We start from the raw sequence: 144,179 nt of genomic DNA, 5'->3' as shown, positions 1-144,179 counted from the left end.
CCTTAAATAGACCTTTAGATCTTTTGATACAGACACAACACATCTGTTCAGTTTTTTAACTAGCCAAAGATAACACATTATATTGGCTGACGTTGTCTGTATTGTAGGACGTTACCATATTTTTGCTGCGTTGACTCCTACACTCCGTTGGGAAAGGTGTATTCACTAAAATGCAAGTGTGTGTGAGATGGCAGCAAATGTTAGTCTAAATTCACTACTGCCAACTTGTACTAGCATTCACATAAATTAATAGTCACCTCCCAAACATTCGATACTTGAAACAATCAAGCACTTGGACTCTGAATTACTGATCCCGACTTGCTTGTGACACGTCTTAAAAGGATTATTATTATTTATTGTTTTATATAGTGCCATCAAATTCCGTAGCGCTGTACAATGGGTAGACAGGACCTAACAAGTAGTATATAACATATCAGTTTGACTTACAGACTCAACAGGTGAGGAGGGCCCTGCTCTCAGAAGCTTACAATCTAGACAATGCAAGGTTACATTTCAAATGAAAACCAAAGAGATATAACAAGTAAACCCACTTTCTTCTCCTGTCTTTATGAAATAATAACCTTGGGGTATAGAGCCCAGTTATGCCCCTTCACAATGCTCCTTCATCACATTTTTTATCCAATAGTATGGGGTGGTTAAAACATAATATTAACCTACGGGAGATACAGAGCCAAATATGTGCACTTCTTCCTTCTCTCCCCTGTCCTGTGGGGTCAATAAGTACCCACAAAAATATAAAATAAATAAATTTGACCTCTCCCAAGTAGGGGGGCAACATCTTTTCGAACATAAGAGACCAGACAATGTTTGGGCAAATCCTGTAAAAAAAAAATTTAAAAAATAAATATATATATATATATATATATATATATATATATAAATAACTTCACATTTAGTGCTATCCAGGGATAATCTGTAATGCATTAAGCCCTCATTGTTGGCACTTGTACAGAGAACTTGCAAAAAAAGAAAAATATAATATTTAAAGACTATTACTCCCATGCACAAGTGCATTCCCCTTAAATGTCCATGCAAAATTGCATATAATATGAAAATGGGGCTACGGTGCTCCTTTAAGGAAAAGTGTTCCATTTTATGCCAAAAGCTTATACTGTGAATATTGATTCTGTTCATTAATGCACATAGATATGGAACTGCTCCAGTTAGAGCAACAGGTCACATGGATTGTTTTAGTTGGCAGTCACTTGTCTCTGTCTCTGATAATGGTGACTTATGTCTAAACCAGCAAGATTAAAATGTGACCTCATGACAGTTTATTTAAGAACACTTCACTAATACTGGGGTAAATTACAGAGATGTGTGAAAGGGTTTTCTTTAGGAAGAAAATAAACGTTTTACATGCGTGTGTTATGGGTCGTGTGCCTACTGGACACAGCAAACAATTGTAACTTTTTAATTTAGAACACTTCTGTCCATCACTTATATTATATCATACAAATATAATTCATTATAAAGGCTCAACTTTATAAATATACCTTATTGGGTGCAAGCAATAAGTGGCCAAACTCAGGGATAGGCAAAGTGCCTGTACGAGGACACCAGCGTCCGTGCCAAGGGTTGTGAAGGTCCACAGAACGTCATTAAATTGTTCACCACAGACCCCAGTAAATGTCCACCATGAGCAATGTTGGTACCTGTCACGGAGCTGGCTAGTCCGACCGACTACCTCCGCTGTCTTGTGCTCCCTTAGCCTGGGACAACACACTTTCCCCGGTTCCCCAGTCACTAGCCGAGACTCAGTGTAGGGTAAAACCAAACGAAGACTGATTTATTTTAGACACACAGAGCTGGATATATCCAGCAAAACATACATTAACATAAAACAAGATATTGGGACACAAACCGCCCCCTTAATCTGCCTCTCAGAGACAACAGGGGCAGTAACGGGATTAACAATACAATAGGTGGGGGGAGACTGATTTATACAACATTAAACATCAAAGAATGGTGGTCACTCCCTGGTGGCAGATCCTGGCTGTCTGCTGGAGATAATCCCCTCAGCCAGTGATGAGATGATACTGCTGGGGGTAGCCACAGAAGCCTTTACAAACCCAGGGCCCATTGTCAATAGGGAGGAGGCTGGCAGTCAGGCTTCTCCAGTGGTCCCAGTGATGGAGGCTTCCGTCACAATTCTCCCCCCTTCGAATTGGACTGACATAGGATGAGACCCCAAACGGGTTGACTCCGTAGTCAGTCAGTTTATTTGGCCCATTAATGCCCTCCCAAAATTGGTGCTCCTGCTGCTGCTGGGGAGATGGGCCGGCTGCGCCATCTCCCGGGTACCGCTGGGGAGTGATGCCGCCTGCATCCCCTCCCTGGTGCTCCTGTTGCCATTGAGGAGGGAGTTCCGGTTGATCCGGTCCTGGAATTAGGTTCTGCTGCTGGGGGGGCGGGGCGGCCGCTGTATCTCCCTGAACTCCTGCAGCTTTGGTAGGTGCTGGGCAGAGGCCAGCGATGCTCTGCCTGGTTGCCAGCACTTCAGCTGGGGTTAGGGAATCTTGTGGGTCGGCCTGCCGCTGGGGAGGGAGGGCCGGTTCCTCTGCTCCCGGACATGTGAGCTGCCGCTGGGAAGATGGACCGGCTGTCACATCTCTCGGTTCCTCCCACTGCCGCTGGGGAGGAAAAACAAGTTCCTCCGCTCCCGGACATGTGAGCTGCCGCTGGGGAGAAGGGCCGGCTGCCACATCTCCCTGGATCCCTGTAGTCATTGCAGGTGTGGGGCAGAAGCCAGCAGCGCTCTGCCCTGTTGCCAGCTCTTCAGATGGGACTAAGAGATCTGGGCAGACTGCCCAGCATTCTGAGGCCCCCGGTGTGGAGACCGCAGTGTTATTCACCCCTCTTGGGTTAACATCCTCAGATGTAAAATCAGTTAGATCCACAATCTCTGGATCTGGTTGTGGAGTAAAGTCGCACAGCTCCAGTATCGGATCTGGATTAGCTGCCCAGTATCCCTCTGACTCAGGGGTGGAGACCGCAGTCCCATCCACCCCACCTGGGTCAACACCCTCAGCTGACCACTCAATCACATCCACAAAATCCACACAATCCCTGGACACTGGGGCATTCTGTTGAACGCGGTCAAACAGTTTTTTATACGCCTTCTCCAGTTCCCACTCCTGCGTAATTAAAAAGTCTAAATCACCTTTAAGTCCTAGTGCATCTGGGAGGTCCCACTCCCTGAAATCCCGGATGTCCTCAATCCGCCACTCCGCTGTACTGCCGAAGTCCGGATCCTCCTGAAGACTATCCCATAATAATCCAGGGCCACCAAAGTCATAGCCCTCTGGAGAACAATCTTTCGCAGTTCCCCGATATGCTTGCTCTGTATACCACTGCAGAGCCCTATAGTGATCTTCCAGCTCTACCTCCTGTTGGACCAGCTTGTCCAATTCGGATACCCATTGCTCCTGGGGTTGCTGTCCCAGGAAAGACATCCGTAGTTCCCGCTGGTCTCTAATCTTTTGTTCGGAGCTTGGAAGACACTGACCCCGGCGTATAACAGCCCTCTGCCATACTGACCGTCGAACCACTTGCCTCAGATTCTGGTATTGTTCTATAGGCAGAGTAGTGGTGTAGCAGGAGAGGATGACCCGCAGCAGTCCCTGGAATTCGGATACCACATCCATGTCCTTGCCAAGGTGACCGAAGTCTGCCGTCCTGTCGGTCAATCCCGGTAGAAAGTAAGTGTCCCTCAGACTAAGAAGAAATCCCGCCGCTTGCCACCAATGTCACGGAGCTGGCTAGTCCGACCGACTACCTCCGCTGTCTTGTGCTCCCTTAGCCTGGGACAACACACTTTCCCCGGTTCCCCAGTCACTAGCCGAGACTCAGTGTAGGGTAAAACCAAACGAAGACTGATTTATTTTAGACACACAGAGCTGGATATATCCAGCAAAACATACATTAACATAAAACAAGATATTGGGACACAAACCGCCCCCTTAATCTGCCTCTCAGAGACAACAGGGGCAGTAACGGGATTAACAATACAATAGGTGGGGGGAGACTGATTTATACAACATTAAACATCAAAGAATGGTGGTCACTCCCTGGTGGCAGATCCTGGCTGTCTGCTGGAGATAATCCCCTCAGCCAGTGATGAGATGATACTGCTGGGGGTAGCCACAGAAGCCTTTACAAACCCAGGGCCCATAGTCAATAGGGAGGAGGCTGGCAGTCAGGCTTCTCCAGTGGCCCCAGTGAAGGAGGCTTCCGTCACAGTACCTACCCCTGCCAAAATGTTAGCATTATTTGGTCTACTCCTCCAAAAAATAAGGGGTAACTTAAGTTGCATGCACACAAATGCTACAAAAGGTAATTTAATTGCAAATGAAGTTTAAAAAAGAAAAAAACTCAATGGTCCATAGGGCCCACTCCAAAACCTCTCTTCAAAATTATAATTTGGACTGGGGGAGACTGGAGACCATTCCCTATAAAGTATGATGAGCCATAGGGCACATCCATACCTCCCCATTACCCCAATTCTATAATCAGGGGAGTTTTAAAATACAGATAACCCCTTTGAGGAGCTCAATCAAACGGGGAGACCCTGATTGCTGCACATTTATAAGGATTAGCACAAATTTAAAAATAGAAAATAAAGAAAAAAACATACTAAGACTCAAGAATCATAGCAGAATTTTTTATTCTTAAACAGAAGTTCGCAGTTGGAAATGGAGGACTTTCACACTCATCGTATCAGTGACAGGACTTTATAGTAAAGCAGTCAGAACATTACAGTATAAGAACTACCTACTAATAACAAGTGAATCTTAGGCTAAGTTTAAATTCTATTCAAAGGGTTAAGGGCAGACCAGTTCTAACTCAAGATTGTTAGAATAACAGAATTACTGCAAAGTGATCACAATCTTGACGGATGGAAAAAGTACACTGGGGCAAAGTAGGCCTAAGCAAAGGTACTTCATAACTAAATACATTTTAAGAACATTTAAATTAAGTCTAAGTCAGTCACTTAGTGATGCCGGATCCATAGAGAATTCTTAGACTGCACGGTGACCTAATTCAAAAAACCCTAATATGCTGTGGGAGTTTACACAGTTTTCTTTAGCATGGTGTTTTACATTTTTAAATTATAGCTTCACAATTGGAGTTTTGTACAGAAATTAGTTATCTTGCCAAAATAGAAATACATTAAAAAATATATCGTATTTCTTAGCAAACAATGGCACTGGTACAGATGTATTTTTCTTGGAAGTACAGTTGTACTCCTACAACATTTCTTTTCCAAATTTGTAATTGTATTCTCACAGGATTCGCGTTTGGCAGACAGGGAAATTAATTATAATTATATTTGTTTGTTAAAATATTATAAATCACAACAATCTTTTCGTTAAAATATTATAAATCCCAACAATCTTTTTGTGGTTTTTTTTCATTATACATGCCATTTTTTATTGCTTGTATTATTTACCAATATATTCAATATTGTTTAATGTTTGTAATGGGCTCTGTTTGGTATATCACATAAATCCCACCATTAATGTATAATAAGGACGGACCAGAAACATAAACAGCGCTAGAGAGACTTACAAATGTTTTTGCTGGTGCTATAGAAATAAATGTAAATGTAATGTAATTATTGGTGTCCTCTGGTCTAACTTAATTGTAAAAGGCTAGATGTGACACATATAAATTTAGTTAGTTCATCACAAAGAGACAGATGGAGTTAGACTGGAGTTAGACTGAAGGGAGGCTGCAGACAAATGCAACACCCTCTACCTTTGGCATCACTGAGTACAAACCTTTGGACGTACTATTACTCCATAAAAAGGGTCAAGATGATCCTCTAGACATAATACTATGGGAAGCCTTTTTTGTAGCTCCTCGGAGATCTGAAGACAGCCTGGACTGGTAACCCCTGTTGAGATTCTGATCACCACTCCCCATGTTGGCTGATCACAGGTATAGATCTAAGGCAGTGACCTGTATAAATACAACACAGTGGTCATCGAGTATGACAAGAACTCAAGGGAATAACCCTCCTTAGCTGCACAAGCCCCACTTTCCAGTTGTATTCTTTATTTGCTGAGGTCAGGAGGTTTTCCGTTGGTCTTCTTTCACTTGGAGTCCAGTTTGTGAAGAAGATCTTTCTGTTTCTTTTCCCTTACATTGGTCTTTATGAATTATATGATATCATAACACCACTACTATTTTGATAAATTGGGTGGAGAGATTGCTTAATTTTCTGAACATTGCATCACTAACAGTAGGTTCAGAACTGATGGCCTCAGAGTTACAAAGATCCATCCAGGCTATTTATCTTGCCAGCATCCTTTGGAATACAGAGGACTGGCCACTTGGCACACCGCACAAATGCTTTGTGGGCCACTGGCTCACAGTGCCCCTTACTCAATCTGATGCTATAATTGCACAATTATATCTGTATATTTTTTGTATAGGCCACATGGAGTACAATAAACTGTACTGCTTTTCCACTATAGAAAGCACCAGAAACACCAAGAATGTAAGATACAGTAGTGGGAGCCAATTCATACAAAAATATTAAGGAACTGGATAAATTACAAGATCTGCATGTTTTACATCTGAATACTGTGTGTTTAGGTCAGTATGAATTGTTTATTTCATTTTCAGTGGTGATCTAATGGTGACACTTTCTGTATTATCATGCTATTTGGCTGTGTGCACACATAATCCAGACTCCTATCTAACATGTATAATATATATTAATGTGTTACATATTGCGTGATTAGTATCAAAATCCATATTTGATACAGAATGTAACAGAAATATGAAGCAGTTAATTTGTCCATATATTAAATAATGGCAGAATTTACATGGAAGTAGGTCTATAGAAACTTTTTTACTCCATGTGTATATTATCTAGTAGCAGTTCTGACATCTTGGATCATATCATTAAAACAAAACATTGGAAAGAAAATACCAAGTTCTCTATATTATGAGACATGAATTTTAGCCCTTGACGATTTCAGCAGAATAATTTGAATCATGTTCAGTTATTACTGAACTATACTATAAGTTAATTCTTCACTTAGAATATACACCTTATATTTGTATACACACTGCACTCCAGCGGCAGATCAGGTGCTGCAGTGTGCGGCCACAGGCTGGAAATTCCCATCTGTGTGAGCATGAAATTATAGTTTGCAGTCCCTTACAACTGGCAGTACTTATGTGGTTCCCGGCCGCCTGGCTTAAAGTGGTGGGGCGGCCTCGTCATCTCCAGTCTGGCCCTGGTCCTATACAATTTATGCAGTAACGTTCAAAAAAATACGTGTAATGGTTTGTGTTATTTGACAGAATTTACATACCTGAAGTTGCATTTATCTTGTTCCTGACTGTCACAAAACCAAAGGTATTCCTAATTATTGCTGATGTTTCTAAGCAGAACACCGATGCAGTATGTCTCAAATAAGGGTGTGCCCTAAAACTTGCCATAAAAGAGATGCTAAACTGTGTGCAGGTCCAGATAACATATCTTGTTAGACTAACGGGTCTGTTTTGTTCTTCATGGTTTATGGATCTCACAAGAAAAATAAAACTGACTTTTCTCAGTTGATTGACATTTATGTTAGTTTTAGACCTGCAGAGAATGCCATAGAAGGATCAGAGCCAACAAGGCGGTTAAAAAGCTCTGTTTTCATTTCTTTTCAGAAAGTGGAAAATGTCTGGTACAGTACCTTATTGACATCACCAGAAACTCTTGATGCCAGATGCAATCAGAGGTGGGGTTTGCTGCCAATGCAGCTGTTGGCAGGGGAATGTTAACTCTGAACCATATTGAAAAGAACCATATTATCAAACCTAAAATCAGAAAAATCTGAAAAAAATATATATATGTATTTAGGAAACGAAATGGTCTAAAATCGTAGCATACAGGTGAATTCAATGTCAGAAAGCAATCTGTCTCAAATAATTGAAGAGCAATCCTCCCAATTGAGCGGAAAGTTTAGATCAATTGGTCCAGGTTCAACATCTGATACAAAAACATATCACCATTTTTATCTATTTTTTCCATCCTAAAAATATATGACTTAATCTAGAACAATACAAGGATGTAAAAATCTTTTTAAAGTTAAGATTTTTCCTAACATGTAACTGGATAATAACATATATCTAGCAGTATTTAGTTAGTCCTACTGTTGCATCAACATTTGAAAACTGTTTTCTGTGATGGGAGATCCACAGGTAATCTGTACTTTTAACATATTTTAAAACACAGTGCACATTGTGAATATAGAAGATAATGAGGTAAACTTACTAAAACAGGAAAACTGGAGAATTAATATTCAGTTTAGGTTCCTTTATGGACTCTTCACTATTTATCAGCACGAGAACAAAGTCCTATAGTATTCCATATGTTTATGTCTTATCATCTATGAATCAAATGTTGCCTTGGAAGGAAAATTTATATAAAAGTGCCACTCCTTGCTTTTCCCTTTATGCCAAACCAGTGGAGACGGTCAGACAGCACCTTAATTGCACGAGCAGGGTTCCACCCAACACCCTCAAATAATCACGAGGTGCTCAGCAAAGTGAGTAAATCAGCGCAGTTTTAATTTCACATGAGTGGCTTCAGAAAAACCCTATTGGGTTGAAACGTCCCACTCGTGTGGAAATAAAACCAGATTATTGGTCCCTGGGAAGGGCAGGTTATAGCTCCCAAAGAGCAGTTAATGGTTGCAGATAGATCCACCGTTCATCCGAGCTTCACTTGGTTGTATGAGAGCTGCACTTGTGGAGACCCCATCTCTTAAGAAAACCAAATGATGTTAATGACCGTTTACTGAATCTGTCTAAAATCGATGATGGATGAATGACACCTCTAATATCCCATTTCCCTGAAATGTACCCAACTTAGTTCTGTGTACATTAAAATCAATAATTTGTGGATTTACTTAAAGGTAAACTTTGGACCATCTTCTCCACCAATAAAATATCACAATTTTGTCAAAACACATTTGATTAATTCAATGTTCATTTAACATATATTTAATGTGTATCAATAGTCCTATAAATTCCAGGTATGATTAATTATGATTAAACACATTCCAAATTAAAGTAATTGATAAATAGATTATCTGTGTTTAATGCATATAATATATATAAAAAACTTTAAACCAAAGTTGGCTACATTCTGAGCTAGAAATATGAAAACATTGACATCTTGGGCCGCTTTTTTTTAACACACCTGCACTGATGTAAAGTGTTTCTTTTAAACGTTTCATGGCAGGGTTCCTCTGAGAACATAAATATACACAATGAAATGGCAGGATTATCCGAATGACCTTCAAGACCCAGGTAAATAGCTATGAGGAATTACATTCACTAAAGTATACCTCTTGTGGTGGACTTTATCCAAAGAAAGTTGAGACAAGAATTTTCTTTGCAAACCCAAACAAACTCGCCCTGTCTTTTGTTTACCATTCATACTTTACATATACAAACGAGACTTTTAATGTAAAACATTCTGGCAGTGTGGGACACATCTCAAGTTAGTTACTTTGTATCTATATAATACTGATTAATGCAAAAAATAATAATTGAGGTTGAATGGGGTTCAAAAGTTTGAATTAACATATGATTTGGAACCTCATGTGTTTGGTGTCAGATTCTGAATTAATATTGGGGATAATCAAACCTTTTGGTTTAGATGAAACTTAATTGATTTGCCATGAAGCTCTGTTTTCAAAATGCTCTGATTTCCGAGGGTGCTAGGTTCAGAATTGGTGGGAAGCTTCCTCTGCGTTTCAAATCTTAGAAAAATGTTAATGTTGTTTGAGCAAGGGCAATTTTCTTATAAATAGTGGTGTTTTACATTGATTACATTCCATAAAGTGTGTATGGTATACATTCTTTACATATGTATATGAATCAGTGTGTGTGTGTGTGTGTGATAGCATGGATGTGTAAGTGGGGGGGGCATGGCACAGGGTCGCTATAAGTGATGTACAGGCCCCATTCTGCTGGCAGCATCAATACACAAGGGGGCAGCTAGCCAGGTTTCAGCATGTACTGGGTAACTTGTCATGATAGGAGTGTGATTGCTAACAGCAATCACAGTCCTATCATGCCCAGGTTCCAGCATCTACTGGTTGCCTGGACATAATAGGAGTGTGATTGCTGTTGGCAATCACACTCCTATCATGCCCAGGCAACTAGTACATGCTGGAACCTGGGTATGCCTGTGCATGATAGGAGTGTTATTGCTGTTAATTATATATATATTGTTATTGAATTTTTTGTCCAATTTTGGTGTGTTAACCACACTTTTATTAAAATTAACACACCAAATTGGATAAATAAATACAATAAAAATATTAATTTATATATGATTATTAACAGCAATCACACTCCTATCATGCACAGGCAACCAGCACATACTGGAATCTGGGTATGCCTGAGATTGCTGTTAACAATTAGATAGATAGATAGATAGATAGATAGATAGATAGATAGATATAGAGTATTTTTTGTACAATCTTGGTGTGTTTGTTACTTTTAGTATTTGTTTTATTTTTAAAGGTGTGGGGGGTCATTTTCGGTTTCGGCTAAGTGAACCCTGAATTTTCAGTTTCGTTACAGAACTTTCATTTCGGTGCATCCCTAGAATAAATAGAATTATTTAATTTTTACTTATCCAGAATCCTGAATCTGTCGTCACTTCAGAGGATAAAACTTTTTAGGTCCAGAAATCAGTGAGAGGAAAAGTAAAGGTTTTGTGTCATTTACTTTATTTTAATCTGCATATCTTATCAAAGGTTATATTTTCTCTCAGTGAAAAATGAGTACGGCCCGTGCACGTATACAATTCTGATGAAGTGGCCCACTGCAGAAAAAACTTGGACACCCCTGGTATATATGATGAGTGCAAATAGCATGATCAGAGCATAGGATCTTTGTACCAGCTCAAGGCCTCATGATGAATAAGCAAATAGCCACACAGCCACCATTTGACATTTGGCGTTTCTCAGCATTGCTTTGATATATTCATTGTGGATTGTGAAATAGAAATATAGAATTTGATGGCAGATAAGAACCATTCAACCCATCTAATCTGCCAATCTTTCTTGATGTAAATACCCAGACCATAATCAATCCAGGATCACTTGATGCCTATCACATGCATCTTTACATTCCCAAATTGTATTAACATCCACTACTTCTATGGAGGAGGCTGTTGCATTTATCTACCACCCTCTCAGTAAAGTAAAATTTTCACAAATTACATCTAAGCCTCTGACCCTCTAGTTTTAGATTGTGACCTTTTGTTCTAATATTTCTCCTTCCTCGAAAGAAGCTTCTCTCTGGTACTTTGTTAAACATATTTAAATGTTTACATTTCATCTCCCCTCTCTCTCCCACCATTCCTCCAAGTTTTCCTTTAAGATCTCTTAGTCTTTCCTCATAATTTTAACCCTGCAAACCATTCACCGTTTTCGGAGACCTTCTCTGAACTCTCTAAAATGTCAATATCCTTCTGGAGATGGGGTCTCCAAAACTGTACCCACTATTCTAGGTGATGTCTGATCAGAGATCTGATAAGTGTCAGAACCTTTTTCCGGCTATTAATGATACTAGCTATAAAACCCAGCACTCTGCGTGCTTTATTACATTGTCTGTTTAACTGTACAAACAATAAATATATATCTTAAGAAGTTTTTAGCACTTTTTTTGTTAACATGGTAAATTTCTCCTCTGTGTGTTTTGACACTTCTAATAATGTGTTTTGCTTCCTTAAGCTTAGCTTTCTATTTGTTCTGATCTTCCTCAGACCATCAGGCTCACCTACATACCTTTCCATTTTAGAAAAATCAGCCTTTCTGGAGCCCAAGCTGTATTTTGGTTTATTTAATTGCATTGAAGGAAAGAACAAACTACATGGATTCCATGTTATTTATCAGAACTAAATTAGTTTTATGACTTTTTTCTGCCTGTAACACTTTAATGATGGGTTACATAGTGTACACATATGGTCCTTATCCTTAATCTTTAAACACATTCTTACGGTGGTCTGGTTCCCAGAAGGCAGGTTAAATGTTGTAAATTATGTCTTATACAGACATGCAAGAATAAAATAATTGCAAGCAGAGTTATCCAAAGGAAAAAATTTACTATTACTATGTTTCTGGGCTGAAAGATGTGAAATGACTAGCATGCTACCTTAATTGAATGAGTGAAAAGCTTTTTTCTATGTCCATCCATAAGAACTTAAATAAATAGCAGAGGGCATGTATTATATTGTGACCAATATGCATTTTTAATTCAATTATTATTACTAGACCTGTCATCTATCTACTATATTGTGGTATTAACAGACCCAACTGTGTGCCTATGCATTAAAAATAATATTAATAACTATAGTTATTACATTGTCCAAAGACAGAAAATGGTTTTGATTTGGGGTTTTTTTTTTGCATGTTTTATAAAACAAATTCCTTAGTTTGTAAATGGAACACCACAAAAGTGTAATGGGAGCACGCAGTTATTATACATATGATGGCTGGAGTGTGCCATTAATCCTCGGAAAACCTATATCACTGGGTTGCCTTCTATAATTCCAGCCCCTGATCATTAAACCTGCATTGCTTTTTATTTACTATGAAAATCGCTTATTAGCAGTAGGGCATGGTATGCATATCTGGGAACTTGTGAGCTCTGGATACTCGGAGCCTACCCTTGCGGGACACGGCCAGGACCACATACTGACGACAGTGGGCATTCCACGCTGATATCGCGTGTAGTCCCACTGGAGTCAGTGGGTGTTCCTGCCAACGTCAGTCCCGCAGATGTCCCAGGAAACACCCTCATTTAAAGGGGGAATGGGCAGGGAGTGAAAGGACTGCATTCCCACGACCCAGAGGATTCAGGTCCCCTCCCAAAGAACTGGAGAAGCAGCAATTCTCCCGGTGTCTCTGGGCAAAACCCAGAGAGTTCCCAGGTATAATGGTATGTCATTTTCTAAATAAGTTGATATATGCAGCCCATACAGAAAAACATCAGCCTTGATTTATATTATAAATGTCATATGTTCATCATTTAATGAAAAAATGCTTCTTCCACCATCAAGCATGCTAGACATTTACAGTGTATTCCTGGAAGTTGGCAGTACGTGATGATGCTTTAAAACTTCTACTAACGGCAACTTTATTATTTATTATTCTTGTCAAGTTCATGTTTATTACAATATTATTCTTTTAATTTATGGTTTATACTTTATGACCCATAATGACAGGAACATGTTTGCAACATCAAGTTGTGTAAGATGCTGATTGCCAACATTTTTGCTTGATGTTAAATTTACTACTGTGTTCTTATTAAGTGGACCTATTAGCTAGAAACTGTTCTTATTTGTGCTGTTAATGTGACAAATATAATGTGATGGATTAAGTATAAGGAACAGGGTCGAAGGATATTGAGACTGTCCCTTTAAGTTTGTTTTACATCATAAGGTAGTATATTATTTTAAAGTCAGAATTAGATAATCATAGACTCATTTTTGTAAAAATATCAACTCGATCTTATGAAATCTTGCATGTAGTCCAGATAATCACTGGATATAAACTTCTTAAAGTGTTTGGTGAAATATACTAAATGGAATATTGAAAACATACAGCAAAACCATTTACATGCGATAGTACTATCCAACTTTTTAATGGGGTGAGATTGTATTTTAATCCAAAATGTTGGTGGGACAGACTGAATAAATTATGTCAAAACAAGTAGGGATTTTATGAAGACCAAATGGTCATCGTGACATAAATTGGCTTTGAAATGGTATCTGTCACCTTTCCCAAATTCTACAGTTTTATGCACAAAATAAATCGTAATCAAATAAAATGTAGTTGTTTTCGTAGATTAAAAAAACCAAAACAATATATATTAACATCCCCCCTAATGTGTGTGCCACAAGGAAAGGTATATTAACTACATCTGCTCAGGATTTGCATGATTCCTCCTCTCCATCTGCCTTATTAATATAACTTTTGTCCTTCCTGAGGGAGAGCAAGGAAAAGGAAGATACTTTGGGGGTAAAAAATAGACCAAATAATGTTGGTTCTGCCATAGGCATCCCACATTCTAAGATCAAATAAATTAATTTAGTTATATCATAATTTATGCTAAAAGGCATAAAACTTTCAGTTCCCATTTAAGGACATTAAACATTATGAGTGGAACCTGTAACAGTATGCAATCCAGTTGTTCTCTGTGTAAGTATTCACATAGAAACAACATTACATCTTTTTCAAATTAATTTTACCAATAAAACTTATAAATCACCTATCCTAACAATTGCACATAACTTGCTGCTCCAGCTCTTTCTGAATTGAATAGCAATAGAACGTGACCATAAACATTATCTAAAATTATATATTTTTTTTTTATTATTATTATTTTTTTTTTGGCCCAACATTATTTATGAGAGGAAGAATTATTCTGATCATTATACTTTGAGTGGAAGTGTGGCAAGGTGCCCTTGATTTCATTGAATTTGCCTGCAGAAAGTGCTCAAAGATACAGCTGTTAAACTTTATCTACATACTAAATCATAGCTGTAGTGGAGCTCAATTTTTCATATTTATTTTAAAAGATTTGAAGGAAACAAAAAACTTAAAGGGGAATAGGAATTGAACAACAACAAAATGTCTATATTAGGTTAAAGAGACAGTTTAATGTGCGTACTTAGATCTGCAAAAAAAAACATAAAAAAAAATGGAAGCACCTAACTGACATGGAAGATGCAGCCCTGCTGCAGCAGCTGCCCTTCTCCTCCATGGACCTACAAATAATTCCACTGATTGGAAGGAATCAACAGGAGCTCTTTCAACACAGGCACATTTGCTGAGCCAGCGCTGGAGCTGACTGGAGGTGAGAATAGCATGTGCACATAACATATATCTCCTGCATATCATATAGCAGGGTGATGGGAAATGGGAAAATGCACATAGGAGGGTTTGGCATACATTTCCAAAAGGGACAATATGAACATTTAAAGGGATCACACAGCTATCATACGCAGTAAAGTGCATCTGATGGCTGAAATGTCCCTTTAATGACATCTAAATGTGAATTTATTTGTTAGCACCCTGCTTTCTGAAAAATAGGTAGCCATCATGCTTTAGTGAAATCTTGAAGTAAAATGTAACATATACATGTACCGAATGTATCAGCATGTTTTTCCCTCCCCAAAAAGGTGTTTCTCTCTTTTTTTCCCAAGTTTTTTCCCAAGCCCCAACCATAACTATGTATCTAGTAAAGACAATAGTTCTAAAGTTTGCATGCAGTGCGAAGTTCGGTCTCAAGGGTGTTATTGTAAAATGCGCAAAAGAGCATAATATATTAACTGTGATTAGGGCTGTATATTTTGTGATTTGCCCAAATTGTTGGCTCACTACACTTGATGCAAACATTTTATGGCTGTGTTTTTGGCAAAATGACAACAGCAGATGTATATAAGGTGTTCCAGGAAAGGATTAGTTTGTGTAGCCCTTGTGTGTATCTGTAAATGACGTGTAGCTACACTTTTTATTCAATACATGAGAAATAACGATAGTATGGTCTTGGATCATAATGTGTTTCCCTATTTAATGTTTGTAATTTCTTTGTTGTGTTTCTATGGGAATCTTTTCCCAAAGTTCTTTCCTATTAAGATCTTTCATGAGTTTAGTTAACATACTCAACCAATCAGTACATCTGACATAGTCATGTGATGTATCAATTCATTGGAAGCACACACACCAGCAATCTCAATGCATCTCTCAGCAGATTAATTTTTGGTTAAATTGGAAACGACGTTGATTTAAAAGCAATCTAACACTATTCGGGCTGTGTATCGCCATTCAATGTTTTTATGGAAGTGCCCTTATGCAGAGAAGTAAGAAAAAGGTGCTATGGGCAAGGTCTGTCCTATTGTGGCCAACTGTTCGACCTGTGAGCTGGCAGCTATGGCATGAGTACTTACCTTCCCTTCTTAGCAAATTGATATTTTGTGTCCTTTACAGCAAAGTGAAAATAAACTAATATATTATAAATATTCCAGAAATGTGTTACCTATACAATCTGTGACACTGTTAACAGAGAACATTAAAAGACCTACTATTAACAGCATACAGAACTGCAGTCCAAATATAGGGATCTATACAAGGTTTAGAAATTACAGCTTTGGGAAAGCTAAAGTGGGTTTGGGACTTGTTCAATGTTCCAAAAACTGAATCTTTGTATATGATTTTGTTCTACTTTCATTCAATAGAGTTTGATAAGGCCATTATAGTTTGTTGGTACTTAAGTTGCCACTTTGTTGGTGTTAGGCTTTGAGAACATATTGGTGAGATGATAGGAATTTCAGTTACAGTAACTTATCATACACAGCTCATGGAACTGACACGTTGGCAGGCATGCAAAAAATACATACTTTCTAGACACAATACATGCTACATGCTACATACTTCATTATAGAAATATTAATCTGCAGACAGTTGTCAGGCATTGCACTTCAATAATCCAGGTGTCCCAAATACTCCGAAATAATTTTAAATGAACAATTTTCTTTAATGCACCAAAATAAGGTACATCCTTAATGGTTTTTTGATGCCCCATCAATGCTTACTTTCATATTATAAACAATATTTTTCTTGTTTGTACTTTGGCCCATTTTCCTTCCTGTACCTTTTGATTACAGTAAATCTTCTACAACATAGTTTATTATTTTAACAAATTTTCTCCAGTTGGTTTGTGTAACTTAAAAATAAAAAGAGCTTTCTGAAACTGCTAATACTGAACAAAACCAATGATGTCATACTTTCTGGTCATGTAGAATGCCAGATAAGCAAATCTCCAACAAGTTGATCAAAATGATGATTACATGTGCCAATATTTAATAAACTTACTGAAAAACACATGAGGTCTAAATACTTGATGTTTACAGAGGCTCATTACCATTATACTTTTATTTATCTGAAAAAAATGTGCAGGTTTTGCAGCCTAATGATATAGAAAATAGAAGGTAAAACAAGTCTTTTATACGCATAACCTGGCAATGCCAGTTTCCTAAGTGCTCCAAAGTAATGGAAAAAATGTTAAGTGATAAATCTATCACACATGAATAAGTACCTCTACTTAAAAGACAATTGTTAGAACACCAAATAAACTTCTGCAAAAACTGGTTTGGGCTACATCCCACTGATCATTTTTGTGAGCTGAGTTCTGTCCTGTTGGGCTGAAATCTAAAGCAGTTCAAGTATAATATTTGTGGAACAGAGCTGGACCCCAATGGTAAAAGAAGCTCTAGGTGATTGCTGCAGGAACCACACTCAGATATACGTATAATGGCACAGAAGCAAACCTTGGTGACCAAGCTAGAAACAGGAGAAGCAGAATGCTGGATGATCGTGAACCAGGCTGTAGGACGATAGTGAGATAACTCTTGTGGCAAGTGCCAGGCAACAGGGGCACAGTAAGAACTGTTATTTTGGCCTAAGATAAACTTAGTGCAATATGGCAGCACTTCCGGCAGTGTCCACTCCCCTATCCTAAAATCAGGGGAGAGGAAGTCACTGAAAGTGTTGTCATTTTGCCAATATGATGGTACTTCCAGTAACATCCTTTGATGAAAATCCTTCCTCTGGTATGCTTATTTGAACACTTTATCTGGTGTACCCTGAACCCCTCATCTCCTGCTTAACCCTTTATTTCCTCTGTTATGTCTCTATCCTGTCTGCATCCATGCCCTGATGATTTCAAAAGGTTAACTCTGGTGCCTACTTGTCTAGCTTAATTGCAATCACCTTATCTCACCACAATATATTCCTAGGCCTCACTTGGAAACAAGCTTGCTTGGAAATGTAGCTGCAGTGGCCTCATCCCCAATGAACAGATGATACATCTACATAGTTAATGTCTATGTATTTAGACTGCAATGTTATAAAAGTCTCTGTTGGGTCAGGTGTCCCTATATTTTTTTCCATATGTGGCCCCAAACTTTGAGGTGTCTTTGAGAAGTGTTAACTTACACTTAGTTTCAAAGGCACATGAAAACCTGGGGTTCTTTGTTTGAATGGGAATGAGTCACTTAAACAACAGAAGGTTAATGAGAAATCTGATAAGATTTTCTGTACCACCAGCTTTTGACACATGCCTGGGAAGTCAGAAACATCACATACAAATACTGGCACATACTTTAATTGGGTCATGTTTTTAATGAAAATTTAATGAAAATTTTATTATGGCTTACAGAAAATCCAACAACCTCAAGGATAGACTGACTAGGAAAAAGCACAATACAACACAGGCAGGCTACTAGGTTTAGCTCTTCAAATGTTATGTGTCCTTGTTGTCATTGTATGAACTATGACAGTGTTATAGTGGGGAGATCTTTGCACACCCACGGGCAGGCAAACAATATAACAACCATACATTGATTAATTGTCACTCTAACTATGTGATTTATCTACTAAAGTTTCCCTTTGGATAGCACAATGTAGTGAGGCCGGACATAGTGCATCACAGTTCACTTACATGGGAATTGAATAAGTTCCAGTGTCCATCAAGGGGATTAATCTTGGGACTCAATTAAAATGACGAGATCTGTTTTGGACATATACATTAGAAACATTGTGACCGAGGGGACTTAATGAGGATAGAAACTTTTCACCATTTTTTTAATTCCTATCTTTATAATGGTTTAATTTATACTGTACGCTTTTGGATTTACTATAGGGTTAAGTATTCCATTCCGCTGTGTGCATTGTTTTTAGCCTTTGTGATTTTACTTTAAGACTCACTGTTCCCACACTTATGGTATATTTATATAGTGATGATTGGCTGAAGATATGATCATGTGGGATGATATATTATATCTATATTATAATTCTATGTATTTGATTATGATTATTATTCATTGGCACAGAAGGGTTGCGTGACGGCCACCAGGAATGATGTGCTCAAGTACAGTCATAAATTATGTTTTTCACTAGGTTGATTAGACCCCTTTTCCACCCTTGACAAAGACAATGATGCCAAAACATTGGGGTAAGATCTTGCGGGTACAGCCTTCTAATAGATTCACCCAGTCGTAACATGTAGTTTAAAAATCATGTTTCTATGTGTCACCTTTTGATTTATTATATGTATTTGAAGTAATTGTGGTTTATGCTATTTATTGGAATCAGAGCAGGCCCTTACATGGGCACATGTGACTGTGTGTGTTAGTGTGTCTGAGCTGGTGTGTTAGTCTCTGGATGAATGTATTAGCATGAGTTTCTGTGTGTGTTAATGTACGTGTCACTAGCATTATTGGTACGCTGACCGATTTGTTTTTGTGATTTAATATTTTTAAAAAATAACATATGAGTATCTAAATCATTTGTGTAATGTGTTGTAAAGTTCATACTTATATTTGCACAAAACAACTGCAGCAATCAATTGACCAAAACCAAATATAGGGCTAAAATAGAAATATGTCAGTGTGTGCCATCTGGTGGTAAAAACCAATACTGATCCTATCCTGTGAAAAGGTCGCCACAGGTCATGAGAATTCTCCATGATTCCGTCATCATTTTCTGAAATGTATCGGCATCCTGCCGGCATCCCGAATGCATCAGTTGGGGATACGTCACTGGGTATTGGCAGCTTCTTCAGACTTTTGCGCTGTTTGGACATCAGCAGTGCTCACTGTAGAAACAGCCGGCTATCCTGGATCTATTTGCAGGGAAGGCAGTGTCCTGTAATTTCTTTCTACGCTCCACAGTTCAGCTTTGACCCACTCTTCTTGTTCCAGAAGCTTCTAGTCTGAGATCTCTCCTTGTCTATTTGTTTATTTGCCACCTAATACATTACTCTGTTTCTGTACATTTTCTTGTTACATCATTGGATACATTTGTTTCTTTATTGGACTTTGGTAAATGAATTATTTTTATTCTTGTATAATGTGTGTTGTAATATCTATATATTTTGTACTAACTGGTGTTCATGGTACCGGTCTGTTGGTGTTATAGCCCATTGTCTGTTTGTGGAGACTATACATTTCTATGTACATTTCTTATACTGGTCCACAGAAATTCTAATAGTAGCCCTGGACTGCAGTCTATCCAAGCCCTGAGCGTTTTTAAAGTTATTATTTTAGTTCAGGCTTTATGCTATACCACGCTATTGACTTTTTGAAATATAAATTGATACTAATTATGACCCGTGTTTTAATTTGGCCTGGACTATAGGTTCTGTTGGTGTTTGAAGTACTGTTTTACATATCATTTTAAAACATAACTGTAATTTGCCCCGATCCTTACTCACTTTTACGCAAATCTTTACGTGTAACATATGTCTGGACATTTGTTTTGACTTCAGTTATTTCACATCACTTCATGTACCCACCAATCTATTTAGTCTGTACTTCAGCCCAGGGAAAATCACCTACTTAATATAAACCAGCGTTAGTGCAGAAGTATATTAAACAAAGGGGATTTGTCGTTATTTGGTGATAATGTCTTTCTAAATTGTCTCATTTTACTAGCGATCTCAATAGAATTATTTCAATCACCTCCATTCTTTTTTAACAGCACTAGATGCTTTTTCAATAATGAATTACAGATCCAATATTCTGGCTAGTCTCCCATTTTTTATAATATTATGGCTATGTTCACAATTCTGGCATCAGCTCTCACTCCCACATTCTACATTGCTACTCATTACTTAAAGATGTTCATTATGTTCTAATAGCACAAGTGTCAGGTTCACTCATAAATAAATAAATCTCATTGCTATGGCGCATATGTTTAGGTTATAGAATTGTGTTTAATTATTAAATATTATTTATTTTGTGTGTAAATTGTAAAAGGGAACTAACACTTCTTTTAAAATTATAGCATTACACATAGAGCACCAACTACTATCATAAAAATGATGCCAAGGAATATAATGTCAGAATGTTACTTAAAAAACAGTTGGCACTCAGAAGCCTACATATAATCATAATGAAACATTATTAAATTGTGCCGTGTTAGAACAACTGAATCAGCATTCTAAGCCTTAATATTGTACAACTGTATATACATGTGTAAGTTAATTTAAAAATTGGACATTAATGCACCCCTTGGCCAAGTTTAGAATGTTGACATACATATTTTCTGAAATATACTGATATTTAATTATTGACTTATATCACCTACTGAACTATAATGGGTAAGCATGGATAGTTAATTCAAACAACCCCAAATTTTAATTTGGAGGACTGTGGATGAACTTAGGTCAGCTTGTTGTATCATATACTGTATATTTTTAATTATGTTTTATTCCTGGATAACTAAATAGAGCATGATTTAACACCTGTTTGGGGGGGGGGGTAGTGTAGGAGCCAAACAGAAGCTCTAGACAAAGTACTGCAAGATGTTTACTCCAATCAGTTGTTTGAGAGTAATGGTCTTGAGATTTGACACTGCCTTAATTGCACCCAGAAAGAAATCTCCACCCAGGTATTTAGGTATTTCCTAGGCTGTTTTGTCTCTAAATCAGAATACACCTGGTAATCATCTTATATGACAATCATACCTGGTTTCTCCCATTTGTTTATAAAATAGGGGATCCTTAATTAAGGCCTTAACAAAGTAAGGATCGCGGGGTATTAAGGCCAAGGGCTTAAGTCATTGAATCCTTAAAGTCTATTTTCCCAGAACCAGGTGAGTAGCATGCAGCATTTGATGGTGGAAAACAATTGTGAACAGCTGGAGGGTTGTTTAAAAAATGTGGTGATCCCATTGTACAGTGCTGCAGAATATTATGATGCCATAAAAATCAATAAATAATAATAATAATAATAATAATGATAATGGAAAGTCTGAAATGAAGGGGATTAGGGTACAGTTAAATTTGTGGAAATAAGGTGGCATAAAAGTGGGGTGGATTCTGTGTTTATATATTGTATTGTTGAAGTAACATTCCAGCCATCATGTGCATTTTAATGCATGTGAGCTGAGGGGTCCTTTTAAATTCCTGTGGTGTCCCCGTTTCTCTTTTTCACACCCCCTCAGCTATTTTCCATGTAGGTGATGTGCTCCTGCATCCTCTGGTACGCTAGTAGGCCTGATTCCAGGCCTTCCTGGTATAGCGAGGTCACTACATTTCCTCTTCTCCCTTTGTTGGTGTCTCTGGATGAGTTTGTCCAGTGTATTCTTGAGCATGTTTTTTTGGTTCTTTACTACTCCTGTGACCAAGGTTCCGCCTGCTGATTTTTCTTACTTCTGTCCAGTTGCTTTTCGTTGGTACCCCAGCTTACCCTTAAGACCTTGTGTTTGTTTTGGCTGTTTGCGACCTGGCTTCTGTCTACGTTAGACAGTTGTTCCGCCTAGTGGCCCATCTCATTCTGACCAGACTGTTCTGGAGTCCTGCCTCTCTGCCGTCCATTCTCTGCATCTAGGTTCCATCTACCTATGCTGAGCGTGACACACGCTTCGTAATATAATTACCGCCAGGCAACTGTACATCTATTTATTGTTCAAGGGGCTCCCTGTTCCCTTTAAATCCACAAGTCAACTCACCTACTGAATTAAGCATTAGGCAGGGCCACCTCATCTATTCTTGTATGAGAAACTTAACAGTGCTATGCATTTACATAATGAAGCTTGTGAAATTGTAACTGTGCAATAAACAGTTTCTGTCTTTAATAAATAAATAAACCTTTTTCAACACTATGTAGATAAAATTATATATACAAACATAAATGCTAAATCAAAGGTAGTAAAAGGTACTAAAGTGAAACCCATATTTTTTATTTAAAATGCTCTTTCATAGTTAGAACAACCTTGTGTGTATTGAATGTGGACGATATGCCAACTTTTAATCCAAATACAGCTCCACTTGTTTGTGGAGGTCATGGGAAAAAAACATCTAGTGAATCTTGGGACTCGACATTGAAGCCAATTTAAAATTTTCATTGCAAGTGTTAGATTTTGCTTGGGGCAATAGTTGCTAGTAAATTGTTTCATAGACCTCACGTAGTTGCATCAACCCAACAAACCAATAAAGTTTCCAAACAGTCTGATTTTATTTCTGTAACTTAAAAAATGAAGACATATCTGTTAAATGATGGAAGCATTTTAAAGAAAAGGGTTTAAAATTGGTTTTAGAACTGTTAGAAATATTAACAAAAATGTTGCTTGTATCACATTTTATCAATCAACTTATGAGTTTTTCATAAACAGTCCTTCATAAAACAAATTCCTGACTATAGTGTGTAATATTGCTTCTTTACAAACATAATTTGTTTACTGGTATTACTAGTCTTTGTAATATCTTTTTTTACGCATTGGTATTGGTAATAAATGTATCATATAATGTCAGAATTTTAACTAAATCTTTGGGACTGGTAACCATACAGTGCAAGGGGTAGAGTTACCTTATTTTGCTTTGTAATGGAAGTAAACAGAAGGTTGTTCCTCAGGTTCTCTTCTCATGCCTTCCCAGTTCCTTAACTTTCCCTTAAAGCTGAATTTCCCAGTTAAACTTGTGAAGACTAATCAATTTTGGACACCATTTAACCTTCTATTATCATTAAAGTCTAGAAGCACCACTAGAACGGCAAATGCCCAAATAATTGCACTAATGCAAGATTTATCCTTTTTTTTTGTGTGGTCCCTACCGAGGGATGGGCAATATTTGTTGTTTCAAATCTGAATTCTGCCATCCACTATTAAAGTAAATCTGGTACATTTCTCTGAACAAAGGGAGCCATAGAGCTTGTACAATGCATCATTAAATAAATGAGGTGGCTTTCAATTAATTTCACTGATTTAAATAAGCTTTAGGCTAGGTTTCCACTTGGGGTTTTTTAGCTAAAAACGCCCATAATAACGCCAATTCAGCCACACTGCGTTTTTTTTTAGTGAAAAAACGCTGCAGCCAGATGTTAGCTGTTCTTCAATAGGAAATCGCACAATGCCATATCCACTTGGCGTTTTTCTGTTTGGCGTTTTTTCAGTCCTTTTTGGCGTTTTTCTGCTTTTTTGGGCTCTGGCAGTTTTTCAAAATCGCAGCATGTTGACACTCTGGCGTTTTTTGCAAGGAAATCTTGGCGTTTTTCTCCAATAGAAGTCTATGGGAGAGAAAAAACGCCATGAAAAAGCCATGTGGGTTTATTGCCTTGGCGTTTTTTATGGCGTTTTTTCCACAGTTACAATGCAGAGGATGGACCCAGTATCTGTGTGTCCTACGAGAAATAGGCTGGAAACAAACAGTTTCACACAAAACAAAGTTCATATTGAATTCTACACCATTTGGAACAAACATGCCATTACAAACAAACATACGCGACGCATCAACTGGATCCTGCGTGCCAAAAGCAACAGCAAACAATTTGCACCATCATTTGGGGCCAATCTTCCTAGAGGAGCAGACATTCGGAATAAAGCAGGCCTTACAAACCACAGAAAAGAGACAAAAGGGTCCGCCGGGGCGTTTAAGTAGAACTCTACCAAGTAAATGACATCAGGGGGCAGATACTTGCCATTTATCCTAATCCCTTTTAGCTGGGTGAAACTTCTAACTTGTAAAGGCTGGAAAAACTGCCTAAGGTCAAAAAAAGCAATTTCCACAGAAAGGCTAAACCGCCAGAAAAAACTCCAGAAAAAAACGCCAAAACGCAGGAAAATGCAGTGGCAGTTTTCTTGGCGTTTTTCATCAAGAAAAAAAACGCAGGACAAAAACCCAAGTGGAAACCTAGCCTTATACAGGGATATTCAAACAAAGGCCAGTGTAGTTGTAATTTATAATGTAAAATGAAGTGAGTAATTAGATGGCAGATAGTCCATCTAGTCTTCCTATTTTTCTAGGTGTAAAGATTGAACCCTTGGTCCTTGGTCTTGGATTCAGGATAGCTTTATGCCTAACCAGCGTATTTTAACCCTCACTGTATTCATCTCTACCACTATCTACCACCTTCTAACTAAAGTGAACATTCCTTATATTATATCTATAATATATAATATTATATTATATAATATTAGATTATATAATCTATAATCAAAGGAGTAGAATGTCTATTTTACCATTATAGCTAAGAAAACCAGTAGAAAATTAACTCTGAAATGTATATTGATGCTTAAACCAATAAAAATATTGTAACATTCATTTTGTGTTTTGTAGTGAAAAAGAGTAAAACCCTGAAAAGCATAATCCATTTTCCAGTGTTTAAACATGCTCGCATGTTACTAATGCAGAAATGTCTAATTTGAAAAGTTTAAGATTACTTAATCATATTTATTGTTTGCCAAGGCTTTCTGATCTGAACCAGACAGAGCATAGCCAGTACTCCAAAGTGCATTTGAACGAATAAGCCAAAAGTGTGATAAAATAAGCTAGCAGAAATGTGCCAGAGACTTGTACAAGCTGTGAGCCAAAACACCGGTTTAACAAGAGATGATGACCATTACACGTGACTGAAATGAGGCTTCGTCTGTTTGCAGATGTTGCTATAATAACATCAATATTGTTACAGCTGAATAATAATGACAATAATCATTACAGCTCATGGGGGTGAAAAATACGTCAAATGTAAAAAACAGAATATGAAGGTACCGTATCTTATGAAGAGGGCAGGTTGGATAACCTGTAAAAATATATAACATATCTTTTTTTTCAGTTTGTAAATAAGTAAACTTGTGTCCCTCAATACAAAGACATTACCTTTAATCGTTCCGGATTTGTGGCAAATATCATATTAAGCAGAGTCCAGGTTGTTATCCGTGTTTGACCCTGGTTGATAAAAGACATTGTAAAATAACTAAATGTTTTTTCGTCCACAAATAGAGACAAAAGATAAAGCTCTTTTTAGCCATGGGTTTAGCCATGACCTAACACATTTATGGACAAAAGAAGCATTAAGGGATGTACCATTAGTGCTCATATTGCCCAAAGCATTCAGGGGTTATATTTTAGTAGCCATGGACTTGTTTATTGAGTCCCAGGTAAGATGACACCCTCCCCATGCTATTCCTTCTCTGTAGAGTGAAGGTCAACGGTTAAATGCTTAGATTTTACATCAGTAATGGTTATTGGTTATATATAACATTCCATAAATCATCATTGCTGGTGTTTGGTGCGCTATCAAGAGAACACAAAGCACTATAAGACAGACCTTTTGTTCTGTCTAACAAGGTTAAACTGTTAGCAAGCTAGAGATGTCATGGAAGGGATTGTCACACAATATGAGCTGGGATGCTCAGTTTTGACACTGACTGGAGAAGATGGGTATCGGATCAGGATCTGCATTTAGAAAGCCTAGAAAAGTTAAAGGAGAGGAGAACAGGGAAAAAGTTCTCTATAACAAAATAGCCAGGAAAGATTCAGTGCGAGTATGAAAAGCAGCTCGACAGACATTCTGGAGTCACCACAGGCACAATTGTAGCACAGACATACATACAGGACTTTTTTACTATACCACTAGCCTGAGCAGGTGTAAAAAAGTAATGCCTTCCTTGTTCCTTGTACATATACACTATATGGACTAAAGTATTGGGACACCTGACCATTACACCAACAGGGACTGTTATGACATTTTATGACATTGACATTCTAAATACATAGACAGTAATATTTAGTTGGCTCCCCTTTGCAGCTATAACAGCTTCCAGATTTTTTGCCCATTTACCCAGTAGAGCGTTTGCCTAGTTCTTCCACATCAAACTCCATGTCTTTATGGACCTTGCTTTATGCACTGGGGCACAGTCATGCTGGAATAGAAAAGGGCCTTCCCCAAACTGTTCCCACAAAGTGTATCATTGTCCAAAATGTCTTGGAATGTCCCCTTCAGCATACCAAGAATGGAAGCTGTTATAACTACAAACGGGGAAACAACTACATAATAATGTCTATGTATTTAGAATGCAATGTTATAAAGATCCCTGTTGGTGTAATGGTCAAGTGTCCCAATACCTTTGTCCATATAGTGTATGTTTTTAATCACATGACATGAATAGTTTAAGTTTTTTCTAAAATACTAGTATAATGAGATCTACATACTGTAAACTGTATACAGTATAATGGGATATATATATATATATATATACATCCTTGTAGAGATTGTAATAGATGGTAATATTGTAAAAGGGTATATAACGCATAGTTAGAAGGGCAAGGTCACTCTACCTCTACATTCTTTCAATATCCTTCATCGTTTCAAGAGCCTAGACTACAGCACCCAAGTTCCATCATCATGTCACTATCATTGGTCACCAATTGGTGCTGATCTGTGTATCCTTTGTATAAGAAACAAATCGATGTAGAAAAATCCACCCACTTTTCACCTATAGCCATTACGCTCATTACACCCATCTACAAAGCTGTCTTCATTTTATTTTTTCATAGTGGTCTTTCTAGTCATCTCTAGGTGCTTCTAGAAGCACCAGGAGTACAGACTTAGCCCTGGATGCATTATTCTAAGACTTTGGCTGAAGGGAACAGACAGGCCTACTGAAAACCTTGAATAATATACTTGTTGGAAAATATGCAATTAAAATTAAGGCCTATGTCTAACGTATCTCAAATATTTTCAGTTATAGATTCCTGAATCCAGATACCGTCCCACAGATTTTTTCTATAGTAAATTGTGGAGATTGTTCACTCATCTGTACAATATATCAAATTTTGTAAAGTACCTCAAATTTTGTACTTTCTGGTATAACTTGTGTTCTGAGATGACCCTATTTAGCATGATGTTTTTCCAAGCAAAGTTTACCATCTAAACTTAGACCACTTCTCCATGGCAGCTTTCAAAAGAAAAACATTTTGAGGTAAAAAGTGTGGTTACAAAAATGCAACAATTGGTATTCCATGCTGTAGGGGTGCCAGTTCAAACGAAAAATTTGAGCATGTATTTTTTCATGATAATGGGAGACTAAAAGGGAATTTACAACAGGCCAGTTACAGAGATGCTCATTGTTTTAAGAAATGTGGGTTATTTGCTGAAGTTACAGAAATTTATCATGCAGGCTCACTAATAATTCAAACAATGCGGGTAAAAAAAAGCTAACAATCACTAAATCTAACATAGTATGTGACCTTTCTTAAAATGCAATAATAATTTAAAACAATTGTTTTATTTTATGCTTACATATTAATATATATTTATTCAAAGGTGTATATGATTAAGCTACTGACACAATTATTACGTAATACAAAAAAGGGTTGCTTGTTCGTTGGGGCACAATCCTGCAGCTTAATACCTTATTTTTGGTTCTCAGCCTAAGCGCCACCTTACGTTAAAAATAAATTAAAATAAACATCTTAACAATGCACCAAGAGTTTTGAGAAAATTATTGTAAGGAGTTTTCTTTGGAAAACAGTCAGTGCCTGCTTGAAGACAATCGCCGCCTTGCCACCAATTACGCACTACTCCATTGGTGAAAAATGTATGTTTCAGCAAGATCAACATAGGAGAACTTCACTAGATCTGGAGTAAAAACAAGCGTCTCTCATTTCAGGTGCAATGACTACACGCTTCACTTCCTCTTATTAGTACAGTTCTAATTAATCTTGATATGCATTAATTTGAGCAAAAACTATACAAAAGTTATTAGAAATTAAAGAAATTAGGAAAATTGCCTCAATACCACAGGATATGTCATATACTGAACAGTTCTTCCTCTTCTTCTTATCATTATTAATATTACTATTATTAATAATAATAGCACCAGTGAGTACTGTCACATTTCAGATTACTAGTCTTAATTCTTACTCCTCTATTAAACATTTTTAGTAATATACTGCTTTCTCATTTATGCATTTGGGAGCTGATGTAATATCAAAGCTGATTTTTTTATGAAATATAAATCAGAATAACATTTTGAACATTGAGATAATAAGAAAAATAAAGTATGTATGTTACGAGCTGGATCCAATCCCAGTTTTATTTAAGATGTGATGGTTCCCCTTTAAAACATTTGATCATCGCATTCAATGAACATATCTGCTGGCTGTTCCAGAGCCTCCCGCTCGCCTCACTCATTTAGTGCAATTGCAGGCTGGTAACCAACCGCAGATATTTCTGTTGGCTCATATTTTCTGCCTAAATCACAGATCACCAAAAGCCTGCGGTTAATGCAAATTTATCCTGAATTCCCCCCCTGTGCTAACATTTATCATTCTCTTTACAAGACTGCCTTTGTCACAAACATCAATAGTTTTTGAACACACTGTTCTCCTTTATTTGAAGACAATCTGGCTGGTTTTATACTCCTGTACAAGTGAAACAATTAAACTTAGAAAATGGAAAAAGATTGCCTTAGCAAGCTGATGAACTTTAATTGTCGAATAGAGAACAGATGCTTAATAGAACAAAATCGACATTGTGATCCGGAGCAGTGATAGTTTTAGAACACATAAATATCTGTGTTTGAGCCAGATTAATTTGTGTCAAATAAGTGCCCAGCTGCAAATTGTATGACCAAAAATGGTGATATTGCTCCTCTGACGGCTAGGGCTGCTGTGAGTGTTTTTAATCTATTATTATCTAGAGTAAGAAACATCTGATATTCAAAGCTATTGTGTAGCTTTGTGATACTTCTGTGCCTTCTGCTTTCTCTGAGGATGATGGGAGAAACTGCTCAGGCAGCAAGGTCTACATTTTAAGAAGCATTTTATTAAAGCTTTTTATGATGCATGATACCTGTGCGTACGTCGGTGATGTAAATATGGGTAATATGCTGCAATGATTTTACTGCGAACAATGAAAATCAGGTTAGAAAGGAAAAGGAGAGAAGAGAAGAGGTGAGAAAAGATAAGAGTAAAGGTGCCTTCAGATCCCGGGCACTAGTTTATGGTCGTGATAAGTAGAAAAGGAGCCCTCACCAAGGGTCTTCTAAAAGCTTTTTCTAATCCAAAGAGAGCCTGATGCCTTTCGGTGCAAACTTCTCCACCCAAGGTTCCCAGGTGTGATGGTATACTGTAGATGTGATGTCTCGCTTAAATGGGCACCACATCTGTACCAGTTTGTTATTGTGTGTGATTTACAATTATTTTACTAACTCTGTTGTAACAGCGTGATGGAATCTGCTGGTGCTATGTAAATAAATGTAATGTTAAGCAAATACATCTTAGCAGATCTATCATTTTATTCTTTTCTCCAAAGGTTCAATCCAATTAAAACAAAGAATCTTTTAAGTAGTGGTTTCAGTTTCTATCAGTGCCTGCTTTTGTGTCACATGACTAGTGTTCCATGCAAAAAAAAGAGTATGAATGAGGCAAAATTTTCCGTGATTAAGGAACTATTTCGAGGAAGGGTTTGGACATTTAACGGCACTAGGAATAAGGAGTAGGTGGAACAGCATATTTAAATCACATATTAGCAGCACAAAGTATTTCTCTGATAGCTTAGTACACAAGATTAATGTGGTCACACTGGGCAGGGCCTAAAGTAAGGACCAAACAGAGTGCACTTGTTGCATGCTTATTGGTCCCTGTAATGCTCAGTGTTTCAATTCCCACAAGGACAAGTTGCCCACCACACTCCAAAGCCTCTCTTCAGCCCATCCTGCTCTCTCAGCAATAACCTGCTACCTCCCATTCCCCTCTGCTCGGACCCTTCCCTTCCTGCCCCCTGTTCTGACCCAACTACTCCAACCAACTCGACCTCCCCACTGATTCGCCCACCCCCTTCCTGCCCCTATTGCCCTGACACGGCCACTACAGCTCACATCTGATCCTCCCAGCCCATTCTGCTCTGACCTATCCCCTCCAACACCCTACAGCTCTAACCCACCATCTATCCTGCCCCTCATCCCTCCTCTATCCTTCCCCTTCTGTTCTGACCCACACTCTTCTGCCCCCTCGGCTCCTCAGTGCTATGTAAATGAAAAGGCCATTGTTATATGTTACTTTAAGACGACTAGACTGCAATTTGCAAATGTTCTAAAGGCTCATTAAGTTTTCTAATTACAGCTAGATATGTCACAAGAGAGTGGTTAAAACTTAGGTTGTAAATTAAATTTTTTTAAAAGAAAGATTGTTATAAATAATTTGAAGTCAAACTAAAATAAAGCTAAAAAGGGAAAATGACACATGGTTATATTTTGTTAAAGAAACATTGTTATAATGTGTAATTTAAACTCAAAGTAAAATAAAGCTAAACAGGGAAAACAGCATATGGTCACGCAAAAGAAAATGTAATGAGAACATGGACAGTTCCAAAACCCTTGAGTCTTTCCAGAGACTAATGAAGCAATAAGAATTACAAGAAAATGATTGCGTGTAGAGAAGTAAGCATGTATACGAAAGGGTTAACGCTTTCGTGCAAACTGTATGAATAAATCTGTATTATTGAAGCCAGGTCCTTGGATTGGACCTTGTGCAACCATACTTGGATACTTCCCAGGCTGAGGCTGGAGTTCTTCCTCTTTTGGGCAGTGGTTTAATAAGCAGTACAGCTAGCTAACCATGGGGGCAGGCCTAGCCACACGCATGGCCATAACTACCCTCAAACAGCGTTAAGTGGGCCTCGGGTAGTGGAGACGTGGAGCGTGCTACTCCCCTACCACGAGAATAAGTGACCCTGAGAGCTAAACTCTGAGAGCTCTCAAGTTATGTGTGCAACTGAGTAATTCATATAAAGCATGGCCCAAAATAAATCCAATAAGTCCTGCACCTGTATTTAATACATTCATGCTATCCTATACCTAAACCATGCTACCTATAATACAAATACTGCAGGTTTATTTTTTTAAACTTTAAAGCCCTTAATACTACATAGGAGTCACAGAATTAATGAAGTACAAAGAACATGAACAACTAAAGATAAACTGTTGCAGTAACTGCATGCTGACATCTAGTGGCAAGTAAGCTGTACTGCTGGATTTTCACGCTGTAAAACTATCACAGTGGAAATACTGAAACTTTCCGGGTGTTTTATAATCATAAAAATAAGTACTTAAAAAGGCAACATAAAGCTAAAGTAGTCCTCCCTTTAAAGGGATCCAAAACAAACCTTAAAAATCCTCATAATAAACACCCCATGGATACAGTGGCCTTGGGCAAAAACTTCCATGGGCAGCAGGTGTGAAACTGGCCCCTGGGCTGCTCTTAAACATTTCACAATGATTTGCAATTTCATAGAGAACGTTCACAGTGTCTACAATGACAGGGTGTGTAGGTAACATTTACACTTAGACTGGGTCCTTTATGTGCTCTTTTATGGGCTTTACAAGCAATCCTTTCTGGTGAATGTAAGTTGGACAGTGGTGTACTTCGTATTATGTCTGCAAAATGAGTTTGAGGATTCTCTGTTGGTGGACAACATGACTGTACTTGCCCCCTGGGCTGAGTTTTGGTAGCTCTTCCAAACTCCCACACATATTTTTATGGTTTGGTCGCTCAAACACAGCATAGGGATATGATGTCATTTCTCACTTTCCCACTGCATTTAGCCACTTACAGAAGCAAACCACATTTAACACTTCTGTTCAATGATCGCAAAAATAATAAAGGCTTAACACTAATAATATTGTATTACATAGTGTGAACGGTATGCCAGAGATTTATGTGAAAGTAATGTGATATCGCTGGAATCATTTGTTAATGCCATATTAACACATTTTACCAAGGAAATAAGTTATTAAAACATTTCTCACTAGATTATACACTCAAACAGAAATCCTTTATATATATTTATTGTTTCTGCATGGCTTCTATGTTACGTTTCCTATAAACAGGGATTATTTATACATACACAAACATGTATTTTTTAGAAGACATGCACTAATCTCTATGGCACAGGCATACATAAAAGCAATATATTAGCATGATTGTGCACAACTAACAAACTTTATACTGCGATTTGTTTCCCTTCATGTTTATATTAGCACTGTATTGTTTTAATATAATTTAGAATCCATAATTGGTACAAAATTGGGGTCACAGAAGAAGAATGTTCCATTTGAACTCCACAATAATAACAACTTAGTTTATTTAGTTTCATATTACATTTCCAACACTACCACGATTATTTTCTCACAAAATAGGCATCTAGTTACAATGAGATTTTTATGTTTCAGATTTGAACAGACAACCAAATAGATGGTTGAGGTTTAGATACATATTTATAAGACCAACACATGAAAATGAAACACATTGAAATCACGCTTTGATTATAACGTAAGTAAGGTCATGTACCTTGGCAACCTCTGTTTTTGTCATCTAACCGCACACGAACAGTGTTAATGGCCAAATATATAACTGAATCTCAGGTTGCTAAGTAAAAATGAATTGAGTTGCGAGGTTATATGATATATTAGAAGAGATAAGAATCTAGGATTTGATTTACATTCCAAATACCAATATGCGGAGGTTGTGTGACACAAGCCAAGCCAGACCTCGAATGAATGGAAGAGGAGATCGCACTAATAGCTGTTCAAGAGCATCCCTTTTCTCTAATAGCAAGCTGGCTCCTGGCTGGGCTATACACCGGTCCATCCACATGGACCATACCAATATGTAACTATTCTAAAGGTGTCAATCCGCACAAATATTAAAGATGTGCGTTTGCTACAAAAGAAACTGTGTTGTCCATCATAATGAGGCAGCCAGCATGGACAAATGTAGGTGGGACTTCCATTTAGCTATATCCACTGATCTCCCTTAATTGTTGACATGACATGGTAAAAACACAAATTCTAGCAGACATTAAGTCTTAGAATCCTACAAGATGTAATTCACCTGAACCAATTTTGTCACGTCAAGACAAAGTTACGTTATATTTGTATTTCCTTATTTTCTGGTAAAGGAAACAGAGCTACAAATATCATTTCTGGAATGTCTCATATTTATTGTAAGAGCACAATGATAAGTATTTCACTTAAAGTCTGGGACACATTTTTAAGCAATCCGCATTCTTTCTAAAGAGAGGAGCCTAGATATAATGTAACGTTACACCACAGATAACTGGAAGAGGCTAAAAAAAATGCTTTGCCTTAATTGATAAGAACATATTGAACAGTCTTTTTCTAACACACATGAATAAAACATAACCAGCCCCTGCAAGCACTCCCACTACCAGAGTGGATCCCAGGAAAGAAGGTGCGCGCTTCTTGGCCACGCGGAACGCAGTTGGTAACACAGCAGAAATTAGGATATTGTTAACATTTCCTAGTAAACTGCTAAAAGTCTTTCTTTGAAGGATACGCTCATAATACATCTCCAAATTAGGGCGCTTCCCGTTACCCCAGTTTCTTCTTGCAAAACCAAGAAACTTCAGTCGATGTAAGGTTACAGCTAAAGAAACATCTGCCAGACTAAAAAACTGTCCACAAAGCCATGACTCCTTGCCTTCATCTATATCCAAGAGAAATGACAAGACACAAATTAATTAACGATACAAAAACCATGAGATCCATCTTTATGTATTTATACTACTGTCTCAAACACACCATAACAGAACATGTTTGACTGAATCCAGCTGCATCAGTACTTACAGCCCTACCGAATTTGTCCATCTGATACTGGAATCTCTGGATATCATTTACGCTGTTCTTATTAAATAGGCTGAAGGCTGTGAAGTTTTAACACATAAGCTGCCACATAAAGCTTTGTAAAAATACAGCTTACCCGGTGTTTCCTCAATCCGTCTCTGCAGTTCAGTCTCAACCTGATCCAAGACCTTTTCTAGCTCGTCGAGTATTTTTTTCAAGTATTTTATGTTATCATGGTCCATCAATTTAGTCTACAAAACACAGAATAAAGTATCGGTAATAAAAATAATTCAGGAACATTTAGTTTTGAAAGGGATGTTATTCACAGTTGTCTAGTGTACAATCACTATAACTTACTAAGAATTTGAATTAAAATTATCTAGCTTGACTTATATTTTTCTAGCTTACAAGATTCTTAACATTTAGCCTTAAGTATGACTATTTTATAGGTTCACTACTAACGGTAACTATCCAGTTTAATATAGTATGGTAAAATCTTTTTTTACATAATTATTGAGGATATATAGGGCTTACTGCACACCCACATTGGGGTAATTCCCATACACAGTATAGTGTGTGTATATATCTATCTATATATATATATATATATAGATATATAGATATATATAGACACACACACACACACACATATATATAAATATACACACATTGAATACTATATATATATATATATATATATATATATATATATATATATATATATATATATATATATACACCGTATATATTTCCCATGATAAGTTAAACCATGGATGCCTAGTTTAAAACAAGCCGAGTGCTGGGTTTTAAAGCTGGAGGCATTAGTTGCTGTAAGGGGAAAATGGTTATGTGACTTTATGGACTGTGCACCACATGTAAAGACATAAATAAAACAAAACAAGAAAACACATTTCCCCAGTATTTCTCAGTATATGCCAATCCAAATAATATAACTAAAGAGCAGTTCTTCTCTTTTTGTTTGATCTTTAACAAGAGACAGCAAACAAAATGAGAATGCTGTAGGAAATGTAGGGGAACACTGAACAGCTGAGGGTAACGCCACTACAGACCAAAAAAGCCTGGCATTATAGGTCCACTTAGCAAACCACATCTCATGCATGGTTGACACTGAAAGGGTTAAAGCACCTGTTTGTTGAGTATGTGCAGTAGCTCATGCATGCAACATGCTGCCAGCCCTATAAAAAAATAACACTTTACTGAACAATTACAGATTTATCTATTGCAATACATGCACAGCAACGGTATGTTTCATATAGCACCCGTTAAAACTCCTTTGACGGATCAGAAAGTCATACCTTTAGTCGCTTTTGTTTGGCTATGTAGGCGTCTTCTAGATCTGGGTTTTCTTGGGCAAGCTTCTTGAGCTCAGACTCAGTATTACCAATTTGAGCTGCATATAGAGAAAGCATCACATTTAGTTAGCATCGGGGATTTGGCCTACTATCAATCCAGCATTCCATCTGTTCGATCCTTGGAAACATCGACAAACAGAATGAGATACCAGATAGATCGGCTCATCTATCCATTTTCGTCCTGCTGTAAAAGCCTCAAACCTTTTTGGTCCTTGGTCTTGTCTCATATTCACCGCGATACCCAAGCATGTTTCAGCTGCCTCACTGCTTTAACCTCTACAACGCCGGCTGGGAGGCTGATAAACTCATCTACCACCCACTCAGCAACCCTCTATTTTTGGACTATTACCTCTAGTCTTAAAATGTCTTCTCCTTTGAACGATACATCCGTAATTGTTGGATCCCTTTATGTATTTAAATATTTCTATCACATCTCTTCTCCAAGCTATACACATTGAGATCCTTCAGTCTTGATATATTTTTGGTAAAAAAACATTCACCCTGTTATTAGCTCTTTTCTGAACGCTCCACTCTAGGCAAGATCTGTAAAGATGCATAAGCGCTTTCTTCTTACAGCAACTAATGCCTCCAGCTATAAAAAACCCAGCACTCTGCTTGCATTTCCCACTTTTCTGTTACAGTCTTGACAGGCCGGTTGCCATTTTAAGCCCGACCCTGATGAAGGCCAAGGTTAAAACGATCATAGGAGGCTTCTGTAACCAGAAGGGCATTTAATGCATTTCTGTTTTCCACTAAGTGTGTGCCTTTTTTGTTCCAACTGCAAATGCATGGGAGGATTCTGTAGAACGTGTCTACATGCATTTGCCCCTTTTACCACCTCCCAGCTATGTGCCGTGCAGAAGGTGTTCAGCCTCTCCTGTCACATGTTCTACTTAACGTCAGCTTCAGAGCTGGCTCAGCAAGCATTCCCTGTTCTCATTGATTCCAAGCAGTGGAGCAAAACATTGGACCACACAAGAGGTCTTCCATTGGAGCTGCAGCTTCTCCATAAGCTAAATATTTTATTTTTACTCACAACGTACTGTAATTTGCATTCTTCTTTGGTGATCCTGTCTGGGACAGAAGATCACAGACTTTGACCCTTAATAATGCATGGTGAAATGCTTCAGTCACCAGAAAGCACATGCAATGTACTGATTTAGCGAATAAAGCCCTTTGTGCATTCACACTCATCATGTGTAACTAAATACATCTATTTGAGCTCCCCACAATGGGTGGTTCTTATGTCCATGTGTGAGTGAGCGCGTCATTAGACCGGGTCATATACGTACTGCGAATTCTTGAGGTTGCGTACGCTGGTATCATGGAGTCTACGGTTAGTTCCGGATGTAGAATGCAGCCATGAGTATACGCATCCATGGGTAGCGAGTCGAGTAACTCTCTGTAGTGTTGCACTCTGGGATAATACATGCTACCCTCTTGTGGCATTAGCTTGGGAGTGTTTTCTGTGAATGGAATGTAGAAATATATATTAAAACTTTTGTTTCAGATATGTGTAAAATAACACCAAACGATGATTATTTTTTTAGAAAAGTGTAATTTGAGAACTGTTCATTTGCAAGAAATATATCTGGAATTCATATACTGTAAATATTAGAATGAATGTATACATATATACGCTATGTATTACAAAATACAGCAAAATGTGGGTGTAACGGGTTCACCAAGAGAGCTGTAGTAACTCCCAGAGATCACCCACATGTATCCTCCTCTTGTCCCCGGAATCACTTCCAGCACCGACCAGCATGCGCACCTTGGAACCCTGCTATGTGTACTCAATAAGTGGACACAACTACCTTGAACTGAGTACAGCAGGAATGAACAGTTTATTGTAGTAAAACATAGACTCATATAGCCACATAACTTCATTAACATAAATTAACAGATACATGTATTCAACCCAACCTTTAATCCCCAGTCAGCAATCCTATTGATGGGATTAATTAAACAATGGAGTTCCTGCCTGTTTGGCAGCCAGGCTGGAGCCATCTCTGAGTGCCTTGGGCCCCTGTATGACAGGTCATTCTGTCACAGTGGGCATCCGGCACTACTACGGAATATTGTTTAGGTCAATCTGTCGTGCAGAAAAGTATTTGGAAACCCATTACAGGGGTTATTTTATTCATATAAAAAAGAAATTACCATCTCTGAACGTGTGCTCCAGATAGTCTATTATTTGTGTAGCTTCGCAAATGATAGTTTCACCGTGAACTAGCACTGGAACTTCTCCGGAAGGGTTCAAGCGCATAAACCATGGCTCATTATGTTCACTCAAGGGAAGACTCACATCATGTTCCTCACACTTCAGTGATTTTTCTGCTATAACTAGTCGCACCTGCAAGGGAAGCAAATGTTCAACCGAGGAATACAATTAACATCCTTGGGAATTTATACAACTCAATAACATGCGTGCCTTTGACGTGATGGTAATTTTAGTATATCCATTAACAGTGCACTCGTACGGCTACCCACAGTGCACTCGTACGGCTACCCACAGTGCACTCGTACGGCTACCTGTGTAACTCTACGACTACTGGACCTTATTTGTTTTGCATTCATAGCTCCCAGACATTTCATGTCTCTTATAAAAAACCTCCCAGAGCACCCTGTGCACAGCATGATACATTACGGTCATAGCAGCATGGACACAAAAAAAACAACACCCCATCTGCACTCCCCACCCCGGCCACCGAGTCCCGGTATTCTTTACCAGCGAGATGTGGGTGTGACGATAGGCAGAAAAAGCCTCCATCACTGAAACATACCTCCCCCCCCTTGTTGTATGTGTCCATGTGCACACACATCTGTACACGGGACCAGATCATGTGACACACACACCACATAGTACGGATTCTCACTGAATACAGCTTAATTGACACCCAATAAAATGCCATGTGACCACGCCCCCTCCTCCGGGCTCCAGCCTCGCGGTGAGCTGTCCAGGTGCTGAAGCCCGAGCAAGCGCTCACCTTCTGGGAGGTGAATGAGTGCGTCCAGTGATAGAGGATCAGCTTGTCCCCGGCGCTCGGTTTCCCGGCGGGAAGGATGTCTGTCTGCTCGCCCATGTCTGCCGGAGAGAGATGCTCAGCAGCAGCCGTCTCCTCGCAGTACCGTGCCGCTGCCTCGCCTGCGGGAGCAAAGCATTCTGGGAGATGAAGTGCATAGAAACACGTGATCAGTACCGGCCCCGGCCTGCCAGCCGCCCTGACAGGAGGAATGTTTTATTAGCAGAATAAGGGGGTTTATAAATACGTTTTAGGAGAGACGCGGGAGATATGTTCATTTACTGTATAGAATCGTAATGTATAGGATTTGGTAAAAATGACCCCTCTGCTTGTAGTGGAGACGATACATATACTGGCTGCTGGAAATGTCTTTGATTATAGACTCCCTGCAGCTGAATAGGGGCCCTTGTATTCCCTATGGCCACCCCAGGCTTGGTCTCGACAATACAATGGAAAAGTATTGAAAGCGGTGCTTTAGTCAGAAAGTCTACACATAACTAAATGGATGCAGGAGCTAAATGCGGATTCTGCTTCTCCATCGGTTTAAAAGGATGGCTGCACTTAGTAGATACGGCCACAAGATGTCTCTGTGTTTCTAAACATGCTAAAAATGGCCAAACAGAAATCACAATTTTTCCTTTTACTGTTAGAGCAGCTAAAATAACAGTAAAATATACTTTAAACCCTCGACTATGTGCATGTTTTGTAATGACTAAAATCGCTGATTTGCGTTTCCAGGAAGGGACCTCTGAGGCACTCTGACACGCTGTTTCTATGAAATATGTTGATTTCAACAAAAGATGCCACATTCTGTTGGGCAAATAAATCTATATTGATTTTCCTTATTATCGACATAATATTATTGGGTACATAATAATTTACTTGTATAAATGAAATACTAGACTTGTGCACGATCGTCAGAGACGATTTTTGGGCCATTCATTTTCGGACAACAAATTTCATTTCCTGCCCTTTTGGTTTGGATGAAATCCAAAAAAAATGAGGGTTTTTCTTCAGAAACAAAATATTTTTTGCTCTCTCACCTCTACCTTCTCTGATAACCACCTCCGTGTCTCCGCTTCCCCATCTCCGCTTCCCCATCTCCACTTCTCCATCTCCAACTGTAATTTTCACTTGTTTTACTTTTTGTTAAGGAGCTCTGCATAATACTTATGAGAGATTCGCTAGTCAGGGTCATCCCCTTGGTTACACTTGTACCAATGCAAATATTTTAACTATGTGTTAATTGTGCGTTCTTTGAGTTTATACTCAGTAAGGGCTGGTTTATAACTAAGAAATACTAATGTAAAAATATTTTCTTTGATAAATCTGATTATGGTTTTTATTTTCTACTACTGTTGCAACCCAACAGTCCACAAAGCCTTCCATTTGATTTGAAATGGATGTCCAGTTCCATCTGATATACTACCAGTCTGCAGCTTAGATAATGCTCCTCTATTAAAGTTCAGGATAAATGTAGTTTAGTCGGTCTTTTGAAATTAACAAAAAAAATGGTACCAAGGGATAGAATGTAGGAAAGAAGAATTATCCAAGAAAAGGATAATTATATAAAAGTAAATCGTAAAATTGTAATACGATGTGATTGTGGGTTTTTTCAGCTTATACTACCATTTGGCTACCCCCAAGAGAATACTGGGCTGGATTCTCCATTACAGATTTGTTTACACATCTAAAACAATTCACACAAAATCTAAACATTCAATAACAAAGCACGTCACAGTCCATAGGATTCAATATGTTGGTAACATCCTGTACTTAATCCCAGTAGACCACTGGTGACTTCCCCTAATCTATGACCAAACGCATAATTACAAACCATGCTGAAAAGTTTTCTAGTGTTTATCCTTGTTTCATTTTCCCTTGCATGTATTGTTGACGTTCTACCCGCAATAAAATAAAATTCTCATTCAGTAGTTTAATATAACCCAAGATCTTTTGGCAGGCCTCCTGGTGCACTGTGGGCCCAACAAGTTGGCAGTGTTTTACGCAACGCAATCATTCAGCGCATACCCAGTGAATACTATTCAAAATAGTCAAGGTACCCCAAGTTTGGTGGGTCCTATGTCATTTTTACATGGCTGTCTTGCTTACTAAGGAGCTGGATCAGTGAGACTGCATTGCATGTTAACCCAAATGAGACTCTCAAGCAAGTGGCATAGTGGCGGGCTAAACAACAGGTGGCCATTGGGTGTAATGGAATCCCCAATATTTATGCTTAGGTATAGTTGTGCGCTCCCCTTTCTGTATTTTTTTTTTTGCTGTGTATATTTGTAGGTTCTGACCAAACCTTAGGTGAAACTTCCCCACCTGCCTCAGAGGTTCCACATTAATGGTGCCCAGAGAAGGCTTTAGATTGCTTGAGAGTCTCATTTGGGTTGAAATGCAGGGCAGCCCCACTGATTCAGCTCCTTGGTAAGCAATATAGCTGTGAAAAATTAGATAGGACTTGCCAAACTTGGGGTACTTGTGGCAGAATAGGCAATATATGGCTATATAGTGTGAAGGAATCCCTATTATTTATGCCTAAAATATGTGTTGGGGTATGTGCTGGGTATGCACTGAATTCTTAGTTTGTTTTGTGTATTTATGGGTCATTAATATTCTAGAGAGCCACCTGGCAATCTGGGTATTTATGTCTTTTGATGCTTTTTAGGTTGTGCGCTCCCCTTTCTGTATATTTTTTTTTACTTAGAGAATACTATATTCTCCAAAACATAAGGACACAATATATTTATAAAGGATTTATCTTGCAGCAGTAACTCTTAGAAAGTTAGCTACTTTTCCCACTCCATCATTCCAAAACAACTTTTGAGCTGGCTACAGGTGCAGTATGAATCTTTTAAGAAGTGAAAAATGGTCCTTTATATCTGTTTTAATTATTAAAATCCAACCCGGTATTTTTCTCCTGCAAAAAAGGGCCTTTCATGAGCTTGGTTGAATAGATAAAATTTAAATCAAGAAAAGTAACGCAGTAACTATACTTGCAGGGCTAGTTTAGCCCTACTTGCAGAAGAAGCCAATTCAAGTCCTCCCTGATTTACCCAGGCAACACTAGCAGGTCTTCTACACTAGTAATGTGTTCTTCCTCAGTGGCTGGGTTTAATATGGAATCCGGCTGCTAGCCTACTAACAGGTGAGTGGGCAAGGTCACGCGGTGGAGACCTAGCAGTTCTGCGGAGTGCTTCACACAAAACCATTCTGCAAAGTTGGGGGTATTATTCAAAAAGGGCCACCAATGTCAAGAAACTGAGACGACCAGAAACAAAGAATATGACGGCATGTAAGAACAATTTGTTCCGTCTAGTCTGCCTGATCTAGTGTTTCCTGATGTAAAGATTCAAATCGTAATCAGAATTTGGTCTCGCCTTTGATTCCGGATAGTAATATCCCTATCCCCTGCATGTTTAACATTCTTCACGGTATTAACCTCTGTCATTTCTGCTGTTCCAGTTATCTGCCACCCTCTCGGTAAAATAAAACTTCCTTACATTGCATCTAAGCCTCTGCTCCTCTACCTTTTGATTATGACCTCTTGTTCCAACATATCTCCTTTGAAGTAAGCTTCCCTCCCGTACTGTGTTAAATCCCTTAATGTATTACTATCACTTAATATATATCTGGAGCTTACTCAGATGTTTCATGCTGGTTACCCAATATTTTTGTTACACTGTTGCTCAGAATTTTGTAGCTAAATTTTAAATCTAATGTATTAGAAGAATGAACGTGCAGTGGGTGCAATCAAACTCCCTTCCTCACCCCTGGAGACTCTGACTCAAGTGTTATATAGCAATATCTATACGTATAGGAGCCCTGTAATGCATATACATATTCCCATGCTGTGCGATAAGTTTGAAGAAGCAGTCTTGGGCTTTAGGTCAACTATGGCCCACGCATTCAAACCGTAAAGAAATACACTCTGTTTCAGATATGCCTGATGCACATAGCAATAATATTGGAGACAGTCAGAGACATAATAAACATGCGGTTTTTCTATGTTTACTAAAACAAGTGAGAGTTAGGCCTGGTTCATTTCAGTGGAACAGAAAATCACAGAAATCAAGTGCACTCCATGTACAAGTGAGTCACTATCCCGTGCATATTTATAGTAATCCAAAGACACGGTATATCTGTGTGTGGCATCTCTTTGCGTAACAATCACGTAATACTTATAGCCAGATATTCTCCAGAATAACATGGGATTAGTGACTGTGTAAATATTTAATGGAAGCTGCAGCATGTCTCGGAGTGAGCTTTAGTCTCTGAGCAGTGTGAGGCGAGTGAATGTGATCTGTGCTGCTGGAGCATGACCATATATACTGCTGATGCTATTCTGGGGATCTGCCCAGCGCTAACAATCTCTGCCGTCACCAAAATTATCCACCCCCTGCCCACTTTTAACATTCCTCACATCTTAACTGTCTCTCTTCGAGAGGACAGCGCTTCATATGCTTATCCTCATTTTACTGGAGGAACTTCTATTTCTTCTCTCTGCTGAAACCAGCAGTCTTCATTTTACGCAAGCACAGAACTTTTATCTCTTTAGGTGGGTCAGTCCCTTTTGGGACACAAAGGCCTCTTTCTCTGTTCCACCGAAGTCCTTCCTTTCTCGGAACTCAGAATGTTTGGTGGGTATGAGCGTATCAGAGTGTTCTGTAGCCCTAAATAGCTACAACAATCTCCACATAGACTCCAGCAAATCCCTTTATATAGTACATTATATAACTAAAGTACGCTATATCCTACCCAATTACAAAATAACCTAAGCCCTGCTCCCTAGCTCCTCCAGAAAACGGAAGTGTCGCTCTGACCAAGGCTGGACTTAATGACTTTTGTATGTTGTATTCTTTGGAATTTTTCTAATATGTTTTTCACCACTACAGAACACAGGACCAAGTGTCACATTATCTTACTTACACTTAGGTAGCATAACCACACATATAAAACTTAAAAAGCAATAATAGGTTATATTACGTATTAAGAGGTGCTTAGGTTTTCCCAAAAGAAATGTCTGTAATACATAACATGAAAAAGTAAAATAAAACTTGGTATATATTCATGTTGTAGTAAACTGATACTTCAGTGTCTGATGCATGTTCTACAACGAAGAGTCAAGTACCTTTAACCCCTTCAGGACCGGGATTTTTAAACTAGGGTGTCGCTAAAGGACCGGAGCCGTTTTTATGTTTTTGCCATGTCTTTCTTCAACTGTAATTTCTCTCTTATCAATTGGTGCACCCACACAAATCATATATTGTTTTTTTCAGCACAAGTAGGGCTTCCATTTGAAACCATATTAAGCTGGGTAGTACATTGTTTTGTTTGAAATAAACTGGAAAAAGTGGGGAAAAAATGAAAAAAACGCATTTTTTTACAGTTTTGTATACATACAAATTGTACACACATTGAACCAATGGGAAAAAATTATCCCAAATATATTCATTAACTTGTCCTGATTTGGAAACCACCCAACATGGCCAGGATTTTTATCTATTTTGACCAGTATAGGGCAAATATTGCAAGGCATGCATCACGTTTTTGAAATGTAATTTTTTTCAAATTTAGCATGGTAGTCTAATAACTGCAATAGTTGTCACAGATACTGATTATCCCCCCAAAATTATATGTTTAGGAACAGTAGATAAGTCAAGGTGTACAACTAGGGTCATTTTGACACTTTTCAAACAGGGATTTTATCGCCAATTACTGCCAAATTTTGAGGTATTTTTATATTTTTTTTGTTTTTTTGCATATGTTGCAATGTTGCTTTAGATTTTATATTATATTTTGTATAGAATATGTGCAACTGCAGAATAAAACACCAAATTGTGTTCACCAACATCCCCGGTTCCAACAAGGCCTCACATGCATGGTTCATGCATTTTTTGAGGAAGCTATGAGGGCAAAACTGGAACATGCGCATTTTAGTTTTCAAATTTGGAATTTTCAGAAATTGGTTTACTGGGCCCATATCCCATTTGGGAGATTTTGGAAGCCCCCCACTGTAAATTACCCCATAAAAGTATATATTTATGAACAGTAGATGAGTCAAGGTGTTCAACTAGGGTAGTTTTGACAGTTTTCAGCCAGCCATTTCTTCACTGATGTCTGCCAAAGTTCACGGAAAATTTATTTTGTTGCGTTTTTAACAAATACATTTCAATGTTAAAATGTATTTCTTGCACAGCATATGTGCAACAGTGGAAGAGAGCACCACATTTTGTTCACCAACATCCCCCGGTTCCAACAAGGCCTCACATGCATGGTTCATGCATTTTTTGAGGAAGCTATGAGGGCAAAACTGGAACATGCGCATTTTCGTTTTCACATTTGGAATTTTCAGAAATTGGTTTCCTGGGCCCATATCCCATTTGGGACATTTTGGAAGCCCCCCACTGTAAATTACCACATAAAAGTATATATTTATGAACAGTAGACAAGTCAAGGTGTTCAACTAAGGTAGTTTTGACAGTTTTCAGCTAGCCATTTCTTCACTGATGTGTGCCAAACTTCACAGGGAAATTATTTTATTGCGTTTTTAACGCATACATTTCAATGTTGCACTGAATTTCTTGCACACCATAAGTGCAACAGTGGAAGAAAACACCACATTTTGTTCACCAACATCCCCCGATTCCAACAAGGCCTCACATGCATGGTTCATGCGTTTTTTGAGGAAGCCATGAGGCCATAACTGGAACATGCGCAAGTTTTCAGAAATTGGTTTACTGGGCCATATCCCATTTGGGACATTTTGGAAGCCCCCCACTGTAAACTACCCCAAAATAGTATATATTTATGAACAGTAGATTAAGAACAGTAGATTAAGAACGATTAAGAAAAATTAAGATTAAGAAAAAATGAAATTATTTTTTGTAACTGGCAACTGTAAGAAAGATTAAGATTAAGAAACAATTAAATTATTTTTTGTACCTGGCAACTGTATGAAATTCCTTAAAACAGTTGCCAATGCACAGACCGGGCTTATCAGGGCAACCAGAACAGTAAAATACTGTGTCCTTCCTGTGCTCTTTGGCATAACACACCCTGCACCGTTTCTGTGTTTTGGATTTTTTGGAGGTTGGAGGAAATTTGAAAGGGAAATATTCTTCCTGAATTATCACTGAGGGGCCTTGTTCAGCTGGAGCCAAGATTTCCTTGAGTAACAAAAACTGAAAAGATAAAAATGTGGTTTTTTTGGCAGTTGTGAGTTGCAATCTGCATTATATAAATGGCTACCTTTTTATACCACGTATTGGTTTTTCTCATTATGAGGTATGGCTACAATAATTGATCGGCCAAATCCACTCCCCCCATATGCCTACTGTAGGCCTTGATGCAGGTAGGCTTTCTTTGGACATGAGTTTTGCCCCGGACAGGAACAGGAACAGTGGCATCATCATGAATCGTGCTTAACATGCACACATCTTTCTTCTCCCTATATTTTACAGCCAAAAGTTCTTGTTGGCGTAAAGCTAAGGATGCCCCATATTTTAATTTGGTTTCCCTAATCTGTTTTGGGACCCCTATTCTGCTCTGCCTTATGGTGCCACAGGCCAAGGTGTCCATGCAAAACAACAACTTGAACAAAGGGACACTTGTATAATAGTTGTCCATGTACAAGTGGTACCCTTTGTTCAGTAAGGGGCAAACAAGGTCCCAGACAATTTTTTCACTTATGCCCAGATGGTCTGGGCAACCTGGTGGGTCAAGCTTGGCATCTTTCCCCTCATAAACCTGGAAGGAATATGTGTAGCCACTACTGCTCTCACATAATGTATAAAATTTTACCCCATACCGGGAGCGTTTAGAGGGAATGTATTGCTTGAACCCTAACCGGCCTTTAAATTTCATTAGGGACTCATCAATACTAATTTCTCGCTTGGGGGTATAAACGGCAGCAAATTTAGTTTGGAAGTGAGAAATAAGGGGGCGAATTTTAAAAAGCCTGTCATATGTGGGGTCATCTTTGGGAAGGCACTGGGTATTGTCATTGAAATGTAAAAACCTGTTCATGGTGTTGGAGAAAATTGGGGTTGAAATAATGGGGTCTGTGCTCCAGTACGACTTTAAAGTGGGCTTTTTTATTATCCCCATTATCATGGTGAGTGCCCAGAATGTTTTTAACTCGCACACATCAGTGGGAGTGCATGCCTTTTGCTTGTTTGCTTTATTTCTAAATTCCTGGGCAGCGTACAAGTTAGTCTGGTAAACTAACGCCTCCCAAACTGGCTTGGGGTATATTCTGCGACATCCGGATGAATGCCGGAATTGGCAGTGAAGGGGGGAACATCTGGAAAAGTTCCAGCTGCAGGGATCCACTCATCAGAGGGATCAGGAGTAGTAGAAGAAGCAACATGGCCTCTTTTTAACTGGGGGTGCAGCATCATCAGAGCTGCTGGTAAACTGGCCCACATCAAAATCTGACGCAGTGTCAGTGGCAGAGTCTGACGCAGTGTCAGTGTCTGAGGCCAGCATTTTATATGCCTCTTCCACCGCATAAAACCTATCCATATTTTTTATTTATTTTTTTTTTATATATATATATATATATTTATTTTTTTTTTAATTTATTTTTTTTGCCCTACCTAACCCTAGACCCTAACCCTACCTAATCAATTCCCCACTAACTGATAAATTCCCCACTAACTAATCAATTCCCCACTAACTAACCCACCCACAGCCACCCACCCACAATTTTAAGAGAAAAAAAAAATTAACCCCTTAGGGTCAAATGCTGCTGATTAGAACACTGATCAGCAGTGAAAAAATTATATAAAAATAATTTTTTTATTTTTTTTTAATACAAATCGCTCGGGACTCTCTTCAACAACATGCTCTGTCTCTCTCCAACTCACAACCACGAGTGAGGAGGAGGGAGACAGGGTAATATAGGCAGATACAATGTTTACAAACATTGTATCTGTCAATATTCAAAAGCATGCACGTGATTCGCTTTTCAAACGATCACGTGCATGACAGTGACGGCGATTGGCTGCTGCACGATCGCTGGGGTCGCCCAGCGGTCAGTAGCAGCCAGCCCTTCGCGATCCCGGCGTCAAGTGCGACGCGGGACCGCTTTTCGGCGGCGACGTACCTGGTACGTCCCGCTCTACCGGTGACCGGTAACCAGGAAGTACCAGATACGTCCCGGACCTGAAAGGGTTAATGCATTCTTCAAGTTGACCAACAAAACAAGCTCCTGAGCTTTAGCAGAACACCCCTGCCCCATCTCATTCTCACACTACTTACAATCTGGCAATGTCCACGATTACCTGCTATATACAAGAAATGTAGTTCTTTCATTTTAACATTCGCCTTTCCCCTAAAGTGTACTGGTCACCAAAAGTCATCAACATTATGGCACGTCCCGATCTGAGAGTTGCCATGACCATGCGATGTTATCGCGCATGCGTACAACAAACTTTATAGACAAAACACAGTATAATATCACAGTATTCTGTTTACAATATTAAAAAATGTAAACAATTATTATATCATTTAGAAATTGTTAACATGCATTTAAACAATCTTTAACATTTTAAGCCATCAATATGATACTGTTATAGATAACATACACTATCATGTAAACATCAATACCCAAATGTGAGGGTTAACAACACCCAAACAACTCCATTAAACCTCAAGTAGTCTCTTATACATATAATTATAGTACACAACGTACTTAGATTGATAACTGAGGTATTCTCTTATGTGGTATTTATGAGCAAGTACATGGGTGCAAAAAAGTCTTGGTTGATATTACATCATTACATTTGATATTATGAATTGGCGTGTCCCTCAAATCTTTGGCCCTCTTGTATGCCATTATCAGGGGGTCCTTTAAATGTTGGGTCAGTCTGAAGAAGATGCCAGTGCTGCACATTATACTACCTTGTGAAGTATCTGGTAACCAATGAAATTTTATTAGTTTCCTCCCCTGTGGTCTTACCTTGAGAGAGTGACTAACATAGATTAAAACTCTTAATGGTTTCTCTTAGGTCCCTCTCTAGAATAACCTCAGGATTGAAAGCCCCTAATGAATTATTTGAGCTTTACAATAAATACATAATCCATGCAGGTAATACATCTCAATCTAATAACTGAAAAAAGTGAAGCCCTTCTTAGAATGTCAAATTGAAAAATAACTTATTAACTTCCAAAAATAAACACTAGTTAGATGAATTTCCATAGTGAATGGTGTAGTAGTAAACAAGGCTTGGAGTGTTGTTTTAATTTTCCATAAATTACACCTTTCCGTAATAATGCCAAATTTAGGGTTGTGGTGGAAGAATTCTTAATTTATCAGCAGGTGTATCCATTGCAAGAATGGTTGTTAATATTTATAGTTTCCTAGTAATGTTGCTAAAAATCACACATACTTTGTAAGGAATTGTATTGTATGAATTAAATAAAGGCCAGAGTGCCCTATCTTATGCTACGCTGTCCTCAAAAAGCCCTTTGTTAGATATCTGAACCATTTCTGTCATTTTTAATGCAACTTTCACAGTACAATCAGGATTGAGTGTTTTATGTCATATAAAAGTAAATAACAGCCTATGGGCATACAATGGGTTCCAATGCACTGTCAATGTTATGGTCATTTTAGGGATCTCCATGTTCATGCATGTCCTTCAGTCACCGACTAATTCTTGGTTATCGTTCTAGGTTATCTTTTCTCCATCGCTCTACGGTATATTTCAGTTTACTCTAATTCCAGCTGTCAACGTTCCTACCAACTAAGAAATGATATGTAGTTTGTGAATACAGGCATTGCTCTGGACGCTTCCCTGTCCCTGGTCTGATTGTGGTTTTTTCTGACTTTTGACCTTTCTCGGGTCTTCAATTCTATTTTTGACCTGGCTATTTTTGTAGATTTTTTTGTGATTCGCCACTAGTCCACCTTAAATCATAATAACTTTGCCGGCGCTAAAGCAGCCTAACCATCATGCTTATTGAATTTGCAACTAGTTTTGTTTTCTACAAAAAAATCATAGTGGCTGTTCTTCATCTCTATCAAATGTGAATAGAAAACTATCTTACAAGGTATGATAAGTAAAGCCTGTCTGCATTCACTTCCGAAGGGGAAGTCACATTAAAAATATACTTCTTTTTATCTCATTTTTTTCCAATAAAGTCTATTTATTCTAAAGTCCATATTGTACAAGGGAATCCTTTTCTCCATAGAATTTTCATTAGTCAGAGTGTCAGGCAGGATGATACGACTCTGAGCCACTCTGTTGTTTTCTGCAAGGCAGCATGATACACAGGTATTTGTTTAGTAGACTGGGCTTAGATAACAGAGCCAGAACATATACAAATGGCTCATATATAAACATATTTTCACTATGAGAAAAAGCACCAAACAAAACCCAAAACAGCATAATAATTTTAAAAATGTATTTTTCTCATACTAGGTACAATATTCAAGTTACCACTGAGGTTGCTGCCATGGCAATATTTTGGAGAAATGTTTCTGTATTTTTCCGGAAAATGTGGCAACCCTAGTTTCTTTATGAAAAGTAAAAGAAAAAAAAAATAATAATAATAATAATAAATATATATATATATATATATATACATACAGATAAGATTGTTCCAGGGTACCATCTGATTGTCTTTAAAAAATGTTACATTAATGTTACAAATGTTAAATTGTTGGACTTCTTGCACTTTTGTTTATATAATTTGCTGCAAATCCATGATAAAGTGAGTGATACATTTTCTCTTTCCTTGCTGATCGTTTAAGATTATGCATGGAGTGAGTTTATTTGTAATAGATTTCCAGTTCATTCAAAGTGTCACTTAATGAACAGAGGTTTTATATGAGGTGTCGTTAGGGACATTATTTCAGTTTTTTATCTCACATATATCATATAGTGAAACGCATATATCATATAGTGAAACGCATATATCATATACTGAAACGCATATATCCTATACTGAAATGCATATATCATATACTGAAACGTATATATCATATAGTGAAACGCATATATCATATAGTGAAACGCATGTATCATATACTGAAACGCATATATCATATACTGAAACGCATATATCATATACTGAAACGTATATATCATATAGTGAAACGTATATATCATATACTGAAATTTTTCATATATCATATAGTGAAACGCATATATCATATACTGAAACGTATATATCATATAGTGAAACGCATATATCATATACTGAAACGTATATATCATATAGTGAAACGCATATATCATATAATGAAATTTTTCATATATCATATAGTAAAACGCATATATCATATACTGAAATTTTTCATATATCATATAGTGAAACAGATGGAGTGAAATTTGTATATATCATATAGTGAAACAGATGGAGTGAAATTTGTATATATATATATATATACTGAAACTGGTCATCAGTCACATGATCATGACCCTGCCAGGTTGACTCCGCCTCCTAGAGCTCATTCTGCACTTGCTGGTAAGCAGTGTAGGCCTCTGCATTGAACTGGGTAAGTTTTTCTTCCCATTGTTTTTGTACATTTGAGCCCCTTTGCTTAATTTGTGATCATTTTCCTCATTTTGAATTGTGTATTATATACATTTATGTTAGTATCTGTGAAATGGTCTTACTGTGGTTCAATTAGTTTCATTGCTAATGCTTGTTCAAGATGGCATGATGCTATCATGAGAGTTTTTGGATGGGGGTTCTGGGGTGAGATGGGGACTTGCTTGTTTTGATCTTTTTTGGGCATGTGAATTAATGATGATTTTTGGGGTTCGTGGGGTTACATGTGGAGTGGTTTTGGGAGGTGGAGGAGGTGTTTGTTTTTATTACTTCAGGTTTTTTTTTTTATAAATTTTGCCATTTCATTATGTTTATCTTTTCATTAAAAAGACAGTGTAATGTGGGTTTGATTTTTTGATTTTAAACTGATTGGATTGGTTGGCGAATTTGTTATTGATGTCATTGTTGGAAATTTGCTGTTATTGAGACCTTCTTGTTGTGTTGGGTTTTTACATTTTTCTTTTCCTTTTCAGGCTCTGTGTAGGACTTGTTTTTCCAGACACATTGAAGATTATTTCTAAAAGGTATGTGATGCATTAACCATTCCTTAAATGTACAGAACACAAAACATAGTGACATATAGGGGGCACATAGTGAAATACAGTGGTACACTATAAATATAGGGACACACAGGGTGGTACATACAGACAAAAATAAAGACATCAAGTATAGAGACACAGCAGGACACAATATAAATATAAAAACACATGGGGGCACAGAAACATAGGGGCCCACAGACAAACAAAATAAAAACATAGGTACACAGCGTCACACATATATACAGGGAGACACACAAAGACACTCATAGGGACACATAGAGACCAATACGCACAGGAACACACAGGGTTACATAGAGGGGTACGCTTGAAAAGTAGTTCATTTGCATATCAAGATACAGGTAATGTCATAGACATGAGGAAACCTTTTCCTAATTCATGCATTTGCTTACATATGTGTTGATACAATGTATAGATTATTCTTTATCATTATTTACACATTTAATATGGCTACATCACATAGAGAGTGTCCTTACTTTGTGAATTACCGTATTGGCTCGAATATAGGCCGCACTTTTTTCCCCCACTTTAAGTTTTTAAAGTGGGGGTGCGGCCTATATTCGGGGTCTAGCGCCCGACGCCCGGGACATGCAGTCCTGGGCGCCGGGCAGGCAGCGGGGTTTGGATACAGATCCCCCGCAGCGGTGCAGGGGACCTGTATCCTACTCTCTGATACGCTCAGACAGCCTCCTCTGCCAGCACTTCCCACGGGGGGGGTCCCGGCACGGGAGGTTGTCTAAGTGCATCGTGCGGACCGTCCGCACGATGCGTTTTACCTCTCCCCCCCCCGACTTACCGGAGCAGACTCCCGGGTATCTTGCGGGGCCGGCAGGGGACATCTACGCAATACGCGTATACAACTTCCGGTGCCGGCACATCCAGTGCTCCTCGCTTGGTAGTGACTGGCAGGCGGGGACGTCCAAGATATGATATAAACATGGAACATATTTCTGCTTTTTCAACTCTTGGTTTTCGTTGGCAAACAATTTCTAAATGTTTTGGTATTAGCCGTTGGACTTTCTATTATCATAGCCAAAGAACTGGATTTTGAAGACCCCGGTTATCAAATATTTCTGATTCTGAACTTCAAAATCTTATATGTGAAATTCTCATCACTACTCCAAAATGCAGGAGAAGTCTATCTAATTGGTAGCTTAAATGCAAGACAAACTCGAGTTCAGCAGTGTTTAATGTTTATTGACCCGGTTGGAAGAACAATCAGAAGATCAGCTATCCAGAGAAGAGTTTCTAATGTATTATGCTCTAATCAATTATGGTAAATTTTAATTTAAGAATTTTATATTTTGTAATAAAAAATATAATATTGTATAATTCCCTTAAAAATTGTAAATATATGATATATAAATTATATAATTATACCATGCTTACGGTCTATCCATTGTCTCAATTATTATCTTTGTTAACATGTTTTTCTTTCTTAAAATGGTGACAGCACATGAAGAGAGTCCTTACATTTGTGAATTAAATTCATCACACTCAGAGAGGAAGTACACAACCACAAGCCTTCAGCTCCTCTCCTTCCAACTGCCGCTTCCTCACGGAACTTAGTTTTGTATTCTACCTCCTCACAGAGAGGATGTTCGCTGTTGAAGCTCCGTGTTATGCATTTTTTAAAAAATATATTTTTATTTCATTTATTCTTTTTTTCCCCAGAAGATTTACAGTTTTTTTTATTCACTTTCATGGCATATACCTGAATAGAGTGTACCTAAAATAACCTATGTGGTTTATGAGGTGAGGAAGCTTTGGTCAAAGCATCTCCTGTAGGGCTGCAACAACTAATCGATAAAATCGATGATAATCGATAATGAAATTCGTTGGCAACGAATTTCATTATCGATTAGTTGAATCGATTTTTATCGATTATAAAATGAGGGTTTTTTCAGAGCAAATGAAAAATACCCCTCGTGTTATAATCCGTTAGAGTGACTCACAGGAGTCACAGCAGCAGTTGCTACTTACAGTTCCTCCCTGCAGTCACTGCCGATTGGCCCGCCCACTTCCTTTTTCCAGTCCCTCCCTGCAATCGCTGCTGGAGAAAGAAAGGGGCGGGGCCAATCGGCAGTGACTGCAGGGACGGACAGGGATGAAGAAAGGGGCGGAGCCAAATGGCCGATTGGCTCCGCCCATTTCTTTAGCATCGCCATGGCTGTGACACTCATCTAACTGTGAGTATAAAATTAATATTTGGGCTGCTGAAAGTTAGGGGAGGTGGGGGTTAATTTAGGGGCAGTTATAGTTAATGGGGTGTTTAGGGTTAACTTAGGGGCAGTTATAGTTAATGGCGTGTTTAGGGTTAACTTAGGGGCAGTTATTGTTAATGGGGTGTTTAGGGTTAACATAGGGGCAGTTGTGGTTGATGGGGTGTTTAGGGTTAATTTAGGGGCAGTTATAGTTAATGGGTTAATTTAGGGGCAGTTGTGGTTGATGGGGTCTTCAGGGTTAATTTAGGGGCAGTTTTGGTTAATGGGGTCTTCTCTTCAGGATTAATTTAATGCTGAGGACTGAGGGTTAATTTAATTAATTTAATAAAGTTAACTTAAGGTGCAGTTAGAGGTAAAGGGGGGCAAACTGAGGGGAATCTAAATCCTGGGGGCAGTGAAGATTAATCCTGTATTTATTTATAAAAGTATTGTGTCTGTGAACGAGTCTGCAAATCCTATGATGGCACTATGGCATATCAGGGGGGTATACGGCATACCTGGGGAGGACGGAGTGACATATCTGGGGGTATAAGGCATATAGGGTATATAAGGCATATGTGGGGAGGGCAGTGTGGCATGTCGGGGAGGGCAGTGTGGCATGTCGGGGAGGGCAGTGTGGCAAGCCTGGGCTCAAATATGCATAACTGGGGGGCAAGTTGGGGAAATAAAAACAAGAAAAAAATGTATTCTGCCGTTTGTTTTTAACATCCTATGTTACTTTATTAAATAATTTAAAATAAATGAAAAATTTAATTTTTTTATCCGATTAATCGATTAATCAAAAAAAATAATCGGCCAACTAATCGATTATGAAAATAATCGTTAGTTGCAGCCCTAATCTCCTGTACAATTACATGGATGCGCAAGCAGCAGGATCATGTGGCAAATATCCTGTTGAGTAAAGTATTGGCGAGGAATCCATAACCACTACTGTGACAGTACCTTTAAAATGTCTAAATATACCGTATTGGCTCAATTATAGGCGGCACCATTAACGTTTGGTGCTATTTTAAAGAAAAAAATATTTTTAGAGAACAAATACATGTGGAATGGTAAAGCAGTATTTTATCCAATGAACAGGAATACATGCATTTTTATTTTGGTATACATTATGCAGTTAGTCAGCATAGGTCATATACAAACAAAAATTTGGAAACCCAATATCCATTTTAAGGTCCTCCCCCTTAATTCATAATGCACCTTACTCGTAGATACACCACTCTCCCACCCAGATATGCTTTATAACCCCAGATATGCCATCTGATATGCCGCTCTGCCCCCGTCCCCCAGACTTACCACTGCATCCCCAGACTCCATGGTGTCTAGCGGGGGCAGCCACTGGACGTGCTCAGTTATACTGGTGCTTCCTGTATCTCGTGAGCCCCTCCGTTTTTCAAGTTATTTTTCTCCTGTGTATCCTGGTATCTGACCCTGGTCTGCTTAACGGTTCTCATGTATTTCTGGCTATCCCAACGACTCTGAGTACCTCTGGCTTCCTGACCCCGGCTTTCTCAACGGCTCCTGTGTACCCCTGGCATCCCGACCCTGGTCTACTAAACGGCTCCGCCCTGGCCACCCGTGCTTACAGCTTACGCCCTGTTACCCTCACCAGGCCCCTTGTGCGCGTTCTGTACTGAGCAAGTGTGTTCCATTCCTGCATTCCGGATTCCTCCTGGTAAGACGAACCGTACAGTCAGAAGTGATTGAGGCACCTCCATTTTTCATTCATCAGTAACAGAAGCTTTTATCAATTTTCTTATTCATTAAACACACCGGAGGCAGTGGCAAGGGACAATGGGCACTTCGGCAGGAGGGGCGGCGCTTCTACAAGTTGTTCCAGTGCCGCCTTCTCCTACATACCGTGTGCTCGAAGGGAAGGAGGGCGGGACAGCCCTGGGTTCAGTTGAAGGGGCGACGCTTACAGCGCCTTCTCCTTCAACAGAGAGTAGTAAGGAAGGCGCGGGAGGTGGATCTTCAGGCATGACGTCATCCCTATAAAACCTCTGAGCACCCTTATGCTGCCTGTACGCTGACCCCGGATTGTTCTTTGACCCTGCCTATTGATTGCTGCCTGGACCTAACAACGGATTGTTCTTTGACCCTGCCTATTGATTGTTGCCTGGACCTGACCACGGATTGTTCTCTGACCTCGCTTTGGATTGCTGCCTGCCTAGACTTTCGGTTTGCCTATTGACTTCCTCTCAGTTTCTTGGGAATCTCTCTAGACGCCCCTGCATATTGGACTCCTCCCTCGCCCGCACCCCAGGTACCTCATGGTACCTTACAACAGGAGATGCGTTGACTACAGCTTCCTCACCTCATAAACCACATAGGTAATTTAGGTACACTCTATTCAGGTATACGCCATGAAAGTGAATAAAAAAAACCTGTAAATATTCTGGGGGAAAAAAGAATAAATGAAATAAAAAAAAAATTTTTAAAATGCATAACACGGAGCTTCAACAGCGAACATCCTCTCTGTGAGGAGGTAGAATACAACACTAAGCTCCGTGAGGAAGCGGCAGTTGGAAGGAGAGGAGCTGAAAGCTTGTGGTTGTGTACTTCCTCTCTGAGTGTGATGAATTTAATTCACAAATGTAAGGACTCTCTTCATGTGCTGTCACCATTTTAAGAAAGAAAAACATGTTAACAAAGATAATAATTGAGACAATGGATAGACCGTAAGCATGGTATAATTATATAATTTATATATCATATATTTACAATTTTTAAGGGAATTATACAATATTATATTTTTTATTACAAAATATAAAATTCTTATATTAAAATTTACCATAATTGATTAGAGCATAATACATTAGAAACTCTTCTCTGGATAGCGGATCTTCTTCTGATTGTTCTTCCAACCGGGTCAATAAACATTAAACACTGCTGAACTCGAGTTTGTCTTGCATTTAAGCTACCAATTAGATAGACTTCTCCTGCATTTTGGAGTAGTGATGAGAATTTCACATATAAGATTTTGAAGTTCAGAATCAGAAATATTTGATAACCGGGGTCTTCAAAATCCAGTTCTTTGGCTAGGATAATAGAAAGTCCAACGGCTAATACCAAAACATTTAGAAATTGTTTGCCAACGAAAACCAAGAGTTGAAAAAGCAGAAATATGTTCTATGTTTATATCATATCTTGGACGTCCCCACCTGCCAGTCACTACCAAGCGAGGAGCTAAGAAATGTTGGTCTCCAATAGGCGTCCTCCAATGGGATTTGAGCCTGTAAAAAAATAAAAAAAGAATTATCACAGAGTGCAAACAAACAATTATGCACTTAAAATTCTTAAGTAATTGTCTAATTTCCTATTTAGATTTTCAACAATGTTGCAATCATTTGAGAAAGCATGTATTTGTACTGCAGACAAGCATTGCTTTAACTCTAATAAGAATTCCAAAGTATCATCTGTTGTATTTACAAAAGTAATAAAATGGAATATAAATGAAATATAAATGAACAAAAACACTTTTTTAAAATCAAATTAAAAAAATAAAGTATTACAACATTAAATGCGGTGTCCAAAGGTTATTGATGGTCGTCTTTAAAATAGCTTTAAAAAATTTATTAAAAAAAAGTCATTAATTACAATATTAATATCTTTAATACACTGTAAGATGTGGGGGTAAACTGAGCTCCAGGAACAAGGACATGTAGGGTAACCAAACTGTAAAATCTTCTTCAAAAACAACGAAAAAATAAAGATAAATCAATCAGAAATTGAGCATCAAAAGTATACTGAGCTCAAGCAAGAAGTGACACTTGGAAAGGGAGACGCAACAATTTGTAGGTATTTTCTACCTTTTACAAATGGGATGAATGTAATTCACAAAGTAAGGACACTCTCTATGTGATGTAGCCATATTAAATGTGTAAATAATGATAAAGAATAATCTATACATTGTATCAACAGATATGTAAGCAAATGCATGAATTAGGAAAAGGTTTCCTCATGTCTATGACATTACCTGTATTTTGATATGCAAATGAACTACTTTTCAAGCGTACCCCTCTATGTAACCCTATGTGTTCCTGTGCGTATTGGTCTCTATGTGTCCCTATGAGTGTCTTTGTGTGTCTCCCTGTATATATGTGTGACGCTGTGTACCTATGTTTTTATTTTGTTTGTCTGTGGGCATCCATGTTTCTGTGCCCCCATGTGTTTTTATATTTATATTGTGTCCTCCTGTGTCTCTATACTTGATGTCCTTATTTTTGTCTATGTACCACCCTGTGTGTCCCTATATTTATAGTGTACAACTGTATTTCACTATGTGCCCCCTATATGTCACTATGTTTTGTGTTCTGTACATTTAAGGAATGGTTAATGCATCACATACCTTTTAGAAAGGTAACAAATTCGCCAAATTCGGTTAAAAAAAACAACAAAAAACCCCCTGATGTTTTAATTTAAGCCCTGTGCGGCCGCGCACCCCTAAGGCCGGCCCTGGTGGGGGCTGCCCGGCCCCCTAGAGTGGCAGACCCGGTCGCAGTTGCTGCTTACTCCGGCAACAAGGTAAGTAGGGTAAGAGGGGGGGGGTGCAGTCAGAGGGGGGAGAGGGGATAGATAGTGAGAGGGGGTACATATTGAGAAATGGGGAAGGGGGTACATAGTTAGAAGGGGCAGATAAGAAGGGGATGGGGAGAGGGGGTAGTGTGAATGCATAGAACAGGGGTGTCCAAGTTTTTTCTGCAGTGGGCCACTTAATCAGAATTGGATACGTGCGAGGGCCTTTAATAAGATATGCAGATTAAAATAAAGTAAATGACACAAAACCTTTACTTTTCCTCTCACTGATTTCTGGGCCTAGAAAGTTTTGTGACTGCAAATTCAGGATTCTGGATAAATAAAAATGAAATAGTTCTATTTATTTTAGGGATGCACTAAAATGAAAATTCTGGACCAAAACTGAAAATTCAGGGTTCACTTAAACGAAAACGAAAATGACCCCCCCACCACCACCTTTAAAAATAATTAAAAAAATCCCACACTTTTAATAAAAGTAAGTTACACACCAAAATTGTACAAAAAAATTATATATTATGATTGTTAACAGCAATACCCAGATTCCAGCATGTACTGTTGGCTGGGCATGATAGGAGTGCTGTCAACAATCATATATAAATTAATAGTTATTGTATTTTTTGTACAATTTTAGTGCGTTAACACACCACAATTGGACAAAAAAAAATCAACAATATGACTTGGCATGATAGGAGTGTGATTGCTAACAGCAAACACACTCTTTTTATACCCAGGCAACCAGTAAATGCTGGAACCTAGGCATGATGGGACTGTGATTGCTGTTAGCAGATTGCTGTTAGCAATCACACTCCTATCATCCCAAGTCAGCCAATACATGCTGGTAAAGGGTGGCTGTAAGTGCAGACCCCATACTGCTGGCAGCATCAATACACAAGGGGGGCAGCTAGCCAGGTTTCAGCATGTACTGGCTGACTTGGCATGATAGGAGTGTGATTGCTAACAGCAATCACAGTCCCATCATGCCTAGGTTCCAGCACTTACACATCCATGCTATCACACACACAAATTCATTAATTCACAGATTCATTCCCTCAATCACGCATACTCATTCAAACACCCTCCCCCACCCCCTTACCTGCACTACAGCTCTCGATGCCGCTCACAGACTTCAGCAGGGGGCGTGGCCTCCCGCTTCCTCTGTACAGGACAATAGACCCTCCCACAAGTAAGCAGCAGGGCTCTTGTGATCCTGGCTGCCGATCTCACGCGGGCCGCACCTCGAGGTCCCGCGGGCCGCATGTTGGATGCCCCTGGCATAGAAGAATGAATGAATAAATGTGTGGATGAATTGTGTGAATGCGTATGAGAATGAATGACATCATGTGTGGATGAATTGCTTGAATGATTTGTGAGACTGCATTAATGAATATGTGTTAATGATTTGTGTGAATGAGTGAGTAAGTGTTTGTGTCTATCATGAATGTTTAAGTGATTTGGGGAAATGCAAAGATGGTACATGAAAGGTGGGCTTTAACAATAAATAAATAAATAAAAATGGGCTGCTCAGTCTTAAATGCCCGGGCTTATTTTTTGTCCCAGTCCGGGCCTGGTTAATACACATCTGAGTGTACCACGATTTTGCCTTATCCTACATGACCTTGGTTTATCTGATCTCGCATACATCGTCTTGTCTACCAGTTCCACTGGTCTGTGCCTAAGGAAAAGACCAAAGCTGCAGCAGACCTTTGTCTCAATCAAGGCATGTCTGAACCAGCCTGCCTCACGTAGGGTTCTGAGCCTCCCACCTAACCCAGAACCCTCAGTCATGACACTCCATCACAACACATCGGGATAATTTATTCATTCCGCTGTGACATTTGATGTTCATTTCCCACGTGAGCGGTATTAAAACTCTATCATCAAATTGTTCTGTAACCATAGCTACTATAAACATGACCTTAAGAAGCATAATTTACAGTAAGCTCCTGCCTTATATGAGATATATGATTGCGTTGAACTCTTAATCTTGTTTACAGAGCAATTGCAGAATGGTAATTTAGGAAGTCATATACTACTGTTTATCAAGTTATGTTAAACGCTGCAAATTCAGTTTTTCCAACTGCAAACAATCTACTTCCTGTTATTTGTGACTTTTTTTTTTTACCTTAAATTGACTCATTAATGTGAGTTCTACCTCCTACATTTGAAAGCTTGGATGTATGTAGGAGCCAATATGTATGCAGGTTATAAACACTAAAAACAAGGTTTCTGGTAAGGTAGAATCTGGTACTGTACATATTAATATCGACAATGAGGTTTTAGAAAGGTAATACCCATGAGCAACATAATGCCCCCTGGCCTTCTTTGCCCCTGCTGACTTATTGTGTCCTGTGTAGAGTGACAGCCAACATAGTATATGCTGGGAATTAAGGTTAGAGTAGTTTTAGTTAACTCGATGGCCAAGACTGTCCATGGGCCACACTGACATGGATCCAGCAGGAACAAACTAACCAAAAGCTCTGAATTTTTGTTTGAATTTCATTGTTTGTTTGTTTTTTTCTCACATGCTCTGTGTCTCTCTACCTTCAACAACCACTTCAGTGTCTTTGCTCCGCTTCTTGGTCTTCTATGCTTCTTGTTCTTCTCTTCTACTCCCTGCTCCCCTCTGAATTATCCTAACCTTTTCTGAGTCGTTCAGTAATGGTCCGGAGCCTCTGATTGGAGAGGCTGTCCCCGTAGTGTTTGTGGAGGCTCTGCCCTGTTGCGGAAGTATTCCAAGAGGCCAGAATAATGCAAACGGATCCACAGAGAAAGACAAGCATGTATGGAGAAGAACAAGGTGAGGAGAAGAGGAGACATGGAAGCAGTTGTCTGATAAGACATTGAGAGAGAAAGTGTGAGCAAGAATGAGAGAGTGAGAACGTGAATGAAAGTGAATGAAAACGTATTTCATTTCCAAATCAAAAAAGCCTCTAAATTTTATCCAAACCGAAGGGGCAGGAAATTAAAGTCATTGTCTGAAAACAAATGGGCCAAACATGAAAAATGTGTCCAATTTGTTTTTGGTCCATGTGTCTAATGCAATATAAAAGGTTTTGTCAGATATTTTCTCATAGAAAACATGTATTCCATATATTCTGTACTTTACATGAACACAAAATGGAGTCAGATCCATTTTATTTTACTTAATCATATAGTGATTATTTCTTTTTGTCCTTGTTCCCTCAATAATTGAGAACAAAGGAGTATTCATGTATAATGATGTTTCAGCGTATATATGATACAATTAATGTTATCTTCCATGAGAAAGTTAAGGAGTAGACGCTGCATATCTTTAGAAATGTAACTTGGAATGGGGGATACGTCGTAAGACTACCAAGGCCTGAGTTACTATCTAGGAGGTAACACCTGGCGATTAGGGTGACCAAGGATAAATTCCAAACACATATGTAATGGTTTTAAGTTAATTCTTAGACCAGAGCGTCTCTCACAGGTAAATTAAGAAATTACAATGGTGTAAATATGAGTAGAAATCCTAATTTTAATGGGTAAAACCCACCGTTATGATTGGAGAATTCCAATCAAGAGGTGGAGGCTATGATAATAAGCTCTGTTTTTAAGCTTATGTCTTGGATAATTGAAAAAAAAAGAAAAAAAAAAGGAAAAGGACTTATTCACCAAATTTACCCCAGAGAATTGGAATCTTAAGATTCTGGCACCATATTTCACTCTTGGAGTTACTTTGAGTTCTAACCTATATAACTGGTAGAAAGTTATATTCTTTTCCACTTAATTTCTTGCCACTGAACCTGGATTAACTTCTACAAGGACCAGTTGGACAACAGCAACAAGTGGTGGTAATTATAATTGTTTTATTATTCTGAATAGAGATGAATTTTGTCTTCTTCGTATAGAATTCCCTGTTTCTGGGAAGTACTATATTGCATTATTGTATATGGCGGCTTGTGAGACTGCAGCTTATAACCCGTGATAATAACAATAATGAAAAGGTATTTTTACCTATAGATGAAGTTTGACATTATTTGCATCTATTAGGAATTTCACTAATACTCTTAGACACAATTAAATTATTTTTAATTTGTTATATTAGTTGAACTAATATTAGAGAGATAGTGATATTTTTATTACTGCCCGGATTATTATCAATTTTTGGTTGCTGAGTGGACTGGAAATTAATTGTGTGTTAGACTCATATAGTACTAATTCATATTGATAACTATCGATAATATATTGTATTTGAATTGATTTAATTTTGACATGTTTTAAGAACGTTGTGTTTTATATTATGCACTGTGTGACTCATACATAGATTTTATAAATTGTATTCACAATAAATAAATATTTTTGATTGACTATCGTGGCGATATCTATCTAATTTGAATTATAATTTTCGGCGATCTGAAAGAATTTAGGATCGGAGATAAAATATAGGGTATCTCCTTAAATTAATATTGTGGATGTGGTCCTACAATATTTGGTAGCGTCGTTATTTTGCGTATGTGATAAAATATTGGTTTTGCCTATTTTGTCTCATTAATATCCCTAACAGTTTCCACTGTGGAAAGCACTATAATGCTCCTGCATAATGTATACTAAAGCCTTTGAAGAAATCACACCAGTGACATTATGGAGAAAGGTCATAGGGTTGTTAGTTACACTAGTGGAAAAAATGTTCCATTACAACCACCCGTGTGGAATTGTTTTCCGGGCTACAGATAATACCAATTGTACCATTGTTACGAAGAGGTGTAAATCCCTTGACTATTCTAAAAAAGGCCTACAAAGGAGGAAAATACCTCCATGTGCTTTTTCATGTAATGCGTCACCCCATTCCAAAGAGTCTGGGTTTTTGGGCACATAAATTAGCATTCAGCCCTTGACACTTGGGACAGTACTTACCTCTGCTGGCGGCTCCCGAATTCTCAGACACGCAGGTATATGAGGATACACGCGGTGGATGTTGATGGCTCTTAAAGTAACCCAATTAACCCCATTTCCTGGGGGGAGGGCTTACTTTTTAAACCCTGGGCTGGCAGTCAATCTTGTGTTGGGGTGTTAGCTGCTTATCTTCGTCGGTGTATATTCTGTTATTTTGGATCTTGACCCGGCCTGTTCCTTACTATGTTTTGCTAGCTGATTTTGCTGTCTCCATCCTTGTTACCTCTCATTGCTGAACCGGCCTGCCTTTTACATTGTATTTGGATCCTGATTTACTGGTTACCGTTATTGACCTTCTCTGATTATCCTGCTGTCCGGTCTCCTTTCCCAGGTTCTGGGAATATGGAACCTCCTTTCGAGAATCTCCTTGCAACTCCTCCAGACCTACTTCTGATGATGGCACGGTCAACCTGTTTTGCCCAATCAATGGTCTTCCTCAGGTACTAATCTCCTATTCTCCTCCTTTTGTCCTTTATATAGCCAAGTAGTCCAAAAACATTAACTCCTAAGTGTCCAGTTTTATATTTAGGTTATTCTATGTCAATTTTTGCAAGTAAAAAATATATAACAATGTCTATTTTTGCGTATCTCAAAGGTCTTGAGTTCAGTTGGGGTATTGCCCCTAACAAAAAATGATTACACTAAGAAGGGAGGCACTTCTGGATATAATAAGGAGAATAATTGGGGTGAACACAAACATGGTAATCCTTTCACAAGAAATAAAAAAAAAATCAGGAGGATATATCAGAGTGGAAAACCATCATCCCACAACAACAGAGGCACCATGTAATAGGAGAGCTGTGAATAACAACAATCCCAATTTAATTCCACGTAAGAATATGTTTAAGGCTTTGGCTAATTATAATAGTGGGAAGGGGTACGTACGCCTAATTCCTCCACCACCTTTTTCAGGGATGATTACACAAAATGGTGGCAAAATATAACTCCAACACCACTAGAAGAAGAGGGTTTTAGGAGGGACAGAGATCATGGAGAGGAAAAAAAGATGGTGGAACCAATTGGGATTTTTTTATTAATCTCAACTTCTAAGAGTATAGATAACAAAGGTCCGAAGTTTGCTTCAAATAGGAATTTTAATCAATTTAATGCCTATATAGTTATCCAAAAATCCTCTAGATGCCTTACCCTTAAAAATAATTTTTTTAATAATTGACTCTCAAATGAATAAGAAAATACATACTAAATACAAACATGGATGTCAACACTGGGCTGAGAGGTGTCATTTTTCTGCAAATAATCTAACTGTGGAAAGAGTCGGGCCTTAAACAAATCTACAGCAGGATAGATCTGAGGAGGAGAAGTTTTGATGGATAGAGAGAAACATATTGACGAATGTTATAGTTAATTAAATGATACAACACTTTTCATAAGATTAAGGAGAAATCTCTTAAATAAGATGAAAAAATCACTAGTCCAAATTTTGGATAGTGGCAAATTACATGGCAAATTAAACATTTTTTTTAAAATGTTATCCACCCACAGATCCCCACCATCTATATTCTTCCCAAAATCCGTAAGGATTTGAATAATCCTATATAAAACCTATAGTCTCTGGTACAGGATCCTTGTCAGTGACAGTATGTTGGTATATGAGATCAAAACCAAATCTTACCTTAAAGATAAAGTTAGTTTATAAAAATGACTCGAGGGAATAGAATGGAAGGAGTTTTTCACATTAGTAACACGCAATGATTCCTCATTCATAATTACTATTTCCTGTTTAATGATGAATATTTTCTAAAAAAGGGTAGGGTGATGGGCACCAGGTTCGCCCCCAGCGAAGACATATTGTTTATGTCTTTTTGGGAATAGTCTTTTATTCTTTCATCGCATAGCTGGGGACAGAACCTGGTGACCTAGAGAAGATACATTGACGACCTTTTTTATATGGGATGGTACTGTTGAGAATCCTAATTTATTTCTTAACCCCTTAAGGACAGGCTTTTTATTTTTTGTTCCATCCGTGACAGTGGCTTTCTTTTAACATTTTTGCGGTGCTCATGTTTAGCTGTAATTTTCGTCTTTCTCTTTTGCTGAACCCACGCAAGTTTGTTTTTTTTTCAGGACAAGAATGGCTTTCTTTAGAAATCAATAGTTTGATTATATCATAACAAAAGACCTTTAAATCCTGGCGCGATCCTACGGATTAACCCCTGCTATACTACAGAAGACTTTAGATAGGCTAGAAAATCGTCAGAAAACGAAGGGAAAAGTGACTACGAAGAATGTATACGAATATTCACCCAAAATGAACACGGGAACGGGTGAATATTCGCAGAATATGAAGATTTTTTTTCCCAAACATGAAGACGAACATGAAGACTTCTCCAGCGCCCAAGTCTAGTATACACTCTTAAAACATTGTATCCAACAGGAGTTAATTCAGACTTTGATATTTTTTTAAATTGTTTTAGATTGTTTTTTTCCTTCTGAATGAAGTACAGAGTTATTAAATCGAATAAGTATTTTAAAATGCAATCTTAATAAAAGTAAATGTTTATTAGTATTTATTGTCATAGTGTTTTTATACATGAATAAGGAGATTCAAGACATTTTTTATGAGATTATATAATATTTTTATTGTTCTTTTTTCTCATTTTTATTGGTGAACAATTGGGCCCCATATTACAAACAGCTTCAAACCCAAGAGTTATTTAGAAAGATGAATATAGATTTTGTTTCGCTAAGGACCCCAGAATTGCAGGTTTTCACCACTTGCCTAAAATACATAAAAGTTTACAAGACCCCCACCCCCCAGGACACCCTATTGTGGCTGGGACCGAGTCTTTAACTTCTAACCTTTCTTCATATATAGCCTTTAATGTCCTCAGGAAGATATTCTATTGGTAGACAGGACAAAACAAATAGTATATAGTATAATAACTAGACTTACAGAAACAGGTGAGGAGGGCACCGCTCAAAGGAGCTTGCAATCTAGAGGTATGTGTGGTCAATGTGATGTATGTGCTCAGAGGTTGATGACTTTCTCCAGTTTTGCCAATGGAACTACTTACTGTATCCCGAGACATGTTGCGTGTTCCTCTTGGTATGTTATCTACATGCTGCGGTGCCTTCTGGACTTCAGAATGTAAGAAGAACCACAAGCTGTTTCATGACATTCAGAACGCAGGTAAAATGTTAGGTGAGGTTCTGATCCGCATTACAAATTGATACACAACAAAAATGGCACCAAATTAAAAGCTTTTGCCATCGAACAGGTGATATTTGGCGACAGGCAGAGGCGTATACAGGGTATGGCAGCCATGGCACGTGCCATGGGCGCCATCTCAAGGGGGGCGCCGGTGAGCGGCTTTTAAATGCCGCTCACCGGCATTTATTTATTTATTTTTTTGATGCGGAGGAGAGAGAGGGGCGCCTAGCAACCGCTCGACGCCCCTCATTCTCCTCCACGAGCCCTCTACCCCCGTCCCGGTGCCGGCATTGAAATACCGGCACCAGCGAGCGGCTTTTAAACACTGATGCGGAGGAGAGAGAAGGGGCGCCTAGCAACCGCTCGGCGCCCCTCGTTCTCCCCCGCATCAAAAAAAAAGAAGACAGCGTTTAAAAGCCGCTCGCTGGTGCCCGCTGCTTCACTGCTGGGCGCCGAAATATGACGTCATATTACGGCGCTCAGCAGTGAAGCAGCGGGCACCAGCGAGCGGTGCAGGAAGACAGAAGCATCGTCCTCCCGTCGCTGGACTTCAAGGTGAGAGAGAAGGGGGGGGGAGAGGGGTTAAAAAGTGATAAGGGAGGGAGGGAGTTAAAAAGTGATGAGGAAGGGAGGGAGTTAAAAAGTGATGAGGGAGGGAGGGGGTTAAAAAGTGATGAGGGAGGGGGTTAAAAAGTGATGAGGGAGGGAGGGAGTTAAAAAGTGATGAGGGAGGGAGGGGGTTAAAAAGTGATAAGGGAGAGGGGGTAGATATAAGTAAAGAGTGTGCATTAATGTGTGGATGCATTGAGTGAATGAGGGAGAGCATGAGTTAATGTGTGGATGAATTGTCTGAATGAGGGAGAGCATGAGTTAATGTGTGGATGAGTTGTCTGAATTAAAGTGTGAATTAGTGAGTGACTGTAAAAGTGTTTGTGTATCATAGATGTATAATTGTGGAAGGGCAAAGATGGCACTAGCAGGAGGTTTGAGCCTTGGGGACCAAGATGGCACAGGCAGGGTGTATATGGGACAAAGATGGCACTGGCCGGACTGTTTGGGGACAAAGTTGACTTGTGCTGGGCTATTTGGCGACAAAGATTGCAAATTTTATGTGTGTAATCTGGGCGCTGGTCAGGTTCTATGTGGGCAGTGTGGACGCCAGGGCTGGCTTTGGGATGCAACCTGTGATCTATGCCTGTAATTTAGGGGGTTTTAAATATACCTTTAATGCCGTGTTTTTATGTGAATTCCCTGCAAAGCTGGGTTTTTGTGTTATTCTGTAGATCCATATCTGCTATGCTATGTTTCCATACATTATTTATGTGTACCTGCAAATACAGGGTTAATATGTCTTATTCAGTTGATCTATACCTGCGATGCTACGTTTCATATATTATTATTGAATACCTGCAAATACAGGACTTGTATGTCTGATTCTGTTTATTTGATATATACCTTCAGTGCTGAGATCACAAGTGAATTTCAATTGATCTGGGTTTGTGTGTTGATCTATACCTGCTATCGGCAGCAGGGACTAATATATATATATATATAGGCAGCAGGGGCTAGTAAATGGGTTTTAGATATTTGGACAGGGGCGCAATTTCAGTGCTTGCCATAGGCGCTATTTTCAGTAGATACGCCTCTGGCGACAGGAAAGGTAACAGATTGTTAGTGTTACAGGAAAGGGAAACTTTGCGGATATTACAGTTGAATAATTCCTAAAGGGTTAAATGATAACTCCAGGTTTGGAGTAATATATACATAAAAACTCCTTTGTATATATATATATATATATATATATATATATATATATATATAACGTCATTAATCTCCGTTTCCTGTATACATAAGGGTGTTTATTATAATCGTGCAGGGTCCAAATATACGTTATTTGGGTTGGCCATATAAATACATATCATTTTTTTTATATATTTAGTTTTTTGCCCCCCTTTTTTTATTTGTTGGCATTCTTTATGAATCTGGAGCGATTGGGGATAGATCAGCGTGCTTTTGTATGCATTCTTTAATGTCTTCTTTCTTTCTTATCATCCCTAGAAGTTGCAGCCCTGCCGCAGCAGCTGCCCTCCTTCTCCAATCAGCGGCAGCAAAGCAGCGCAGCTAGCGGTGGAGGTGACTACAGGGCAGAGGAAGCAAACAGCCGGGTGGCAGGGGAAAGACACCACGAGTGGGTAAAGGGGTCACGCAGCGATCATATGATGTCGCCCCTTTAAGAGATGTTTGGTTTTGTAATATTAACTATCTGTATGAAGTCATCTTGTACCCCCCATGCCCGTAACAGCTCCATCCTTTGGGTGTTTCGGGCTTGCCGTTGGATGTGTCATCTCATCCAGCTCCATAGGGTGTCTGTACTTCAGCTCCCTACAGAGCAGCCGCAGCAGGTGCGGAGTACACCGAGCATGCGAACCGCGCAATGGTTCGCCCCGCGTGACATCGGTAAATCAGCTCCCCGATGATCGCTGCCCCCGACACGCCGCAGGGGGTGGGCGGGACTTCGCGGTGGGGGGCGTGCCAAGCGGGAGATGATGCTGCGGGAGCCGCGCCTGGGATTGGCGGGGTGTTGGCAGCTGTGAGAGGGTTTGTAGGTGGGTGTGTGCGCCGCGCCTGGACAAGGGTGACGGGAAGCGGGAGCAGCGGGGAGACGGAGCGCATGCCGCCGGTACAGATAGCGTGCAGTCCCCGCTCTGCCTCCAGTGCTGCCTCTCCTCGGTACCCCCGGCCGCGGACTGACATCGCTCCCCGAGCCCACTTCGTCACTCTTCCCTGAATGACGGGCGGACGGTTCGACTTCGACGATGGTGGCACTTACTGTGGCGGCTGGGAGGACGGCAAGGCTCACGGGCACGGCATCTGCACGGGCCCCAAGGGCCAAGGGGAGTACGCGGGCTCCTGGTCCCACGGCTTCGAGGTAGTGGGAGCTTACACCTGGCCCAGCGGCAACACCTACCTGGGCTACTGGGCTCAGGGCAAGAGGCATGGTCTGGGCGTGGAGACCAAGGGCAGGTGGATGTACCGGGGGGAATGGTCTCACGGATTCAAGGGGCGATACGGAGTCCGTCAGAGCCTGACCACGCCGGCTAGGTACGATGGGACCTGGAGTAACGGGCTGCAGGATGGATACGGCATCGAGACCTACGGAGATGGAGGTGAGTGACACTCGTCATAGGGGAAAGGTTGCGGTCAGAAGCCTGAGGTAGTGCGGGGAAGTGGGGTTCATAGCTCGGGGTCAGATCACTGAGGTGGGGGGCAGAGCCTGAGGCAATGCGGTTAAGTAGGCATTCGGATTCTGATTCTTCGTGGAACCGGCGATGTTGCTGGGATCGGCCCCGCTGCCCTGATACTGTTTATTATTATTCATGCGGGAATCTTCCTTATTCACACACGGAAACTCTTTACTTGCTGTTTTCTCTCCAAATATTTTCCTTTTCCTTCTTCCCATCATTAACCCCTTCCAACCATCTGTCTGTCTTTATTTTTTGGCAGTGATTATTTTGCAGATGGGAATGGCATTTTTTCTTTAAACAGGTGCGGGCGATCGTGTTCCTGTGAACTAAATATAGCCAAACACTTAATCGTAACTTTATGCAGCACTGCTATTGGCGTTAATTATAAAAAAGAAATGTTTAATTAGATATTTGATGTAAGAAAAACATGAGTTTGGGGAAACTATCGCAGCTTATCGGCCGTGTAAATTACAAAATATATATTATTACTGGGAAAAACAATGGTCCTGATGGAGGTCCTAATACAGCTTTTCCTTAATTCTATCTGTATACCCGCTGCTGAACGTTTGTAGGAACCTGGGCCGCGATGGTATATACTGAAAACGCATTACAAAGTGAGAGGGGAAATCTACAATCCTGCTGTTGGCTTCCGCCGTGACTTTACGCGGTGAGCATATTTTAAAACAGCTGTCAACTATCCAGATTTCGTTTTTCCAAAAAAAAATCCATTCGACACATGGAATTATTTACTTTAATATGCTGGAGGCTTAAACAATATATATTTATAAATATATATATATTATTTTAAAAAAAACAAAAAAAAAAACCTTTCCCACTTTGAGTAATTTCTCACCCTATTTCACCCAGTATTTTTTAGCAGGAAAAAAAAAATCACAAACCTGAAACTGCGTTCTAGGCCATAGGCTTTGACTTGCCCCGTGTCATCCGTTATAAAGGGTCAAAGCAGGGATCCAGGCCGGCCATGCGTAATACGACGTTAAATCAGCAGGGCGCTCGCTGTCTGTCGAAGCGAAGTAGGGCGATTTCTGTAAGGTTTGGGCAATTCAAAGAAAACTCCTACAAACTCCCAGACTGGTGAAGTCTCTTATCAGAGTACTGTAGGCAGTCCCGGTTTACTTTAAATAACTGCTCCTTTAACCGTTTAGAGGGTAAGTGCCGTGGGAAAAATGATTACCCTTGACAAAAACTTATTAAGAGTTTCTTTTGCTCCAGTAACATTCCTTTATTGTAGGCAGTTGGGATTTTGGATGACTTTCTCTGTTCATACACCATACTGAGCTGATTATTTATAGCGATGCCAATGAAATCCTTTCCTCTGCAGACTTCCATTAGTCATAATGTCAGGCTAGATCATTAAGACCGAGCTATTCTATTGTTTACGACATGATGGCATCAAAAGGAGTCGGGGTCCTTGTCTAGTTGACTAAACCAAGAGCTAGAACACATACAAATGCAGCAGTCTAAAGCATATAAAGCAACAAGTAGAGCTGTTCTAAAAATGAAAACGTCACAATGCTTTTTAAAACTTATTTTGGTGGCAGGTTCCCTTTAAAGGGACACCCCCAACCATCATATATACGGTAATGCATGGCTCCTAAAATGTTGTGTAGCCCCCCTTGCTTTGCAAGAGTCGTAAAATACTTGCCATAAATCAGCTCCAGCGGTGGCTTGGTGGACGCAGTGGAACGGGGACCATGCGTGGAAATCGCTGCCGTTGATTTCAGTGGCAAGAATTGGCAAACCACAGGGCAGAAGGGCAGCTGCAAAGCTTATGGTTGTACGCTTTAGCCCTGATAGGTGGTACTACTGCATTGATGGCTCTTTAAAATTGATGTGGATGCGTAAGTAGGAATTCTGGCCAAGATGGTAAAGAGAATAGAAAGGACAATGGAGTAAACAGTACATAAAAGAATATTTTGGGTTTTATTTACCAAACTGAGTTTGAGGATGGCTCAGTGGTCCCTGTATAATGAGTAGCCAAATTAGTAAGAGTTCTTACTGTCATGTCACCGATTTAATAATGCTTTGTGCAGGGCTGTTATCCTACCTTGCAGGCAAATCTCTCTGGGGTTGACTTTTCATAATGTGTAATAAAGATTTTGAGATGTAAAATGAGTTTGTAGGCAAGATTAAACACTTCAATACATTTGAGTCAATAAAACATAATTTAAGTTACTTTTAACTTCCATTTGGCACACTATACATTTTCTTACTCTATGTGGATAACAAGTTTAAGCAACAAGTGTTTGCGTGTTTTGTCTCTACATACATATATACACACACTGTGTTATAAAGCTAAGCACTTTAATAGTAAACAGTTATGTTGCATGCTGTTTCTTTCTGTAATGAGTTATCCCGGTGCTTGGTTCGATTACCGCTGATTTGTTTCATCCCGTGCCTCACAAACAGCTTTCAAGTTCCTCATAATAGCTGCACGTTATTCAGTAGACGCCCCCTGGACCTGCCGCTCACGCTGTGTTTTTACGGTTCTGCATCCTGAAACTCATTCCAAGTTACCAAGCTGGCCTGTCTTTATTATTCACGCACTTTAATTAGCTCCTTCTATTCCCATGCTATACCTTGTGACTGATAAAACCCCAACTTCTACAAGCTTTTGAGATTTCATAAGGGCTCCCATCATTGCTCCTGCGATACACCCGCCTTCTGGAGCAATTTCAAGTATTTGTTTTTCCGTTAACGTATGGAATTGCACATCCGTAATAATTACACCCTGACTTCTAACAGACCTGCTGCTGTGTGCTTACTAAATACATATGTGTTTAAAGGGTATGTGCTAAACACACTGGCAGGTGTATTGTGTGTAGCTCGCACGGACGTGCTTTGTGTAACTATAGGTGATACGCTCCTTTTCTGCAGGATTTTGCACTAAATGGCTAAAGAATATTGTTTACGGCAGTCGCTTCTTAATTTGTTACATCTAATCTTGTTAGATTTCTTGCAGTGCAAGAATAGCGTCATGAGTTTAATTTTTTTATGGCAGGCCCACGTCGGTTAAATATTTGTATCTAGATGATGTGTCTGGTGTCTCAGGAGGTTTGATAAGCACAGGAGGATAGTTTATTTCAAACGAGGAGAAATGTTTGGAAAAATAATCGTATCTCGAATTTGAGGTCCAGAGGTTTAGATGTAATGTAAGGAAGTTTTACTTTACAGAGAGGGTGGTAGGTCAGTGGGGCTGTTCTCAGAAGAAGTAAGAGACGCTAATACAGGGAGGGAATTTAAACATGCATGGAATAGACTTAAAGCTACCCTGAAGACGAGACAAAGCACTGATTAAGCTCGGAGTCCTTGCATCAGGAAAAAGGCACACTAAATGGGTTAAATGGTCCAATATCAGCTGTCAAATTCTGTGTCTATGCAACACACATTTCTCTCTCAAACCACCTGCTCAACCACACTATTTTTCACACTATATTGTTTCCTGCATTACTTTCTACACCCCCTTCTCCCATCCCACTCCTACAAGTCCCATTACCTTCACTCACTCTGTCATCTTCCACTTCTTGCAGCTTTGGATATGTCCCCAAATCCTGGTCCTCCCTTATTGCTTCCTTTTATTTTCTCTGAGACTCAAGGTTCCAGCAACTTTAATATTCTTATCCACATACCCTGCCGTTCCTTTTACCTTTGCTCTCGGGAATGCCTGTTCTTTGTGTAACAAACATACCGCCATATATGACCACCTCACCTCTAGTTTCCAACACCTTCTGAAACCTGGCTAACCTCCTGTAACTCTGTCTATCCTGTTCTCTCCTATGGAGGCCTCATTCACACTTCCAGATCTGATAACAGGGTGGTGATATAGGCTTCCTACTCCTCCACCTTTCAACCTTTTCCCTCTGCTCCATCGCTTTTTCCTCATTAGAGATTCATGCAATCTGGCTATTCATTGCCTTTTTTGTACGCATCCCTGTCATATACCATCCCCTTGGTCCTGCTAATATCTTTGACTGCTTTTTGTCATGGCTTCCCCACTTCTGATATCCTCTCGAGACATCCAAGTAGGACACCCCTTTGAGTCCCCTGGATTCTAAATTCCTTTACATTACCTCCCCTTGGATCTCACACAGCAAACCAACCTTACTGCCTCTTACTACCTACTTCAGTAACAAGGTTGATACTGTCAGATATGAAATATCTGCTTTGTCCCCTCCTTCCCTTGCTGTCCCTCTGACTCTGCATACCCTCACATACACTGAATTGTTCTTCCTCTTCTACATGAAACTAATTCTGTCACTGAAGAAGGGACATGTGCTTCTACAAGAAGAATGAATAAGAGCACAAACCCCTTCTTCAGTGTTACCCAGTCTCTCTCGTCAACCTTTGTCTCCCCTGGACCTGACCGTTCTGTCCCATCTCTCTACTTCCTCTTGCCTCTAAGCTTTCTGAACGAATTGTGTATATACCCAAGTTTCTTGACTCCAACTCTTTACTTGACCCTCTTCTATATGGATTCCCCTCTCGACATTTTACTTAGACTGCCCCTACTAAATTTACTAATCACCTACTCATTGCTACATCCAAGAGCCACTATTCTGTGCTAATCCTACTAGACTCTATTGCAGGTTGATTGTTGACTATGCTCTTCTCCTTCAATCTCTTCGTGATCTTGGTCTACATGACACAGCTTTCTCCTGGTTCATATCATACCTTTCTAATCACTTCTTCAGTGTCTCCCTTTCCAGTAACCCTTACTGTACCCTTCCCCTCCTAGGTGGTGTACCCCGAGGCTCTGGTCTAGGACCACTTCTGTTCTCGCTTTATGATACCTCACGTGGCAAACTAATTTCATCCTTTCACTTTAATACCATCTGTATGCTGATGACACCCAGATCTCCTATCCTCTTCTGATTCCACCCTCTCTAAATCTCTCCAAAACGGAACATCTTATTTTCCTTTCCTCCAAAGGTTTCCCTCCATGTCAATGGTGAAGCCATCACCCAGTCCTCGACCCTGACCTTCCATTCAACCTTCACATACTGCCATCTCAATCTTAAAGCATTGCCCGCAGTTGCCCCTTCCTAACATAAGATTCTACTAAGGCTCTTGTTCATGGCTTCTCTCCTGTGTTGACAATTGTAACTCTGTCTTGGCTAAATCTCCCTTATACCAGTCTAGCCTCTTTACAATCCATCATAAATGCTGCTGCCAGACTTCCCATCTCTTCACTGGCTGTGTGTATGCTTTAAGATTGGAAAGCTCTTCATTTTCCTGTAGCTTACCTTTTTCTACCCTTTTTTTTTTGTTGTTTCATTGTCATGCACAGTTTCTTTTTTCCACAACTGAAAAACTTTCTTAGAATTTTTGTCTTTTAACATGTATTAGTATATAGTTGTTTTTGTTTTTTTCTTCATACAACAATGCCATGGTCAAATACCGTATAACTAATAACTAATTGGTTTGAATGTAGATTTGGATTGTGAGGTATTCAACTTTACTTCTTTTATTTTACTGCTTTTGAGCCAAATACTCATAATATTCTGTCATAAGCAGATGAGAAAACGCGGCAGAATGTTCTGAAATCTTTAATCTAGAGGCGCATCGTGTAGGAGGAATATTGTTCACAATATACAAGCCTTGTTGTATGGTTTTTTACTCAAGTCAGAAGTTCTTGATAGGTACTACAACTTTGATAACCGGATGTTTTCTGATACAGGCCAGGCTAATGTCAAGGTGTAGCATGATTTGTCTTTAACCTGTTTGAGTATTCAATACTCAAAATGTTCGTATGGGGGGGGGGGTTCGAAGCAATCCAGCTTAATGCTAAATACTTGACTTTGCTGCCTCCATATATAGTGCTTTCCAGAACTTTACAGCACTTGCCGTTTCCTTAAGAAAACCCTTACGTGTTTCAGATGTACCGTCTGATAGCTACAACTTCCACCTTTTTTTTTTTTTTTTTTTTTTTTTTTTACCCCCCACCCTGGTTTTCCCCTGTTCTGTTTACAAGGAAGAAAGCACCTGGGATTGTGCAAAGCAAGCAGTTGCTGGTATGTGTAATTTGGTTGCTTACTCTTCTGGTAGCAGCATTTTGATATAACAAACAGGTATCTGCATGCTAAGGTGTTGTAAGCTTTCATTCACAATCTCATGTTTAACTTCTTCATTCAACAGTAAAGGTGTGCCAGCAGCAGCAAGAGGTATCTTGTACCAAATAGTCGTCTTTCTCATGGGCACTATGCTTTTGGCGTAGCAAAGGGTAGGGAAAGCACAGATATATGGAAAAATAGACGCTTATTGTTTTAAGTAGCGCCATCAAATTCCGTAGCGCTGTACAATGGGTGGACAGGACAAAACAAGTAGTATGTAACATAACAATTTGACTAACGGAGACAACAGGTGAGGACGGCCCTGCTCAAATGAGCTGACAATTTGGAGGTCCTGGTACCCATACATTTGTACCCGCATGTGTATTATCTCCACTTGATTTAAACAACTCTACACATTTGTGATGCCTGAAATGAAAATGTTTTATTACCTTCTATGCCACTTTGGATCTCTTACAGCTCGTCGGAACATGTATGCTATTATTCAATGAGTTTTTGAACAGATTTGCTTCTGAAGCACGCATCACTGAGTTCTTACATCAGATTAATGTGTGGGCTGACGAAATGCTCTGTTGCGTTGGTTATCCTTGTGATCGTGTGCTAGGTTTCTATGGGAATACTTTTATTTTCTGGCTTGGTGAAAATCTAAATGTGTAAATAGGCTAGTTTTATCTATAAAGTTTTAATTGGAATATTTTGTGCATTAATGTAAGCAGTCTAGGCAGTGGTAGAAGGAAGCTGAAAAAAATATATAACCAAAGTAAGCAAATATAGCATCTTCCCTGACACCCTTGAAATATTAATGCTTTCAGAATAATGTTTTGGGTATGTTTGGCAGCTTACACACATTACGGGATGAAAGATTGAGAGCGTACCTCGTATACCTGTTTTGGCAATGTTCCTTGGCAATGCTTCTTGCCAGAAAAAGGACAGTAGCCATTGAGGAAGATGATCCAGATGATCGTTTTTGGGAAAATAATTTCCTACCATCATTAGTGAGTCTTTAAACCTTTAAGAACCAAACTGTTTCTAGTGGGTTTTCCATGTGTTTTTATTTTTTATCCCACCCACCCCTTTCTCTTTTAATGAACTCACACACATTGTATATTTTAAAATATTGTCTAGGTTTTTTTAATCTATGCGAGGCATTTTTATATATAAAAATAACAAATGTGCTTAAGCACATTGTTTTCATGGTATATAAACTATACACGGCTAGTATAAATGGGAATGAAAACCACCCTATATTCATATATAATTTTTTTAAATCTTATGATTCACCACTAACCCCATCACGCAGTGAGAAGGACAGAGACAAAGGCAGCTCTTTACAAGCATTGCCTTTGTCATAAGCGATCGCATGCACAGAAGTCCAGAAAATCTGCTGTATGCTGACTCCAGTCACAACAACGTGCAACAGTTTTTAGGCCATGACGTACCAAGTACGTCTTTGGTCATGGAGGGAATAAATCCTTTTCTAACTTTTTTTTTTAAGAATGTTGGTTTTTAGACATACTAATTGCATATATTAGAATCTGCACATTAGTGAGCTCCAAATAACATAATCATGTGCTGGTTTTAATCCATACACTTGGCTTTGAAGGGGAAAACCCAGGATGCGTTCTAAAACAATTAGGATTGAAGCTCTGTGTTGTATTTCATGTGTATCTCATTTAACAGCCTCAGTTATGTAGTTGAATATTTACCTGTGTCCAGCCAATAACAAATATATTTCATACTTTTTAAAATGTATTTTCTGGCTTGGTGACGCAGCTTGCAGACACATTATCTACAAGAGGAACAGGGCTATATTGATTCAGAATTGCAAAAGTAAATAATTAATACAACTGTAATGGCATTACTGTTCCCTGGTAACGTCATAGAGGCAGTGAAAATACGATACAGAAGTCAGCCATTATTTTCATATTACTTTGAAAAGTGGCAGTGTGGCTTTTTCATTTTTGCTAGCTACCGGATGAACAGGTGAGAGGGTATGATCACCACAGAAGCCACAAGTAAGGCCATTAGGTGGGCTGTGGGCACATAATAAAAAATGTACATGCAAAGGAAAACCTTGAGCAAATGAAAGTCCGCTTATTTAAAATATTATTTTCTATTTGCACATTTTCATGGAATGAGCCCAACGCTAGACCCTGGGCTATGTAGATCAGGGGTAGTCCCTAGCCACGGCTCCCATGATGCTCATCAAGCATCCCCTAGAGGGGTGTGTGTGTGTGTGTCTCTAACTGGAAACATGGGTGTTCAACATCTAGGTAATTGAATATGGGTGTTTGCATGATGAAGAGTTGCTATATTGAATATACTTAACACCCTTGCTTTTCGTCTTTAGTACAATGTGGCTAGAGATTTTGTTTTACACAAAACTGAGATATCGGAGGTCTGAGGTTAACTTGGTCTGCTTGGTAATGATGATTTTCTACACTTGGAACAACAGCACCCCTCACAAAAAGACAGGACAAACATGTTCACTTTTCTAATGAAATGAAAAGGTTTTTCACCAATATTTTTTCTTCTTAATGAGTTTTACAATATCTCTTTCTCTCTGGTGTTCTTGGTCATAGTTTCTTGAGTTGCTGGCTTTAATAGGGGGGGGGGGGGGGGAGGACGCAAGTCATAGTTTCTGTGGAAAGAGATATCCGTAAATACAAATGTCAGGCAATTACAATTGCAGGACTGGTAGGGAGGAACAAGGAGACATGACACTCCTCAGGATGCGTGTGAGAGCGGCATTTACGTTAAGTGATGTGTCGGGTACTGAATATGAGTGTTCATTGATCATGAAGCATGTAAGCGTGTGTATTGGCGTTTCTCAGCAACAGGTATTTAGCACTGACTCAAAGTAAGATTTAAATAATTGCCAAATTAGTTGCTTAACTGGCTCAGAGTGAAAACAAAAAATAGTTGCGTGTTTGGTAAACCTTTAGGAAATATGTATTGGTCAACTTGGAAACTAGATCTTTATTACAGAGTAGATCTGTATTGCTTGCGAATAAAAAAAAAAAAATATATATATATATATATAATTTATTTTTTAGGCACGTACCAAGGACAGTGGATGGGGGGAATGAGACATGGGCATGGAGTCCGCCAGAGTGTTCCGTACGGAATGGCTACAGTTATTCGCTCGCCACTCAGAACCTCCTTGTCTTCGCTGCGCAGTGAGCAAAGCAATGGTACCGTACTACACGATATTGGAGCCGACAGTCCAGCTGGGACACGTGGAGGTTTTGTTTTGAATTTTCACAGTGACTCTGAGCTGGTAACTGGCAAGAAGAAAGGCTTATTCAGAAGAGGGTCTCTGCTTGGTAGCATTAAACTCAGGAAATCTGAGTCCAAGATCTCAATATCTAGTAAGCGCAGCTCAGTAAGGAGTGATGCCGCCATGAGCAGAATTAGTTCAAGCGATGCCAACTCCACCATTAGCTTTGGAGATGGAGACTGTGACTATTGCCCGATAGAAGATCATGTAGATGCCACAACCACAGAAACCTACATGGGAGAATGGAAGAACGACAAGCGCACCGGGTTTGGTGTCAGTGAGCGCTCAAATGGCATGAAATATGAAGGTGAATGGATGAATAATAGGAGGCATGGATATGGATGTACCATATTTCCAGATGGCACAAAGGAAGAAGGAAAGTATAAAAACAATGTATTAGTGCGTGGAATAAGGAAGCAGCTTATTCCGATAAAGAACACAAAAACGAAGGAGAAAGTAGACCGTGCGATTGAGGGTGCCCAGAGAGCAGCTGGTGTGGCAAGGACTAAAGTGGAGATAGCTGCCTCAAGGTAGGTGGTTTTTACAAATTTAGTTTTTCCCCTTTTTTTTTTTTTTTTTTTTTTTTTTTAAACAACCAGAACGATTGAATATTGCACCGTTTGACTTTGTCCTATGTACTGGATGCATTTCACACGTTTGCTGTTGACCAGGTCCCTCCATCAATGATAGCCCCCCTGGGTCAATGTTTCTATCGTGCATGTAATAAAGAGCTACCAGTGTTCCAACCAGAATATAAGAAACTACTCATGTGTTTAGACTACACTACCTGTATAGAATTGGCTCTTGTTTGAGTGTATGAAGCTTAGCAGCAGATAAAAGTAGTAATTGCCCTTGTAAGATCTATTTGTTTACTGGATAACTACTAGGGATCATCAGAGTTAAACAGACCCTCACAATAATTATCTCATGAATCATATTTGTTTCCTAAGCCTGTTTCATTGCCTGATGAAACATTCTCATAAGGCACTGTTATACTTTTGTGCGACTCTTGCTTGCATTTCCTTCTGCAATAAACCATTTTCTATTTCTACAGTTAAATTGCCTAAATCCACAATTAAAGAAGTAATTTATTTTTTGGAGCAGTAACACAAATTCTGCTTTTCAGGGTTAAGGAATATTTTCCCTTTCCTCCTTTTGTACTCCTATTCTTGGACAAGTATTTTTGTGATAGTTCCCGTACGAGCATTTATTGCACTGTTAACCGGTCTCCTGGCACCGCACAAGAAAACGCAGTGATGAGAGAGGTCTTGGACAGAGTCTGACCGTGCTGCGTGTGGTATTCCTACTGTGCAATAGGAACTTCTGGAAAAAGCTCTAAAATACGATCGATATCATGGCTATATTTAGTTAATGTGACTGCCAGACCTGTGAGTTACATTTCAGTTAGATGAAAAACTGAAAGACCATAAGCGATGGATAATCATATTTAAATAATATTAATAGTTTGTATTTCTCATGTCTGCATAGTTTCCCCCCCCCTGTTTTTTGTTCTCCATGTAAGAAAGGGACTAAAACCAAAATACATTGAAGGGCCCTTCTTACTCTGCCCAATGGGTTTCCTGGAAAATGCGTTGGCCTCTTCAGAGTTGCCAACGCTCAGGAAAACACGGCAGTCGTGCAGCAAATGTTGAACTTAGTAGAGCTGGAAGACGCTTGGCCAAATAGCAAGTTCACATGGAACGGTCACCCTAACCGCTAGTTTGGAAAAGGGTTAAGTTCTATTAAGTGAATCCAAACTAATGTATAGAATTGTTATTTATCCCCACCATAGTGACTGAAATTTATATTTTTTTCAGTTCTGCCCATGTTTTTTATATGTGCACTTTTAAAATATGATCTTTCAGAATGTTAAGCCAACTTTTTAAAATTATATATATAATTAAAAAAATTTTTTTGCTAATGCATCATAAAAAAAAAAAAAAAAGTGGAAGTTGTGATTTTCTTCTAAACCTCTTTGTCCATTGTCGGCTATACATAAACGTGAAAGAATTTTTGTATTTTTTTTTATTCAGAATTTTTTTCCACCTTTTTAGTTTGCGCTAGTGCAGCTCCAATAGACTGCGAGGTTATATTTGTGTTCTGCCCCGTGGTGACCTCCAGCATCTGTGGTTACTAATGAGGATGAGTGGACAGCAGGTGCCACTCAAAGCTATCTGATAAATTGCATGGAGTGCGCATTTCTGTCCTGTGCGTTGATCTGGCACCACCGATCTCGCTTTACCCCAGCCGGTGGACACTTAAAAATTGCTGAAGTGCTTATGTTGCGATAATTAGATTACAGTTTGGGTGTTTTCTCTTAAACTGTTTGTTTTGCATGGTTTATTATTTAGTGATATTTCTTTATTACTTTTTTTTGTTTGTTTTTTTACTGTCTTAGCTTTTTGGCAGACTCAAGCTATCCTAATTCTGCCAGTTAACCAAAATTCATTTTTCAAGTCTACAAAAAATTTCCGAAAGAACCTTGTCCCTGAACAGTTACAAGCTATTTTTCTCAGTGTGAGCAATGCAATTTTTACCAAGTTTGATGGTGGGTATATTAAAAGTTTTTGTGAGCTGAAACCAGCAATCCTCACTGCAGGACCCCTGATATAAGTTAGTCCCCGACCTCAGCTGATGTGGTGATCAGCCCCTGTTCCCGGCTCATCGGTATCAGTCGGAGAGCAGATGGAAAGAAAAACTTTCAAAAATGTTAAAATCTGGATATTTTTGTCTGAGGATATGTCTTAATCACTACAAACTGATTTTATTTAGTTTATTTTAAACTGGTGTCGGTGGCATGGAACGTAAGCTCTTCCTAACATCATTTTTCATGGGTGAAGAAAAAAACAAAAACAAATTGGGGGCCTGAAAGTGACAAATCCAGTGTGACAAAGTGACATGAGCCTCCATATGAGTCCTGAATTCTTGCGACAATGAATAATGCATTGGTTAGGCTGCTGTGGCTTTCAGATCCACATGTGAGGATTGGTCTCTACAATGAGCGAGGTGCTGGAATGCCTCAGAGTGGTCACAAGTGAATAGATTTTGACCGGTTTGATGGTCCTCATGTAATCCTGATCCGCATATTGCTGAGCCGATTAGCAGTCCACTTTCAGATGGGCAATTTGTCATTCTAATTTGTTCGGGGTTTTTTTTTTTTTTTTTCCCCTCTTCCATCTGTTTTGTTATCTCCGCAGAAAATATAGTAAAAGAAATACTTGGCTCGTATTGTTGGTCCTCAGTAAAGAATGTTTTTAATCTTTAGTTTCCCGCAACTGCTCTTGGCCAAGTTTGTAGTGTTGATTTGAAGTGCTGCCTGCAAGTGCAGACCTATGAACCCAATAATGCTCTGGATAGATCTCTGGTGACATGCTGGGTAAGGAAGCTGCTGTTGGTTAGTCCTTCTGTGTTTGGATCCTTTCTTCTGTACAATAAAACAAACGCCTCAAAATTGTTAATTCATGTGTTTTGTTTTTTTGTTAAATTGAGCTGCTTTTGTATAGATTGTAAGCTTGTGAGCAGGGCCCTCTTTACCTAATGTATTGGTTTGTCCTGGTCTGTCAATTCTAATAGTATATTCAAAAGGTATGACAAAACTAGAAGAGCTGATTAAATTGGTGGAATATATATATATATATATATATATATATATATATCTATATATATATCATATGATGGGGAGCCCAGGGGGACAACAACTTCTATCTCCAACTTCATGGCTGGTTTTCTCCCTCCTGCCTCAGCAAGTGCAAACAAATTGTTTTTATTTATTTTATGTGTAGTTGGGGCATCTCTCTCACAGGTCTTGTATAGCTTGCGATCCGCAACATCTCTCTAAAATAAGAAACTATTTGGTCACTCCATGAAATGTACATCTTGGTGTAGCTGCTGATTTCCATAGGATTTTTTAATAAAAGCTAAATCAAACATACCTATCTGGGGGAAATTTTATTTCATGGCTAGATTTTGTTTGGCATAATTACCCCCATCTTACATGTGATTGTCATATGTTGTACTTGACCTATGTCGGGGGGGGGGGGGCTCCAGACAATCTTATGCTCATGTACACACATGCTAATGCCATACTATAACACAAACTACACCATATGGGCTAAAACCACTCACGCCGCCACTCTAGCACGCACGCACGCTACAGTGGACATAATGAATCGAGCACTATACATATACACACATGCGCACTGACTCTGATGCTACCGTATAAACACGTTCAGACTGACTCCAGAGCTATACATATACACTCTGACGCTACACCCGTACTTACTCCCTCGCCTCGTGGAGACTCGCTTTACTGCCGTTTTATCTTACATCCTGCATCCTATGCTTTCCTGCGTGGGCCACTGCACTCCACTGACTTAAGAGTATAACTCCTAGACCTTGGTGCTACCGTGTTTCCCTGAAAATAAGACAAACCCATAAAATAAGCCGTAGCAGGATTTCTAAGCGTTTGCTCTAAATAAGCCATACCCCGAAGTCTGTGGGTCTCTCTCACCCCCCACAAACACCAGGGGACAGGAAGCAGTCTGCTACTGACCCCTGAGAGATCATCCCAGCTCCACTGCGCAGATTGGACCCAGTTCTCACTGGATCCCTGATAAAGAAGCCAGCCTTTACACATCGGCTTTGCTGGCCTATCTCTGCTTTTCCTGAGTATCTGTACCCCCCAGACAAGATGAGTAGATTTGAATAAATATAGATTGTTGTACCATACTTAATAAAAATAAGACATCCCCTGAAAATAAGCCATAGTGTGTCTTCTTGAGGAAAAATAAATATAAGACTTTTCGGGGAAACACGGTATTTGCCAAATATATATAAATTCACATAAACACTCACAGGGATTTCTTAAGGAATCAAAAAATTGCTTATTACATATAAATGTTTCAGTCTCAAGAGACTGTTGAAGATCTTGGTTACCGTGAATGCTTATTCGTGTGGATATACTATAGTTTATTATAGATAAAAAAATTTTTTTTTTTACATCTTTACATACAGCCACTTATTTTAGGCTGGATTGATGTCCAGGTCCTGTGTGATGTTATCCTGTTGAGGGTTGATGCTATTAGGAATCGATAATGCGCTGTGTTTTGTACTAAAATACCTGACAAAGCGCTATAAAATCTGTTCTTGTGAGGAATAGATGTTTTTTGGAGCTTTGTTGACCTGGAACACACGTTCTTTGCGACACGTGTGTGATTTGCAGGTTGCGTTGGCTGTCAGATGATTGCGCAGGGACACAAAGGGTTGTCTTGTCCTCCTGTAAATATAAACTTCAAGTACAAGTAGGTTTGTGAAGCCAAGTAATATTTTGTTTAATGTAGAGTTGGGTTTTTAGTTCACATTGGTGGTTAAATATTAAGAAGGGTTTGTAAAGTTCATTGTTACAAGCCGGGCCTTGAAAGTGATTAATGATTTTTTAACTTTCTCAGGATAAGAAACGTTTGCATGAACAAAGCCCGACTGAAGAAAAAGCAGAACAGCCCTTATCTAATTAGGTATAAAGTTTGTAACCGGATCCCATGGCCTATACACATGTCCGGTGCCCACCATAAAGATGTATAGAACAGAACTATGGTTTTTACACTGCTGTTAAAGGAGTGTCAATTCAATTTAGACATTTTTATTAAGAGCTCTTTATTTACTGCTTTATTTGCTCTTCCTATTATTGTGGCTTCACTGGCACTGATCTGTGTTTTTAACCCTGACCTTTCAATGTTATGTTTTATACACATAAAAACGACAAAGCATATATATGTGTGTGTGTGTGTGTGTGATTATATATATATATATATATATAATATATATATATATCTCTTATATTTGAAAAACTGGAGAATTTAGGACTCAACATTATTGGCTGCACGCAGTGAATGTTCATAAGACTATGATTTGGAACAGTTGGCTCGGATCATTCAGGGTAAGGATTTCAGCGTTATATGAGATTACAGGCTAAACATGACTGCGTGACAACAAATACCGGCTCCAGAGTCTTTACATCTCACGGATTGTTTTAGCTGGGCATAATCTTGCCCTGTTTTGCAGCACTGCTGTCCGTGATAAGTCCCGCACATCATGTTATTACAGGTTACTAATGGTCTTTTAACCCCAGGGTAGGATGCACAACTCTAGTCCCAGAGGGCTGCAGACAGGTGAGGATTAATGTCTACCCCTACCTGAAATCAAGCCATAATGATTTGTCTCTAATGAATCAGGGATATCCTAAACTGTCGACTGTTAGCATCCCTCAAGGACTGTTGTGCAACCCTGATCTACAGATTTGAGTCCATCTGGGTTTCACATAAATCAAACCTAATGCCGTATTTTGCTTGGCCGAGGACCATTAATATGAGTGTGTGTGTGTATTCTACTTCCTAATAGTTGCTGTCTAAATTTGGATGTTGCCACTACCACGGAGAGTGGTGTAATACTTGATATACAGGTTGGTAAAAATATTAGGTAGTGGGTCACCAGTGGTTTCTTTTCCTGTACCTCTTATCAATCACGTTTTCAGCAGTATAGATTTTCCTACTACTTGTCTCGGTGCTTTCCATTAATTTTTACCCACTAAAAGTAGTTTTGCAGTCTGTATAAAGCACCCTACTCAGCAGTTTTGTTGAATCATACATATCATCTAGTTTGTTACGGCATAAATCAAAAGGTGTGTATAGTTTGTGTTTTCAATATTTAATACTATGTAACAAAAAACAGTTTTCCTTTTAAGCTATATCTGCATGAAAGCACCGTTCGGCAACAAGCTACTTCTGAAATGTTTTGCCTTCAGAATGTTTGAGAAGGGGCAGTAAATGTAAATAGTACCTCTGGAAGATGGAATAACATTGGCCTAGTTGGAGAAACCAGACTTTTTGATATTGTTAATTCAAATGGCAATCGGCACTTGAAAGTGTTCTGTGTTTTATACATTCGGACCTGGGTGTTTGCAGCTTCGGTTTCTTGTCTCTTAACTGCGACAAACTCCCCATAATGCCAATACTGAAGTGAGAATTGCAACTTCACCAATTTTCCTGTGCTTTTCATCTTGACCCTGCAATATTAAAGTCCACCTAAAAGTATTCATGATAGAGGGCCAGCCCATTCCTCCTTTTAGAAGAAGCTCAGAAGAATGGCTGACCATTTAAGTCATATCTGGATCTCTGTTTTTTTGTGACGATGGTCGCTGAGACACATCTATCTAACTGGGATTGGAGCAGCTGCCGTTTTATTAAGGGGGTCAGTATTGTATTGGCGTTCTTCGACATTTTTTTTGTGGTTTATCAGAACACAGAACACTTTCGATGAATTGCCTGAGCCCTTAGGTTCTCTCTGGTTTTCTGTACCTGTTCCTGAGCTATTTTATATTTGTGGTTATTGGAGGGATCACAAATCCTCTGGGGTATTTTAGGAAAAGCCTTATAGCCGCTAAGCACGCATCAATTAATACTGTTATGCATGTGCTGCAAGTGCCTTTGGGGTCTTCAAGATCTATGCAGGCGTGCAGTGAAGGAAGATCATTTGTAGCAATAATATGCGTCAAATTAAAAAGAAAAGCAGAGAATGTTACTTTCTAACATATGTGATCGCTAGAGAGCGACTGGCAGGAATAGTAAGACATTTTGTAGCAATAGGAATGCGTTGGCAAAGCCGTATCAGCCATATTTACTAAGTAAACGTAATCCATGATGCGGGGATAATACGGTGATTAAAAAGGAAATTGTAATGGACAAAAGAAATGACCTGATAATCCGTAACAAAAGCAGAGGCATCCTGAAATGCTGCCAGTGACGTGTTGTGGAATGCACATCGTTCACGTGGACGGACACCTGCTATTTACTATGCACTACGACCATACTTAAGGGTACTTCAGGCAGAGTGGGAGGCAACTCATTTTGTCGTAACATTGTGGTCCTGAAGTTGGGCAGGGTTACTTGGTTATTATGCACTTTTTTAAATAAGCCCCATCAATTTCATTAGGAATGAATGTATATAGCAGCCATGTGCTAGTAAAATGTGAAACTTTGGATTGTTTTCATTCGTGTTTTTGGCAGTAACTTTTTTTTTAAAGGGTTATTACCCTGTATAACGAATGCATATGAAAGTACTTTTTTGTAAGTACTCTTTTATATAGCGTATTTTTTCGAGTGGTTTTCGCTTACCAAGTTGTCAGTACCCCCTCGGCGCCCCTCTCTCTCCTCTGCGAGCCCTCTAGCTCGGTCTCTGTGCCGGCTTGTAATGCTGAGCGCTGGAAGATGACGTCATTTCCGCCGCTCAGCATTACAAGCCGGCACTGAGACCGAGCAGGGAGACTCACCGCAGGACTGCTGAAAGGTAAGTACAAAAGGGGGGGGGGTAAGGGCAGATAATAGGGAGGGAGAGGAAGGGTAGATAATGGGGGGGGGCAGTATTTTAAACTTCACCCCAGGTGGCATTATGTCTTGAGCCGGCCCTGCCTCCATGGGCCAAGATTTTACACTGACTGGCTGTTTGAAGTCTCGATAGACTTCTGCCCAGAGCGTTCGCCAAGCCGGTGCTGGAGGTGACTGGTGGTGAGTAAATAATTTCCTGCGCGGAAGGTAGCTGGGGAAAGGGGCGAATACATGTGGGGGTATTCTGCAGGGGAACACCACAGAAGAAAAGCAACCTCTCAGCTATCCTATGCATTCAAGTACATATGATGGCTGGCGCACCTGTTTTTAATGCTCTGCTTATTGTTGTACATGTCCTCCAATTAAGCCATTACCTACAGTGCATACATTTAGTTCTTTTCAAGCTATATAAGTTTTGTAGACTGTCTAGACTCTCTAAAGCTATTTAAACAAACAGTGAAACGGACAGATGCGTTGTAGCGTTGCCGCTTTGCCTTTGGTTTGATGTATGATATGTTTTCTGGGTTTGCAATGAGCCATGCTATTTTCTGAAAGCAAAGCCTTAGGCCCTCAATGTACCTTAAGAATCAGAAATAATACATATCTCACTGAAGTAAGATGACATTTTTTTGCAGCAAAAAGCTACCTAAATGTAAACTATTGTCGTAAAGATATGTTTACATTACTTTTGGGCATCTTGGCACAGTGGCAGTTTGCGAACAGAAGCACTGATGTCTCTCATGAGCTAGTTAATTAGACGTTGGTAAGAAAATTTGAAAAGCGGTTTAGTGGTAATAAGTTCACTTTCCTTTGACCAGAGTCTTTTTCTGAGAAGACAGTAGTATATCAAATCCTAATGAAGTTGTTGGGCATTTAATGGGAGAAAGCACAATATGTTATTGCCTTAGCAAAGTGTGAGTGCACTATTTCTGCTTGTAATACTGCATAACCATCCTTATCTTCCTCTTACAAACCCTCCATGCTCACGGCATCCATGACACAGCTCTTTCAGACCAGATCGATTGCCTGGCTGTCACGCTTGACTCACATCCAGTCCCTCACCAAATCCTGCTGCCTTCACCTGAAAAACATCTCCCAAATCTGCCCATTCCTCACATGGATTATTGCAGCTCCCTACTAACTGGTCTCCCTTTCTCCGCTCCAATCCATCCTTACAGAGCCCTTCACAACCCTGCACCCCCTATCCAAATACACTCCTAGCCGCTCTTCTTTCCTCTCATGATCTGTGTCTCGTTTCTACCCTCATTACCTCTTCTCGCTCCTGTATTCAAGATTTCACTCGTGCTGTACTCCTTGTGTTGAATTCCCTTCCCTGTTCTGTCAGACCTTCTCCCTCGTATGCAACTTTCTGATAACTCACATTTTTCGAGACATGAACAACATTTCTTCATAACACTCTCCGCTATCATCATAATCAAGCCATCTGAATGATTAACAAACACAACAGATCCTATCAACTCATCCCCATTCAAGCAGTCCTCTCATACTGTTAGCCTGCTCCTCGAGTATTTGATGTCCGAGTGCTGGAAAAAAAAAATTTGTGTGGATGTATTAAAGCAGGGCTTGACAAACCCTAGGTGCCAGGTCGCCATGGCGACGAGAAACCACTTCCTGGAGCCCAGGGTTTTCAAGGGGTGCCATCATGAATCTGGTGTAGTGAGGCGATGAGGCGCCCAGCGGGGTCACATAATGCTCGCTTCACCGCGCACCGGCAGGAAAACAGTGTGCCGGAGTCGCGATGGCAGAAGATAGGTAGCGGTGAGGCATGTAAGTGGGGGAGAAGTGTATATCAGTGTGTGTATATGTATAGTGCTAGAGTTGGTGTGTGTCTATGGGGTTAGAGTATATTTTTAAATGTGTGTGCATGCATGTGTATGAGTGTGGTGCTAGAATGTATGGTGGTTGTTACAGTATGGCGTGTCACATAGTGTTATAGTTTGAGTGTTAGTGAGCATATGATCGTATGTGTGTTACTGTAAGGTGCTAGTATTTGTGAGCATATGATGTTAGCCTGTATCTGTTAATGGATGGTGTTAGTGTGTAAATATATATTAGTGAATGGCAAGGCTCGACAAACCGAGAGCCAGGTTGGGTAATATATAAAAATAAAAACATGATTGGGGAAGAAAAAAACTGTCTCCTAGATCCAGACCAAATCTGTTGACCCCTGGATTAAATGTTAAGTTTTATACAAGAACCCTGTTCATCTTTGCTTTTGTACAAGGAAATTTATGATTCTTCAAGCAATTCCTTTGAAATTTTAGTTTACACTTTATAGCGTGCGGTGTGAGGGAAGCTGTGCATGGAGCGTAGCTGGGCGGATGAGTTGGAATTCGGGTAAATTCCCCTGTAGTTTCTTGTTGGCCGGAAAACTCCAGATACCAGCCAGCAAAACCGCGTTTGCTGCAGACTGAGTTTTTTTGTTTTTTTGTGGTTTTTTTTGTGGTTTACAATCATTTTGCCTCCAATGTTGTCTCCCTTTTGACAGTGATGGAAGAGTCCTTCAAGAACTGCTTTCCTGGATCTGGGAAGCTTTAAATACAAAAGGATCACACCCCAACCCAGAGCCGTGTCCAGGAAAGCCGTTCCAACTATGGAGTTATGCAACGATTAATGTATATTTTATTCATCTTCTATTGTGAGCAAGCTGGGAAGGAAAATATATAAAATATCAAGAAAAGAGTAATAGATCTGGGGCAGTGAGTGCAATATTTCTATCCAATTAGCCGTAATTCTTTGTTCATGTAAATATTAGCCGAATTTGACAAACTGTATCACCAGGGAAACCACAGAGATTGCGCGTTGGCATGTTCAGATCGCGATACAATCGAACAGCTGCGATTTTGTTTCGTACGACCCACAGATCTTAAGGAAGAACTCCGATTGGGTACTTTGGTAAACTCTGACCGCATTGTTAATTCTGTCTTTATAGCAATCTTGTAGTGTTGCATGTTTAATAACAAGAAGCCATGTGATTACGCAGAACACTATGGTGAGCCTCACATCAGATGTCTTCATGTGCTCCTTTGATGTAACTAACAATGTAACCTATGGAATCTTTCATCCCCGGGTAATCCTTCCGTATTGATCCCCCATTTATGAAAATAGTTTATGGAGCCCATTGAACATATAAATCCAGCCAGTGCTGTTGGTTATATGATTAATTTATACATGTCAGTCCTGAATGGACAGGAATGCACTCTTGTGGTTCAAGCAACCCAATGTCGCCAGTGGGCGCTACTTAGTAGGTGACATCATCCCATCATCATTAGATGACTCAATAATACACTAGAAATTCTGCGCCTTTTTTAATTTCAGGACATGGAGTTATGAAAGTTCACTTTAAGAGATTTCTCTGTCTAAGCTGTTAACGTACAGAACTGGTAAATACTTTATTTGCCTTGACGAGGTACGACAATATACCATGAATTCCATGCATTCAAATCAACGAGCTTTCACTGAAACGAAACAAATAAGTTACGCCGATTCTATCCTGCTTTAACCATCCATACCTACAACATGCCTTACAAATTGTTTACAGGGCCTCTTAGCAATAGACGAGCGCCCTTCCCCCGATTTTTAAGAGATGCATTGTTGCTATGGAGATCGCTTTTTCCGTCTCATCTGCTGTAACCTGGTTTTCTACATCAACAGAATTGCTGCAAGCAAAGCATGATCTTTGCTAAATTTCCGTTTGTGTGTATAGAACACGTATAACAAGAATATATTCTTTGATTTACTCTAGTTTTTTTTATTTTAACCAAACTTTATTTTTTTGATCACTTTATCTTGAGTTTTGTTACGTTTGCTATACTACTTTATATTGCGGCAGGGAAAACCGCTTTCAGATCATCACATTGATGTTCAGCTTTGATTGGCTTGTATGCTTCGACATCACTCCAAACACAGCAGTAACCTAATAAACAGCGGCCCTTTTTATATTATTGTCGCGAATGTGCTGATTAGCTGCTGAGTACGTTTAGCATCATTTAGTCATTCTGCCCCTGGCCGCTTAATTAAAAGAAAAAATACTGTATTTGTGCAATAGCCAAGAACTGACCCAGAAAAAGAGGGGCAGTCCTTAGTTTTGATACTGTATTTAGTATCCTTGTGTCTTGGAAGCTGCTGTAGTTGGTAAACCTGCGATGATATTTAAAGGGGGGGCTATTCTTGTACCGTGGAGGCGCTTGGGCTTTTTTTGTTTTCTCCCGTTCATATTGCGTTTCGATGCAGCAACATGCTTTCACGCAGTTATAGGTTGTGTTAGAGTTTGATTACTGGTCCAACGCTGACTGGTTCTTTTTGGTCATAATTAAGTATGTCTTGTAAATACTAAAATGTATTTAGTTTTTTGATGGCGGGATATTGTATGCGTGTTACTTTCCACCTTCACTTCTTGCTCCATTGTTGTGGTTGACCCTCCTAAGTATCAGGAGTGTTTGTAGAATTGTGTGTATCCTTTTAGTGCCTTGTAGCATTATTGTGTCCCGTAGCCGTGTTATGCTTTTATATACCGTATTGGCTCGGATATATAGCCGCCCCCGTATATAGGCCGCACCCTAAAAGTTTGGTGCTTTTTTAAAGAAAAAATTTTTTCTTTAAAAAAAAGCACCAAAAAAACATGCTGCCACTCTGTCCTCCCTCCCCGAGATATGCTGCCACTGTCCTCCCTGCCGAGATATGCTGCCACTGTCCTCCCCCCCCCCCCCCCCGAGATATGCTGCCACTGTCCTCCCTCTCGAGATATGCTGCCACTGTCGTCCCCCCCCCGAGATATGCTGCCACTGTCCTCCCCCCCCCCGAGATATGCTGCCACTGTCCTCCTCCCTGCCCGAGATATGCTGCCACTGTCCTCCCTGCCCGAGATATGCTACCACTGTCCTCCTCCCTGCCCGAGATATGCTACCACTGTCCTCCTCCCTGCCCGAGATATGCTGCCACTGTCCTCCTCCCTCCCCGAGATATGCTGCCACTGTCCTCCCTGCCCGAGATATGCTGCCACTGTCCTCCTCCCTGCCCGAGATATGCTGCCACTGTCCTCCTCACTTACCGGAGCAGACTCCCGGGTGTCTTGCGGGGCCGGCGGGGGACATCTACGCAATACGCGTATACAACTTCCGGTGCCGGCACATCCCGATGTCCCCCGCAAGACACCCGGGAGTCTGCTCCGGTAAGTCGGGTGCGGGCAGAGGTAAAAACTTAGACAACCTCCCGTGCCGGCACCCCCCCCCCCCGTGGGAAGTGCTGGCAGGGGAGGCTGTCTGAGCGTATCGGGGATTAGGATGCAGGTCCCCTGCACCGCTGCGGGGGATCTGTATCCAAACCCCGCTGCCTGCCCGGAGCCCGGGACTGCATGTCCCAGGCGTCGGGCGCTAGGCCGAAAAAAGTGCGGCCTATATTCGAGCCAATACGGTAAACCCTGCCAAATGTTGACGCTAAGTGGTCTCCTCTCTACATGCATTCATATGTCTTCGCTATAGCAGGCTGATACAACACAGTGACGACACAGTCCTCCATATATCCACCGGAGAACCCTGCGAAACCCAATGCGAGATTGCACGGCAAAGAGCAACATCTCCTGCAAGCCAATGATCTTCAAACGGTGACTTCAAATATAGTGGGTTTTCCATTGTCTTATTGACATTGTCAATATTCTATTCTATAAAATATTCTATGCAAGCACTCTTAGATTTGTTGTTAATCAAGGCACAATTCCAATTAATTTGTGGTTCTTTACTTTCTAATACGTCTGCAGAAATCAAATACTTATTTCCCACTCCAGCCTGCTGATTAATTTTTGGCTGTTTCTCTAGTGCTCTTGTGTGTTTCACAAGCCCTGCATAACTCCACTTGGTCATCTGTCCTCTGTCTTTTTATTTTATTTTTTTTTTTAGCCGCGTGTCCTGCCCATCGCCATTTGTTGGAAAGACTTCATTCTATGCTATTTTTATTCTGGACATGTTGTAGCCCTAGGATATCTACATAAATATCTGTGATGATGCTTGATATATCTCACATTGTGCCTTTGGGCAGCACATTTTATGGCAATATTTAGTAGGATAGTACAGTCCTATAATAACTTGGCACAATTACCCCACATTAATGCATCATCACTTTGTGGCGCAGTGGATGAGAGACCATTTTTAAATGACCTAACATGCAGGACAAGTTGCTTACATTTCAGTGACTTATATAACAGAGGAAGTTAATTAGGGTGCTATAGCCATTCCTATAGGCTTTATTGCAGTTGCTATTGGTAAATGGAAGGTGGACTTAATTTTATTTGTGCGTGTATATATAGATGTTAATAGTTTATTTTTTATCATTTAACAAAAGAAAATGATCTGATCACCCTTTGCCTTTCAAACAGCATGCGTTTTTTTTCTTCAAGCAGATGCTGTCAAACGAATTGTTGGCCGGTAACTATAATAGGAAACAGAGTGGTGGAGTGCGCCGCCAGATTACACCTTTATAACACCAAAAGTGTGTTATACGTTCATGTACACACCAGTATCCAATGCAGTTCAGTAATTGTATATGTGTGTATGTATATATATATATATATATATGTATATATATGTATGTATATATAAATATGTATGTATGTGTGTGTATATATATATGTGTATATAATGTATGTAAAAATCCTGAGAATCTCATGGCACAATAAAAGTAATTATCTATGGATAAGGAAACTCAGATGTTAACTGCAACAGCGTAGACAAGTCAAATGGTAAAAGATTTTGGTAAATAAGAAGAATGGCTGCGAGTCTCTGGCAGCTGCAGTTTAATGTTGATAAAATGTAAGATGTAATATAAGATGTCAGGTAATGCGCTTGGGATGTAAAAATCCCAAAGCCGAATATAGCATTGGGGATTTATGAGTAATTATTTCTTAAAGGTAAGCAGACGATGCAACAAAGCTTTAGAAAAAGCAAGCAGTTGTATCACAAGAGGCATTAGTAGCAAGAAGAAGTTCTTCTGCCACTTTACAGACCCCTGGCCAAGCCTCACTTAGAGTAGCTCCCCCATCTTGAGAAGGATATTGGCGCATTGGAGAGAGGGCTACAAAAACAAGTGGTTTGCAGGATGAGACAGAGGGATCTTAATATGTAGAACTTGGAGGAAAGAAGAGAGGAGATGCGATAGAAACATTTAAAGGGATTTAACAAAGTACAGGAGGCATGCTTTTGGAGGCGATTTGCCGTCTTATTTTACTGACATAATTAAAGCTATATTTTAACAAGAACTAGTAAATATTCATGTAAACTATTTTTGCCCAGTTATGCACATCTCACCCCCAGCTTGCCTCTGTCCCAGAAATGCCTTATACCCTCCTATATGTCAGAGATGCCACTGTGCCCCCTGATATGCCTTATAGCCCCATATATGCCACAGTGCCCCGATATGCCACTGTGCCCCCCTGATATGCCTTATAGCCCCCAATATGCCTTTTACCCTTGATATGCCACCATGCCCCCTGATATGCCTTTTACCCCTATATGCCACTGAGATGCCACTGTGCCCGCTGATATGCCTTTTACCCCTATATGCCACTGAGATGCCACTGTGCCCTCTGATATGCCTTATAGCCCCCAATATGCCTTTTACCCTTGATATGCCACCATGCCCCCTGATATGCCTTTTACCCCTATATGCCACTGAGATGCCACTTTTATGTTTATTAAATATAGACAAATACACAATACAATATAAATATATGGACATTATAAACAATAAATCAAATATTACAGACATCAAAAAATAAAAAAACACAAATTAAAGAATGCACATAATTAATAGATCCCGCAAAAATTCTACCTGCCCCACCAAGGGTTAATATATCAACAGACGAAACACAGGGCAAATGAGCATAAAAATAAAGAAAACACTTGCCCAGTGCTGCTTACTTGTCCTGTTTTTCTTCTGTTGATATATTAACCCCTGGTGGGGCAGGTAGAAGTGAAGGGAAGTACCGGAGGTTGCGCACATCGCGCACTAAAATCCAAATCCCCTGCAGCGCTGCACGGGACCTGGGTCCTCTCCGGCAGCCGGTAGGGGTCTGTGCGATGCGTGCAGACAGCCGCTTCTCCCCTCCGCTTCCTCTTCACCGGAAGATCACCGGACGCCGGGTTCAGTAATAGAAGCCGAGGCGGAAGTGGAGGGGAGAAGCGGAGGATGTCTGTGTGTTTTGCACAGACCCTCACCGGGTGGCAGAGAGGATCCAGGTCTCCTGCAGCTTTGCGGGGGGGTCTGGATTCTACAGTTATAATCCGATCTCTATTTGAGATCGGATTATAGAAGGCAGTTTTTCAGAGCATTTGCTCTGAAAAACATCATTTTATAAATCTATTCAACTAATCCATTATGAAAATCGTTGACAACGATTTTCATAATCGATTATCGATTTATCGATTCGTTGTTGCAGCCCTGGTTCTTACATGACATCAAATCCTACGTTTCGACTGAATGTCATGTGGTCAAGTTTGATTATAACACTTTTAAACAGTCATGGGGAACCTGGTTGCTAATGAGAAAGGGACGTGGTAGGGAGAATGGAGGAGAGAAAGTGAAATGAGAGAGATAAATAAAAAGGGGTAAATGGAAAGATGTGTGTGGATGTATCTATCTATCTCATATATCTATATAATATATCTGCCTCTGTCTAAATATTGCTCTGTCTATATAATATGTCTCTCTATAATGTATCGGTTGCTCTATATTTCTATATACCGTATTTGCTCGATTATAAGACGGGGTTTTTTCCAGAGCAAATGCTCTGAAAAATACCCCTCGTCTTTTATAATTAGGTCTGACTAAGATCCAGATCGCATAGGCAACTTCCGCTGCAGCCGGAAGGAGGTGCGGTTAGCAGCGGGGGTTGTCTGCGTCCATTGCGCAGACCTTCCCGGTTGCCAGAGTGGCATATAGGGATATAAGGCATTTCTGGAGGCAGAGTAGCACATAGGGGGTCAAAAGGTATATCATGGGGCACAGTGGCATATAGGGGGTATAAGGCAAGCCTGGAGGCAGATGTGGCAGGTTGGAAAATAAAAGGAAATAAAAACAAAATATTTTTCTAAATCAAAGCTTTTATTTAAAAAAAAATAGTTAAATGTTGGAGAAAGTGTGGCCAGAAGGGAACCTTATACCATATCTTATGGAATTGCCCTCTTATACAATCATATTGGGTAGAATGTAAAAGCCTTCTTTCTACGATATTAAACTGCCCTATAAATTGGTCGCCTCAATTGGTTTTACTTTTTCTAGGGATACAAACTGTTTCCCCACAATATCGGGAATTATTCTGTATCATTTGCATTATTGCAAAAAACACTCTTGCAAGCAAATGGAAAACTGTGGAGATTCCCTCTATTGATATAGTCATTTCCAAACTAAATACTACATATTCCTACGAAAAAATTCTATCTAGAGGTTCAGGCAACACAAAAAAATTCTCTATCAGATGGAAACCATGGTATTCTTCATCCTATTGTATAGATATTTGAGGTTCTTTAGTATATTTAAGGATTCCAGACCTACTCTCTATGCTATCTGTAACTACAGTCATCCTCACTGGTATGGCATGTCAACTATTAAAACTATTCACTATAAATTACTTGAGCAGATATACCCTTTTTTTAAAAAAAAATTCACTCAGGCATACTGTTCTGTTCCTCTTCCTTTACAGGGAAGTTTTCTTGTTTACGTTTTTTATTACCTTATAACGTTACAATGTAACTGAGATACATGCTTATCAAGATGGTTTCAATTTTCAATGTAATGACGGCTGCGACTGTCTTGGTTTGATCACAACTGACAGCTGTGACTGTCTCTCATGTATTACTATTGGTGTTATTTGTACTTCTTATTTCTTTGAAAATTAATAAAAAACTATTGAAAGTAAAAAAAAAATAGTTTACATAGTTTACATGAATTAACATTTACTAGTAATTTTCCCTAAATCAGATTTTGGGGGGTCGTTTTATAATCAGGGTCATCTTATAATCGAGCAAATACGGTAATATATTTATATAACAAACTCTGAAGAGGTGTGTGTGCGCATGTACGTGAGTGTAAGTATATGCTTGTGTGATGTGTTTGGGGTTTTTTTTTTTATGGGCTAGGCACCGACATGCAGTGTAGGCAATCTGAGATCTAGAGCTTGGTTTCATGCAGAAAATTGGGCGCTCGGGTCCAAAAACGTTCATCACTGCTATAAAAGAAATAGAACTGAAATTAGAACTCCTTGTCACCTAAACCACCTGTTCACCACCTGTTCACCATCTCACCATATGTATTTTATGCATGTGATCTATGGTAAATTTACATGAACTCTGGTATTTATAGGAAACCATGCCAGGTTTTAAAGATCCGGTGCCAAAGAATTCTTGATGCTGATTGTGGGCATGCATAATACTTACATGTATAAGAATACATTTGGTTCTATTGCACAGAATAAACTAATGATGAAACCCCAGTTTTATGTATTGTGCAGCTTAAAGGATCCTTAAAGTTTTTTTGTTTGTTTTTTTTTCTTCGTTTTCTCAAATGTTGCTGCTGATACTCTACACTTACTGTACTTGTGGGCGTTCCCGCTGACATTGCTGGAAGCGCCCACATTTAAAGGGGAGGTGGTGGGCCAAACACGGAGCATTCACCGATAAGGTATGCTTATAGGTGAACAGTTGGCAGGTAGGAAAGTGGTCTAAATCATCAAATGCAGCCAATGCAATGGTCATTTCCAAACTACTGCTACTGTTATTAAATGGTTAGCAAACATACAGTACGTGTGAAAAGGGTACAAGTAGTTGGCCCTCTGCACACACATTTTAGTTTATATCGTCTGAGTGATCGGCATTAAAAACAAAGATCTTTAGGCTAATTTTATTATCCATATTGTGTACTATACACTTCACTTCATTTATTTAGTTCCAGGAGATCTCTCCCCACTGTCCAATTCGGAGCCCCTGTTCTATGCTTGCTTCGTGTTTATAGAGCATCGATATATTGCATCATTGAATCATAAAGTATTTGTCCTTATTTTTAGGTGTTTTGGTGATGACATGGCAAATACTAGTAGAAACGTAGCCTTATAAACCCCATCAAAATGTTTTTGAAAAGCAGACAACCTATAATATTTCATGTTTTTTAACCCTGGCTTTCATGCCTGTCGGTCATAGAAAGAAAGTAGGCATCTGACAGCTCTATAAATTCCCAGCCCCTCAGGTATAAGAAGGGATAGGAATAGCTTTAAAAAAAAAAATAAACAGCTTAGTGGTTGGCGATAAACATTGATTTTTAAAATTCCTATTCAATTGCAAATACAAATGGTGTAGAAAAGGGAGTGAAAAACCCAAACATACCATTGAATGTAAAAGCTCTAAATATATTATTTCATATACAGTAATTGGTTGCAATTAATTTAGTCCTTCATGCGTTGACTAACCCCCTGCTTGGGTGGTTTTGGGGGTTTTTTTGTGTGGTTTTGTTATATGAAGGCCTTACAGATATGGCTCGGCTCCTTGGTCTGGAGGATTCTTTGTTTGTTACTCTATTTACCCTGTAAAATGGTTAGTTTCCTTCTCTGCCGTGCTTTCTCATGCGTTGGCCTCTGACTGAAAGGCTTTCAGGATAAATCATTTCCCCCATGTTTATTTTATATATCTTGCTCTTATCCTTATTAGGAGTATTCTTTTTTTGGCATTGACAATATATAAGTAAAAGGCTGCGCTTTTGAGAAGTTCAATTTACAAGGGTACAGTACGCACGGTCACTCGGCACCAAAGAGATACAAAGCGGTTTTAGAGGAACAAACCTTTTAATTCCCTGAGCCCGCTATATTTTATTTGCCGTGTTTTACTGATATGTGGATATAGAAGTTAGTCACCTGCAGCGTTCAAGATAAATACGTTATCATGTTGTAGTATTTTTGCATCAGTACTGCTGTATTTGTCTTTGTCGGGGGTAAGCGCTCTTGAGTTGTTGCTTTTAGCTCTTCAAGTTCTGCATGGACGACCCCTCTGATTTCCATGATTCAGGCCGGTTTTGGCTGCTAGAGCCACGGTCTTCATATTGAAGCCATTTGGAGAACTTTCTGTGTAGGCATAATCGAGGCTCGTTAGATCCCATGGATATCTCATGACCCTTTGCTGACTGGCCTTGAGTATCATTTGCCCTTTCAGGAGCGGGAATCAGTCTGTTAATGTGTGGTGTTTTGGGGGGCACTTTTTTTTTTCACCCTGTGCTTAATTCCACAAGAGTGTTTTGGAATAGTTTAATTCTGTTCTTTTATGTGCTGTCAGTAGGAAATACTGAGATATCAGCTGTTCGCTGTCGAAGAGGATTCCAAGAACCCCAGATTGTTTTCCAGTTAAAGCAGGATTGCTACAATCCAGCATGCGTGTACCCAATATGTCAATTTACGTCATTAGAATATTTAGCTTTTGATAAGCAAGGCAATTAAGATCTTTCATAAAAAAGGAACATTTTCTGCAGTCGTTTTAATAGCAGAATTTAGAATTAAAGAGAACCTGGATCACAACAAAATGCTCATACAACGCACCACTTGCATATCCTTCACATGGATCTAAAACACTTCTCTGAACATCATGATGTCCCTTTTAGAAGGTCGGTGATATGGAGAGTAAATATGTCCCGTGGTGCACGGCAATAAAATGCAGAATAATAAAATAAAATGCATCCCATAATCAATAAACCAGAAAGTTCACAGAAATAACTGGTCTTCACTAGGTTCCTTGTACGTAACATTTGAAGTTCAGTCTCCCTGTGTTCCCACAATATTTCTAGGCGATGCCCCGTTTCGAAAGTTAAAATCTTTTATACTCCGAGACTTGTGGCGAGTTTGTAGCTTCATGCTATTCATGCACATGGCCGGCCAGTAGGTCCCCTTACTGATTACGTGTTCATGTGTAATTGTATTAGTTGGAGAAGGTGCTACACAGTACTTACATATAACACGTGCCAAACAAAAGATGGTAGGCACAGATGGTACGCCAAGGCCCCACATTATTTCAGATTATGTACAGCGCTGTGAAAAAGTATTTGCCCCTTCCCTTGTTTTTTTTTTGCTTATTTGTCACACTTAAATCTTTCAGATCTCTCATTTTAATACTAGAGAGAGGGAACCCGAATAAACAAAATGCAGTTTTTAAATGGTTTCCTTATAAAAGGAAAAAACTGCCCAGCCCTACTTGGCCTATGTGAAAATTGTCCTCCTTAGTTACTTGGCGCATGAACGACACATCCAGGGGGTCACAAAATAACAGACTAAGGCTAGGTTTCCACTTGGGTTTTTTTTGCTAAAAACGCCCATAATAACGCCAAAAAGGCAGTTTATGCCTGAAAATCTTCCAATGTGGCTAAATTAAAACAATTGTGCCAAAGTGTGCCCAAATTAATCTCCAGCGATGTAAAAAGACCAGTTACCGCAAATATCCGATTCCAGTTGTTGCCATCAAGGGTGGCACAACCAGTTATTAGGTTTAGGGGGGCAATTCGTTTTTCACATAGCCAAAAATAAATGATCCCTTAAAAGCTGCATTTTGTGTTCTCTTTGCTTAATGTTAATATTAGTTGAATTATCCGATGCTTTTAAATGTGACAAATAAGCAAAAAATAGATGAAATCAGAAAGGGGCGAATACTTTTTTCCAGCACTCTTGTCCTATCGCATACATGAGTCTGTAGTGTCTGAACGAAAACTATAAGCTATGTAGCTGGTGCTGTTCTCTATGATTGGTCATGTACAGTTAATGGTTTCCTAATTTAGAAATGTTCGTGTCTGCAAATGCTTGGACAAAAGGATACTGAAACAGAGACCGACATCTATATAGTGTTTGTGCAAATTCAAGACAACCCGATGATGGTTGGTTGTAAAAAGCAAAAATGCAACCCAAAGAAGGCATGTCGGAAGAGAAAAGGTTCAGCTTAGCTTCAGGTGGGAAGTACTTACACATGTACACCTATATGAAATAAAGCACAGCTGACATACATTTTAGATAGTTACATGTCTTTTACATTCTATGTAACTTTGGGAAATAAATTAAACATGTAACATTAACTTGGGGTGTATGCGCCAGATGGAAGACATACAGCCCGGTGGTAACGATAAGCAAAGCAGGCAGAGTCCAGGAAGCATTTCACAACTTCCGACTTGGACTGACGGTGGGATTACATTGCGGCCTTAGCTGAGGATCTTGGGAAATGGAGGAACAATTTCAACAAATTGGCTTTACCTTTTCACAGAAAAATGAGCAACAAACTGGAATTCTCGTTTACGGCGCATTCGCAGGCAGCACATTGCTTGCTTCAGTAGAAGCAGGCAGCAGAGGGGGTTAAATGACACCGCAGACTCATTTTCTACCATCTGTTTTAAAGAAAGGGTAAAATACCCTGGAGTTTGTATCCGTTTGGGAGATCATTTGGCTCTTTATCTCTAAACGTGGAAATTGAGCAAAACCTGCTGTGTTTGCTTTGCTAAATGACTTTGTTCCTTTGGATGCGTACTTTGCTGATGCAGCATCACCTGCTTAAAATGTTCTGTACATGGAACATCTATAACGAAAGGGCTTTCTGACCCAACGCTTTGACATGTTTTGAGTAAACCTTTTGATAAATGTAACGTTTAAGACTAGTGATTGCTATGCTGCTACATTGAAGATTTTGACAGGTTTTTTTTTTTTTTTTTTGGTGGGTTTTCTTTTTTTTTTTGTCTTTTTTCTTTAATCAGACATCTGCCGTTTGTTTTCTTACGGAATAAATTGCTTATCTCTCCTCATGGGCACCTGGCAAGCTTGTTGTGAAGCCGTAAATAACACCTTAACTACTTTGTGGATGCAGACTTCCCTGGAGCAAGCCATTTTTTTTCTTCTTAATTGGAGCAAACTTAGACTGTTTAACTTATATGCTGATACAACTGAAAACGATATTTAATTATTAAAAGAAGCGTCTCAATGCAGGTCTGTTACCTAAATCATATTAAATCTTATTAAATTAAAAAAAATCTAAACACTGGAAAGTATTTGTGTGCTTACAAGTTTTTGATGCAGGACTCTAGGAATATGGCCAACTGAAATTAAAGGGGCTGCTCTGTGCTTTATATTTGTATTATATGAAAAATGTTTTAAGATTTAACATATACGCTGTAACATAATTAATGGTAACACTTACCGTATTGGCTCGGATATAGGCCGCCCCCGTATATAGGCCACACCCTAAAAGTTTGGTGCTTTTTTAAAGAAAGTTTTTTTCTTTAAAAAAGCACCAAAAAAACAGGCTGCCACTCTGTCTCCCCCCCCCCCCCGAGATATGCCGCCACTGTCGTCCTCCTCCTCCCCCCCCCCCCGAGATATGCTGCCACTCTGCCCCCCCGACTTACCAGAGCAGACTCCCAGGTGTCTTGCGGGGCCGGCGGGGGACATCTACGCAATATGCTTTTTTTGCGTAGATGTCCCCCGCCGGCCCCGCAAGACAGCCGGGAGTCTGCTCTGGTAAGTCTTGGGGGCAGAGGTAAAACGCATCGTGCGGACGGTCACCGGCTGCGGCGATGCGGGTAAACAAACTCCGCAGCCGGTGACCGTCCGCACGATGCGCTTAGACAACCTCCCGTGCCGGCATTTGTGGCATGAAAGTTTTAAAAATGTATTTGAATTCTGTCACCGCCACCACCATACAAATTCTGCTCCAAACAAACTTGGTCCTCTTGAAATTCTCGACCAGGTGGTTCACTTTGAATCTCACCATGTAAATTTGTATGTATTAATGTTATTCGCTGTAACGAGCCGGCAGTAGGTATTTTCTATGCATACAGTAGGTAGTATGCACACCTCTTAAAAGAGCCATTAACTGGATGTGTCAAAATACACCAGGAATTCTCCTTGGCTGCTAATTGGCTCCCGATTTGTTGGGGAAATGAATACATTGTTCCGTGTTCTGCTCCTCTTTAGTTGTTTGGGCAGCTGTGCACTATATTGTTGCCTATATTGCATGTTTTCCCGTTTTGCATTTCTCAGGCAGTATATATGAGTATGACCGCCGGATGTAGACGTTATTTTAGAATTCTTTGCGGTTAATCCACTTAAACGGCAGGAATTGGCGTGACGATATACCCTAAAACTCTAAAGTGTTTGACATGGAATGTTATGTCCTTCTCTTTGCTGCTGTTTAATATGGATAACATAGAGATGTGTTTCTGTTGGGGAGGATAACTAACAGAATGTCCCTTTTATAGCCGTTTGGGTTTCATGTTCCTTTTCGGAACACTTAATATTAACGCTGTTGGTGGCAGCATTATTACTCTGAGCTCACATTTGTTTCAATCTTCTTCTAGGACAGCGCACGCTCGTGCCAAAGCGGATGCGGCGGATCAAGCCAGCCAGGCCGCACGACAGGAGTCCGACATTGCAAGAGCTGTAGCCCGAGAGCTGTCTCCAAGCTTCCATCAGCCAGGTAAACCACGTAGAACTATATGCATGTGTTACGTGGTCAATGCTATTGTGTCTAAAGGTGTCCGTAATGAAACTTGTCAAACCATTGTTGCTGCTGTTTTTTTCCCCGCATTTAATTTGTGTACTTAAGAGCAACACGTTTGTGAAGACTGCAGTACTTGGTTTAAGAGCCCTTTCTCCAGTATTATATACTGGACTGCAAAGCCAATTGCTAGTGTGACATCCACCTATTCTCATGATTTCTATTTCAAAACTAAATTGTCACTTATTTGATAATTTGTAGTCTTTTGAAGGCAGTCTGAGTAGTTTTATAACGTAAGCATATCGGTCAGAGACGTAAGCATTGTCCTGTATGGTTTTAGGTTACAGATAATTGCTTAGACTTAATTTTCACTTCCATTTTGCATCAGATAACCGTTCTCTTGTAGCAGGTTACGTAACAACCCTATTTATCCTCTCGTAGTCTAAGCAGTCCTGACCTTTAGCTGCTAATTGAGGTACGGTACCTGCTCCTCGTTCTGGAGACCGTATAATGCAAACTGAGCCACTTGGCCAAGTTGTCTGTTTTCCCGGCCGGGTACAGAACAAAGTGATCCTTGTTGCTGAACGAGCACAGCTACAAAACTGCAGACACTCCGCTTCCGAAGGAGTGACTGATACAGAACGGCGTGATCGATCACAAATCTGTGTGAAGCACTGCCGGATTGTTTTTTTAGAAATCTTTCACTTTTTCATATCTTTTTAACAAGTTATAGCTTTCTATTTTGTAGCCATTATTAAAGTAACTTGGAATAGAAAGATTCATAGTGCAATAACTGTCCAGATGGGACAACTTTCACATCGATGTGTCCCAGTTTGATGAACTGAGATGCCACTAAGTATATTATGAAGGGCCAGTCGGAGTTTTCCTCTTCCTATATATATTTTGACAGCTCTCCTTCAAGTAAAGTCATTATATTGAGTGTGCTGGACACTCCCGTGTTGGCAAATATAGCTTAGAGTCTCTGAACCATTTTGGATTTTTGGATATATATTGAAAATATGTCTGACAAATTTTGTAATCACATGATTACAGGCACTTGTAAGGTTTTACTCAACAAAAAGTTATTATAGTATAGAAAGTTTAGTTGTACAAAATTCCAGGCGTCGGACGCATAGATTTCTTCCAGCTATAGGGGCCGACAAACGAAAAGTGCGTTGTTTACCACTTTCCCGATTTGCGCCTGTGTTATATGGGCAGCAGGAATCATATTTTAAAGAGGGGATTATCTTCTGCAGAATCGTCTCCACGTCTGGAACTGAATCGTGTTCTGTCGTCGTCACAGCTTTTAGCAACGTTGAATTAATTTATTAAAGCTACCGATATACCCTGTTCTTTTTAGTCTTAGCAATCAGTGTAATTGTGTAAACATACAATTTTATGTCCACAAAGTCAGTGGTAAATTACGCCAAAACCTCCATAGCATCCATTCTCTGCACAGCACCCGTCTAAATCTGCCAGATCTGACCAGGTTTAACTGTGATTCAACTTCCTATAGGTAGAAATTGTGTAATTATTACTCCTCAATAACATGGCGTCCCCATGCTTTACGCACAAAAGGTGAGTTTTTGTACTCTTTATGATCTATGAACACAATTCCCCTTTGTGTGTTTAATGTCACTGTTAGGAATGTTAAGATCCACGTTAACTTCAGAATGACTCTTTAAATTGTATTTTACTATTATTTGTACAGGTATGATACATGTTACTCCTATACAGTCACGATTTTCCTTTTCACTCTTCTCCATTAAAGGAATCTTCATTGAGTTAGTCATAAATAGCCTTTCTCTTCTTGTAGTTGACATTTTAACTGGATAATAGCTCGTTGAGGGTGTGCATTTTAATGTATCTATGCTGGCGTTTAATTATCTTGTTCCTTTTAATCTACAAGTACATCAAATATATATATATATATATATATATTTTAATCTCTTGTAACCTACTAAATGATATTGTACCGGTTCTATTTCTCTTTTTACTCTAATTATAATCTCTACACTTATTTTATTATGTGTAATTTGCAATCAGGCACCTGTTTAACAAGGAAAACTATAATGGCAAAGATATGAATGTTCTAGTTCTTAAACTCCTCTTGCCACCTTTATTTTATTGGAAAGGTTTGGGTATCTAACTGCAGATTACATTACAAAGGCTTTATTAAGTATCTACATCCCATTTTTATGGTGGGCCTGTCGTTGAAATTTTAAGTTTACGGGGGCGTGGCCGGACTCCACCTAAGATGGACGCGTAAGCTTTGAGCTCCCGTGCACCCTGCCAGAAATTCGCTTCTGTAGCACGTCTGCTCGCCGAAATGGGTAAAACCCACAAGGTCCCTGGCACCCCCAAGCCATCTGGCTCGAAAGAGAGAACCCTTACCTCGGTTCGTTCGTTTTTTCAGCCGCCATCGGATCCGGAGTCCCGCGACTCCTTCTCGAGGCCTGCTTCTGAACCGGGTAGTCCCAGCAGTGAAGTGGCGGGAGCAGCTTGCCTCAAGACTTCTGCAGCTTCTGCTGACCCCTCGGATCCGCCGTGGCAGAGGAAGTTGGAATCCTTACCTACGAGGGAAGATATTTCCGATATTATTGAACGCGCTACCCAAGGCATTCGCTCCAGTCTCACCGCTATCCAGGGGGACATCCGCCATATTGGGGACCGCGTGGCCGCCCTGGAGGATGAACAACCTAAAATTTGCCACACAGTGGACTCTCTATCCAAACAAATGCGGGACCAGTCCTCTATCCTGTCGCATCTCTCGAGGAAACTTGAGAATATCGATAACAGGGGTAGGAGGAATAATCTGCGGGTGCGAGGCCTCCCGGAATCTATTCTCCATGCGGATCTACAATCGACCCTGCAAGAGATCTTTAATAAAATCCTGCAGAGGCCTACCGATACCGTTATCGACTTTGATAGGGCGCATAGAGCTCTCCGACAGAAGCTGGTGGGCTCGGCTCCACCGAGGGATGTGATCTGCTTGCGGAGTTACCCACTCAAGGAGGAGATCGTCCGCAATTGCTGAGGTACTACATCGCATACTATTGCCATCTTCCAAGACCTGTCTCCCGCGACTCTACGTGCCAGGCGCTTTCTACGACCAGTTACCATGGCCTTGCGCGAAGCCCATATCCCATACCAGTGGGGCTTTCCATTCGCGCTTATCGTGCGCAGGGGATCGGATACCCATCTCATCCGACATTTGAAAGATGTGCAACCCTTCGTTGAGGCGCTGGATCTCCCAAGCTGCGAGGTGGAAGATTGGGAACCCACGTTTATGTTGCCTACACCTACTGCGGACCCTGCTGGGGAGTGGATCCCGAGACCCCAACGACGAAAACGTCACCGCTTTCGTCACTTTCTTTATTGCGAGACATTGCGCCGTTTGTACTGCATTATTTTGTCACATCCTATAGTCACTGTCGTAAATGCTGTTCGTCTGAGGGGCCCCGGCGTCTCTACGTATTTGGACCTTGGTTCTATATTGCTGCGGTTGGAGCTATGTATGTGGTTAGGGTGTGCGGCTCTGTTACCGTTAATCCTGGACCTGCTATCTTTTACGTTTTTTTCTTGTTTACATTATTTTTTTCGTATTTACGTACTGCCTTTCTTGTTGGCGGTTACCCCCGGAGCCTGCTCGCTTCCCTCCCCTGTGGGGTGAAGTTGCAGTTTTGGACCTCACGGAGGTCACTGGCTCAGTATTCGATGCCAAGGCATCCAGAGTCTGTGCTTATGTTTTCTTTTTTTGCTCGAGACTCTGTTTTCTGTTATTATTTCATGTTATGCTGTTTAATATGTACTCTGGGTTCGGTATGCCTGCAATGGGTTTCCCCAGATGTCCTTTCGATGGCGCTTGATTTGGTGCGGGTCACGTCCCTGAATGTCAGGGGTTTGAATAAGCCCCAGCAGCGGTCCAAACTCCTCCACATATTGCTATCCTACCACACACATATAGCGTTTTTACAGGAAACGCATTATAAATTCCCCAAGGAATTTAAACTTACGAATAATCGTTATACACACGCCTTCTTTTCTAGTTCTCCGGTTTCCAAAGCCAAAGGCGTGGCTATCCTCCTCCACAAATCGCTCTCTTTTCGACTGTTGGACATCTGGAGGGACTCTGAAGGTAGGGCCCTTTTCCTGAAAGGTTATATTGGTAATCAAAAAGTTACGCTTGGTAATGTTTACACTCCAAATACTGATCAACCCCTTTTCCTTAGTAAAATGTTGGCTGCCTTGGGTGATTTTCGTGAGGGCCTTACGGTTTTTGGGGGTGATCTCAACATGACCCTGGATCTGACTAAGGATTCCTCGGCCCGTTCTTCTCATATTCCTTTTTCTAAAATTAAGAGGGTCAAAAAATGGCTTCATTTAAACCAACTGGTGGACGTTTGGAGGGCGCAACATCCTACAACCAGAGATTTTACTTTCTATTCCCATTTACATGATAGGTATACCAGAATCGATGCCCTATTTCTTTCCCGTTATCATCTGCCACAACTTCATTCCACTGAAATTGGCATACAATCATTTAGTGATCATGCGCCAGTCCATTTAACTTTACGTTTTACTGATTCGCCCCCCAGGCTTAATGAGAACATATTGGACGATCCCGTGTATGCTTCGGAGTTGTTGACTCACCTCCGTAATTACTTTGCGGAAAATGTTTTGGATACTATTCCATATCCTACGGTCTGGGAGGCCCATAAGGCGGTAATTAGAGGCCATTTAATCAAAATTGGCTCCAAGATTAAAAATTCCAAACGGGCTCAGGTTCTCTCCGTCACGACGCAGATCCATCGGTTGGAACAATCTCACAAGTCTACCTTGGCGGCAGACATACTACCCCAATTACAATCCCTTAGACACCAATTGGCCTCCCTCCTAGATACAAGGATGAAACGTACTTCTGACTAGGAAACTTTTCTATGAATTGGGTGATAAACCCGGTAAGCTGTTGGCCAGGGCTCTCCGAACCCAAAGGGCAGCCTCTTTCATACCCTAAATTAGAGATCATGGGGGAGTTCTCCACCATGACTCTGCTAAAATTGCGCACTGTTTTCATGCCTATTATAAGGCGCTCTATAATCTATCCTCACCGATGGGTTCCAATCCCGCTTATCGGGCCTCCATAGATGATTATCTCTCTAAGTATCTACCACAGCGTCTCCCCGCTTTGGCTAGAGAATCCCTCAATGCACCCGATACTGACGAAGAGGTGGCTGCAGCTTTAAAGCTGACTCCAAATGGAAAGGCTCCTGGGCTGGATGGCTTCACAGTGCGCTATTATAAACATTTCCTGCCGGTTCTGGGCCCACAGCTGGTGAATTTGTTCAACTCGCTGGCCTCTAATGCTCAGTTAGACCCTCACACCAACCTATCTTATATCTCGGTTATCCATAAACCAGGTAAAGATCCCGAACACTGTTCGAGCTATCGCCCCATCTCTTTAATCAATGCAGATGTGAAATTGTTGGCGACGGTTATGGCCCTGCGCCTTCAGCCTTTCATTCCCTCTTTAATACACAGGGACCAAGTTGGCTTTGTCCCTGGAAGGGAGGCCAGGGACAACATGATTCGGATTCTTAATCTCCTTACACATGCCCATGTTACCAAGATACCCATGGCCCTCATTTCTATGGACGCCGAAAAGGCGTTCGATAGGGTCGCCTGGGCTTTTTTGTTTAGGGTTTTGGAGACGATTGGCATTGGAGGCGATTTTCTGACTCTTGTGCGGGTACTGTATTCTAACCCCTCTGCTCGGATAAGGGTCAACGGGATACTCTCGGATTGACTTTGTCTTGCCAATGGCACGAGACAGGGTTGTCCGCTATCCCCACTCTTGTTCATATTGGCTATGGAACCTCTGGCCCAGGCACTCCGGGCTAATACGGCTATTGTGGGTTGTGAGGTTTCCGGGATCACTCGTAAGGTGGCAATCTTTGCCAACGATCTCTTGTGCATCGTCCAAGACCCTTTATCCTCCCTTCAACATATTTCTAGGGCATTGAGCGAGTATGGTGCCCTGTCAAATTTCAAGGTTAATATTCAAAAATCGGATATTGTAGGGCTTAATGTATCGGACGCTGTACGACATCAGATATCCAGCGCTTTCCCATTTAAATGGCAAGCTACGGCCATTAAATATCTGGGTCTGTGGATTCCCGCAGACCTTTCCCTACTTTTTTTTTCTCTGAATTATGATGCGTTATTGACGTCGGTGACCGCTGATTTGCGCACCTGGTCGGTGCCGCATATTTCCTGGTTTGGTCGTATTGCGGTGCTAAAAATGAATATCCTTCCCAGATTCCTCTGTCTTTTCCAGTCCCTCCCTATTTTCCTACCGCAATCCTACTTCCACTCCTGTCGTAGGGTTTTCATGAAATTTGTGTGGGGTGCCCACACACCACGTCTTTCCTATCAGCATCTCACTAGGCCCAAGGCTAAGGGAGGCATGGGCTTGCCCCACCTTGAGTCCTACTGGAGGGCCTCTCACCTGCGTAGAGTGGTCCTTAGGGGTACCGAAGTTGTGGCTCTCACTGGAGGATTCTTTCTTCGTGGGGCACATCTCGACTGCCCCCTGGCTGCCGACTCGTTATAGGCTGCTGACTGTCCGCTCCCACCCCACCATCTCCGCGACCTTGACGGTCCTCCGGAGATTGGCTGACAAACAGATTCTGACCACTGTCCCAGGCCCCCTTTTTCCACTAACAAATAACCTGGAACTTACCTTGTATGTCCGAAATGACCTGTTGAAATTATTGATGCCCAAACAGACGAGAACCCTTCGTATCTGCCATGTACTTAAAGGCACTGCTTTCTGCCCTCTGACGGACTTGGTCCCCCGGGATAACCAGTCTTTTCATATGTCCTTCCTGTACCATCAGTTAAAACACTACCTGGTTACACTGTTGCCAAACCCCCAAATTAGTAGGGATTTAACGAATTTTGAAGTTTTATGTGATGCTGGCCCTGAATCGGCTCACCTTCTCTCTCGACTTTATGCCCTTCTACTGGAGACTCTGGTTACCACGAAACCCTTCTTTCTCAGTCTGTGGGAGAGGGATCTCCAGCTAACTTTTACGGACCCCGAATGGGATGTGATGATTGGTCTGGTTCATAGAGGCTCCATATCCACTAGACTTCAAGAGTGCTGTTATAAACTCCTTTCCCGGTGGTATAGGGTGCCCGCTGAACTCCACATCTTCCTTCCACAGGTGTCGCCTCTCTGTTGGAGGTGTGGCCTCGGTGTCGGTTCCTTTATCCATCTGTGGTGGGAGTGCGCTGATGTTCGTCCGTTCTGGCGTGCAGTGGTTGGGGTTATAAGGGAACTTACCGATCCACACTTCGTGGCATCCCCGGCAGCCTTGTTATTTCATTATACCCGAGCTTCGTCTGGATCGTACAGGCGCTCTCTGGCGATTCATTTGGTGCAGGCGGCGAAGTCAGTTATCCCTCGGTTTTGGAAGCAGAAGGGACCTCCTCCGATTGCCGCATGGGTGGCTAGGGTGAATTTTATAATGCAAATGGAAGATCTGGTAGCCTCATCTCAGGGCAAGGAATACAATAATGATATTAAATGGCTCCCTTGGGTCAGGTTCACGACCTCACACGCAATTGCGGGGGTCTGTACTTCCCAAGATCAGGCGACGACCGATTAAATTGTGTTAGATCCCTCTGTGGCCCCATTTGGGACTTTACTCACCTGCATTTCCATGATCAGTGTCCCGACGATGTGTTGCGCATGCCTTTCTGGAGTACTCTGTTCTTGTTGCTTTGTATTTTTGGTTTTGTTTCCAAAGCTCTCTGTACTGTTATTGACCTGGCGTGCATGTCGGCATGTATTACATCTATCTGCATTTTCGTGTTGCTCCTGTTATGCTTAGCAGGATGTTCCTTTAGGAGTCTGTCGGACTCTGGTATGCTGCTCTTACATGCAATCCTATGGCTGGACTTATGTCTCTTTTCGCGATTGCTGTAATGGGAGTTGTCTCCCGTATTGACTCTATCTGTACGCCATATGTCATGTATGTATGCATGCCTCAATAAACGGAGATTTGAGAAAAAAAAACAAAATTTAAGCTTACTGTTAAGTACACACGGTATTTTATTTATTTAATAAATAATTTAGACCAAGCCAGGCCATGAAATTGATTAGGGTTATGTATAAAAAGTGGTTTTGGTCCAAAATTTTTAAAGTGGTCATATCTCATGTTAACCGTTGAGATGTTCCTGAATGGACCTCTTTTTCATACTACAATTTATATAGAACCACCATTGTTCCTGCATTTAGGTGGAAAATAGGTTATTTATTTCTTAATCTATATTTAATTTGGATTAAGAAAACCATGCAGAAGTGTAATGCAGTATAATACAAAGTCAGAGCATTGCTTAGCAATCAAATAAAATATTTGAGACTCTAGAACGTAACTGGCCATTGTCTAAATTTAGGGATTCAGCATCCAGGCTAAAATATGTGCCCCTTATTGCAATGCTGGCTATAAGATAGGGAACCACTTGCTTATGAAGGTTTAATTCAGTGTAATTATGACTCTATGCCACGCTCTCGCAGAGAATTATGCGGGGTGTAGTCGGCTCACCTTGTAGCCAACCCCTGCTACATTTTAATACATTCGATGAAACTCTAATATTTTTTGATAAGTATAATTTCCTGGAAGCTTAGCACTAGAGCTAGATCTTTTTGCAGTGGTTCTGCATCTCTTCTGTGCACATTGAAACTATTCTGGGGAAGAAGTATAAAGCTGTGAGTTGATGAGTGATTGGAGAAGAATGACGCTTTACTCCTCTAGCCTCTAAGCCATGAAGCTGTGAGCTTGTTCCTGGATCGTCGGGTTGGTATGCGATTACTCTTCTAATGAACACAATCTAGCAATAGGAATCAGGTGGCGAGGGGCTAAATTTAGATAAATCACAACCCCCCGTCCCACCAAGAAAGGCACGACAAATTCATATAAACTTTAGGAACCAAACCATGTTAAAAGACCAGTTTTATCCTTGGAAGTCAAAGGTAATGGTAGGAGGCACAATAACATTTTAGGTCCATGGCAGCCCAGATCCTGGAGTTTATTAATCTGATCCACAAAAGAGGATTTGTGTTCCTTAGACACCAAGGCCTTTATGGTCTGGCCTGGTTAGAACAGGATTAACAAGTTACTTTGCTGCTTGAAATATCTTTCTCAAGTATAACTTTGAACTGGTGTATTAAAGAATGGCTTGGTGTTTTCTCCTGATATGTACATATGCTACACTTCCTCTGTACTTTACCATATAACAACTTTTCCTTGTGTGGATCTGTTATTGCTGCTCTTGTTAATGAAATGCATGGAACTGATATAACTGTTGCATTAAATTAAAGGCCCATTGGGTTTTTGATGCAACGTACTGCAGAAGTGACTATAGGAGTTATATGTGAGAGTACCTCTGCCCTCCTTTTTATTGGTTTTATATTACCTTATTTATCAAGTTATGGCATGCCTCGATACTTTGTGTATTCATCAGTGTACTCATCTTCTTGCTTCAGGTCCAGATTACCTCAGGCAAAAGTTTCAGGAAGTTGTTGAAATAAAAGAAAACATTGAAGAAAAATTGCCGAAGAAACCGCCATCCCCCAAGGATTCGCCACATTTTTACAGAAAGGGCACAACCCCACCGAGAACACCAGAGGAGAGGAGAAGGCCCGCGTCGCAGTCCTCGCCACAACAAGCAAAGAGGAAAAATTCTAGCTCCGCAGCACCTCAAATTCTTGGAGGAAAAAGTTCCTCGAGCGAGAATCTTCCAGTATCTTCCACCAAGCCTTTGTCTCCTAAGGTTCCTGTAAAAGAAGAGGTTGTTGCAAAACCGTCTCCAAAGGGTTCATTTGGCCATAACCCTAGCACTACTGGCAATGGGGACCTGCGTGGCGACTATCATGAATACTTTGTAAAAAGTCCTGCACAGTTGTCTTCAGAGCGAAAAGAAAATGCCAACTCATCAAAATCATCTGCATTAGCACGCACGCCACAGTCCCAAACACCGAGCCCCAAAAAGCCCGTGACAAAGCCTGATGCCAAAGAGAGCAGACCTGAGCCAAAAGTCAAGAAGTCCGATACTGTGGCACCAAAGAAACATGCCAATAATAAATTGCCTTCTGTCAATGGAGTGAACTCTGTAAGTAGTATCTCCAATAGGAATCATTTTCACTGCTTATGTGCTAATGGTAGCTATGTCATTTATGTAGTTTTTATGTTAACTATGAGTCAGTCTAGATATTTAGAAACAGAAAAATGTTAATGTATTATGTCATTCCACAAATACAATGAGACTGACAAATGGGGGATGCATCTTTCAGACATCAGCCCCCTCACGCAGAAGCAGTAAATACACCCCGTGTACCCGTTTAGCAGGGCCTTCATGTTTCATACCTACATGTTTTTTGTGGGTTAAATATGCCCATAGCTACGGGTTCGTGGTATGAAGCCTTGTTCTGTGATTTAATGTGACTTTCCAATAATGTTACTATGCAAATGAGGGAGGCTTTATAACCATGGGTAACGGGAGAAAAAAGTGGCACCTTGTGTCCTTATATGTATGTCTCAGACATGTCCATAATGGCATACATGGATTTTGTTTGGCTTCCCGACATGAATGTACGTAGACAGGGCATGAATTGCAATGGGTAGAAAAAATGCAATTCTGTCCACCAAATGTATTCAGTTTGGTACCTGTTTTTTTTGGGGGGGGGTAATCCTTGCAATTGTGTTGTTAGGGCCAGCAGTGAATAGTAAACGATTCTACAATTCTTAAAACTATTCTTATTTTATGTTTCGCACATACATGCACCCTCCTCTCTATCCTGAAGCTTTTGGTCCGGTGTTCACGCCCGGTGACCCAACGTGGGGTCCTTTCTGGACCATTTGGCACCAGAAGACAGGGACAAGGGGTTGCCTGGACCCCCTAGACCTGTAGTTCGGCCTCTGTTTGCGAGTGCGGTTACCCCCTGCTGTGAGATAGTATTAGCAGATTTAGCTTTGCTGTTGCCTTACTTTAAAGGAGGTGTGTGCCTGACACCAAGGCAGAGGCTACACATTAACCCTTTAACTTCAGAACTGTGAGCTTCATAAAAATACCTGAACATCTATCAACTGAAATAGTCATAGCTGATCAGGTACAAGCGTTTTATTAGGCACGATAGGTGCATGCTACCTCCTGGGAGCCAGGAGAGAATTAATTCCTGTTCTGTTCTAATAAACGCCATATCAACGTAATAGTCGCACCCCCTCATGTCTTAAAAATAATATATGTATGCAGATGCTCTTGGGATAAAGATGGCAGGAATAATGTATGACCGTAGCACCACCCTTTCAAACTGTTCTCAATCTGTTTCCATCTGTTCATTTAATGTCAAAAACTATGTATAAATTACAGGCGAAAATGAATAATCACCTGGGAAAACGGGATTTCCTTGTCGCTCCTAGTTACTCATTAGACACACAGTAATCTCCTTTAACATGCACATAAGACATTTTTATAGAGCATATATCCAATTCAGTGTCCTCTGGGGATCTAATACCGCCATATTTCTAGTGCCGTATACCTATTTATTCTGTTCTGTAATATGGAGCTGTGATGAGAGGCTATGGAATGTATAATAAACTCTTGTAAGCGTCACTGCAAAGCAAACTAAAATATACATATACACCCACATATATATATATATATATATATATATATATATATATATATATATTTTAGTCACATTAGAAGGAAATTAAATTACACGTGTGATTCTGTACAAAGGTCTGTAGATAGTCAGCAGATCATATGAGAGATCATATATGACGGGCAGCCTGACAAAGAGAACCCCTCTTTAATGTAGGCTTAATGTCTAGTTAATGTAGGTTCTAGAAGCGCTGCCCTGGATCAGACTTTATCAATACACACAAGGTATCTGTCTGCATGTTGGCAAAAGTCCTTACATTAAGTTTATATCTGAGACCTGGAAGCCAGACAGACGTTTAAAACTATTAGTTAGTTTTATGTATTTATATATCAGGGAAGCGTTTTACGGGTAGTATTCTGTACTAAATATTTTAAATGGTTTGACGCCGTCGGCAGGCTTTTCGGCTCCTAGGCTCTAGTCAAGCTCTGCGGTGCTTTATGAAACGCACTGATAACGCTGTGTTTTATTTTTCAGAGACCCAGTTCAGTCTTGATTGCATTAGTCATGCTTCTGAATGTCGGATTAGCCATACTTTTTGTCCATTTTCTTACCTGATTGAGGATGTTGCTGAGCAAGGTAAAGTATATGCTTATGAAGTATGCTTCGTTTAGGTAAATAGAAATACAGCGAATGGTATATCTGAAATTAGGTGTTTATGTGAATTTAATTTCACTATAAATCCTGAGGGCTGTGTTTACATCCAGGGCAGTGTAATACCCTACGCTTTTTCTTGTGGGTTACGGTGTAGTTTTTTCTCTCCATACACTTCGATGAATTCACTGGAAACATTTTATGTATTATTGTATCTCTGTTACTGCATTTTACTGTAACAGAGATGCATGCAGTACTCTTAATGACCCTTTCCACAACAGACCAAGTTCTTCAAGTATTTTCCTGCAAATGGAAGGTTATTTTTTAGGAGGTACGGCATCTAACGATATAAAATTGAATTAGTGTAGACCAACATCGCATCTGTGTACAGGTACAATTCACAGAGATTGAGAAGGCCCATATTCTAAAATACACCTGCAAAAAATAAGTTGTACCCTGCTACTGCAGTTACCGTATATAATCAGTTTGTGCTTTGCTGTTGTAGGACGTTTAGACAACCGGAGATGTTGGCACTCTGTTCCCGTTACTGGTGCCTTAAGCTGTTTTTATGGCACCAGATATTTCTGGCTACGAGAAAAAGGCGGCTTGGATTTACAGTGGGAAGGAAGACGGTGAAATTTTGGGGAAAATATATGTATGTCAGCCGGCAAGCCTGTTCAGATCTTTTGCTAGTGATGTATGGCTCTTAAGGTCCTCCGCCATGTTGGAAGACAAAAGGAAATCTGCTGAAACAGCCTAGTCAGAGAAGATGGCAGCGGCACCGCCTGTCCCAGCAGAGTGTGATTGAACTGGAAATGTACGAAGCTGCACTTTTAGTTGATGGAAGCGAACAGCTGCCTTACTATTTTTCCGTGTGACGTTTATGGAGTGGAGATGGGAGAGCGGCTGCCAGAGGAATTTGCTCCGAGGGTTCGGTTGCTGTGGATGCGATTCCAGAGTTGACCCCCGTCTCGGAGGGAATAGTTTGCAGCATCACTCACCAGTCTTATTCCATTACCTGCTGCTTTTTACATCTCCCGCAGAGTTCTGGAAGATAGAATTTCATTTGCTTGTGCGTGGATGTTTATTTCTTTGTTTATTCAAACCATAAATATTATTTATACCCGTAACAGGTAGCGCTCACTCAGAAGGCAGGGTTGTCGGGGCGAATGGCATAACACCAGAATTTCCTGTAAAATCTGCTATCTCTATTTATTTATTTTTTTAACATACTTTTTCTGACTCCTCTCAAAAGAAATCTTTACAGTGTTCATGACTTTCAGGTTATTTGTGTTATCCCAGTACACCCGCGTTACTGTAAATTGCTGATCATAGGTTTTCAATTTGTATTTCAAGATGAACTTTAATTGCATTTAGCTGGTTTAATGCACATAGTCAGATTGTCAATACTAAATCTATTGGCTCCCGATACCTTATAGGGGGTAGATTGTGTTTTAATTATTTTGTATGCATACACACATACTATTGGTGTTTTTTTTCTTTTCTTTTTTTTTTTTTCTTGGGTTACTATGTATTTCATAAGTGTATCTAGATATGTATAAATCTATACATATATGCATCTGGGTAAATATACACATCTATATGTATATTAATGTACACTGAGTGGATTATATGGAGGATTTCTAGTTAACTTGCTATAGAAAATAAGCGTGAAGCACAATAATTTGCAGAAAAGGGAAAAACAATTTCTAAAAGCATTTAGTGTCTTAAATGGATTTTAAGATCCCCGTTTCACATATATTAATGTGCTGCCACTCATAATACGACAAATTAGTATATTTTCTACTATTTTGGAAGCATGTTTTGTATAATTGCGTATGTGGTGTGATTTCTTTAAAACAAAAAATACACAAACTATTTTAAAGCATTACTCAGAAGAAAAAAAAAAAGGGCTTGGATGAATGAATCCGTTGATCTCCATCGAGAAATGTCCCAGCTTTTTGATCTGTAACCATTTTAAGTAGCGTGCATGGCTTAATACAGACGAAGAATATTGCTGGCTTTAGAAATCCTTTGAAGTGTCATATTAAGCATGGCCTGAATGTTTTAAGTCTGAAATAGGTATGAAAAAAACCAGGACAGAAGCACAGTTATTTTTGCAGATGTGCTCTTCAAATCCCTTGGCGTGATCTACAGCTTGTAACGAGAGAGTCATTTTATAAATTAAATAATTTGTATATTAAATGTAGTCTTTCTAGTTTTAGTAAGAGAATAATAAAACACTAAAGTTTTGTTTAAGCTTTTATATATACATAACAAATTATTTGCTTCCCTAGAGACCTTCTAGGAGAGGAGGAAGTTCTACATTTCTTACTGAAATCCTAATTTATTTTAGATGTGTCCCATAATTTATTCTTTGGATATAATGGGAAATAAAACGGCTTCTGACAAAATGTTTGTTAATTAAATGTTTATAAAAAATACAAATAAACGTTCAATTTATATGTATGATTTCTAGGCGTTTATAAAAGAAAGCTGAAACAGAAATTGTTGGTATTTTTCTAAACTGTGCACTGCTTTATTTTACATAAAAAGGCTATTTATAATTGGTTGTTTAATGGTACACTAAAATTTGGACAGCAAGTTAGGTCTGCCAGTGTACTCACCAATGTAATATTGTCTATTTAAGATTTCTTTTTGCTGTGAAGATAGATCTTTATTTACATGGTTCCTTATTTATAATCCTAATCCCAAAATGTTTAGTTTACAGTTTTCAAAATGTTTCCTGAGTCAATAAAATTGTTCCTTTAAACAAAATAACTTGCTTACTGGTTTTCTGTTGGGAGTAGTGTTAAATATCCTAAACCCTGTTCCTTTGACCCTAGTTGAAACTCCAATTTACCTTTTGCGTACTTTTTTTGTATTTATTTAACAAAATGAAATGTTAATTTGCGATAAATTGAATGCAATCCAAAGCGGACAATTGTGATTAGTCAATCGGGTAGATGGGGTTCTGAAATGTATTAGGCAACAACACAGTTGTTAGTACTAGTCCATAATCCAATTAGTAAAAGTCAACATGGATTTGTGAAAGACCGGTCTTGTCAAACCAACCTATTAGCATTCTATGAAGAAGTTAGTAAAAATATAGACCTGGGTTTGGCTGTAGATGTGATTTATCTGGACTTTGCTAAGGCATTTGATACGGTCCCGCATAAAAGGCTGCTCTATAAATTAACAGAAATAGGCTTAGGGGCAAATGTCTGTATGTGGATCAGAAATTGGCTAAAAGATAGAATGCAGAGAGTTGTTGTGAATGGATGTTTCTCAGTCTGTACGCAGGTATTAAGTGGAGTGCCTCAGGGGTCTGTCCTCGGTCCTCTTCTTTTTAATTTATTTATAAATGATCTCCCAAGCTGCATTGAGAGCCATGTTACAGTTTTTGCTGATGACACAAAATTAGGCCGGGTAATTCAGACTAATGTTGATGTTTCTTCTTTGCAGGAAGATTTAGACAGAGTTGGGGACTGGGTGTGCAAGTGGCAGATTAGGTTTAATATAGAGAAATGCAAAGTTATGCATTATGGTAAAAATAATAAAAATGTGACCTATTCTTTAAATGGAATATCCTTGGGGGAAACAACCAATGAGAAGGATTTAGGAATAATGGTTGACAACAGACTTGACAACAGTGCGCAACGCCAGAGGGGATATGATAACATTATTTAAATATATGCAGGGCCAATATAAAAAGAGCTCTTCAGTGACCTGTTCATTAACAGAAATATACAAAGAACAAGACGTCACCCTCTGAGACTGGAAGAGCGCAGGTTTCATAGACGACAAAGGAAGGGATTCTTTACAGTGAGGACAATTAAGGTATGGAATTCACTTCCAAGGGAGGTGGTGTTATCCAATACATTAGATGCCTTCAAAAGGGGCCTCGATATTTTCTTAGAAAGGCGCAATATACAGGGATATAAATAGAATAACATTAATATTTTAGAGCTTCTTGATCCAAGGAGAAATCCGATTGCCTCTTGGAGTCAAGAAGGAATTTTTTTTTCCCCCTGATGGCAGAATTCAAAGTAGCTTAATTAGGGTTTTTTTGCCTTCTTTTGGATGAAGAATAGGAAGGTTAGGTAGAAGGGTTGAACTTGATGGACTTAGGTCTTTTTTCAACCTTATGAATACAGTTAGCAATATGGTCCCGGCGGTATAAAGTAAGCTTGGGAGTAGAATAGTACCTTGTCCTCTTATTTTCCCGCAGGAGGACCACACCTGGGATACTGCAGCAAAACAAAAAGGAAAATAAATCCAGAGGAGTGGAGTATACGCACATTCAAAGCAAGCGAAATTGCTTGCCGCATTTCACGCCTTAGTGTTTAATTATAAGCTTTTGAATGTGTTTATACTATAGATTTATTTTCCTTTTTTTTTTTTTTTTTTTTTTTTTTTTTTCTTCTGAAAATATTATGGAAAAATAGGCTTCAAAATACTTTGGTCTTCTGTCGTTTTTGGACCATTAGTAGTCGGGAAAATTTGGTATCAGTTGAGTTTGAAAGCTGCTGCAGCCGCTGGTCAGGCCATGTAGGCAAAAAGCCATCTATGTAACCCACGTGATATCGCTATATTTCATCAACCGTTATAGGTGGCCTTGATATATCAGGTACTTTATAGAAATTCCACGAGTCATATCAGTTTTTTCTGTTTATTACGAGTTACTCAGTCTTCTGGGGAAATGAAGTCACATTTAAAGGAGCCGGTCATGGAGCCTTGTTTTGAAGAGTCTTTGCAGATAACAGTCTGGCACATCTAGTCTGCTCATTTATTCTGGAACCTTTAATAAATCCTTGGTCTTGTGTTAGATTCAGGCTACACTCTTATGCCTATATCATGCATGTTTAAATTGGACTGAAGACTCGGTTTTTGGTATCACCAATAAACATAATTTTATCTACTAAAATTTTAAAAGCTAATTTTTTAGAGAACTGGTTTCACAATGTTTTGTTGTGGGACAATGGGGACTTTGTTTACGAAAAGTACAGCCGGCTTGACTAGTCTATGAAGTGCAATCACTTGGAGACACGCATTCCACAATACAGATATAAAAAAAAAAATGCCCCACACAATAGAATGCATATTAAAATGCACTTGAGTAATATAATATGCATTCTTTACCTGTATAAAAATAGAAAGTCTCCATTTTGAGCTTAAGGCAGCCAACTAACGAAAATCAATGGGATGGTTTAACGAGGGGATCTTGTTAGATCCTTGGCACTCCTGCAAGCCGGTGTTGGAGGAGGCTGGTGTTGAGTAACCATGCACACTGGTGATCGGGATGTGTTCGGCTGAACGCACATCCTGCGTGCAAAGAAAATATAAGTAAGAAATATAAAAGTAGAAAATATTACTTTTCTAGGGGTCCAAAAAGTCTTGAAAAGACCTCTCTTGCAACTGGATGATACCTCCTATGATGACCTCGCTGTATTATTTTTAATAGACCCTCTGTGAACCTTTTGACTTTTAATGTTTACGGCGGTGCCAGGACTCACGCTGCCAGCAGAGAATGCCTGAGTGGAGGTTTGGGCAATTTTCCCTATTCTGATACAATAGTCGTTTACGTCGGAAAGTTGCTGTTGGATCGGATCGGTAAGCAGGATGCTAGACTCCAGTCTGCAAAAACCATAGGACGTCCTCGATCACCTAGGACTTGTTTGCGAGGTGTAATAGTCCTGTGTTGTGAAGGGGTTATTACTCTACGCTAGCCTTGTGGCTGTGGAACACAAATATCCAGATGCAGCCTGTTCAAAATCATTGATTGCACCATGTTATTTATTACGCAAGTCTATACTTTCAGAGCATAAAACAGAATAAGCTGCATTGTTTATCACGCCTATAGGGCCCTAGCAAATGGTTATGTTCCACCGTGTATAGAGGATCCTGCTAAGGTAGTATATTGGGTAACTTATGCATTAATGTTCATATGATAGCTGTGGTGAATATATCCCGCGCCAGGGATTTGCAAACAGTTCACTCTGGTAAACCTCCCTGTTTCTGTGTCTTTGTACGAAAAGTGTATTTAGGTTCATAACAGAGTTGTTATGTCTCATTGGTTTTAATTCAGCGAGTAAATGAGGTTGTTGGTGTTACATAAAAATCCCATCCCCGCTCATTACAATCAATCACTGTGGCTGGAGGGATATAAGAGAAGCGGACAAATGGCACTGGCACGCTACAAACAAGGAAAGGATGCCCTTTGCAAGGTCTGCGAGGCACAATAACAATCGTTCCACATTCATATAATTGATTCCGAGCAGTAATTTGGAAGCGCATACAGACACATGTCTGCGTGATAACAGTCATTGCGTGGGAACCAAAGTCACTCGCAGCAAAGTCAACAAGGACAGAGTGTCATTGGTTACATGAGCGCCGCGCTTTCATGTTTAATCCGTGTGTAACGTGCAATCTCTCGGGAGTGATTAAAGTGATAATAGAGCCTCTTCACAAACGTAGCATTAAAGGCAGTGATATAGAGCACAGGTGATTTGAGCTACAATCGGAAAAAGAAGCCAATTCTGTTTCATTTAGATGAGAATTTGGTTTAACTCATACGGAAAATTCCAATTTTAGGATTTCCTGTCATGAGGCAGAAGCAGATCCATATCGTTTTCGTACAGCCTTTATATCAGCATGCCGACTATAAATACGATAAGATAAGGCAGATAAGAAGATTTCTAGGATTATACTTCCAAAGTACATTAGGAGACACATATGAACCGCGATAACGTGTAACATGAGTTCAGAACATGTACTCACACCTTTAGGTTTTGGGTTACCTGGGAGAAATTGCAAAGCTTTACAATTCTTCTGTATAAAAGTGGTGCGCAAAAGTATTTGGCTGGAATTATTTGACCTCAGATAATACCTTTGTTTAAGCCTTTTATAATGTAAAGACATCGGGAGCTCTCTAGATGTTCTACCTTCATGACGTGTCCAATGACTGGGTACAGGTGGCTTTATAAACAGATGAGGCCGCATTTGGTAGACTGCGTTTTCTTTGGTCAAGAGTCTCGGTAAATACTTTTTGCTGATTAATAACATCCAGATGGCCTCTTCCTCGAGACATCAGGGAACATATAGTAAGTCTTCTCTCGCTTTGCCCAAATCCTATATTTTACAGTTTTATTGTCAAAATAAACCCATGATAGCATTGACAGGTTAAAATAAGGAACATGGACGAGTCTTCCACTATGTAGCCTTTTGTATCTCAAAATTGTTTTCCAATCCGAAAATCTTCTCTTTGGAATTTGTCTTTTTTTTTTAACACTACTGCTAAATTTACAGAGTTTAAAATATGGGAATGTCAAAAACTTTGGGAATAAACAAAGGAAGAAGCATGTATTTAAATCAAATAAAATGAGACAATTACATTTACAGCGGTAAACAACAAGTTAAATCAACATGTATATAAATTCAGCTTTAAAAAACTGAAATATTAGTTAAATTGATGTCTTGATGGAAACGTCTGCTTGCTGAAGGCATCTTCCTGTAATGTTACAACACATCGAGAGCTTCATGTGCACAGCAGGTTGTAATAGATCTTCCTAACAATGTTCTATATCAGCTCAGATAAATGTGTCGGCTTCAAAGCCGAAAACTTGCTGGAATAGCATCTAAGAAGTAGACCATGATGAACACAATGTCAATCTTACCAGCCTCAGAATTCCTTAGGGATTGAGGTGAGATAGTATAGAGTTCTGATATTGCAGACATTGATGTAGACTTCATTAAGGCTGCTGTATTATATTATGTTTGATATGAAATCAGTACCGCTATAAAAATATTCTATATCTGTTCTTCTTGCCCTTTTGCCTCCAAACACAATGTTTCATTTCATTGCTATTAGTTCTGCTTACACCGGTTTTACAAAATAGCAGATTTTTATTATTATGAACAAGTGGCTCTGTCATACAGATGGTGCTGAGGACATGAGGTTAATGAATGACATCTCGCTTTGTTACATTATTTTTTTTTCGTTCATGGAGTTTGTAGACAGGTTTCATCAGGATGAGTCTCAATGCGTTGGTTACTGTACAAAAGCCTTATTCATTATCTGTATAATAGTAAAAGTCAAATGGCCCAGTAAAGGGGCCAGACTCTGAACTCCGTGCACTCAGAGTCTTCTTTTAGCTGAACTCTAAGTGATGTCATCGCTAATACCATCAGATCATGTCATACAGCAATTGACAGCACAATGCATCCATTTATTTACAGCTCCTCTGGACATTCCATAATAATTTACTTCCTATTAATCCCATTGACAATGTTCGCAGCTTCCAGATATTTTTATCCACATGTATTTAATAGGCATAGTTCCCTGTTTAATGGGTTACTGAGCAATAGTGTGGCAGGACTGAACAGATCATTCCTTTTATGGAACTTGTTTTGTGCAAATAATTAATTAAATTGAATGAATTAAAAGAAATCACTGTTCACACACATATGAGACAGTATGTCCCGGGGAGGTAAAATCCTGATTGCCATTTTGGGTGATCGGGGTGCCTAGTGTGAATTAAGAGATCACCCCGGTAGCTGTCTGATTTACACTATGGAGGCCTGTCCTTAATTACCACAGGCCTTCATTCCAGATGACTTTCTTAAACAGAGTGCTGAGATATCATGTATGCAGAGTACAAGGACAAGCACCCATAAGATACTCAAGATAGGTCCTGAAGTTGCTGGGCCATAGCCTTGTTATAGGCCTGAGACCGTGAAACAGAGGGCCAGTATTAGGCTGGAAAACCATGGAGAACCCTATAATATAATGTTAGCTTTCACAGAAAACTAGACTTGGCAGAATGAGTTGGAGACATGTATACAGGAGACGGCGCAGGCTACTCATTAGACAAAAGGGAATGAGAAATTAGGAAACAAGACAGGCGCCACTATCCGCACAACGTGTTATCTGGTTATACAGTTATGATCCCTGCACAAGTATACAATGTTTATTACACTTTTTTGTGAATAGCACTTTATAGTGCTATTTCTATCCTAGTAAAAATAATGTAATTACAGCGTTTCTCCGTAAATAAACTTTTTTTGGCTCATGCTACGTGATCCCAGAGGAATACATACTCTAGCGGCTTCTTCCTATAAAAAGTAAAACTTGCACTGCTCAAGGGCCGAGCCAGATAGAAGATATTGGACGCTTCCCCAGTTTTTATACCCCTGAAGGGCCTCGGCTAGCCAAAAAGTATTTATGCCCTCGTGTTCTTCTATAAAAACAAAATACTACTATGGCGTGTTTGTATGTGAGGCCGTATGGCACATATTTCCGTAAAAACACTCAACTAAGCGTTTTCTTGTGAAGTTCAAAATTATGATCCAAAATAGCACTTGATCAAATGAGTTTGTTTATTAAATAGGAATTAGAGCTTTTGTACGTAACTGTATGCCCGGAGTCTATCTTCACACAGCCTGAGCTCATTCATTTTCCAAAGCAGTTCAAAGCTGTTCCTGGCATTAGCGTTACTTAATACTATTTATAGTATGGCTTGTAACATAGTATTCACTTCTACTTCCACTGTGGATTCTTTTATGAAATGTCATTGAGTTATTTACTATGGCAAAGTTATTACTAAAGTGAATGCATCTCTCCTCTAACGAGCAGTTTTGAGGTGTTTATCTCGGAGAGATTTTGTGAACGAATAATCGGAGGTAATGTGGCCGTGAATCTTATAATAATCAGAGATCCACGGAAATGGTCAGGAATCACAGAATCCTCGGAAATTATGGTAAATAATACCTGTGATGTGTGCAAAACTGATATATACGGACAAAAGTATTGGGACACACCTCTTAATTATTGAATTCAGGTGTTTCAATCAGACCCATTGCCCCAGGTGTATAAAGTCGAGCACCCAGCCAAACATTTGTGGGGGTAAATGGGTTGTTCTGAAGAGCGCCGTAAATTCAAGAGTGGTACTGTGATAGGATGCCATCTTTGCAATTATTATTTATATCATTATTTATTGTTTTATAAAGTGCCATCATATTCCAAAGCGCTGTACAATGAGTATATAATATAACAATTCAACTTACAGAAACAACAGGTGATGAGGGCCCTGCTCAAACAAGCTTATATACCGTATTTTTCGCTCTATAAGACGCACCTGCTGATAAGACGCACCTAGATTTTAGAGGAGAAAAAAAAGGAAAAAATATTTTGAGCTAAAAAATGGGCTAAAATATTTATTACAATAACTGAATAAGCTATGAACACAGTAAGACACACACAGTAAGACACACACAGACACAGTAAGACACACACAGACACAGTGAGACACACACACACACACAGTAAGACACACACACACAAACACAGTAAGACACACACAGTAAGACCTCCCTCCCTAACCCCCCTTCTCAGTATCTCCCCTCTAACTCCCTAACCCCCCCTTCTCAGGATCCCCCCCCCCGCCCCCGCCCCCGCCCCGGTCACTTACCTTAAACTCCTGTGTTGGAAGCGTGAGGCGTTTGTCTCGGGTGCCGGCGCTTCACTGCTGAGCGCCGGCGTCTGACCTCATATGCCGGCGTCCAGCGTAAAGCGCCGGCACCCGAGACAAACGCTTCCAACACAGGAGTTGAAGCGCTGAGGCAGGCGGCAGTGGCGGCGGCGGCCGCCGCCAGCAAAGGATTCCTGTATATCTGTCAGGCAGGGGGGCCCGAGAGTTGCCGAGCGGTTGTCTTCAGCAACCGCTCGGCACCCCTTGGGCCCCCCTGACTGGCAGAAATCCAGGACTCCTCTGCTGGCGGCCGCCGCCGCCGCCGCCGCCTGCCTCAGTTGCGACCCCGGATTTATCGGCGTATAACACGCAGGTAGGGTTTAAGCTCCGGATTTTAGTTAAAAAAGTGCGTGTTATACGCCGATAAATACGGTATATCGTTGCCCCCCCCCCCTCCCTCCCTGCCTGCATCTTCGCTCCATAAGACGCGGCTGATTTTTCATCCTACTTTGGGAGGAAAAAAACTGCGTCTTATGGAGCGAAAAATACGGTAAGTCAGTTCGTGAAATTACGCTTGGTGCGTAAAAGTCTCCAACATGCTGCTGATTCCATAGCTGAAGATTTCCAAACTTCCACTGACATTATTATCAGCACAAAAACTGTGGGGCAGGGGCTTCATGGAATGGGTTTCCATGGCTGAGCAGCTGGATGCAAGCTTCAAAAATTTCCACAGAAACTACAAAACACCAGCCATGCCCCATGTTCCTACCACGGCCCTGCCCAGGCCCATGTGTGTAATTGGGCCAATAGGCACCAAAACCCAGAAAGGGGCCATACATTATTGGTGCTATATAAATAAATATACACTAGTGACACCCTAGTCACATTCTAGTGCCTCCTATGGGCAATATAGCACTGTGTCTGGTTTTCTGTTTAGGAAGCATAGTATGATATTGGGAAATAATGCCATTTTCTCTTCAGGAATCCATGCAGTAACCTGTGTAAACTTCACTGGTGCTTATCTTTCTTCCCAGAGGTGGTGAGCGTCACTCGTGGATATTGGGAGTGTAATTCAAACGCTCCCAATGCAGCTGCGTTGACGATGGAACCAAGTGACATCCTGTCCATCCCACAAGTCTGGTTATTGTGAAGGTCTTTGAAGATCCACAGAATGCTTCTCAAAGAAACCTCTGCAAAGCAGAGATCCTGAGCCCAGCAGAAGGCTTGTTAAAGGAGTAGCCATAAAAAGCAACACAATCTCACGTTTACTGCTAAAAAACAAATTCCACTATTCAAATATTCACGGTTCAAGCACACTTTATATCCTGTGGTAAAATCATAACTAATTGCTGTTACATCAACAGGATTATACTACAGATTTAGTGATATCTGCCTTTGTCACCGTATGACAATAGAAACTGAATAAAATAATAATTCCTAGGTTTGCCATTTTTAAAACATAAAGGTTCCCCAAGTCAAAAGGTAAATTGTAAAAGGTTACATTTCCAACACCAATCTTATTTATTATGTATATATGTACATTTTTTTCCAATGTTTCACAATAAATGGTTGTCAGGAACCTGTGGCGTTTACATCTGCGACCACTAGTGGCCACCCTCCGCCCTCTGGAGCACTCAGAACTCAGGTGTGCCTTGTTACCTGGGTTGAGCCCTAGTCTACATCCAGCTGGGCCTTGTTATCTGGATTGCCCTGCCTTTATGAACCTGCCCTGCCCTTCAGTGAGGGCTTTTGTATTGAAGTCTATGGACCTTCCTGCTGTGGCTCTGCACCTGTACTGTTCCTGGTTCCCTGCTTTGTGTCCTGATCAAGTGGACTCCCTGCTATTGTGTCCTTCCAAGCGGGCTGTGTGCCTTTCGTACCCTTCCAAGCGGGCTGTGTGCCTTTCGTGCTCTTCCAAGCGGGCTCTCTGTCTGTCGTGCCCTTCCAAGTGGGCTCTCTGTCTGTCGCGCCCTTCCAAGCGGGCTCCCTGCCAAAAGACTTATTACCTGTATTTTATTTTGCCATACGTCCGGTTACTTGCTTAGACTATATTACCCTTATTTGCTGGTCCTGTTATATACATGAAATACACTGCATTACCTGGATTTCTGTTTGTGGTGTCTTTGTTTGCATAATCATGCACCGTGGGTTACATACTGAACCCCAAGTATCCCCTGCGCATGGGCTCCTACCTGACCTGATCACCCGAGTCCTGACAGAATACAAAGGCCATTACAAGGAGTCTGCGGGGTTACTTTCAGTCATCAAAGTCATAGGAGAATGCTTGCTTGAACTGTGCAAATCATTAATGCAAATCTGGGACTCCAACTCCAATCACTCTCATGAAGACCATTCACCTACACCTGCTACATCACCTGAGAAATCCAACAAGCCTGTTACCAGTATTAAAAAGGAATCTCCTAGGAAACGTGAACCCCTTACCACAACCGAATTACAACAAAGGCGTGATGAGGAATCTTGCTTTTACTGTGGCAAAAAGGGACACTGGATCACCCAATGTCCTCTGAAACCTCTTAAACCCTCTGTACCGATTGAGCAGTCTACGTCACAACCACAGAGCTCTGCTAAAAGGGGAAGTAACTTTATTCCCCAGGACAGTGAACCCATGGAGTATATACCACCCCTGGTGATTCCTGGTGCTTCTCAACCTCCGGTGGATGTCCAGCTGAAGCCTGATGATTGTTCTGTGATGGAATGCAGCGTCTGTGATCCTACAGTCTGTGGCAGTGTGGGTTGCTCCCATATGGATGAACTTCCTATTGCTTTCTGTTCAGCCGTGATTGCAACTCCTATCACTGCTACCTCAGCAAAGTGTGATACACCAGGGATTACCATATCCCCTAATATCACCTCTGGACTGGTAACAAAGATGCATGACCCTATTCCATCTCTGAGGAAGAAGGGGCCTTCCATCAGTGCTTCCCATACCAAGTCTGCTTCTCCTGTTTTGAACCAGTGCAGTTCTGGTACTACCCCCCTGCCCCCAGTAGTGCCCTGGGTACAGGGCAGCTATGTGACCCCTGGTACATGGAAAGAGAAAGCACTGAATCATACCTTCTCATCAACTTCTTCAGCATCCAGTCCTAATTTGACCTACGATTGCACCACAGATAACCTTTCCTTTGATTGTGTTATTACCTCTAATGGCAATCTAATCAGAAAGGAAGACCTGGAGATCTGCGAACAAGCTTTACCGAAAAAGAAGAAGAAGAAATCACTTTAAGTACACCCTCCTGCTCAGTTTTTTAAAGGTGTACAGATTTTGTTCAGACTGTTTGCGTTCTGTGACCGCTCCTTGGGGAGGGGGTACTGTCAGGAACCAATTTTTCGCTACCTGAACCATGGCTTTTTTTTATACCTGTGGCGTTTACATCTGCGACCACTAGTGGCCACCCTCCGCCCTCTGGAGCACTCAGAACTCAGGTGTGCCTTGTTACCTGGGTTGAGCCCTAGTCTACATCCAGCTGGGCCTTGTTATCTGGATTGCCCTGCCTTTATGAACCTGCCCTGCCCTTCAGTGAGGGCTTTTGTATTGAAGTCTATGGACCTTCCTGCTGTGGCTCTGCACCTGTACTGTTCCTGGTTCCCTGCTTTGTGTCCTGATCAAGTGGACTCCCTGCTATTGTGTCCTTCCAAGTGGGCTGTGTGCCTTTCGTACCCTTCCAAGCGGGCTGTGTGCCTTTCGTACCCTTCCAAGCGGGCTCTCTGTCTGTCGCGCCCTTCCAAGCGGGCTCTCTGTCTGTCGCGCCCTTCCAAGCGGGCTCCCTGCCAAAAGACTTATTACCTGTATTTTATTTTGCCATACGTCCGGTTACTTGCTTAGACTATATTACCCTTATTTGCTGGTCCTGTTATATACATGAAATACACTGCATTACCTGGATTTCTGTTTGTGGTGTCTTTGTTTGTGGTGTCTTTGTTTGCATAATCATGCACCGTGGGTTACATACTGAACCCCAAGTATCCCCTGCGCATGGGCTCCTACCTCACCTGATCACCCGAGTCCTGACAATGGTGCTCCAGAATTTAGGTTATTCGTTGTTTCTGTATTTTTTTATCTCATGCAAAGTAATAATTTTATGCCTACGTATTTTTTATTGATGTGCCATAAAAATATTGGCTATGAAATATTGTCCGGATAAAAGTGTAGTAGAATTTTTGTAAAACGTTAAGGACAATGCTGGGAAGAACAGAGGAACTATACTAAGGATAAATTGTTTCTGAAAGACCTTTGCTATGTATCTTGTTCCTATGTGGCCTACTATTTAGGTCTTTCAGAGCAACCTTTGGATTCCTAGATTGAGTCCAGATTTGCATTAATAGCTTGGAAATGTTGTTGACCTTGTTAATTTAAGTATTTGTGTGTTTTCAGAAAATTTTACCTTTGAAGCATTATTAGATTCCTTAAAATAACAGTCTACTGCCCAAAACACCATCACCAATGACCATACCTGGTCAAGACCCGAATCCTCCGGGGGGTCCTGACACGCCCCGCTCCCCGCCCATTTTTTCCTTTACATGGGGGTGTTCCCCCCCGACATCAGCGGGGCCACCCCAGACGCCACCGGGACTGCCCCCAAAATCAGCGGGACCGCCCACCAACGTCAGTGGGAACTCCCTTGATGTCAACGGGACCTCCACCGACGTCAGTGTGCAGTCCTGGCCGCGTCCCGCAAGGGAAGGCTCCGGGTTGCCGGAGCCGGGAAGTTTCCAGGTATGCCAATGACGAACCAAGTCTCCATAAATTTTGCATTGCTCCTAAACTATCCTTTTAAGTACAATTTAAGGGACATACTTTATGGGACTTGTTCTATTGAATGTAGATATTTTAAAGGGTAAGGTGACCAGATTTTTAAAATGAAATCCAGGGACATTTTTCTTTAATTGGCAAATGGTAAAAAACATTTTATAAGCATATTTTCTTTATTATTCATTATGTGATGGGATTGGGATTAATCAGACTAAATTAGACTAAATAAATCATCATATATGGGACGCCTGAAGCCACAATTTAGTGGCACTACTAAAATATGCAGTAGACTAAAAAAATCATCATAGACAGGACGCCTGAAGCCACAATTTAGTGCCACTACTAAAATATGCAGATTGAAACAGAGTAAATGACACAAAACCTTTACTTTTCCTCTCAATGATTTCTGGGCCTAGAAAGTTTTTTCCTCTGAAGTGACTACAAATTCAGGAGGGTGTTGTATCTCTGGATAAGTAAAAACTAAATAGTTCTATCTATCCCTACAGTAAGTAAAGTGCCAGGAAACAGATGGCCAAACACACACCAGGACAGGCTCTGCCACACAGACACCCAAACCCACACACACCAGGACAGACACGACACCCAGCCAATACATGCACATCACTTACAGCCTCCCTGTGCCAAGCCCCCCCTCCACTTACATATCTATGCTATTACACACACACATTAATTCATTCATTCATTCAAGCGGGTGTTTGTTGTGGGTGAGTAAATCACAGTGCTCTCAGCCTTAAAAGTCATAATGATATGTATAGAAACAGCAGCATTATTCTTTGTATTCTTCAAGACCTGCCCCTAGACACAGAAACCATACCAAATGCTGGAAGACATGAAACAGACCTAATTCTGACACTTTGTGCATGCATACTCTTGCTGTTCCGTTGCAATTTGCTTTTAATATAAAAAAAGGTGTATTTATCAGTCACGACTTAGAGTGATTGCTATGCTGCAGCCATAAGAGAATTGTGAACTTATATATGATAAAATCAAGTAGGAAGTATGAAAAGCACCTTGTGTCAGCTACATATGGTATGAGCTAAAGTCCTTCAGGGAGGAATATGAGCTATACCCGTGCATCTGTTCACTTCAGAGCTTGACATCTGCTATGGTTCAAGCAATGTTCTGGCTGATGAATCACTTATATTACTAATCTGCTAAACCTGTTTGATTAAAAAAATAGAATGCCTTCTTTGCACTCACAATGCTTCATCATTTTAACTTGCTCTTTATGAATGCTATACACGTAACAGACCATATATAGCCATATATAGCAGTTCATTGTTTTGGTGATTTATTCCATTTGACCTGGCTTGTCCTGAACCTGCTTGCTGTTTGTTTGATTTGGCTTGTTGAAGGAGTTCCTCTAGTTCTGACCCGCCTATGTTTTTCTAGTACGCCCCTGGTTTCCCTCCATATTCTGCGCTAGGGAGGTCTTCACCTACAGTACTGTCACATAACCAAGAGCCACTAAGATTGCTTGTGAAGCCATAACTAGAAGCCTGGATCACTGGATGGATCAGTTTGCTCAGGCTCTACAGGCTCTACTAGCCCAAAATGATCCAACTCGAGTTCAAGCACCAGTGCTAGCATCTGCTCATCCTCTGACCGAACCTATTCTTCCACAGACCCTTCGGTTACCTCCTCCTCCTTGCTATGGTGGTAAACCGTCTGGCTGACTACTGTTTCTCTAAGATGGTAGGTTTTGCAACACTTTACAAGCCACTTTCTGCTGAGGAATTAGCATTAATGAAGTTGTACACCTGCAATGGGGAACTCAATTCATTTTCTATAACAAGATGGGGATCACTTTATCCTACACCACTGCATATCACCCTTAGACTAACAGACCAGCAGAACGTGCTAACCAAAGTCTCGAACTCTATCTAAGGAAGTTCGTTAATGACAATCAAGAAAAATGGCCTGAACTTTTGCCCCTGGGTAAATATGCACTGAATAACTACTCAAACCTCCCAGAACCTCCAGGAACCTTCAACTCCAGAATGCCAGCACTTGATACATACAGCTCCAGTCAAGGTATTGTTGGTTCCATGCGCACTTTCATGATAACTTACCAGTGTGCAGGAGCCTCTTCACACTTTTCTCTTCATCAGCCTGCTCCCCTGGTGACAGGGCTGTCTCTGGAGGGAATGCCATGATGCTCTGTCACCGGGGGGTCCTGGGAAGTAGGGGGCTCCCGCAAGACATGCACGCTGATGCTGATCATTGTTATGATTTATTCCATTTGGACATGGCTTGTCCTGAACCTGCTTGCTGTTTCTCAATTTGGCTTGTTGAAAGAGTTCTTTTGGTTCTAACCTGCCTTCGGTTTCCCTGCCTACCCTGCGCTAGGGGGCCTGGCTGTAATAAATTAATTTGAACGGAGTGGAAAACATCCTGGAGGTTGATCTTGACCATCCAGGAGCTATGGGAGAGAATAATTGGAGGATCCTGAAGGCCCTCCATACAAAATCATTTGAGTCTTTTTACAGAACCATCCAATTTTTTACCAGGGAGCATGTGACTCAGCCAACCATTTTTTCGTAATATCTGGCTCCTCTATTCTGCCAGCAGCAAGGTCCTGACACAGAACTGCATCTAACGTGCAGCTGCAGCCTCCTAAGTAAGAAGAATCCTGAAAAGGTGTCACACCAGGTATAGGAGTCAGGGTACGGATCAACAAGCCGAGATGGTATCGCCTGATGGGCAAAACATGGCATTGGGACAACAGGAACGTAGTGCAGAAAGGCAAGGTAGAATCTATCAAATTACTATTGACACCTAAGTAATCCTTCTTCTTCCTGTGATTTTGCAATCTGTGATTCCGCAGCTGTTCTTGAGACACAACTCCCATCAGCCAACAGGTGACACTTCTGCCTAAGGCACTGGAAACATAGGGGTTATGCAAAAGGCCACAGCGAACCATATGTGGACTGCATGCTTATTGCATGCTAATGGGCCGCAATAAGCATGCAGTCCACATATGGTTCACTGTGGACTGCATGCTTATTTCCCACTAATAATGGGCCGCAATAAGCATGCAGTCCACAGCGAACCATATGTGGACTGCATGCTTATTGCGGCCCATTATTAGTGGGAAATTACTATGAGGGACTCACTAATTTGCTACACAGCTCTAGGGGCTAAAAAGATTTAATGTAGTCCTTGATTAAGTAGGTTGGGAATGAACATTTAAACATACATAAATAAATATGATACAGTGCATGCAGATGGCTATTTATTCTCACATCTCTTTAGTTTTACATTTCATTTACTCATATCATCAGAAATCACTTATTTTGACATGGTTGCTTTGACAGAAATTATCCTGGCATTTATAAATGAGTTATAAAAATTTCCCCAGATGTCTTAATCCACATACCATCATACATTTTAGTAACATTTATTTATCATTCTGAAAAATTCTGGGCTTTTGTTCTATATTGAAACACTTTCCATTTTTTGCATGTGTTCTTGTGTTAATATTACCGTATTGGCTCGAATATAGGCACTTTTTTCCCCCACTTTAAAGACTTAAAGTGGGGGAAAAAAGTGCCTATATTCGAGCCAATACGGCCTATATTCGGGGTCTAGCGCCCGACGCCCAGGACATGCAGTCCCGGGGTTAGGATACAGATCCCCCGCAGCGGTGCAGGGGACCTGCATCCTACTCCCCAATACGCTCAGACAGCCTCCCCTGCCAGCACTTTCCACGGGGGGGGTGCGGGCACGGGAGGTTGTCTAAGCGCATCGTGCGGACGGTCACCGGCTGCGGAGGTTGTTTACCCCGCATCGCCGCAGCCGGCGACCGTCCGCACGATGCGTTTTACCTCTGCCCCCAAGACTTACCAGAGCAGACTCCCGGGTGTCTTGCGGGCCGGTGGGGGACATCTACGCAATACGCTTATACAACTTCCGGTGCCGGCACATCCGCTGAGTGCCGGCACCGGAAGTTGTATACGCGTATTGCGTAGATGTCCCCCGCCAGCCCCGCAAGACACCCGGGAGTCTGCTCTGGTAAGTCGGGGGGGGCAGAGTGGCAGCATATCTCGGGGGGGGAGGAGGAGGACAGTGGCAGCATATCTCGGGGGGGAGGAGGACAGTGGCAGCATATCTCGGGGGGGAGGAGGACAGTGGCAGCATATCTCGAGGGGGAGGACAGTGGCAGCATATCTGGGGGGGGGAGACAGAGTGGCAGCATGTTTTTTTGGTGCTTTTTTAAAGAAAAAAAAGCCTATATACGGGGGCGGCCTATATCCGAGCCAATACGGTAATTGTTAATATAATTGAATTTGTTTCATTATAATCTGTGACAAAGGGAACTAGATATAAATCCAGTAATTAATTTATATTTTTTTACCTAAATGTGGCAGCCGTACATACCTAATAACACTGCCTCCACCACAGATGATGAGGTATGCTTTGGATCATGAGCTGTTCCTTACCTTCTACATACTCATTCTGGTGGAGGTTGATCTTAGTTTTGTCTGTCCAAATAATATTGTTCCAGAATTGGGCAAAGTCTTTTATTCTTGGGGCTTACCCTCTGTGTTTACTTTCATCTTGACTGTAGATGTCTGATGCGTGTTTTTGACATGGTTAGATATTGTGAAAGTGGTTTTCTTCACCAAGAAAATAATTATATGATCATCCACAATAAACAGTTGTCCTCCATGGTTGTCTAGGCCTTTTGGTCTGGATGAGCTCACCAGTGTGTTTCTTCTTTTTCAGAATAAACCAAATTGTTTTTTTTTTTCATTTTTTTTCCCTTGAAGCCTGATGTACATGTGCTTTGTCTTGTGTCGATAGAAGTTGTGGTGCCTTGATGCTCCAAAAGTGGTAAGGCCACAGCGGATAGCCAGGTCCCTAATATTTGTCTAGTGCAGCTTCACTCCCTACCACGGGGGTATACAGTCACTTCCTTCTCCCCCTAGCCGAAACCAAGGGAGGGCCAAACCTTCTAGGACCCACTCGAAATTATGAACATCATGTCACTGTCCAAATATTTATTGACCTGATTGTAGCTGAGCTGCACTTAAAATTGTTCATGCCATAGCAGCAAGAAGGTCTTCATTCTCATCCATAGTATAAAACATAGGTTGTAAATGTAATGACACCATATAAAGGTGTCCAACTTTTCTGCTTCACATAAAACAGTGAATCAAAGCAATAAATGTATTTTATTTTAACTGGTATGTCCATGTCATTTCTATGGAAAACTAGAACAGTCTTTCTTTAGGAGGCCAAACACTAATAAATATAAAAAAGGAACATGATCTACAGTATGTCAATGTAAGTGTAAGAACTATAGCTTACTGGTAAGATGAGTACCGCTGGTGTTTTTGTATTAATATTATTATCATTACATTTTTATTCATAGAGTGCCAGCAGATAACATAGTGCTACTGCAGATAGGAGAAAAACAAACTTTATATAAAGGAATCGTTACCTGAGAGGTATCAATTAATAATTTTCTGATCCCAAACTAAAAATCTTAATTTTATAAAAAATACAGTGCAGTACTGACTACCATCAAAAACAGCTAGTCTGGCCGTCCACTAATGTACCATTTATTTAAAAAGTGAGCTTTTTGCAGACTGCTCAACTTAAACAATGTCTGCTTTAATGCATCTCCCACGATATAAATCAGCGTCAGGGAGTACAGGTTTTATGAGAGTTGGGTAGATTTGCATCCAATACGGAATCTGTTAAGCCACATAAATTAAACAGAGATTGGAAAATATTCCTGCCAACCGCAGTAACATTATCTGATTGAATTCTGACGATCGGTCCGTACAGTAGATCTTCACACTTTGCTAAAGAACTAAATAACTGTCTCTTCAGATGGCTTACACTAGGCAGACACTCAGCACCGGGCAGATATATTTCTAATAGGCAGGAACAGGTGCTGATTGCACTGCTTAACCTTGGAAAGATGACCCCTCCTGCCAGTCGGGTAATAATCTATTTCTACTGCTTCGAGAGGGGTTAATTAAAGCACTTTTAAAAGCTTTGCAGAATGTGCAGGTGAAAGGGTGGAGAAAGAAATGTGCTGAGACAGAAATGGCAAGAAACAGCTGACATTAGACTCCGAAATGATGTAAACCTGTGCGCTATCTATTTCTCAGCAGGGATACAAGATTAAAATGTCTGTTCAGCTCTAGCATGTTAACGAAAACATTTGGAGAGTGCCCATTGCTGTCATGTAACCAAGCAAAAAGGTCCACGAATATAATCACCGCTCCTAATAATAGAAATAACAATAATATGGATCATTGCCATGCACTGCAAGTTTATATAACACTGGCTAAGTTACTCTCAGGGTAGAAGTGATTTGTGATGGTTGAATTGAATTATACGAGAGAGACATATTTAGAAAATAAGGAGTTAGTGGGCATATTCACAAAGGCAATTTTGGTGCTTAGTTGTAATGATCAGCAGAAACATTCTTTAGGAGAACAGTGTGGGGGTGGGGGTGCATAAAGAAGGGCAGCCTGCTATTGGCACAACCACCAGAATATTTGATGCCTTCATGCGTTTGGTTCTGAGTTGCACTATGGCTGAGCTTCCTGACTTTTTTAACAACTAAACTGAGCTTTTGTTGCAAAACAATTGATAGGGTTTGCAGACTGAGGCACTTGCTGCTAACCTGCTACTGGCCTTGAAACTCCATTATAAATCAGCCACAATCTGTCTTCCATGTATTTAACATCCAGTTGTAGCTAGGCCTTTTGGATAATGGGGCAGCGTTGAAGGTCCTGCCCTGCAAGCCAAAAGAGCACAGGGGCTTTAGAGCACCAGGTGGCCCAACATTGCCCCTCGACTTTCAACACCTCTTGCCCCAGATCATTTCCAGCAGTTCCTAAGTTGAAAATCTAGAGCAGAAAGCGTATGCTTGTTTATCTACATAGCCTAATGGTTTAGATATTCTCTACTTTTGTTACCGCTGCGCTTTACTTATTCTATGGAAGTGATCATTTTGTGGCATTCAAACCAGGCATACAAAGTATATATGTAAAATGTAGTGTAAAATCCAGTGGTTTTCAAACATACCATAATTGATTGATGTAGATGAAAACAAATATCCAAGAACAGCCAATGCAAGAAAACAAAAGGCTGCTTCAGGTAAATACAACTAGAGATTTATTTTCCTTGATATCACTGTGAATATATTTCTTGTGTGTTATGTGAAAACTATGATTGTTATCTGCTGCAGGCAACTGAGGTAAAAGACGTAACGTGCCTTTAAAAAAGAACAAATAAAAGGACTTTTGTCTTACACATATCCTCTCCTCAATGACTTGCCTTGTTGCGGCGACCAGAGACCAATAAACCCTACAAGAAATAACCAATTAAAGAACCATTTCAGAATTGCTACTTTAAGCTTGAGGGAAACCGATAGTAAATGTAAATGTGAGAGCAGTAACAAACTGACAGTAATGGGCTACAAATAATCTCCAGCTTTCCTCCATCCCACTCCCATATATCACCAACCAAACCTGTTTCTGGCTCCTTGTTACTTGGCAATAGATTATTCATTCCTCGGAGAAGCGCAGTAACAGCTGTACATGTCAGATGTTCTGAGTACAGCGCCTGAGTTCATCTCAGAACACACCGTCCTGGTGCCCCCACTGTTTTCATTGTGATCTAAACAAATGGTTGCAGATAAGCGTCTGCCATTAAAGAGCAAACTAACTTTGCTGTCCTGGAAATCTCTCCTTCCCTGCTATACATTCTAAGTAGTTCTACAGTGCTTGTGCTCTCCTGTAACGTTGAGAGATATATCGTACCAAGAGCCTGCAACTTGTGCAGACCCTCTACATGCATATATTCTGTTTTTGGAACTTTTGGGACACATACAATGACCACAGGATTCCTGACAAAACTGACACCAAAATAGCAAACCACCTAGGAGTGGCAACAAGCTGTAAATGCAGGGAACTTCTACCAAAATGGCAGCGCTTGTGGTGACGTCCTCTCCCTGATCCTCCAATCGACAGAGAGGACATCATCCAAAGCGTCATCATTTGCCAAACCAGCCAAATCAGTGCTCCCATTGAAATCAATACGAGGGTCTGAATAGACCCCCACACACAACATTCACCAAACCAGTGCTGGAGCTCAGTAGTATATCACATGCTGGGAGATGTGTTAGGCCATACATATACTCACACATACACTGTCTCCTTTGTATATACTTTACCTTGCCTGGCTTCTAGGTTTGGTTCCACTCACACACACACGGTGCCGCGCCACCACAGTGGTGCCACATACACCATATTTATAGACAATGTTCAAAAATTAGAAAATAATAAAGATAATACAGTGCTAGATGGTAATAAGAGGGAAATACAGTAGGTAGCCCTTTCTTATGCTCCTCCCACAAACTAAAGTTAGACCACCCATCCATTGTAACGTTTGCCCCTACTATTTCCAAAGCAGAATTTATCTTATAGCCAAGTATTCTATAACCATAGCACTCCACCCCACCCTGTCTGATGGTCAGTTGGGGCCTTTCTTTTCCAAATGCAGCAAGACGATATAGCATATGCTTCATTGTTTTTAAAGTTTTAAAGCCAAAATAAGTAAAGTAACATCTGACAGAAGGCTTGTTAAGGAAGTCAAGGAAGGCCAGATAATTGGTACTGTGTGTGAGACTAAAGTGGGAATAAGTGAGAATGGCTGAGAAGAGATACAATTTGTCAGCTGGGCAAATAGGGTCTTTAAGAGTTCATGTACAGGTATCGGCAAGTTTTGGGAGGCTGAGAAGTTTGAAGGGTATGAGGTACTAGTGGAGGGACTTTTTACACTTGTCAACTGAGATTGAGATGTCAGTAATTTGAAATAGAGGAGAAGGGATGATGGTTAGTAGTTCAGTCCGGAGAAATTGGGTTGTGGGATGCCATCCAGAAGGCAATATCAGAGGGAAAGGTAGTAATGCAAGAATACATCAAGAGAAGAAAGATATATTAGGGTTATCAGCACACATCACACAGAAACCAAGGAAGGAAGGAAGTATGTGAGGCACCAGAGCCAGTAGCGTCATTACAGGGCTTTACAGGGCTAACAGCAATCACAGCAAGCACAGTCCAATCATGCCTAGGTACCAGCATTTACTGGTTACCTGGGTATGATAGGAGTGTGATTGCTGTGTGGGCAGTGTGGACGCCAGGGCTGGCTTTGGGGTGTGCAACCTGTGATCTATGCCTGTAATTTAGGGGGTTTTAAATATACCTTTTAATGACGTGTTTTTATGTGAATTCCAATTGATCTATACCTGCAAAGCTGGGTTTTTGCGTTATTCTGTAGATCCATATCTATATATTTCCATACATTATTTACGTATACCTGCAAATACAGTGTTTGTATGTCAGTTGATTAATACCTGCAATGCTGTTTCCATGTATTTATTTGATCTATACCTGCAATGCTACGTTTCATATACTATTGTATACCTGCAAATACAGGATTTGTATGTCTGATTCTGTTTATTTGATATATACCTTCAGTGCTGAGATCACAAGTGAATTTCAGTTGATCTATACATGCAAAGCTTGGTTTGTGTGTTAATGTGTTGATCTATACCTGCTATCGGCAACTGGGGCTAATATTAATATATATGGGCAGCAGGGGCATCAATACCCAAGGGGCAAAAACACTAAGGGGGGTATAAACGACAATGCAGTGTGAAAAATCCATCCTGATGTAGACGTCTGTGATGTAGATTGTGTACTGCTGTTTGTGTGTTTTTGGTTATCAGTGTAGCAGAGCCTGTCCTCGGGTGTGTATAGGTGTTGGTGTGGCAGAGCCTTTCCTGGTGTGTGTTTGGGTGTTGGTGTGGCAGAGCCTGTCCTGGTGTGTGTGTTCAGTTGTCAGTGTGGCAGAGGCTGTCCTAGGGTGTGTGTTTGGGTGTCAGTGTGTGAGAGCCTGTCCTGGTGTGTGTGTGTTGGTGTTGTGTCATTTTGAGGGTAAGCATTTTGGGGGGTCTTCTCCAGGAATGAGCAGTACAAGGGTCATGGAAACCTGATTGTAAATGGTCATGGATCAGTCAAAGTGGGTTAGGTGGGTTAGGTGAATATAGACTATTATTAGGAGAAGGGTGAACGCATATGACAACCACACTAAAAACATGCCCTTGTTTTATGCGACTACACTTTTACAATTAAGGACAACATTAGTAAAGGATGGCTTGAATAATCTATTTAGTCCACGTTATATTAAACAGCAAAACAAACATGTGAGTACATCTAATGTGGACATAATGGAAAGGTTAGAATTATTCCTATTTAAAGAATTTGTTGGGTAGCTGGTATAAGGACATATAAGTTACCATAGATCTGATATGCTACTACTGTATTGAACTGACCCAGGACTCACAAAGAAAAAAATCAAGGCTTATTTTTATTAATCATTCACGCACCTCCAAACTCACTAGATTTGTTAAACAAAATTCATATAGGATTTTGATTATATTAATTTACTTTGTGCCTCATTTGGAGTAATTGTGCACCTGATTGTACAGCTTACAGTGCCAGCCAGGTATAGATATAATGCCAGTGATGTTTGCCCAACAATTCTCCCTCCAGCAAGATTATGCATAACCCACTGTGTTTTCATAAACAGATCACAATGGCTTAGTGTCTCCAGATATCCTTCCTGCTTTCCAAAGTCTCCTAACTTGACCTTTTTCAATGAGTTAAATTCCATTTCATCTACACACATCTTGTTAAACGAAATATATGATGCCACCTAGTGGATATATGCTGAACTGTCATACATTTTTCTTCTCAGTCACTCAGACATTATATTATAATTGTGAAATAATAATTATTATTATTATTATTCATGCATTAGAAACCAGTCATACCTTTATACCAGGAGAATTGACCAATTCATTCTGACAAATTAGGCTAATTACTTTCCTTTACTGGAAGCCAGGGCTTCTTTAATATGCCAAACATACTTATACCATGTACACCCCCCCCCCCCCCCCCAACAGTCCCTGTAATCTAGAGATAGAGGTCTCTGGAGTCTCTCCACTAAGGATTCCTTGTGTACCTCTTGAAATGATGACATATCCTGACACAAAGGAGAGAGAATTAGTGAAGATGACCCTGATGGAAACTATAGCCTAATGTGGTAGGATAAGGAGAAAACCCAAGTGATGCCAATTATTTCCAATTAGTTAAGCTTTACGAGCTGAAAATCATCACTACAAAGACTTCAAAACAAGAACAATGAGTTAAAATAATAAAAAGGCAAGTAATGAGTACAATTAATAAATTAATCATTTTAAGAACAAAAGGTGAGCAGCTTCAGATCTCTAATCTAAAATTTCTTATTTCATATGGCCTATTATACTTTATACAAATAAAATATACACCAAAAGAATTGCTTCCATATGTTCTGTTGTTGATTTTTATTTACTTTTATTTGTTTGTTTTTTCTCTTTACTTTCCAGCTGCCTAGTTACAGCCGTCAAGCCCTGTGTTCATTCTGCTGGACAGGTACTTGAAATGACATTGATTTGGACAGCAAAATCCAGACTTTGGAATTTACAGATTATACCAGAAATGAATGATTAATAAAAGTAAATGAATAAACATACACACTTGGGAAAAGATATTAATACTATTAATATAATATATGCCACTTTAGTGCTAGAATATATTTTCCTTTGCTCTTAGTCATAATTATACAAATGCTTGACATAAACACAACTAAAATGTTCTCTTGTCAAAGTTTGAAAGAGGACAGAACAGAGAATCAATCCTTTTGCGTTATATGAATATATTCTATAGGAATGGCTAGAACAGCATTCAGATTTTTTCCCCTTTTATAGTTAATTCTCAGACTGGGAAAATGCCATCCATTTCTCTCACCCTCGGTTATATCCTGGTGAGGGCATGAATGTGACCAATCACAACTTATCTCATGTCAACTTTTTATGAAAGAAAATAAAAACTGTCCCTCGCATTAGGGACAAATTACATTCAAGTACATTAAACAACAGACATAAAATCCATGTTTTTAACAGAAAAAAAAATCTAAATATATTCTCAAAGTGAAATTACAAAATACTTTGAAAGAAAAGAAACATTTGTTAGATAGAGTATAATTGCACCCCTTTTCCCACACCCTTGGTCTAGAAGAGTATTTGGTATAGAGGCCATTGAATGCCCTTTCTTTTTGCCCTTAAATTATTATTATTATTATTATTATGTATTGTTATACCC

The 144,179-nt window shown here is 40.1% G+C and overlaps 2 protein-coding genes across 3 annotated transcripts; one reads left to right on the top strand and one right to left on the bottom strand.

Moving 5' to 3' along the window:
• Nucleotides 1-33,964: 33,964 nt before the first annotated feature.
• LOC149305483 (ganglioside-induced differentiation-associated protein 1-like) lies at nt 33,965-38,898 on the bottom strand. The gene is made up of 6 exons (XM_089477361.1): nt 38,845-38,898; nt 38,018-38,210; nt 37,147-37,320; nt 35,798-35,892; nt 34,618-34,732; nt 33,965-34,344 (listed from the first exon to the last, which is right to left on the bottom strand). The coding sequence occupies exons 2-6, from the start codon at nt 38,121-38,123 to the stop codon at nt 33,965-33,967; spliced, it is 870 nt and encodes a 289-aa protein (XP_089333487.1). The 5' UTR covers nt 38,124-38,210; nt 38,845-38,898.
• A 30,750-nt stretch (nt 38,899-69,648) lies between these two features.
• On the top strand, nt 69,649-116,649 carry LOC149305482 (junctophilin-1-like). 2 transcript variants are annotated; one of them, XM_089477362.1, is made up of 6 exons: nt 69,649-70,027; nt 79,251-80,004; nt 104,224-104,342; nt 113,917-114,517; nt 116,121-116,153; nt 116,571-116,649. In XM_089477362.1, exons 1-6 carry the CDS (start codon nt 69,649-69,651, stop codon nt 116,647-116,649), a joined length of 1,965 nt encoding a protein of 654 aa, XP_089333488.1. The 2 variants fall into 2 exon arrangements, with proteins under 2 accessions (XP_089333488.1, XP_089333489.1); XM_089477363.1 differs by lacking the exon at nt 116,121-116,153 and having other exon boundaries at nt 113,917-114,542; nt 116,569-116,649.
• Nucleotides 116,650-144,179: the final 27,530 nt, after the last annotated feature.

This window comes from Sceloporus occidentalis, unplaced genomic scaffold, assembly GCF_023333645.1.
Source record: "Sceloporus occidentalis isolate IW3139 unplaced genomic scaffold, rSceOcc1.0.p SCAF_11, whole genome shotgun sequence".
NCBI lineage: Eukaryota > Metazoa > Chordata > Lepidosauria > Squamata > Phrynosomatidae > Sceloporus > Sceloporus occidentalis.
The sequence above is the reverse complement of the archived record's forward strand: the minus strand, read 5'-3'. Positions and strand labels throughout refer to the sequence as shown.

Bases quoted from the DNA above. Each gene is read 5' to 3' on its own strand.
- LOC149305482 (XM_089477362.1), top strand. From the start codon at position 69,649: ATGACGGGCGGACGGTTCGACTTCGACGATGGTGGCACTTACTGTGGC. The intron at 70,028-79,250 runs GTGAGTGACACT...TTTATTTTTTAG, and splicing joins CGAGACCTACGGAGATGGAG to GCACGTACCAAGGACAGTGG. The intron at 104,343-113,916 runs GTAAACCACGTA...TTCTTGCTTCAG, and splicing joins TCCAAGCTTCCATCAGCCAG to GTCCAGATTACCTCAGGCAA.
- LOC149305483 (XM_089477361.1), bottom strand. From the start codon at position 38,123: ATGCGCTTGAACCCTTCCGGAGAAGTTCCAGTGCTAGTTCACGGTGAA. The intron at 35,893-37,146 runs GTACGTATATGA...CTCTATATGCAG, and splicing joins CGCAACCTCAAGAATTCGCA to CTCAAATTGGTAATACTGAG. The intron at 34,345-34,617 runs GTAAGCTGTATT...TCTTGGATATAG, and splicing joins ACGGATTGAGGAAACACCGG to ATGAAGGCAAGGAGTCATGG.